Source organism: Harpia harpyja, chromosome 17, assembly GCF_026419915.1.
Source record: "Harpia harpyja isolate bHarHar1 chromosome 17, bHarHar1 primary haplotype, whole genome shotgun sequence".
NCBI classification, from domain to species: Eukaryota; Metazoa; Chordata; class Aves; order Accipitriformes; family Accipitridae; genus Harpia; species Harpia harpyja.
Window position 1 is genome coordinate 21,711,849 of NC_068956.1, and position 144,179 is coordinate 21,856,027.

The 144,179-nt window shown below is 40.6% G+C and overlaps 1 protein-coding gene across 13 annotated transcripts; it reads left to right on the top strand.

Annotated features, from left to right (window-relative positions):
• The first annotated feature begins 3,710 nt into the window (after positions 1-3,710).
• ZMYM2 (zinc finger MYM-type containing 2) lies at positions 3,711-99,628 on the top strand. Of its 13 annotated transcripts, XM_052812151.1 has the most exons (26): positions 3,720-3,928; positions 5,031-5,088; positions 24,341-24,464; positions 25,730-26,231; positions 26,496-26,589; positions 34,908-35,193; positions 38,764-38,929; positions 39,776-39,988; positions 52,617-52,767; positions 53,532-53,647; positions 59,514-59,630; positions 60,252-60,402; positions 71,173-71,345; positions 77,180-77,345; positions 78,311-78,345; positions 80,135-80,264; positions 80,434-80,549; positions 81,399-81,570; positions 84,423-84,530; positions 86,476-86,570; positions 87,774-87,942; positions 88,855-89,006; positions 93,080-93,194; positions 94,281-94,532; positions 95,614-95,734; positions 98,782-99,628. In XM_052812151.1, the coding sequence occupies exons 4-26, from the start codon at positions 25,740-25,742 to the stop codon at positions 98,972-98,974; spliced, it is 3,783 nt and encodes a 1,260-aa protein (XP_052668111.1). In that variant the 5' UTR covers positions 3,720-3,928; positions 5,031-5,088; positions 24,341-24,464; positions 25,730-25,739; the 3' UTR covers positions 98,975-99,628. The 13 variants fall into 13 exon arrangements, 12 of the variants coding, with proteins under 12 accessions (XP_052668104.1, XP_052668106.1, XP_052668110.1 ...); XM_052812144.1 differs by having other exon boundaries at positions 3,715-3,985; positions 25,730-26,589; XM_052812146.1 differs by having other exon boundaries at positions 3,715-3,985; positions 25,733-26,589.
• Positions 99,629-144,179: the final 44,551 nt, after the last annotated feature.

The window sequence follows — 144,179 nt, forward strand, 5'->3', positions numbered from 1 at the left end:
TCTACTTTTTTTGTTTGGTTTTGGTTTTTTAATCTTTTTCCTTCCACTACTATCTCTTGAAGTTGTGTTGGGCAACCAAGTAGTAGATCAGAATTCCATTATGCCATGACCATTAAAACACAACATGTTCCATCAACCAATAAGTTTGTCCACATCTCTCTTCTTTGTGATGGCCAAGGGGGGATTGAGGCTAAATAGACAAAGAAGTGAGATTGAGGACAGAAAAGAAAGAGAAGTATTGACAGAAATGGTAGGGGAAGAAAGCAGAGAAAAGAATAAGATAATGAGGATAAATAAAACGGTGTAAGGCAGAGATTACAAGGTTTGTGGGGCAGGGCAGTATAGAAGCCAACAATGACATGAAAGAAATTTTGGCGTCACATACTTTACAAAGGATTACACTCCCATTTTCACTTCTACAGGTGGCGGAAACACACAGACATTTCTATGAAGTTTTATCTGCATTCCAAACACAGTTTTTTTCCAAGCCAATCTTCAAATCAGTTGTAATAAACTATGTTCTAAAGGGCTTAACGAACCTCTACTTTCCAAGTGTTACACATACGAAGTGGTGAAAGACATCTTATTCAAGTATTGCCTCTTCATTCCTCAGAACTCTGTTCTAGACACCCAGACAATTAGATTGATGGAAACCTAAACAGTGGTCAGGCTGAAGAAGTCCTTCAGTCAAAGGAATATGTTTCCTTCTAATCTTGGAACAAATGCCACAATTCTTTATCATATAAATACTGCTGATAGCAGGAGGTAGCTTTAAACTATGTTCATTCTGTTCCTACAATATACTACGCATCACTTGAAGGTTGGCTTGGTAGTGTTCTTAAGATTCCTGCTCAAACATAAACTCTTTGAAATATATCAGATTACTGCTTCTCAGTTCAAATACAGTTGACTGCTTTTTGAGACAATTTTAATCCATGACAGATAGAAGGATGTCACTCTTCGTGTAAGTCATTGAGCATACTGTTGGTTCAGCTTTGTTGAATTTATCTACTGCCAGTCAATACGTTTGACATTTTTTAGTGAAGTTGCTGACATCGGGCCTGTCCATGAAAGCAGTGGTGTGGAGCCTATAAATACATCCATTTCAGATCTCTGGTGTTCATGAAGAGATTTTACTGCTTAGTGTTTGAGCTAACACGAACTCTTTCAAACCATAAAAAAGAATTACTCCATCTGGATTATTCTTAAAAATAATCTGAATTATACATGGTTTTACAGATGAAGAAGAATTTACATAGGTGTCTGAACATTCTCCTCCTTTCTCCTGATGTCTGTTGAAAAAATAATGGAAAAATCACGGTGTACTTAATTATTTTTTTCTACATTTGAACACATGAATTAAAAAATAGGGTTACCTATCTATAGGGGAACAAGGGTTCTCTGGAGTTCTAGACTTTTATATATAAATACATTTCAGTACAGTTCCAAAACTGCAAGCAAACCCATTAAAACTTCTGTTTGAACTGTATAATCTAAAACATTAATGAAAATGGTCTATTGCTACATTGCTACATAAAAATCCCAGATAACACTGTTCGGTAATGTCTATTGCTAGGGCAGTGGTAAGAGGAAGGTGCTCTTTGGTTAGTTTTTTAATGACTAGTAAGAGTGATACATTTCACTTAACATGGTTTAAATTAGAAAACCACTTATTTTCTACCATCTATTTCTGGTACAATGTAAAAACAGGTGCTTAAGTCCTCTTGAATTTCTTTCTGAACTTCATCAGAAATTAAATGTTTAGGGATAAGCACTGTTGTAGAACAAAAGACGTCTTCCCGGGATGTGCAATTGGAAAGGTTGGCAAATATGTCATGTGGAGGATGACTTATCATGGTTTTGACTTTTACCAACCTAGAAGATATTCAAGGCTAATAATGGAAATGGTCAGGAGCCAGCTGACCTGATGGAGTGTGTGAGATTCAATGTTGAAATTTCAACAGCTGTCTGGTTACTATGATCATAATTGGCTGGATGGTGTGATGCTGTAGAACAAAGTTTACTAATTTACAGGGCAACTTTAAGGACACCTTCAAAACAGATGGTGGTTCATCTCCATCGCACTTTCTTCCTGGCAGTGGTTGTGTTGGAGCTGTGTCACCATCAGGCATGAGCAATGGTGGTGCAAGCTGCCACCAGCCCTGAGGTAACTCTCTCCCCCCACACCAAGTAGTCCCTCCAAGCTTCATCTGATAGCTAGGATGGTGTGAAAAAAAAAAAAAATTAATTCCCATCAACAACATAGAGTAACAGTGTTGGAGAAGCTTTTGGCTTGAGTTGTTGACCAAAGCCTGTGTCTCCGGGTGGGACCATTAGGAAGAAATTAGATGTATTGTTGTGACAATAGAAGATAGAAAATTTCTGGTCTCTCCCACACATGAAAATTATTAACCAAACGCATGAAGGGTGGTTGAGGAAGGAGGCAGCCCTTCAGTGACTTCTGCGCCGCCCGAGAGCGAGGCTGCTCCGCGGGCTCCCCAGGCTGATCCCGCGGGAGGCTCCCACCTCCGGGCTGGAAATGGCGCCGGCGGCTTGAACCCGGCTCCTTGCGCATGCAGGAGGCTCTCTCCAGGGGACACTGCTCCGCGTGGTTGACACGAACTGATACCGGCTGGAGGAGGCAGGGCGGGGTATTTGCTCGCTCTCTCTCCCTCTTCTGGGCAGAGGAGGATGAGTGAATGGGGCAGAGCGGGACCAACGCGCCAGACGGCAGGCTGCGCTCCCTCAGTCCTCGAAGGAGCGGGCGTGAGTGCCATGGCCAGCGCGGGCGGAAGGAGCCGCGCAAGGGAAGTGCGCATCCTCCATTTTGGCGGAGGGCGGGCGGAGAGCTTGGCTCCCGGCGCCTGGCCGCCGTCGCCGGCCGCAGCACTCTTCCCCAGACCGCGGCACTGCCGGGGGCACCCGGCTCCTCTTCCCGCGGGGAGCCGCGCAGAGGCGCTTCAAATGGACGCCCCGCTGCGCCTCACGTTGGTTCGAATTGGTCCCAAGCTCCCCGCAGCAGCTTCCGACAAAATGGAGGACGCCACCACTGCTACCACCACCACCACCACCACCACCACCAGCTCCTTCAGGAGCCATGTCGGCGGCTGACATGGCGCCCTCCCCCGCAGCGGGTAGGGGCAGGAGGGCGTCCTGGGGCGAGGGCGGCAAGGAGGCGCTGCTCGGCGGGGCAGGCTGCGGGGCAGGCGCCCTCCCCGGGATACGTGCGCTCTCTCCCTTTCCCCTGTGGGAGCGCTGCCATTATCCGCGCTCTGTCCCTCATGGAAATGGCCCCAGGTTCAAAGCCCTGCTGAGGGAAGGAAGGAGCGGGGTCGCACCTCTCGGAGGAGCCCTGCCAGCCCTATCGCTCGGCGACGGGGGGGGGGAAGGGGGGGCGGAGTGGGAGAGGCGAGCCCGCGCCCCACGGCGGGGGCTGTGGCGCCCACAGGGACCGAGCGCAAGGCTAGGATGGGCAGCGCAACCTCCTCGCCGGTGGCCGGCCGGAGGAGCGCAGCCGGCACAGCACGGCCCGGCCCCGGCGGCAGCGCAAACTTCTGCAAGTTGCTGCTGTCAGAGCGCTGCGCGGGGAGCGCGAGCGCAGCCCTCGGACGCGGGTAACGAGCCGGTGGGCAACGATCCGGGTTCCTCAAACCTGATGGATCAAAGTGGGAAGAACCCCGGGCATGGCCAGGGGGAAGATTGGCAGTTTATAGGGTCAACCGGCTGCGGGCGGCTCTGATGGATGGGCCGCCCACCCACTCCGCTAGGCCAGCGCGACAGCCCGCCCTCTGGGGGAGCCAATGGCGGGGCAGGGAGGCGGGTCTCCCCCGAGCTCGCTTGGCCCGGTTCCTCCTCCCCTTCGCTAGCAGCTGCGCTTCGCCCGGGACTGGACCGAGTTAGAGTTGAGACGCCGGAGGAGTAGCGCAGAGTGCGTGCGTCCCCCGCGGGGGGGGGGGGTCCGTGCCTGCGAGCGGTGGGGAGCCGGGTAAGGTGGGGGTGCTGCACCTCAGCGGCGGGCTGGCGGGCGGTTGGCGGCGCGGAACTGCCCCCAGGGCGGGGATGGGAGAGCAGCCGCCGTGCCTCCGAGCTACCCGGGCTAAGTACCCCACGGTGTCGTCGCCGCTGCGCCGCCACCTCTGGCGGCGGCGGGGGCGCGGGCAGCGGCGGGGGCGCGGGCAGCGGCGGCAGCCCCGCGGGTGACCATCGTGGCCCGGAGGTGGGCGACGGGGGTAAATGGGGGGCGCCCGGGGGCAGCCCTGGGGGGGGGGGGCAGGGGCATTTGGGGGAAGGGCCGGGTCTGTTTTAGCGCCTCCTATTTTAACTCCCTCCCTCTCTCCCTCCCTTCCCCGCCGGGCCCTCGGCTGTTGTTCTGCCCCGGTGCCTCCCCCACCCACCGCCCTCGCCGCCCCCCCCCCCCCCCCCCGCGGGTGCCTCCCTCCCCTGCCCGGCGCGGCGCTCCGCGGATCCTGCCGCCGTCGCTGCTCCCCTCCCGTATTGTTTGGCTGGGTCTCTCTAATGGCGGACAGGAGGCGGCAGTGCTGCTGGCCGACTGCAGGGGGGCAAACCCGAGACCGGGGGCAACTGCCGCGGGAGCGTGCGGAGGGCCGAGGCGCTCGCCCGGCACCGAAGCGCCGCCGCTGAGGGCCCTGCGACCCCCCGGGGCGCCGGTTCAGGGCTGCTTAGGCAAGTTAGCAGGTAATATTTGCTCCCCGCCGTGGGTGCCGCCGCTGCCTTTACCCCCCCCACCCCGCGCCCGCGCGGAAGAAGCCCCCGGTGCAGCTGCGCCCGGGGCGGCTCCTTATCCCCCCTCCTGCAGCGGGGGGCAGGCGGCGTGAGTGTGCTTGAGGAGTACCCCACCGCCCCCGGGGAGGGCAGTTTTTATTTATTTATTTATTTATTTACAGGACTGGGATTAAAGGGAAGTGGTGGGTGATGCAGGCGGTACCTGCCCTGGCCGGGCAACGGAAACGCTGCTTGGGGGCGCTGGCTGCTCCTCGGTGCCCCGTGTTAACCCCATGTCTTTCCCTTAGGCTCCAGCCCAGTTTGGTGCAGCCTTGGCAGAGACCAACAAGGAGAGGGAGCTCCATTGTGAGTGCTATTTACGTATCTATTTCTGCCTCTGCTAGACCTGCTTAGGGAGGGCTTGACCCACCCCCCATATTCTCCGGGGGCAGGGGTAGAAGGAGGGGCCTCCAGGGTTGGGTGGGGAAATTCCTGGGTCCAGCAGCTGCTGCCCTGGGGCGAAGCCCCAGTAATGGCTGTGAGGCGGCTCCTCCTCGGGGTGGGCGCTGCTGCTGCAGACATCGCTCCTGCAATACCAACTCCGGCAAGCAGACGACGGGCTGCTGCCGCTGCTCACGTTACCCGGCTCAGGAGGGAGGGGGAGGGCATATTTCGGGTGCCCTCTAGAGTTTTAGAGCGTGTATTAAAATCCATGACGAGACACCTTTAGCCATCTTTGAATTTTTTTCTCCGGCTTCTCCAATCCCGTGTCCTGCATATCTTGAAGCTAAGAAGAGGCATGAGAGGTTTCAAATAACCCAGCAATTTGCAGAGCGTGTTCCAGTGTCTCTCCTTTGTGCGTTCAGACTGGTTCTTTGCGCCCACAGATTTGCTTGGGTGATTTTGTTGGGCGCCGCTGGCGGTTTGTGCACCTTGGCGGGGCTTCTGAGCCGTCTGCTTTGCTCCTTCCCCAAAAAGCTCGAGGTCACTGGGGAAACCCACAGCTTCTTAATAGCGAGCGTTTTCGGCGTTTCATCTGTGTGGGATTTTCAAAGCAGGTTGTGATCTCTGTTGGATGTTAGGTCGGCTAAGGAGAGGCTGATTACCAATCTCTGTCCGTAGGATTGGGGTGTCGTTTGACTCTGGTTTGTGCCCCTTTTAATAATGGGTTTTGGGGTGGGGGGTTTTTTTGCTGCTCGGGGGCTTCTGAGATCGCAAGGTAGTGCAGCGAAGGAGAAAGTGAGGCGGCGTGCGCCAGGGGAGAGGTTGGGAGCGCTGGAGTTCGGCCGCGGCCGCGGGCTGTGGCCGCTAGAGGCCGCGCGACAGGCGCAGCCGGCCCCGGCGGGTCTGGTGGGTAACGTGCCGCCGGAGAACAAAACAAAAAGGCAGCAGCGCCTGTCTTGCGCTCTGGGTTCTTCACTTGGGTGCAGGAGGGATTCAGGTGTTGTAGTCTTCCCCACCACTTGTGTCTTGAAATAATTCCCCCCCCCCCTTGCCATTCTACATAGTAGATTTCCCAGATTTGCATAGCTTGCAACTTTCTTTGTCACTTTTTGGTGGCTTACATATACAAAGAATAAGTGGTTCTCTGCAAAACCTCACTGCTTAGGAGGAAGGCATCAGATTTGGATTTATTCTGAGCTTCGAAAATTACCAACCTCATGAAAGACCCTAAGAGTTTGTATGGCCTGTTATCGTTAATAAAGTGGCCTGTTCTAAACCTTGACTTCTTACTGTAAGTTTCAATTGTAATTTTTTAACTCTTACTATGTCTTGGTTGCAGGGTTACCATCTAATTTTACTTCTGATGCATTATACATTCCAGTCAGGATGTTCTGCTTTTTCTGATGCTTCTTCATGTTAAAAAAGTTACTTCTAAGAGTGATCAAGGCAAATAATGCTTTCGAAGGAGGGAGGCTGTTGTGTTGGAAGGGAGTGAAAAAGGATGCTGTGTACTGGAGCTGGCTTGAAAAAATTTTTGCAGCTTTGTGTGGCTGCCTGTGAAAAGATGAGAATACTGCCAAGAACAGCTGTATAGCTAAGATTCAGTAAACCTCAATAAGCAGTTGCCAGCTGGTTTGTGAATTACACTAACGTCTTGCACAAAAGCATCGTAGTAGATGGCACATTGTCCTCCTCCAACTGTGGTGGTATAGCCTTTTCTCTAGCACATGACTGGAGGTAAAAAGTGTATCCTATGGCATGTGATGGGCCATGCTGTTGTGTGAGGGAATGTATTCGGTGCTTACTGCTGCAAGGTCAGCTCTAGGAACCAAACTCTGCAGCCACAATTTGTGTTAATAAAGGTGGTGATGGGACATTGTTAGGTAGTTAAACTAAATAACTTGTTTTAATAAAAGACTGTCTTAATTAGAGTATCTAATACATTTTCTTTATATTATTGTTATTAATCCTCTTTGACTCCAAATATATGATTGCATTTTACTGTTGCTTACCCTGGAATAATATGCTAAGAGGGATTTGCATCAGCAAGAATGTACAAATGCCAGTGAAAAAGTGAAAGCAAGTTTCTTTGTCTTCTACAGAGCGTGTTCAAGTATATGGAGGAATGTGGGACCAAAACTTTTTTTTTTTCAGATTTTTGCTGTCTTGTGTTTTTTTTGTCCAGCAGCATCATGACCAGTCTTGCATTGTTGCAGTAGCTTTCATTTTGGTTTCAAGGACTAAATATAGAATTACTGAAGTTCTGTTGTCTTGTGTCAGAGTTTGCAACCAATTGATATACTCTGCAACAAAAGCAGAATGAGGAGTTCTGTGAATAATTTCTATCAAGCATTGTTACTAATGGAAAATCCACTGTTCATGGAGAACTATTTTTTCCAGAAGACATGTACATCACAAATAAATGAACTCAACCTAGCTGGGGAAAGGGATTGAAATTTGAAGCTCAGAAGAGTTCAAAAGACTAGTAAGCTGTCCCTTCTGAGAAGTTTGAGGCAATACTTGCCTCATGAGGCTCTTAAAGCCCCATATGCTACAGGAGTTTTGTTGTCTGCTGAAATTGTTGAGTTTAACTCAACAGTTGAAAGTGCTTTTTTTGCAACTTCTTTTGAACTTCATTTCAGTGATTTAATCTTACTAGGTGAATGCTCCAAGAGGATAACTGGGTTTCTGAGAGATTGGAGTTCAGAGGAAACTTAGCTTTTCTTCCATATTTGTAGCCTGCCTACATGCTGCTGGCACATATGGCTGGCAGTAGATGCTAACTTGGTATATGAATGATCTGCTCAATTTAGATGCTAGTATTAAAATTCTTCGTATTGGGTCAAGATTTGTAAATTTGTCAGATAGTGTTTTGTACTTTTAAGAGAGCTTTTAAGTAGAAGGGAGCAGTGTGAGACTTCTGGAATGCAGTTGCATTGTATGTTCTCTTCAGTTAACACTTTGACTATATTGATTTTATATCATAGTTTTCCAGCTGCACAATGGCTTCCAACTCCTCCTGTTTGTTGCCCATGCTGCATGTGTTGGTGTAGATGAACTTCAATTGGGCTATTGATCCTGCTGCCATTTTGGGGGGAGAAGCCCTAATTCCTATGTGACTGTTCTCAGGTGCTTCTGTGGTTTCTAATGCTCCAACAAGCCTTGCGTCTTTGCTGCCATGTGGATTTCCATCCCTTACCCCCACCGAGATGGCTAAGCATTCATTGCTGCTCTGGTTGGCTTGGCTGAATATGAGCTGGCAGTGTGCCCAGGTGGCCAAGAAGGCCAAGAGCATCCTGGCTTGTACCAGAAATTGTGTGGCCAGCAGGACTAGGGAAGTGATCGTCCCCCTGTACTCAAACTGGTGAGGCTGCGCCTGGAATACTGTGTTCAGTTTGGGGCCCCTCACTACAAGAAAGACATTGAGGTGCTGGAGCGTGTCCAGAGAAGGGCAACCAAGCTGGTGAGGGGCCTGGAGCACAAGTCTTACGAGGAGCGGCTGAGGGAACTGGGGTTGTTTAGCCTGGAGAAAGGGAGGCTCAGGGGAGACCTTATCACCCTCTACAACCACCTGAAATGAGGTTGTAGTGAGGTGGGGGTTGGTCTCTTCTCCCAAGTAACAAGCGATAGGATGAGAGGAAATGGCCTCAAGTTGCGCCAGGGGAGGTTTAGATTGGATATTAGGAAAAATTTCTTCACCAAAAGGGTTGTCACGCACTGGAGCAGGCTGCCCAGGGAAGTGGTTGAGTCACCATCCCTGGAGGTATTTAAAAGACCTGTAGACGTGGTGCTTGGGGACATGGTTTAGTGGTGGACTTGGCAGTGTGAGGTTAATGGTTGGACTCAATGATCTTAAAGGTCTTTTCCAACCTAAATGATTCTATGATTTCAATGCTGTTTATTTATACTTAAATTGTTTTGGCAATTTAGGGCTTCTGTCTTCTGTTAGCTTCCAGAAAATAGCAATTTTAAGACGAAACCCATGTTTATTGTGAAACTACATGCCACTTAGAGTTCAGTAAGATTCTCACACACACACACAAAATTTGATTATCTATCTGTATGGATGAGAACATCAACAGTTGGAATAGATGAGATCAACAACTGGCCTTTATAGACAGCTTAGGTCATAACTCTTCACTGAGGGATTCTCATGCCTTCCCCTGAAGTATCTCATGAATTGGACATGTCAATGACAAAAGTTGTTTTCTTATTCCAGTTTGCTATCAGAACAAAATAATTTCAATCAATGGTTATAATACAGATGACAAATTCAGGTATTACTAGTCCACCATAAATAAAATTAACAGAGGTTATTCAGTTTTGTGATCAGCTGAGAGTCTTCAGTGACATGATTGCCACCAATGTATTTTTCAAACTGCTCTGTGTTTGGAGGGTGTTTACACTTTGTCCTAATGATTAAGCATTCTGTCTTTATCTGTGTTTCCCAAGCTCTTTGGAGCTACCTTCACTATAACTTCCTTCTCTGCCTCTTCTACCATCAGCCACTGGAGAATAATCAGATGGGGTTGGCTGGCATTCATCGTTGAGGCAGGGGTGCAGAAGCAAGTGTTCAGTGCTTCGAACAGAGTAGCTGCAGTAATGGTTTGAAATGTACTCAGGCGTTACTAGTGCCCTCCCCAACCATACTGAGTGTCAATAGCACAAGAGGATTGTGGTGGGTTTTTTTGTTTGCTTTTTTTTGAAGTTTGGCTGAGATGAGACTACTTTATCATGCATTGCTGTTGGGCAGAAAGGATAGTTTTAGGTCTCTAAAATACTTAACGCTTACTGCTTTACCTAAAATAAACGAATTGGGCGCTCAGTACTTCACTGTACGTTAAGGTTCATAAACTTTTTTCCTTAACTCTTACAAGACTATCAGAATCCTTCAGTTTGTATCACTGTAACTTTTAAAAAACATAGTATCTAAATTTGTGTAACTAGTGCTGTACAAAAGTCTTTCAAGGCATAGTCCCTACTCATTAGTTTTAATACTTACTGACACATGCCAAGCAGGATGTCATCTTAATTCCACATTTTCCCTTGTTTAATAGATTGTGCAAAGTAGTGATGTATACTTGGTCACATGCTCTGTTAAGTGATGGAACAACAACTGCTTAGATACTTGCACCATAGCTCACCAGTCTAACTCTTGGGAGGTTTGCAAAGTGGATCATTAGGAGAGGACAGTGGCATTATGGAAGAGTTCGTATTGGTTTCTGTATGTAGCTTCCTCAATTCTTTTGTTGTGAAAGATGACATTGGAAGAAGATGGTAAAATTGGGCATAAGACATAGAATAACTATGTGCACGATTTTCTAATTTAGGCCTGTTATGGCTTATAGTCACTCTTAGAAACATGGACCTGTTTGTTTTCCTCCTGCAGACTTTTGTTGGAAGCATATTGGCATCTTAACGTTCCTTCAGGCTCTTCTGCGCAATGTAACTGTACTGAACTTTAAACAAAAGCCCACTCATGATGTGACTATCCTTTCCCCCCTTGAAAGTTTAACCTTGGCGAAAACCTCACTTTTTTCTGGAGTTCCTTTTCTTTAGATCCCTGTAAGACCTCTCCAGTTTGGCATTTACCCCTAGTACTACATCAGATTTCTCTAAAAGTTACTTGGTTAATCTCATTCATAAACTCGGCTATCATCTCTGTATGGATGACCTTCAAGTCTCTGTCTATTCTGGACTTGGTCACTTCTATACCAGCTAGCTCTCACTGTGTGCTTCTGACTTCTCATTGTGGATGTCTGACCCTTAGCTCAGGCTACTATCGCAAAGGCAATCCTTCCTCCCCAAAAGGAAAACTTTCTGTGCTGTCTGTCACTTGTGGACAGCATTGTCATGAGATCCTTGGTTTAAGCCTGTAATCTAGCCCTTGTTTTAGACACAGCACACACTACTCTTCTAACAGACTCCAGATTTCTTCCATGTAGTAAGCTGTCCCTTAATTGTTAATAAACAATTAAGTGTTTGTTATTTAGTTGTGTTAATAAATCACATAACTAAATCTTATACCTTGCCTTTGATCTCTGTATCTTGTGGTAACAGTTTTTCTTATGGTTGTGGTAGAAATGATCCTGCTCTGTTGATATGGATTCACAATGCTGAACAAGAGTGCTTTCCTAATCCTCTGCTTTAACTGACTGGTCTTTTTGCATCTTGTATTTTATGGTTGTAAAAGTAACAAGTTACTTGCCTTTAATTTAAAGTTGGGGTTTAGCTGTGAAGGATGTTATCTATCTTTTTTTGTTGTTGTTAATGAGATTTTAAGTGCTGCTTAGAAAGTGACATCGTGGTAGTTAAACACTTCTGTTCATTCTCCTGTGATGCTGCTTGTGCTTGGAGAAGTTCCCTGTGTGCACCCTGTAAAGCAATTGCAACCTGGTAATGCAAAAGAAGATAACTTTAGGAAACAAAGCCTACTAAAAGCCAAACCACTGCCTTCCCTGTCACCCTGGGACTCAAAACTCACCATCCTTAGAATAAGAACTAATTCTAACCGTTGTTTATGGTGGTGTTGTTTCCTTGTAGTCTTCTTTTTGTGTCTCTCCATCTGTTGTCCCTTATGTTTAGGTTGTTTGCTCTTTGAACAGTCTTATTCTGTGTTTGTACAGTGGCTACCATAGTGTGGTCCATAACTTTGGCTCCTAGGAGCCTGTGATAACAGGTGCAATGTATGGGTGTGTTATCAGTGTCTTTTTTCTTCTCTTTTTTTTTTTTATTAATATGTGTGTGTGTGTGTAAAGGGGAAGAAGACGTAGTGTTCTGTTATACCTGAAATAACGTCGCCATTTTGTTTGAGCAAGAATTGATAATTAATATACCAATCTATATACGTTTCAGAATTCTTACTAAGCTGGAAGAATTTACCAGACGTCTTTTGAATTAACGGTTATTATTTCTGTGTGCATGGGTTTTGGGAGGGGTTTGTTTATTTTGTTTTGCTTGTGGTGGTCGTTGTGGTTTTTTTGAAAAATGTTCATTCAGAAAGTGAGGTTTTGTTCTGGTGGATGGTGCCTCATTAAAGAAGCCAAGTAGTATCTAGAAAGGCCAGGTAAGAAGTTATCTGTAATACATATAATAAAAATATAATTGCAATTTAGAAGTGACACAAAACTGAGAGCTCAACAAAGGTTGGTTGGTTGTTTTTTACCAGACACCAATGTTGGATATATCTTGGAATTGTTGCCATTGTCACTGTGTTTGGCCATCCTTATGTATACTTCTATCCAAAGAACTGACAAATAAAAATACTGAGATGGTCTCAGCGTATCAGGCTAATATTGTATATAGTACAGCAATTATGATCTGAACTAAGTCCAGCATTTTTTAATAATTAAGAAGAATTAGAGAGTTTGGAGAAGACCTACAAGAGTGACTTAAGGAGTGGAAAATATGCTTTCTATTAACAGACTTTAGAAACTCAGTCTGTTCCTCAATTAGATGGGAATAGATAAGGGTGTGACTTCATCCTAGTCTAGGACAGACTGTGTGCCCAATAACATATTAGATAATAGGGTGCTTTTGCCAGCCCCCCCAGTCTTAAAGTCTTAGTTTCTGAGTGCTGGTTATTGCCTAAGCAATACAATTCAGACAGGGAACAGTGTGTAGCCTTTCAGCAGGTAGGATAACTAAGAGCTGGGTTAACTAAGAGTTGGAATAACTTACTGAGGCGTCACTTTCTTCTTTTTAGGCAAAAGTTTGAAGAGGATTTGAAAAGCTCCCCACTAGCAAAGCTAAAGAGTTGTTTGGTTTTGTGGTTTGTGTTTTTGTTTTTTTTTTTTTAGCTTGGAGTACACTTCATGTTCTGCAGTTCTTTATTCCAGTTACAAATTTGTCAAAAGACAAAATATTGGCTTAGAACAAATGCTATATAGTGTATTTTTCATGGGGTTGAATTCTAATAAGCATATATGCTTGGTTGCATGACTGTTTAATCCAGCCTAATTTAGGGTTGTCGTTGTCCTCTCTTTGTACCAACACTGGCCTTTTCTGTTTCTTTTTTTGGGGGGAGTCAGTTTAGCTCCATGAATCATCACAATGAGATTTGGGGCAGGGGGAGCTGTGTAGGTGTTGGGTTTTTGTATTTCAGCTTTCTACCATGTTAGCTCCCATGGTGGACTGGCTAGGACTCGTAAACAGCTAGGGAGAAAGAGTTGCGCTGGAGAACGTGGGAGAGAGGAGTAGGAATTCAAAACCACAGTAGTCCTGTGCTGAACTGGATGTGGTTTATTGTTGTGGAACTGCAGCCTTAGCACATACAATATGCATCTAGTTGTTCAAAAATAAAGCTACCTTTTAGTTTTTAAAACTAGTTTGATAAACTGGAGTCTTGATTGCAAAATCTAACTTGCAGCCAGCCAGCAAGCGCAGCTGTGAAAACCTGTCATACTTGCCTTGCTTACTGTATCCATTCTTGCCTTGGATCCCATTTCCCGTCAACCTTACTTCAGCATAGAACTTGAACTCTTTTGCAGTTGCTTTTTCTTTTCTTCCCATTCCTTTTTTTTAATCTCATTTTGTTTATGATGATAAGATTTTCTTTCCTTTGCTATATTGTAGCTTCACTGGCTGTTTACTTGGTCATAGTCTATGTGGGTTTCCCTCCTATGTGTAGCATAGTATTCACGTACTACTCTCTTAAATGCGGTTTTCCCTGTTCTGAATTACTGGATGTATTGAATGCTAATCACTGCAGGTAAATTGTGTCGAAGAAGCTTGTCCATACTGGGCCAAAAATACTTAGGTTTTTAGCCAATACTTGGGTATTTCTCAGGGATGACAAGTCTGGTTGAGACTACTGGCTGATGTTAGTTGTTAAAGACAAGGAAAATGGTCTTATCTACACAATTCTTGTTCATTTACGAACTATGGCATGACAGTTTTTCTTCTTTCTAAGCACATGCAAAGTAAAAAGGAAGGATTTTAAAAGCATTAGTAAAAAAGATTTGTGCAGTCAAGCACTGAGAAACTGGGTGTGCCGTTAGGCATGGTGGTTACCAGTTAGCCATGCAGTTACTTGTTTCATGGGCTGTATGTATACGAAAGTAGACTGCATGCTAGTTTAAAATAAAAAATTAAAAAAAAAAAAACCAACATCCAAACAAGAGGAAGCACTAATGAAGAATAGCATTAAAAGTCCTTGTTGACAATTAGTAAAGCATCTTCATTTCTAAAATGTGTGGGAATAATACAGGCTGGGCACTGATAGGATAGGAAGCAGCTTCAGGTAGTCCTGGTGGACAGCAAGTTGAACATGAATAATGCACCCTTGCAAGGACGAATGCAAACAGCTTACTGGGCTGAATTAAGGAAGACTGTAGCCAGCAGTTTGAGGGAAGTAATTGTTCCCCACTGTTTGATACTTGGAAGACCACATCTACAGTGTTTAGTCCAGTTTTGGGTCGACCCTGTTATAATAAAGATACTGATATGCTGGAGTGAGCCCAGTGGAGGGCCACCAGCTTAGAGGTCTGGAGCACATAACAAAGAAGGAAAAGCCAAGAGGGATGGGTGTGTTCAGACTAAAGAGAAGGCTGGAGGGACATGTTACTGCTGTCTTCAACTAATTAATGGGAAAGTATAAAGAAGATGAAGCCAGGCTCTTCTCAGAGATGCACATTGATAGGATGGCAGATAACAGCCATAAGTTGCAACAAGGGAAATTCTGAATAGTAAAGATAATCAAACACTGGAAGAGGGTGTCCGGAGAGGCTGGGAAATCTATATCCTTATAGATATTCAGCACTCTGTTGGATAGGACCCTAACAACCTGACTTAACTTCAAAGATAGATCTCATTTCTAATTTGTCACTGCTCTGAGCTGGAGTAGATTTGATAAGGTGATATCCAGAGGTCTCTTCCAACATCAGCTGTTCTATTAAACTTGCAGCATTTAAGCTAAGTCTGATATCATTTAGTGACCAAGAAGGTGCTCTCCATTGATATGCAGTGCTTTACTGTAAGTTAATTTGAACACTTTTTTCCCCCAATAACACAAAAATAAGAATTTGTGCTGTTTGGGTAAAATTATTAATGAAATGTGAATGCATGAAATTGTTTAAAAACTGCTTCTTAAAATTACCTTAAATGTACTGACTTAAAAAGTGTATTTTACAGGGAAGGTTAACTTCTTAACAGAATTGGTATTACTGTAGTTAATAAATTGGTCTGTTTCTAAACATGTAGTTCTACAGGATGCATTAGATCTAGTAGGTCCCATCCTCTTGCACTTGAAATTTCTCTTCTTGTTTTCTGCCTCTGGTTGTTTTTTCAGATTTGACTGGTTTATACATGATTGGCTGTACTGCCAATTTCTTGTAACTTTACAAATTTGAAAGATTGCGTGCTACTTGTGTATATTAGGTGCTTACAGATTAGTATAGTCACTGTGATCATGACACAGTTCTATTAAAAGTATAGCCAATGCAACTATACCTCTTATGAAAGACAGAGAAATAGAATATTTGCTTGGTTACAGAGCCTTTTCTCGTTAGTATCTATACTAAGTTTGTAGCATTTGCTGTAATACATCTGTAAACAGTGCTTCCAACCATGTTGCCTAGAACCTGTGATAATTAAAAGCAGTTTTAAAGGGTTTATACACTGTGTGTATTACTATCTCAATTTAATTTCTTGAATGCTAGCAAAAGCTAGGGACTTCATAGATTTGAATTCTCAATTAATCTTCATTGGTCCCTGTGGAGCAAGAGTAAGGCATGTTTTTGAAACGTGCTGTGACCCACTGACATTTATCAGTGGCCTGTATTCCGTTGCCCAGTCCACACTCCTAAATAATTTTACTACTCTCAGATCTGTTTCTGATCTAGCCATTCGGTATGTTTTTTTAAAGTTAAGATACATCAAATGACAATTTGGCTTCTTTGCATACTGTATTCAGGCCACTTTCTACTTTCTTTTTATTCTTCAGTATTTTACTTCCCCTTTTCCGATTTTCATATCTTTAGCATATCGTTTCTCTACTGTTACTGTTCTGCTCCTTTTCCACTTAGGTCATCTTTCAAGTCTGTTGCTGTGGTCTAGTGTTACCTACTTTCCTGGAAATAGATAGGCATTTGGATATAAGTAATAGATAGCATTTAGATATAACTTATTCTGTGGGTCCTTTGGTTCTTTGTCTTGTTTCACCTTTCTATTCCATTTATAATAAAGGATATCCTTAAGCAGCACGTAGCTGCTTGAGTAGTAGAGAAGTAAAATTTACTGTCTACCACATTACACATAATGGCTTTTAAGGCTAGAAGTGGTGCTGTGTTCTTGCTGATCAGCACCCTTTCATGATTAAACAGCCATGAAATACGCTGAAAGTGTGTGTATAAGGGGGAGATACATGTCAGTATGGCTGCCCTAAAACTTATACATAGTTAGTCAACATCATGATTTTGATTTGCCATGAGTTGCTATGCCAAGTGCTGCTTATACCCCTATGAGTAATCTTGAAAATTATAGGTGCTTGGTGTAGATACACTTGCATTCAAGATTGACCCTGAATAGAATCAAGTTTGAGATTGACCCTGAATTTTGATTCTGTTCATGCATACAGGGGAGCAGTTCTTAGCACTGTTTGAGTAGGAAGACCCAAGGAAGAGGCTGTATTAAGTAAAGGTATTCAAATGTTCCTGGAAACATCAGTTGGAAACCAGATGTCAGCATTCACATGTAACACTGGTGGCTGCAGTGCAGTTGAGATGCTCAGGAGATATCGGAGTTTGCATGTTTTCAGTAAGCTTTAGTTTGTGTGTAAATAGTTTCTTTCTTGAATAAAACAAAAACTTTATGACTCAACTGCTTCAAAATATTTCTTTTACTATGTAGATCTTGCCTTTTTACTCTTCTTAGTTGCTGTCTCTGCTGGTTTACAGGTCTTTGTGTGCATATGCTTTTCTCTTAAATTTCCTGAAATCTGACACACACACATTTTGGGTGTTATGTAATGACTTTTAGTAAGCTAATTTCTTCAATCCATACAACTCCTTTGAAAATCTGGGGAAAGAATGAAATTTGAAGCAGCTCCAAATGTCTTGGAAAATAAATTCTGGAGTAGTGTCTCTAGGCTGAAGTAATGAGATCTCAGGCTTTTGTAATGATGGTACTCAGACAATGGATAGATGAGATTTGTGGACCTAAACTTAGTATCCTGTTCCTGAAAGCTCCTACATGTGTTCTGAAAAAAACAGCAATATAAATACATTCATGGGTTAGTGTTAAAAGTTATTCAGACTCTTGGTTAATATTTCTAATGAACTTTTATAATATTTTAAGAAAGACCCTTGTTTTACTTTAGTGTAGTGAATACACGCACTTGAGTTCAGCATGGAGTATGCAAGTATTTATGTTGAACTCAGTAGCATGATTTGTATGTGAAGCTAGTAGACTGATGAAATAATTGTGTCACTGTGGCCTTAATGTAGTATGTTAGGTTTGCTTAAAGTTTTAGATACCATACTGATCGTGATCAGCGACTATACATGTGTTTTAATATTCAGTCTGTTGCTGCTTGTGTCATTGTCAGTTAGCATGTGCACTTTGGATTGTTTTACACAGTATTTGCTGTCAGGGTAGTGCAGTTCAGTCTGTGGCTATCAGATTGTTGCTAGTATCCTGTCTGCTAAAATGATCTCTACACTGAAGTTCAGATCTGTGACACCAACCTTGTTATGTTCAAGCACAGCCGTTAGTGTTTTTGCACAGAGATTTGTTTTGGGGAACTGATATTGCTGGAAAGTACTCCAGCAGGGAAGTCAGCTGGATCAACTTTTGTCTGGTTATGTGTGTGGCTACAGAAGCAGCTGTGCCACATGATAGCATAACAAAATGAGTCTGTGGACCTGATAACTAGGTGGACCTTCAGAAGTGTTAAAACTTTTGTTAAAGTCAGAGATGTAGAAGTTGACAGTAAATCAGAGCCACTGCATATGAGGCATATCTGAGCATGAAATGCTAGGTTTGATGACTAGAAATCCCTCAGGAAGGATATAAGGAGGAAAAAAACCCCAAACAAAAAAAACCAAACAACCCACCAAACAAAAAATGCTGAATATTTGTAGTAAGAACATTTAATAAAAATGGCTTTATTGTGTGGTTCCTGTGGTAGGAGTTTTATATCTGATGACCCAGAAGGGCCCTACAACTCCTTTTTTTTCTAACATGGAGTTCTCACATAGGTAGGTGTCTGTCCATACATTATTCATTACCCAAATTGAGACTGGACTGCAGTAGCAGCATTCAGATTTAGCTTAAAGCTGGCTTAAATTGCAGCCCTTTAAAAATGTTGGGTTACTTCTGCTTTTCTAGCACTTGTTAGTTGTTATGAGTGAGTATAGTTGGGCTATTAGACTGCCTCAGTTGCAGTGTAAAAGAGCTACTTAAAGGTGATTTTGAGTGGTTTACTTTTGCTTTTGGGGTGAACTGTGGCATACATTCAGTCAGCCACTGGGATTCAGTTGATGGTTCATACCCCAAGAAAGCCATGGTATGTGGGTTGCATCTGGTTGTGTAGGGAATTAACATTCCTGAGTTGTAGCAAGACATTACAGCATACTGTTAAGCTAGAGAGCTTCTTGCTAGCTGCATACAGTCTTTACAATAGATTGAGTTTTTGATCATCAGACTTACGAATAGTCAAGTGATAAAAAGTGACTTTCTGTAATAAGGAAGGATAAGAACTCCTGGAAGTAACTGAATGAAGGAATTAAATGTTGTTATGGTCAAAGAAATGTCAGGGTCAGGACTTAATTGTTAGAATCGTATAGCCTCACAGAACATCGAGATGCATTCAGATGAGTCTCTTACCTGATTATTTTGCCTAAACGTTGACACCCATCGTCCAACTGAAGTCAGCCTGACAGCCATAGGCCAAAATTCAGATTTTGGGTAAGTGGGTAAAGCTTCCATGAGGCTAGTGACATTTCTTCTGCATGTAAGAATATTATTATTATTCCTCTACTAGGTTAGATTAATTGCTCTACTAGGTTAGTAGACAATTCAGTGACCTGTTTGCAACAGTGATGTCTAGGAATAGAAACTTGGCAGTTAATAGCATGATTTTTCTGCAGGTGTATTCTGTTCTTCAGCAGCTGGCTGGCTAAGAACTTTTGTAGAGTTGCCTTTGGACCACTATGTTTAACAATCATCAGTGCATTTATTTTCATTTTTGCCCAATCCCTATTTGAACTGGTTGCATTTCTGGTCTCTGTAGCCTTCTGCAGCAGAGACTCTCACAAGTAAGAAGAAAAGAAAATGTTTCTCTGCGCAATAGATTATTAAATACAATTATTTCACTGGGCGCCTTTTTGTGTGTTGGAAGACACTGAGCATAGCTCTCATCTTCTGTGTATTTTTTTCCTTGCAGATTTATCATCTTCCTTGAGTTGTCTTTCTTTTCCGAGAAGACTTTTCCTTTACTATAAATCATTTATGTAACTCATCTGTTTTTCCCTTTCTCTGAAAGGGGGTGACCTGAACATCTTGTGATAAAAAACATAGTTTACCAGCATCTTGCTTATGTAGTGACAAATGTGTTCTGTATTGTTCTTGATTCTTCTTTTATATTGGTTTTCCTCTTTGGTTGTTGATGATTGAGTAGCTTTGATTTGAAAGAGTGAAAGAGTTGCAACTTGGATCTTAAACTTCTACTTTAGAGGAACTGCTAGGTATGTAGTTACTCTTTTCTCCCTGTTCATTACCTTGCATTTATGACTAGTGATTTTGCCTACCATACTGTCTGAGCATTCAGTACGGTAATATCCTTCTGTAGTTCTTTACAACTGGTTTCTGTTTTCAGCTGCTGTGAATAATTTTGTATAATTAGGAAACTGTCACTTAGGTAGTCACTGTCCCTTATGGTTGATTTATGTATGTTGACCTATATAATTTTATTTTGGAACCCCTCTGGTAACTTCTCTTTATTGTGATAACAGCAAACAACACATGATATTTTTCTCTTTACATAATTACAAATCCCCCAGAGAACCCTTTCTCAAATCTTTATTATAGATAATTTCCACTGCAGTCTTTAGTGAGGAATGTGCTTGAATGCCTTTTGGAAGTCTTAAGTGCTGTATACCAGTTTAATCGGGGTTGGTCAACAAGTCTGTGAACTTTTCAAAAGATCTCTCCAGTAGTCCTTTGAGGCATTACCTTTTCTTTGTAAAATCCATGGTAATTCTTTCCCCATATATAATTTTTTCTTTTGTATATTCAGCTGTAGTTTCTATCAGTCTGTTTAGTGATGGAGATAGAACTGTAGTCTGTTATTACTTGGGTAATTGTTAGCACCTTCTGCTTAAGTAATCGGTTACAGATACTGAACTATAAAATTGCTGACTGTCTTTAGAAATCTTAAGTGAATGCCATGTGGCCCTAGTGATTTGTTCTAAAATCCTCTTCTGTTAGCACTTTGATAGGACATTTTTCCTCTGACTTGACCCCTAGAAAGAGAGCTTAGATGTGTTCTTCCCTGATCTTTTCCTTACTGAACATCAAGGCAAAGAGTTTATTATGTGTTTTCTGCTGTGGTTCAGGCTTCTTGGATACTCTTTTTCTTTAAGAAAATTTTACTGTTTGTAAAATTGGCAAGAATTGGCATTTTAGACAAACCTTGGCTCTGATGTAGCTCAGTAGCCTGTCTTGAGCCGTGCCTAGCAAAAGGTAGAGAATAGGGCAAATGTACATGAAACTTCCCCCTAGTACAATTACAGAATCTTTGTAGGTCAGAGACTTCCTGATAGTACTCTTTATGGCTTTGGGGGGTCTTTTTAGATTGTTTGTATACTTAATATGGTGAAGTTTTTAAACGGCCTTCATGCTCTCAAGAAGCTTTTTGTTCTAGTTGCTCCATTTAGTTTCCTTTTAACTGCGTTCCTTGCACTTATGTTGTTCTCCTTTTTGAAGTCAAATGCTGAAGTAATGAATTATTATTATTATTTCCCTGGGAATTTAAATGTGCTTTTCTGGACTGCTGTCTGGATAATTACATCTTGAACTATGTTGCGTGGCTCAATTAGATCAGGAGTTGTTTTTCCTTCTGTTAGTCTTCCAGCTGGTTGCAGTTGGCTGTGTTGTAAGAATTTTTCTCCATCATTCAGTGGTGTTTTTCTGGGGGGTGGGGGACTGTCCTCTTCCCCTAGTCTGCACAACAGTAGTTGAAGTCTTCCGTTATTACTTTGCAGTCTCTCTTGTTCCCCTTATCTCACACGTGCTGTCACCGTTGAATGGAAGTGATTGATAGTATACCATTAATATGCTATTTCTTCTAGTTTGGATATGGAATTTAAATGCAGCACAGTACCTTTTGAGGTAAATAATTTAGTTAGGATACTGTATTTTCCTAGCAGAAAGTAGTATTCCTTCACTGGGACAAATCGATCCCTCTCTTCTTGTTCCTATATTTGTACCTTAGTATAATACTGTCTCCTGGATTTTGTCTGTCTCTTCACTTTTGAAGATGTCTCAGTTATGTAGTCTCTCAAAAGCAGTCTTTCAAGTTTTCCTTTTTTATTTTTAGGCTTCTAGCCTTTATATGGAAGTACTTGCACATGCTGGTCCTACTTTGGATGTCTGTTTCAAGTGCCCTGTGTTGGTGGAACTGTAGTTTTGGCTGGATTTCAGTGACTCCTTTTGATTTTTGTGACTTTGCTCCAAGTATACATAACCATGACTGTGCTCTTCTGTCACCTTCATTGCAGGTGTTATTAATGGCACTTAGTAAAGGCTCTTAAATTCCAATTTCTGCTTTTGTTAGTGGAGTTGATTTTTTTTTTTTTTTTTGGTAGACACACACCCCACCTCAAATTTCTGCAATTCATAATAAATTTAAAGCTATTTTATCATTCAACAATGGAGTTAAGACTTGGCCTATGGAGTGTTACCTAGCTGGCTATCTTAAAAGCTGTAGTATTTGTCATCCTTCCAGAGAAGTGTCTGTATTTTGCCTTTTATTTCTTCCAGCAATTAAGCCTTGAATGTACCTATGGGATTGTAATTTATTTCAGTGTGAAGACTTTTATAGATGAGTGACGTAGCCTAATTTAAAAGGGGGACACACAAAGCCTGGTTCAGGAAGGGCTGTTGTATATTGGTATTGCCTCTGTTTCCATCCAGCTGTAACTTTCGTGTAATTTTCAAAGTCTCAGCAATTCATCCAGTGATCAGTCTAATCAATCTTACAGGTTTCTAGCAATTGTATTTCTATTGTTGAGCATCTTTCGCTGTTACCACTTGAGGTATGAGGTTTTTCCTAGTTTCCCATTCTAAACCTTTTCACTCTGTAGATCATTCCTTTTTTGGTAGTTTTTCATTTAGAAATACTGACTGTGACATTGCCTATGTAGTTTTTGTGTTTCTCCTTGGTACTAGCATTTTTAGAAAATAAACTACCTCATTTTGCAAATTTTTGGAAAAAAATTCCAATTTGGGGGTAGTTTTGTTGCTGTGTCTTGCAGAGGCAGGAGCTGGTATTTGTGAGGAAACATATGCAGATTTTACTTGTGACTATGCACTAACAGTTAAGCACATAAACTTTTCTTATTTTTATGTTATACCTAATAATACAGGTCATTAAAACCTTTTTAAGAGCCTTTGTGGAAAAAAACGTATCTTTTTGCCTAATTATATTTGTTTTGGGTCTTGCCTTTGCTACATATTATGTGCATGTACTGTAATACAGCCCCAGTCTGTCTTTCTACTAAGGATCTGTAAAAATAGGAATAGCAAAGGTTCAAGTCAGGCCTGAAGTATAGTCTTGGCATAGTCTCATTTCTTCTTTGCTCCCATCTGTTCAGGTATATTTAAAACTTTATTAAAAGCTTTATGTGCTTGTGATGCTTTTGTCCTTGTGAAGAAAGAAAATAAATGGAATAAACCTGGGAAATTTTAAGAATCAGTGAACTGAATTAATTCTTTTCAGCAAAAGCTGAGATGTAGGGAAATCTAACTCTGAATTATTCAGCCCTAGAGGGAAAAATAAGGTAGGTAAAAGAGAATATTGGATTAAATTAATCTTCAGTGTAACTGACTGATTTCCAGGGAGGTACAAGCCAACTGCATTGATAATAATTTTTTTTTTTTTGGTAAGAAAACCACTTTTATTCTAATTGAATGTTACCTTTATTGCAGTTCAAATGCTATTACATAATAGCATTTGGCTGTAAGGCTAACATATGAAGGAATTAAAAGGTGGTCGCCTCACTTCTAGGATTAATCTGGTTCACAGCTTTGCTGTTTGGTCGTCATCCCCCCCTTCCCTGCTCCCGCTCAGTTAATGGACAAGAGGGTTTCAATAATGTTGTAAACGCTTAGAAGAATATTTGAGCTTTATTCCTCTGGGCCTCTTTCCTGTCCAGGGATTTTAAGGCTGTCCTCAAATAGTAGATAACTACACAAGTTGATACTCTCTATTTTAAAAATGCTGCCAAGTCTGGGAAATCTAATGACTGTTAATAAAACCTGAAGAATAAATATAGGCTTGAACTTTGAACATTTTCAGTCTCTTGTGAGCGATCACATGTGTTGATATAAGCTATGGATGCCTGAACCTGTGCTAAGTATCACTGCAGTGCATATATACAATTTGAAGATTATTAGCAATGTAAGGTTTATATTGTATTGTAAGCCTGATTTATAATGTATGTTCTGTAATTCTCCTTTTGCTCTACCTTAATTTTAGCATAGTATATTCTGCTACAAGCATCAAGGAGGTTGACATGATACAAAGCAAAGCAATGTAACTGTGAAGGTTTTTTTTCTCAATAGCTCAGTTTGTGAACCATTTATTTCCGTAATATTCTATTACAGATAGACTTAATTCTAGTGTTCAATTACTTAATTGCAGTTATGTCTGTCTGTCTCATACCAAACATTGTATTTTTTCCATCTATCTGTAAAGCATCAAACAAAGGATTCTGGAAATGTGATGTGACAGAGTGGAAAATCTCAAATAAACAGTACTGTTGCTGCTTTACTCATGGCAATGTTTGTGCAGACTGACATTCTCTAACATTGTAGGATGATAGTGCTGAAAGTCAGGTTTGAACTTAAACTGTAAATTTAGAAGAAAGTAAGTTTAATGAACGTAATTGGTAGAAGAGGTTTGAGATGAAGAAACTGTTTTGGATAGCTAATGTTTGTTTGAACCCTGTTTCAGAACACACTGCTTTTTTGGAGAGCAGCAAGTTGATACAGGAAGAGCAGGTTCCCCACAGGAAAGAAAATAAAAGCTGTTGGAGCAACTTATTAAGGTAAACAGATTGCAGTGGATTTCTGGATGGGTAAGTATTGATGAGCAGGATATTTCTACTTCCTCTATTTACCTTCCTTTACAAAGGATTTATAAAAAAGCACAGAAAGCTACTTCTAGCCTTTCACAGAAGCTCAGTGATGTCACACATTAGTGTATACTCCAAGACATACCCAAATTGTCATGTAATTATATCTGTATTTTTCTCGTTGCATATATCAAGATCAATTCAACTTACTGATTTTTAGTACAGCTGTTTTTTAGAGAGATCTTAAGTCCTTTAGCACCGATGATATACTGGTTTGGAATTACAGGTACAGAAATTGTATATCCAGGTTGCCTTTTATAATTTTTTTAAATTCATGGTAGAGTTGACAATTATAAACAACAGATTCCCCAAACTGAACAATTGCTAAAAACAAACAGAAACCCCCAGGCAAAGTAGCTGTTGGGAAGGAGCCTGAAGAAGCATTGCTTGCTGTTAAAAAGAAAAGAGTTGAAGTTGTTGAAAGCTACAGTGGAACAAGAGGTAGTAAGTCTGGACCTTAAATGAGCTGCCTCTGGTAGTGGCTAGAAATGAGAGGTTGCTGTGTGCCTTCTGCTGCTCAATAATGTATCCGTTCTCATCATCTGCACCAGTTCCCTATCTCTTTTGCTTACTTCCATATTCCAGTTATATTGGGCCCACCTAAGGAGCTTTGGCAGTGTGGCGTTGGGGGAAAAAATCAGTCAAATTTCAAAGTTGTTAATATGCAAAGTGATGTTGCTTTTTTTTTTTTTGGTATGCACTTGGGTATGCATTTCAGTCTTATTGTATAAATGTATTGATATTGAAACTAATATTTCTAGTAGGAATGAAATTTAATAGGAATTCAAATTTTCTTTCTGCATGTCTAACTTTTGATCTTGCTTTGCAGTCTAGCAAAAGCAGTGTTACAGGATCATTGTCTGCATATGTGGGTGGGAAAGGGACTGAGAAATCAGGATCATGTGATAAATACCATCAAAAATTCTATTTCCTATGTGTGTATTGCTGAACATAATGATGTGTAGCTTCTGTGTGGGAAATGGTGATGGCAGGTTTTTTTGCTAGTGCAGGATTAGAAAGTAAATGAATGTTAAGGCATTCAAAGAAGAGCATAGAGAAACTTCTTTTTTTCTTTACGTGATCTCAGGAAGAAAACAAAAGCTGGAACTATTAATTCTGTAGTTATTTTTAAGAAATGTTGTCGGAAAGTTTTATCTTGCTCTGAATTTGGGTGTGGTTTTTCTTGCTTTGTGTTTTTCTTCAAACAGCAGATCTGGAATGGACACGAGTCCTCTGGGAGGATTAGAACTGTCTGAACATACTCCTGGTCTACTAGGGAATACCACCATGGCAGCAGGTCTTGCAAATGTAGGAAATACATTTGGAGGTCCACCAAGTTCTTTAGTTTCTAGACCTAATAAATTCCAAAACTCACCTATAGAAGATGACGATGATGTAGTTTTTATTGAACCTATACAACCTCCACAAAATTCTGCGTCACTGATAGCAGATCAGAGGAACATTGCATTTACGTCATCAAAAAATGAAGAACTTCAAGGGAATGACTGCAAAATGCTTCCTCCTCCAAAAGACTTAAATTCTCAAAAGGGGAGTGTAAGTGAAACTATTATTATTGATGATGAAGAAGACATTGAAACAAATCAAGGACAAGAGAAGAATGCTTCCAGTTTTAATGAACGAAGACTTCCAGAGTGTAAAAATAGAGCCAACGATATGGAATTCTCAGCTTCCAGTTTTTCAAGAAGTAAGGTAAATTCAGGAATAGGTAATAGTGGTATAACCACAGAACCAGACTCTGAAATTCAGATTGCTAATGTTACTACATTAGAAACAGGTGCTATGAGCTCTGTGAGTGATGGTCATTTAGAAAATGCTGAAAGGCGTGACATGAACTTAATGATTACACATGTAACATCATTGCAGAATGCCAACTTGGGAGATGTATCTAACGGACTGCAGTCAAGTAATTTTGGTGTTAATATGCAAACATACACCCCATCTTTGACTTCACAGACCAAGACTGGTGTAGGACCTTTCAATCCTGGTAGAATGAACGTGGCTGGAGATGTATTTCAAAATGGAGAATCTGTGACTCATCATAATCCTGGTAAGCTGCAATTCTGAACATTTCCTTAAAAGCTGAAAATAAATAATAGAGTGTTTGATGAAAATATTTTTGGCAGTGGCACTGCTTAGTTTTTTAGCTTAATTCCTATGGAAGATCTTGGTTCCCTTCATTCCCATCACAACCTTATCTGTGACTTGGGCATAAAATATGCTTGGTGACATAGTGTGTTAGGTAGGTAAACTATCCCAGTTTAGCAATTAGTGATACCTTCAGATGTTTTGAGACACAAGTAAAGCTTTCTTTGACTGAACCCCTTTAATTGACACAAATAAAGGTTATTGTATCTATGTAACTTCTGTACCTTTTTGTGGAGTTCTATGACTAGTATAACGCATCAAAGTTATTTAAGTATTATTTTACTGATCTGTCGTCTTGCCATCTGAATACAATTTCATATGCAAAAAACCTGAATTTGAAAGTCTGATCATAAGTTGTAAGTAGCTAGCGGTCATAATTCATTGCATACTGAGCAATTCTCAGTATTTACAGTGCTTAACAAAATGGGGCCCAAGTTACTTGTGGACTCATATATTCCTGCAGTAAGTTATGCACACTTTATAATTGCTATTTAGTCACCTGTGATAATATGTATTTATAGCATATAATATTAATTAGCTTGAATTGGCTGGTTTTGCTCTATACCTCTGTGTAAATAGCAGTATATTGTCTCCTGATTTGGCAAATAAACAGGTATCACTAAAAGCCAGATGGAGCAGCCATGAATGGTCTTCTGGAATTGCTATTCTACAGAATTTAAGCTTTCACATAAGCAATTTAAAACCTTCCAAGTTCCAACATATACTGGTACTCTTGCTGCCCTGATAGGCTAGAAGCGGGGGGAAAAGCCAAATTTTGCTACAGGTTTAACTTCAGACTAGTTAGGGTCATTTTAAAAGGAAAATTTAAACTAGTTACAATCTAGGTGCAGTAGACCCTTGTTAATGCACGATTTCCTAACTTGCTCATATGCTGATTAAAACACATGGATTTTTTTTAACCTGTTTTTCAATGAATATTTAAATAGCACAGTTCTTTAATTTGTTCATATATTACCAAATGTATTTTTGCTCAAGTATTGATACCTTTCGTATTGTATTATGGAAATGGCAGTATGAAGCGAAGGTTTTTTTAAGTTGGATGTTAGGTTGTGGTGTTTGTGTTAATCTTGAACTGATTTCAAAATTTGACTTCTGAAGTTGAAAGCTGGGAAGTTTTCATAGTCAGGATGTCCACTGTATAATTTAGAAATTCAGTTCCTAATCTTGTAAAACCAACGTTCCCACTAGTTGATCCCTTAGACGTGGGGTATGATTATTGTGTTATCACAGATGGTCAAGTAGTTGTGGATGAGAACTTAAAGCATTTGTTACCTTGAAGTAGTGCCTTTGTTTTTCTTGGGGAAAGCACATCTTAAGAAAATCATGCTGATTTTCTTAAGATGTGCTTTCCCTGAAACTACTGAACTTTTGTTCTTGGTGTGATTAACAGAGACACACCAGAATTTTGCTGGTATGAAGTCTGATAGGCCAGGACTATAGCAATATTGAAATAGGTTGAGTTCAGAGAGACAAAAGTAGTGGCTGGGAGTCCTTTTAAGGACTTGGTGAAAAAGACTCACTCAGAAGGGAGGAAAAAATAAGTTTACAAGCGGATATGAGAGATGTATTTCAAGGTGTACGTATATAGGATTTTGTGGTCTTTGTATGTGAAAAAGCAGTTAGTTCAAAAGGAAGCAGTAAGGGCTGCCACAGGTAAAAGGGAAGGAGAAAAATACCAGAAAATACCAGAAAAGGTTTAGATTTGGAAAAATGACAACATGAGAGGAAGGAACAAGAGGAGGAAAGAGGGAAGACAGCTGTAACGGAAATCGCTTTTACACAAGAAAAAGCCTGAAACATGGTAGGTGCAGATCATTTACAGGTTTTTGTACTTACGAAGATGTGAAGGAAAGGTTTTCAAGATGTCAAGTTTCAAATTTGTTCGTTTTCCCTGGAAGCTGCCTGCTTTTCTTCTAGAAAATCTTGTCAGTGGAAGTTAACCCTGCCTATTAGAAACTTTCATAATGTGACAGGAAGCGTTTGATCTTAAATGTGTTTAATATATTTTACACAACTCCAGTCTAAGATTGCTAAGGATAGATTCATCTTTTCTGGATCAGTGGTGTTACCTTTGTTCTAATTTCCAGATTTCTAAAATATTTCCAATGGATGCGGAGACTCCTGCTTAGTTAATTTAAGCCTACTGATGATAAAAATGCTTTGAGTTACATAATTTGAAAATCATTGATTGAAAAACACTGCTTGTAGTTCAGAAATAGGATGTAAGAAGTTGGATGGCAAACTCTTTTTTCAGATACCGCAACTTTCTTTAAGGATTTGCTAGTTAGCATTTGTTGAATGTCAAAACTTTGTGGAAGGACTTAATACATCAATTTACAGAGCAGTTTTGCAAATCTCAGAACTAGTCTGTTACCTAAAGACATTCTAGCTTGCATCCTGAACAAGACCAATTATTCATGTTTACTTCATATATAGAGGATTTAAAGCCTTGAATATGCAAACATGTATTGTTTCCTGATACTTCTTTGTTTTCCCTAGTGACAAAGGAATTGGGGCATGTGACATCTAGATGTTGTTAGAAAAATAGTAAATCAAAACATGATATGTATTTGTATCGGAAATAGCGTGGACAGCAGGACTAGGGAAGTGATTGTTTCCCTGTACTCGGCACTGGTGAGGCTGCACTTCAAATACTGTCGTTGTGGTTTAACCCCAGCCGGCAACTAAGCACCACACAGCCGCTCGCTCACCTCCCTCACAGTGGGATGGGAGAGAGAATTGGAAGGGTAAAAGTGAGAAAACTTGTGGGCTGAGATAAAGACAGTTTAACAGGTAAAGCAAAAGCTGCATATGCAAGCAAAGCAAAAACAAGGAATTCCTTCACAGCTTCCCATGGGCAGGCAGGTGTTCAGCCATCTCCAGGAAAGCAGGGCTCCATCACACGTAATGGTGACTTGGGAAGACAAATGCCATCACTCCAAAGGTCCCCCCTTCCTTCTTCCCCCACCTTTATACGCTGAGCATGACGTCATATGGTGTGGAATATCCTTTGGGTCAGTTGGGGTCAGCTGTCCCAGCTGTGTCCCCTCCCAACTCCTTGTGCCCCCCAGCCTGCTCGCTGGTGGGGTGGGGTGAGAAGCAGCAAAGGCCTTGGCTCTGTGTGAGCACTGCTCAGCAGGAACGAAAACATCCCTGTGTTATCAACACTGTTTCCAGCACAAATCCAAGACATAGCCCCATACTAGCTACTATGAAGAAAATTAACTCTATCCTAGCCAAAACCAGCACAACTCTGTTCAGTTTTGGGCCCCTCACTACAAGAAAGACATTGAGGTGCTGGAGTGTGGCCAAAGAAGAGCAACGAAGCTGGTGAAGGGTCTAGAGCACAAGTCTTACGAGGAGTGGCTGAGGGAACTGGGGTTGTTTAGCCTGGAGAAAGGGAGGCTCAGGAGAGACCTTACCATTCTCTACTACCTGAAAGGAAGTTGTAGTGAGCTGGGAGTTGGTCTCTTCTCCCATGTAGCAAGTGATGGGACGAGAGGAAATGGCCTCAAGTTGCGCCAGGGGAGGTTTAGATTGGATATTAGGAAAAACTTTTTCACCGAAAGGGTTGTCACGCACTGGAGCAGGCTGCCCAGGGAAGTGGTTGAGTCACCATCCCTGGAGGTATTTAAAAGACCTGTAGACATGGTGCCTGGGGACATGGTTTAGTGGTGGACTTGGCAGTGTGAGGTTAATGGTTGGACTCAATGATCTTAAAGGTCTTTTCCAATCTAAATGACTCTATGATTCTGTATGCAGTTTGGAAGATTTCTTCTGGATCAGTGTTAGTCTACTCCCCTCAGCTAAGTGCCTCCACTGTATGGGAAGTAGTAGGTGCATAACAGAGAAACTTCGGTCCAGCACATTCATTCAGAACCTGATGTCCCCAGTAAGCATTAGAGTACATTTGATAGAATGGTTTTGGTTGGAAGGGACCTTTAAAGATCACCTAGTCCAACCACCCTGCCGTGGGCAGGGACATCTTCCACTGGATCAGGTTGCTCAAAGCTACGTCTAGCCTGACCTTGAATCTTTTCAGGGATGGGGCATCCACAGCTTCTCTGGGCAACCTGTACCAGTGTCTTTGCCACTTTCATCGTAAAAAACTCATTCCTCATGTCCAATCTAAATCTACCTCTTTCAATTTAAAACTCTTGCCCCTTGCCTTGTCACTACAAGTCTTGGTGTAACGTCTCTCTCTGTATTTCTTTTAAGCCCCCTTTATATATTAAAAGGCTGCAATAAGGTCTCCCCGGAGCCTTTTCTTCTCCAAGCTAAACAACCCTAACTCTCTTTGCCTTCCTTCACAGGAGAGGTGTTCCAGCTTTCTGTCATTTTTTGTGGCCCTCCTCTGGACCTGCTCTAACAGGCCTGTATCTGTCTTGTACTGAGGACCCCAGAGCTGGATGCAGTACTGCAGGTGGGGTCTCACCAGCACAGAGTAGAGGGGCAGAATCACCTCCCTCAACCTCCTGGCCACGCTTCTTTTAATGCGGCTGAGGATACAGTTGGCTTCCTGCGCTGCAAGTGCACATTGCTGGCTCATGTCCCATTTTTCATCTACCAGTATCCCTAAGTCCTTCTCCACAGGGCTGCTCTCTATCCATTCATACCCTAGTTTGTATTGATATTGAGGATTGCCCTGACCCAGGTGAAAGACCTTGCAATTGGCCTTGTTGAGCTTCATGAGGTTCACGTGGGCCCATTCCTCAAGCCAATCACAGTCCCTCTGGATGGCATCCCTTCCTTCTAGCTTATCAAGTGCACCATTCAGCTTGGTGGTATCTGTAAACTTAATGAGGGTGCACTTAATCCCACTATGTTGTTGATGAAACTATTATATAGTATCAGTCCCAGTACGGACCCTTGAGGGACACAGCTTGTTACTGGTTTCCACTTGGACATTGAGCCATTAACTGTAATTCTTTAGACGCAACCATCCAGCCAATTCCTTATCCGTCAAATCCATATGTCTCCAATTTAGCAGCAAGAATTTTGTGGGGGACCATATCAAAGGTCTTGGAGAAGTCCAGGCAGATGAACAGAAGTCCATGTAGATGAGTTTCAAGTGCTCTTGGACTGGAACTTAGGTTTTGTTTCTCTGAATAGAATCTAGGTTTTGTGCATTGAAACTGCTCCAAAAACAGAACCAACATGTAGTAAATTGAGGATGCAGTTCAGAATTGCCATAATCTGAACCAGGTCATGAATGCAGATGTAGCTGAATATGTTTCAAGAGCTGCATACCTCTGTAAAATGTTACTACTGTCTTCCTCCCCACCTCTGCCCCAAGTTTGGCTGATACAGTTTTTTCCAGCTTTTTAAAAAAGACATCATTTCATCGAGCCATTCTTGCAAGATGGCTTCACACGTGAATGTATTGGTGCAAATGAGAGTAAGGAATAATTTTATAGCAGTTTAGAGCAGGAATGAGTGAGAAAGAATGGGAACACCCTGAATAGCCATTATAGTAAGAAGAAATTGAACATGAAACTGTAGAGTCTTGTAAACTTGGCCGTTAAAGAATTGCAGATAGGAACCTGAAGGATGAAGATGTAAGGGCAGTGAGGCATGGAAACTCACCAGGAATCAACTAAGGAAGTGTGATACACCACCTCAGTTCAAGTACATGAAAAACAGATTTTACAGATCCTTTGTAGAGGATGTAAAGCGGAGGAGGTAACATGGTTAAAAAATGAGATAGGAAGAAAAGTCACAATATAAAATTAAGGTCTATGAAGGTGTGTTACAGAAGACGTAAAAGCAAAAAAAAAAGGCAAGAAGATTGTTAAATGTTCTTGTGGTATATTTGTGGAAGGAGAAATGCAACAAATGTCAATTAAGGGACGATGTCTGAAGCCTTAAGATACTAAAGAAATACTCAAATAGTCTTAATGAGGTACTAGGAAGTCATGGGTAAAAGTTTAAAACCAAATGAGCCTAGCAAACTCAAGTTTTCATGAGTGGCAGTTGAGCACTACTGGAATTACAAGCACATGTAACTTAATGCACATGCTACATATTTCTGGTAAGAGATACAATGTGCTCCCACTTGAAACCTTTGAGAAAAGAGAAGAACCTCAAAATATTTTGAGGTGTTAAGATGCTACCAGGATATAAATAATCCGAGGCAGTAGACATAATAGTATAGAAAAGTTTAAAGAGGGCGCTCAAGTGAATTTTAACTTTAAGCACTGTGGTGACATATTTTGGTTTGTCAGTATGGACACTCATTCCTTCAAAGGTAAACTTCTTTAATGGTTTAAAGAGGAGTGTGTTCTGTTCTGCTTCCTTTACCTCTTCCCCTCACTTCTTTGTTCCAACTCTTCTGTTTATCCTCAAGCATTACAGTGGGTAAATTTCTGACTTGTCTTACATGTCTGAGAAATAGGACATCCTTGACAGCTAAAAAGTCACACTGGAAAATGATCTTCCACTTGCTAAGGAATGTACGTTGCTTGTTGCTGTAACAAGGTTCTTGGAACTTTATCCCTAAAATTAATTTTAAAACTATGCAGCAGAATATGTTGTTAATAAAACCCTCTTGGGGAAAGAGAAGACTTTAGAAAATAGTATGAGGAAAGGGTGCCTTCTATTTAATGAATGATTATGGACCAAGATAATGTTCCTTAAGAATAAGGTGTGGGCAGCTGCTGATGTCTATAGCTTAAGGTTTTTGTTATGTGAAGTTATAGAATTTAAAATCATCTTTCTTATATTTGTAATAACACTCCAGGAATACACTGAGTTACTGCAGTAAGACCTTGAAGGTTTTAGTATTTTTATTTAGTTACAGTAAATGCTGTGTTTACTCTTTACTTAAAAGTAGTAGTACAAGTACTACCCAGTACAATAATATTTATGCAGGTGTTTACTATTCAGTAAGTAACAGTGAAGTGCTGTTCTAGATGCTGGGAATAAAAAGCTTGAAATGTAAGTCCCAAGTGCTGTGATAGTATGTGTCAGCTATCCCAAATACTATTGAAAATGTGTGTAAATGTTTTTTATAATGGAAAGATGTTCTTATTCAGGTTTTAATTCATGCTTATGTAATGTATCATTCTTGACATTCGTCAGAAGCTCAATGTTCCTTATTATTTATGATAATTATTTAAAATGAAAGCTTAAATTCCAGAGAAGGGCCTAGAAATCAAATTTAATTGGGGGATTTTTTTCCCCAGAACTGTATATTCTGCTCCAAACCAAGATATAGAGCATGTAATTTGACAGAGCATGTGATCTTTCTAGACGTATTTCTGTTGGAGACGGTTTTACTTAAGTTCTTGTTATGTAAGTTACTCTGTAGCATGTTATGCTACAAAAGATTGGGCAAAGATGACTTCGTTCCATAGTAGTCTATTGTCCAAAAATACAGATGGAAGACTAGTGGTCTGGAACATAGGGACATAGATTTGTGTACTGCCAGAACTTAATGAAATATTATTTTCTAGGTTCATTGATTTCTACTGATGAAGACTTGGAACTCTCATGACTTTGCCAGTTTGCACATTAAGTGGTATTCATTGCATTGAAAAGGTTATTGAGAAAAACAGGAACTCTTATAGGAATCAGTGACATAAATGCAGATCCCAGATGTGGAGCCACTGTGCTTTGCTCTAACTGCAGTATAGTTCTCTGGCTGCAAGCTGGACTAGGAAACTAGTATGGGGAGCCCCAGTTCTAGGGTTTATCACTGAGGCTAGACACATGATGCTTGTTACAGCTTTAAAACAAAATAACTAATAAACAAATAACAAAAATCTAAGATTTCATGGTCTTATAAATTTGCAGAGTTTATATCTGAAACCTTAGTTTAGAAATTCCATGTTATCTGTTGGTCTCTTTGTTTGTTTGTTTCCTTAATTGCAGTTGGTAATTGCAGTTTTGTTTGAAGATAAAATTGCCAGTTTGCAAACACAGTGCAAGTGAATTGAAGTCTGAAAAACTTGTCACTAGATGTAGGATAGGACCATCTTGAAATTTGTTCATGTTCTGAAGCTTTGTAACAATGGAGAGCGGTACCATCAAACAGCATTTTACTTTAAACCTGAATTTCTAAAATATCATCTTTCTTCTGTTAATTTTCAGTTCCAAGAGAAAAATGATTTTATTATCCTATATCTGTGAATATTATTCTATATATATATGTACATGTCTGCTCACTTACTTTTATGTATGTTTGTTTTTGTCTTGAAGATTCTTGGATATCCCAATCAGCTTCCTTCCCTAGGAATCAGAAGCAACCAGGTGTGGATTCCTTGTCACCTGTAGCATCACTTCCTAAACAGATTTTCCAGCCTTCTGCCCAGCAGCAGCCTTCTAAACAGGTTAAAGTCACATGTGCAAACTGCAAAAAGCCTTTACAAAAGGGACAGACTGCATATCAGCGAAAAGGATCAGCTCACCTTTTTTGTTCTACTACCTGCCTCTCATCATTCTCACACAAACCCACTCCAAAGAAACTTTGTGTTATGTGCAGAAAGTAAGGGATTTTTAATTTTGTTTCATACTAGTAGCTAAATCCAGTAATACTTGAGATTCTCATGCATGTTTGAGGACTGCTCCATTAATGATACAAAATCTGACTATACAAGTATTTTATATAGTGTCACTTCAATATTGTTTGGAAATGTTGAATTCACTCTGCTATAACAGAAGTCTACCAGCTTTTGAATTTGGAGTATGGCAGGTTGTTTCTATGAAAGCCAATACACTAAAAACTACTGATTTTTTTTTTTTTTTTTAAAGACAAGGTGTCCAAGTTATAATACATCCTGTGACAAGACATATTCTTTAGATATAAAATCCTTTATGAAAAGAAGTGGACCTTGTGTTGTATAGAAAGCATTCATTTTGATAGATGAAGATAGAAAATCAAGAGGCTTTAAAAGAAGGAGAAACTGATACTTGGAAGAAGGTGGAAGAAATTTGGGAGCTCTTCCATTGTTGGCAGTGTGGGGAGAGGAGAAGCCTTAGACATTCCCCATAGTTTGGGGCAACTATGGCAACTTTTGAAGCTGAAGATACCTTAAGTGGGCAGTACAGAGGGAGTGACAAGCATACCTAGAAGTGGCTTATTTTAAATTATTGGTTAGGCTTGACTTGTCATTTTTCATTATTTCCCAAACTTAAAATTGCTGAAGAGAAGTCTTCCATAATTGTACTATTGTAGTGTAAGGTGTACAAAATAGCTGTACTATCTTTCTCTTTCAGTGTACTGATTGCTGAGATACTTGCACTTTTTCATATTTTTTCAGTAAAGCCTCAATCCAGTACACCCTGCAGTGATACTGGTTAAATGATGAATTCTTGCTGAACTAAAGAAGGCTTGCAGTAAAGACTGCCTTCGTTAATGTATGTTTTGGAGAGGGTGGTCTTTGCTCAATCGCAGATTTAAACTAGTGAAAAACATTTACTTCAGTATGTGGCGTGATGGATTAATGGCTTGTATTCAAATGTAAGCTACTGATCTGAGGGGGGGGTGGTTGTTGTTTTTTCTTGAGACTCTGTAAAAATAAACTATAGAAAGTATTGATATCCTGTGTATTCATACCTTGGTACACTGAATACCTAGCAAATTTAACATACTTCAGCTTTTTTTAAATACACGTAAAAGCTCAAATGCTCTCAACCCTGACTTATACAAAGCTAGTTAAAAACACTCTCTACTCTTTCTGTTGGCTTGTACATGTTTATACCCTATTTTGTTGGTTTTTTTTTTTTTACAGTTAATCTGGTGACTACCGTATTCAGCTAGCTGTATTATATATAAAGATGAAGATGATACTAATGTTTTTATTTCTGAGATCTTGAAAATTCATGGCTAAATCTGTGCTCTCTTGCAACTTTGGAGATACTTACCTGTGTATTGTAAGAGGCTACATACAAAACGGCCCTAAATGAAAGGGCTTTATTTTTTAATGATGAGGAAAATACCTTATTTCTAGCTTTTGGGGTTACTTAAAATAAGCTTTGTTTAGTGTATTTGATTTCTAGAGAACCTCTGTGAAGTCACCTTTGACAATTTTTGAGGTGCTGTTGGTCTTCGCTCTTTTACTAGTATGCAGTTGTTACTCAATCACAGTTAAATAGAAGGCAGTATATGTGTGAAATTGTTCCTCTGTAGCATGGCTTCATTGTGAAGCCCAATCTTATCCAGGCTTTTTTTTCTTTATTGCCAGATTTTTTTCTACCTGGTGATAGCAGACCAGGTATTTGCTCTGTACTTGTTTCTGTGGTTTTTTTTTCATACTAAAGCAGACATAATATTGTCAGATTGCAGTTCACTGAAAGGATAAGGGAACTCTAGCAAAATCCAGGAGACCTTGAATCTAGGTTGGATAGATGATAATAGTTGATATGTCATAGGTCAGACTTTCAGAGGTATGCTCAGTTTTATCTTTAAATATGTAGATCACTTTAAGTGGAAGTGAAGCCTACAATAACTTTTGAAAAAAATTGTATAACCCCATCTGAAAAGTCAGAATTCTTAACATATTTTATTGTAAACCACTTTTCTAGCAGTCTCCTGAACCTTTGTAACTACATAAATAGCGTAGGAATTATTATAAGAAGGAAATTATAGGAAATACCTGGCATTCTCCTTAGTGTTTATAGTTTTTATTGACTTGTGTTACTCTTTCTGACTTCATACTTGTCTCCTTTGATACAAGTTAATAGTGTTTATAAGTCCTCATGGAATCTAGTCAGAAACTGTAAGGTCCTCAGGGCAGGAGCTCTGGCTTTTGCAGAATAGAAGCGATAACACTCCCCAACACAAATCCTTACTAGCTTGCCAAAGGGCAAGCCAAAATCTGCTGACTTTCCTTTGATGGAAGAAGGCAGGCATGCAAGTGTTAATATCCAGGGACGGTAGAATTTTATTTTCAAGGGAGTCTGTCTAGGGAAGCATACAGCATTTTTCCAATGTTTTCCACTCATCCTATTTTTAGGGGTCCTAGGTATGAGTGTCTGGGGCATGTCTTTTCCAGCTGGTGATTCATGGTGATATCAATAGAGATCCAGATGTGCCTAGTCAATTTTTTATTTATTCTGCCCAATAGCATTTCTTCTATGTCAGTGATAGGTTTTTTTTCCTCAGAAGGCAAAGGGGGGAGACTTTTATTTCTTCTCCTTACTGCTTCTAATTTATGGTATGTGATAGTTTGGGATTAAGAGTGAAACTACCTTAGAAATTTGGGAGACCTCATTACAAAGGTACACTGACAAGCATGGTGTTAGCGACTTTGCTGAGTTTGCAGTGTGTGCAGCATACAGTTGAAGATCAAGGAAGTCTAGAATTAATTTCAGTGAAAAACAGTGTAAGTCAGTTTGGTTAGAAGAAGGTTTGTTCTATTTCAAATTAATTTTATTGATGGTTGCTTGTCTTGTTTGGCGTTAAATTGGTGCAGTTTCATAGGCAACTGCATGAACTGTTCAGGTGCTTTCAAACTTTGAAGTAATGATGGAATTAACTTTTTTTAATTTTAAATAATAATCTTCTAGGCAAGTTTGTTGTAGAGTTTTAAGCTTTTTGGTTGTGTTTGGTTGTACCTTCTCTCTTCCTCTCGTCCTCTCCTGACATTAATACTGGGAATGGTGGAGTTTTATACAAATAAAAGACCGTTTCTAACCTTTTACTATAAATCTGATTTTTTTGTATAAAACTTAAGTATGGCTTTTGTGCAAAAGGGCTAGTGCAAACTTGCTGTGTTTTTTGTATAAGATTGTTTGCCACAACTGGTACCTAATGGTGCATTAATGTCACTTAGTTCTAGAATAACGTAATAGGAAAAAAATAACCCCAATCCAAACAAAAAAATTAGGTTTTTACACAAGAAAGACATAGTACTTGCAGTACTTACAGTAGTTGTAAAAATATTACTAAAGTCAGTGTTTGACGTGTGACTAACAACTGTACACCCACAAAACAGGTTTGAAATGTAAGTATTAAAAGGAAGAATGAATCTTACGTGTTCTTGTTTAAATATATACATGTATTTATACATGAGCACGCTAGAGTGGGTTTTTGTTTTTTTTTTTTGTCTTTCAGAGATATAACAACAATGAAAGGTACCATTGTTGCTCAAGTTGATTCAAGTGAGTCTTTCCAGGAGTTTTGCAGTACATCATGTTTATCCTTCTATGAAGATAAACAGAATCCCTCAAAAGGAGTTTTGAATAAATCAAGATGCACTATCTGTGGTAAACTAACTGAGGTCTGATTGACTGTTTTTTCTTTTATTTTTCTCAATAATGACAATAACTTCTATTCTGAAATCAGAGGGCTGAAAATAAGGAAATTTAAAATCTGATTCAGTATTTTCATATGCAGTGAGATATTAAGATATGCAGGCTTAATATTCATGAAGAGCAACTGAAGGAAGAAAGAATTCAAAGAGGTTAATATTTGATTTTTGTTTCAGAAACTTGAAGTGCCTTTTGCTGATATTTTGTTGCTACTGTCAACAATTTTATTAGATGTAAAATCTTGTAATTATAACCCAAATTTCTCACATAGAAGAATTGCTGTTGAAAAAACTCAGAATTTACTGTATTGTTTACTTTTTTACTGTAAGGTTTGAAAGATTATGCAAATGTTTTTAGAGATACATAGAATATACGTAATTCTAAATTCTCATGAATGTATTAATTTACTCTTGATGCCATTTCTGGGCCCAGCATAGTCGAGGCTACTACTTTACACAGCATATGTGTCTGGCCAGTCTTTATATGCCATGTTGTTAGCCTGCAAATTGAGTATTTTATAAAATTGCAAAAATTGACCTTCTGCTCTAAAATGCAATTATTACATCCTTCCCTGTGATCTTTGCTTCTAGGCTACAAGAGCAAATGGGTCCAAGGTTTTTTTCTAGAACTTTGGAGACAACAGAAACACCAATTTCATGGTCATTTCAAGCATCTCTGTTCTTAAATAGTGAGCTAGTATAATCTGGTGTTAGTTACTGTACTTAAATGTATGACTACTGGCTTGTCTGGTAGTTTCAGGCAACTTTGTGCTTGTGTGGTGATAGACTACTTCTTTATTTTTTTTTTTTTTTTAGATTCGTCATGAAGTTAGCTTTAAAAATATGACTCATAAGCTGTGCAGTGACCATTGCTTCAATAGATACAGGATGGCAAATGGATTAATAATGAATTGCTGTGAGCATTGTGGGGAGTATTTGCCCAGTAAAGGAGCTGGAAACAATATTCTTACTATTGATGGTCAGCAGAAAAGATTCTGCTGTCAGAACTGCGTTGGTGAATACAAGCAGGTAATTACTTCTTTATCTATAAATTTAAATTAAATAAACATTAATACTCCTTAAATTTATCCTGTTATTCATAACATGGTTTTACTTCTCATTAGAAGTCTTAAGTAACAAAGAATTCTAAAAATGAAATTAATGCCAGTGAGGGAAAACTAGCTGGAAAGGACTACCTATTTGTTATTAATGAAAATATCACTGAAATTAAATTTTCTGTTAATAATTTCTATTTCTTTCTTATGGGTGTATCACAAGTATATTAATAGCAAGCCCGACATACAGGCTTACTGGTCATTAAGTGATGTTCTTTTTTTAGATATAAAAGCTTGCTTATGCAGTCAAAACATTAAAAAATGTGCGGACTATCCAGATTGGACATTGCTGTGAGAATGCTCTAACTGATTACACGTTGGCTGTGTACCTGTACTATGTCTAATCATCTTCACTGTACCGCATAGGATTTAAAAATTTATTGTTACTTTAATCCTTCCATGTGTTAAATCTTGTGCTTTCATTTTCTTTACTTGGTTTGTTTTTTATTTATTCTTAAGACTGTTAAGATAGTAGTAATTGTTGTGGTTAAAAATAATTCCAAATCAAGAAATCTGATGCTGATGTCTTACATATTACAGAGCCAGCTTAGCTCTGAACTGTTGCTAATGCTGGCTGAAAGGTTTAAATGTTAATCACACTATTTATGGTGTAATAGTGTAGCTCTGAAACATTAAATATTTTGGGGGAGGATATGCAATTTGGGGATTTTTTTATTCTTCAGGTTTTTTTTGCTTGGTGCATTCTGCTCTGAGTTTATAGGGGTAGTGTTACAAAAGTACTATTTTACTAGCAAGAAATTTCTTTATCTGATTTTGAAGTTCACAATTGAATATGTGAGTGGCCCCAGTGCTGCATATTGCTTTGGGTTCTTTCTTCATCTCTTTCCATTTTTAAGAAACCAATGATCCAAGAGAAAAGGGAGTGCATTTAACTTCTTTAATGTTGCATCATGTATGTTTGTATTTTCTCGTTGGACATTCAGTTTTGATGCTTTTGGGGATGGCTGTTCTTGTGTATATGCAATGTGCAAACAGCAAATCTGGAAACGTGCATGTGTAAACAGCGTAACTGAAAACGTAACATAAGCGTTATTCTTTTGTCACAGCTATACCAAAAGGGACAGGATAGGTTTCCAAGATACTAAAAACATAGGCATGCCCAGAAGCCATGGAAAGACTTGAAGAAACGTTGAATACTGTCTCTCGAAGAAACAGAAAGGCATGAGATTAACTTTGAACTTGAGACATTCCCACACAACCAGTATAACATGCACTGCACATGGAATTATGAAATGAACGTGGAATTTTGAGAGGTCGAATGATAAATGTGTATTTAAATCTCATTACAGACTGTACTCTATTTGTTCAGATATTGTTGTATTTTGTGTTTAGATATGTATTTGAGAATAAGAAGGATATGGGTAGCAAGTTGTATGTTCTGGTTTGATTTGGGGAGGAGGAGCAGTTTGCAGTACCAGGAATCTTCACAAGTAGTGTCAGGTATTGTGCATTATTGTGAGGATCCTTAAGAGGACCTTTAAAATGGAGACACATTGTTCTGGTGCATTCAGTTCTGACAGCAGACTATATTCAAGCAAGTTCTTGATTCTTTTGTGGAAATATTTGGTACTGGGGAACTGTAATAGGGTGTGAGAAGCTTAATTTAAGTGCTCATGTGCGTCTGGTTTGGAGTGGTGATTAAGTGTTATTCTTAACTGGTAGGTTTCAAATGTTCCAGGAGTGTTTGGGGGTTTTGGGGTATTTTTGATATTAAGAGAAACTCAAGCTATAAAATTAGGAGGTCTTTAGTGTATGATGTAGGTGAGTTGCTCAGGACACAATTATTTGAGAATATTTAGTTGTTTAGCAGGACTTATTTAGGTTTGAACTTCCATTTGCATTAAGTTTTTTGTTTTTTTTTTTAACTGAATGTTTCCAAGGAATTCTGTTTTTAAAAAAGGAATTTAGACTTTGAAAAATGTCACTGACAACTCATTGGGTCACAATTGGTAAATTGTAGGTTACTTTGTTCAGTCATAACAATATCATCTTGGAAATTTTTTATTGGATCTTTCTTTTAAAGGAGAACCAGTGAAGGAGAGAATATGGGAGAGTTGTTATTACATACTGAAATAAACTTAATGGAATCAATAATATAGGAAAAGTTGATGTATCATTTGATTACAGCATTGTGTTGTACAACTGATTATTGTGTGTCACAAGTTTTAGCAAATGTTTTCTTACAAACAGTTGTAAAATACATAGGTCTTACCGGTATGAGCTTTGTATTAAGCAGTTTATATTGTAAATGTCATACACCTATCAATATGCTATTCATTTGTAGTAGTAATAAATGAAAACTGATTCTTATTACTTGTACCTATCTATATACTTCATCCCTATTTTTTTGAATAAATATTACACTGATTTGAACAATTAATTTTCAATAACTTATCATGGACATTTTTTCTTCCTGGAATGAAAAAATTAAAATTGTGGGTAATAAAAATTACTGTGGCTCTCGGAATGGCCACTGAGTGCAAATAATCCATCGGCTACAAAGGGATTCTCTCCTCTGCTTTAGACTGTTGGTGGGAGTAAGAAACAGTGTTATTCCTGGGATGGGGAGTAGGTTTTTTCTGGAGTGTCTAAGTCAGCTTTCCAGGCGATGGATGCACTTAGCTTTCTATGTACCAGTGTCAGAACCTGCTTTAAAACTGAGACAAAAATAATCTTGAATGTTGCATCCTGTGTTTTGCTTTTCTGAGAGGTGATGGCTGTTCTTTCTCACTAAAACTGAAGTAATTACAGCTTAGGTTTCTTTCATATTAAAAAAGCTATGAAAAAATAGATTAATGAATTGCATAAGAATTAAAAAAAATAATAAATTAAATAGATTTAGCCTAACTAATGCTCCCTGTGGTTATATGCAAGAGCATGTTAATTTCCTGATGGCACAACAGCCATTCATGAAGACAGCTAAGTGCAAGTCAAGCTTTTTTAAAAAAGAGAAAACAAGGATAAAATTCTTCCTCCAAAAATGAAATCACTGTGACAATTTAGATAAAATGTCAAAACAAAACCCTTATTGGAAGTGGTTATTTTTTTTAAGCCTGAAGAAGACTACTACTACTAGATTGTAAATTCTTTACCTGAAGTCCAAACTCTTCACATGTGGAGGGACAAGAGGGACTTAAAGAATGACACCAAACAAAACAAAACAGAAAACAATGCTAGAAGAGAATGAGATCATATCTGACAAGGAGGTGGCTAAATTGTCTACGTAATTGTGCAAATGCTGAAATATTTCTTCAACTAGGCATTTAATATAATTAACATGAGAACTTAACAATTTTTAAAATTACTTCAGTGATTCATTTAAAAGTTAGTATCTATGCAGCAAATTGAAACAGACCCCAAACATGCCTGCCATGAAGACATATTAAACAAAAGCACATACATATGTTGTTTTAATGTTTCTGATACTATTGCATATTTTCTGTCTCTACAAAATCAGTGGACTTCCTTTTCAAGGCAGTTGCAATGTTGCATCCTGGTTTGCTGGATTTGGGTACAGCCTTGACAACCTTGTTCTAAGGAACAAATGAATTCTGTGACTTGGCTTGTGCAACCAACCATACCTCTTAATTTTCAGCTGTTCAACTAAGATAAACCTGAGCCTGTGTCTACTTTTAAAAATACAGCCTAACTGCTTTGCTTACTGGCCTGATCAGTCTGCAGTGCTCTTGATTCTGCCATGAAAGCATTTAATGCTTTAATAGTTTAAAATGTTCCTTTACTTTTTTTGCTTTATTTCCATAACTAAAATTCTTCTTGTTACAATGTGACCTGGGATTCGCTTGCTTTGGGTGCTTCTTAAAAGTGATGGTCTTCATGTGCTGCCAAAAATGCGGGGAGGAGCTCTAGCTACTTCTTCATAGGCTTCTTAGTAGCACTGGAATTAAGTGAGTACTGGGTGAATGCAAGCCAAGTGAGTATTTTCCTAGTTGGAGAGGGTGCTTGCAGTGTCTCTTCATCTAGTGAAAATTTTCCTTCAGTACTGATTAAAAGTTCATTTTATTGACTTCCTTGATTAGATGAAGACTTACTACTGAAGGTGCTTCAAGACTAACCAGGCTATGCCATCCCTTTAAGCTGTTCACTTACAAGCAATAGGCAAAACCCAGCCTAGGTAGTTGTGCTTCCTTGTTTCAAATTCTGTTCATTGCCAAACAACTGCTTTTGTGAAACTCTCTTAAAACTCATTTCATCTGCTTCATCTCTGTGCAGGGGTTTAAGAGCCTCCACTGTATACAATAATATGCATATCAGTTCTGCAACTTATGATTCATTGCTTATGTAGAGTTTGTATTTAGTCTCACAAAATGTATTGTTACCTACTGGTTTAAATCTCACTGAATGCTATGATAGAATGTCCTGTCACGTAGTGCTTCAGTGGAAGCATCTAGGGTTTTCAACTTTGTCTTGTGCTATGCAATGTCAGTTCTTTTTCTGTGCTTCTTTGCTATTAAGACAGATCTGTCGTTTTTATTTTGATAGTACAATTAACTACACAATCTGCTGCTTCCTGCCGTTGTTACTGCTTTGTAAACTCTTGTTTCCAAGTTTCTGTTTCGAAAGTAGATACTGTTAACAAAACCAGTAATTGTGAGAGTTGAACAGCCCCTTTACGTTGAAATATTAGAAATACTGACTTTTCAGGTTTTGTTTTTGGTTTTTTTTTTTTAATTTCTGGTCATTTTTAAAGAGAAGTTCTGTGGTTTCAGCCAGTTCAAACTGTGGTTTAATAGTGGAGTCTCTTCCTCATATGGTAAACCACTTCTGTCTCACTTAATACCAAACTAAGTATTACCTAATATCTGATAATATTGACATCTGATACTATGTAGACTTCCAAATGGACATAGCTAGATGCTTTTTACCCCATCTACCATGGTTAAATGACAGAAATCTTTATCAACTAAGAAATAATAAATTCCCCTTTCTTCCTGCTTAGTGGTGTCGGGGTTTTTTTGAGGTCTCTTGGTATTTATGCTTCCAGTTTCTTGCGTGTCTGATGCAAATCAAGTCTTTGTAGAAACTACCCTGTTCTACTTTTTCTTCTACCTTTTATCTACTCTTATTTTCTGGAACCATTTATTTTGCCATTTCTGCTTCAAATGTCTGTCTTAACTGTAGAATTTGCTGCTCTTCAATAAAAACTATATGGCTTCCTTGGGCATCTGAATGTCATTCATCATAAGTGTTCAGGATGTTATTTTGTCGATATTTTAGAAAAGAAAGTGAGATAGGTATATCGGAGATGTTAAAACAGCTTTGTAGTTCTGAAGAAAAGTACTTAATGGCAGTCAAAATTGTGTGGTGTGATCTCTGTGGGAACATAGGAAATTCTTAGAGGAAGCAAGGAGGTGATACAACTAGGTATTGGAGTTAGGATGGATATAACCACATCTGTGCACTGCTGTGCCTGGAATATTTGGACAGGGTTGAGGTGAAGAGGGAAAAAAGGCAAAACAGAAACAGCTTAAACACTCAGTTAATGGAAAAGTAACTTGCTTTTTGGGCCAGGGGGTTTCAGCTCTGCTTTTCTTGAAATCACAAAGGCAAGTGTCTTGAGAGTGGGAACAAAACTGGCAAAAAGAGGGAGCACTGGCAGTTGGAGATGCCAAAGAAGAGTTACTGGACAAGTTATTGATATGGTTGTTTGCAGAGTTCAGCTGATGGAACATAAACACAAATCACTTGGTGTTCAAAGGCCACAAAAGCAATTACTTCAGCTTTTGCTCTTAAGACTTGGGCAAATGCTTTTGAGGTGTTACCAATGTTAATCTCTTTTGTTGGAGCAGGGAGGAGTTTACAGTTATTCTTGGGGGAGAGATGATTTGAGTGCAGTATTTCAAAAGACTGAATAAATAATACGGTTTCTTCTTTCTTTGCTGTTACAGATTCTGCTGACATCTGGTTCTTTTCTTAGACATGCGTGTTGCTTCTGGATCCATCCGGACCATCCTTCTTTCAAATAAATCTGAAGTAGTTTAGCTGCTGTTTTCCTGATTGCCTTACTAATGGATCTTTGTTATCATAGAATTCCACGTAGTGAATATCTCTGCTTTTCTACTTACAGAAAACTTCTATCTTCTTTCTCCTTTACTTTCTATTTCAAGACAGGTTGACTGTCTTTCTGTCCCAGAATATTCTTTTCTAGAAGCTTTCCTGGTATTTATCTTGTTTCTAATCTGAAACTGTTGCTCTGTAAAGCTACCAGAGAGAAGGTTGCCTGGATTGAGAAGTAGGTACTGGTCTGTTTTGCCATGGACCATATGACTTTAATTGCAAAGCATTTCTTCAACTGGAAACAAGTATTTGGGCTGCTACATAGTGTTGTAGCAATAAGTTGGTATTCTGGTGTTCTCGATTGACTGGCCCTTGGTGTGGGAGTTGTAGCAAGAATGCTGTCTTACACTGCAGGCATGTTCTTCATCCCACTTTCGATCCTCCTGAAGGCATGTGAAGCAGATCATACTGCTTTTTTCAGTCAAGAATAAAAGTGTAGCATAGGCGCCTAGATTCAAGGCACTAAGAGCTTTATTGAAATACTTTTGCAGCCATAAAGTTCAAGAACAGAGACTTTCATTAGTTTCAGTTGCAAACGGAAGTGAGGCTTACTTCTAAAATACCATGAAATTATAGTATTGGTCTGATATCTATTTTGGGGGTTGATTTTTCTTCTTAGTAGGATGTATGCAAGAAGAGCTCTAGACTTAAGGTTTCATGATCCTTTCAGTAAGATGTAAAGGAAGATAAAGATTCCTTCTGAAATTATTGTTGCTGATAATGGCAAGAATAAAAATTCCTCAGAAACCCTCCAATTTTCTCTTTTATTTCCAGAAATTTGGATTTCAGTTGCAACAATACTTGTATTTCTGGAATATGTCCCATTCATCTGTTTTGTCTTGCATCTTGATAGCCACTTTTGTAGTTGCCAGTTTGAGTTCAACACTGTCCTAGTGGACAGGATGAAGATTTGAAATGTATATTAACTCATAAGTCTTTTCAGATTGCATGAAGTGTTTTATAATGTTTTTTCTCAGTTATCTGTCATGAGATACCTATTGTGAAGTAGACCTGATTTCTAGAGTTAAGTCTCTTAATAGGGCATACAAACAAGTCGTGAAAGAATGAGTGAGTTTTGAATCAAATATAATAAGAATATTCAAGCTTCTGCATTTGCCTTAGACTTTATGCTTTGGAAGAGGTAAAATATGCAATGGGATCTAGCTAAAATTAGGTCATCTCGATGCAGAATCTAGGTGGAGTAGTGAGGGAGAGGTGTAGTCAGACTACTTTGCATCAAGCCTCTCCTCAGAGGGCACTGGGTCATTATTTTCTAGAAATTTTGCCTCTGGATTAACTTAATTTTTTTGTACTTGGTAATCTAATTGATACAGTTTTCTTTACTAATTTGATAGCAGTGTTTTTACTTCAAATTTTCGTTAAAATTGCAGTCCTTAAACTTGCCTGTAGTTTCATAGGACACTGTAGATTTGAATTCATCAGAAGCAGTGCATGGAAGGAAAATGTGTGATGCTTTCACTTGTGGATTGGTTCTGAGTTAATTCCATCTTTGAAGGAAAATCGAAACTGAGACTAGTTTGAATGTGCAGGATTTTGTCTATAATCACTTTTGCCTACCATTGAAATACCATGCGGAGTGCAAAATGAAGCCAGTACTTCCTCTGAAATGGAAGATAACTGCCAAGAAAGCAGCTTTGGAGAAAAAGACTTGTGTGTCCTGGTGGACAACAAGTTGAACAAGAGTTAGCAGTGTGCCCTTGCAGCAAAGATGGCCAACTTGCATCCTGGATTGTATCACAGAATGCTTGAGGTTGGAAGTGGCCTCTGGAGGTCATCTTGTCCACCCCCCTGCTCAGCCAGGGTCACCTGGAGCAGATTGTCTAGGACCATGTCCGTTTGAGTTTTGAGTATCTCCAAGGATGGGGGGGGGGGGACTCCACAGCCTCTCTGGGCAACCTATTGCTGTATTAGCAAGAGCATAGCCAGCAGGTCAAGGGAAGTGATTTCTGTGCCCTACCCCCCCCCCCCCCCCCTTCTGCACTTAATAAACTGCATCTGGAGCACTGTGTCCAGTTTTGGATTACACAGGATGAAAGGCATTGACGTACTGTTGCAAGTTCAGTGGAGAGCTACCGAGATGTTTAGAGGGCTGGAGCACAGACATAGTAGGACAGCCTTGGGAGACCTTAGTTTGTTGAACCTTGAGAAGGCTGAAGGGGAATTAGTTATCTAATGGGAGTGTATAGAGAGGACAAAGTTGGACTACTCTGAGAAGTGCACAGTGGAAGGATGAGAAGCAACAGACACAACTTGAAAACAAGGGGAAACGATTTAGATATAAGGAAAAGCTTTTTTTTTCTCTGTGAGGGTGATGAAATCCTTCAGAGAGGTTTTGGAATGCTCATCCTTGGAGATGCTCATATTTGACAGGACAAGATCGTGAGCGACCTGCTTTGAGCAGGAGGTTGCACTTGACCTCTGGAGGTCCGTCCGCTCCAATCTACATGATTCTGTGACTGTACTTCTGAAATAAAGAATGAAGCAGTAGTTTTTAAAATAAAAGAGTCAGGAAGTTTTTAAGTTTTTTGTTGTTGTTGTTCCCTGTTTACTTAGTCAGTAATGAAGATTTTGGTATTCTTTGTTCTGTTTTTCTCTCTACCAGTGAAGGTCTTTCGTCTTCTGCCATGAAATACTAACAACACTGGCACAGCTTTCTCTTTTCTTTAATTTCTGTTCTGAACACTCACTTTTCCTTAAGGATGGTTAAAATACTCAAAAAGAAAAATGTTCTGTATTAAGAACATGAGAACAGCTGTTCTGGTTCAGATCAGGGATTGAGATTCCTGCAGTCTATGTAAGTGGGCTTGCAGGGAAGAGTAGGAACAGGGCAGGTACTTATTTTTCCCTGAGCATTCTTTTAGCTTCTGACTCTCTAGAGGTCACGGGATCTCTTAAACTTTATGCAATGTTCCTGTACACTATTTTTAGCGAATCTTTTTAATTAGTGCTTGTCCAGTCTCCTTGTGAACACATACAAGCAGTTTTTCCATCCATGACACTCTTCAGTAAGAAGTTCTGCTGACCTGCTGTTTTGTTATGTGAAGAGCTGCCTCCTGTTGTTTGTTGTGAAACAACTTCTGTTGATATTCATCTGATTTGCTATAGTTGTTAATATTAGAAAAGGCAATGAACAGTTGATCCTTAGTGCCCCACATCATACCATTTTTGGTTCTGTCATTATCCTCTTACCTTGTTTTCAGGTGAGAAATCCTTACCTCATAAGAATACTCTTTGACCCTACTACATATTACAGTAGTTCTCCTTAGTTTTAGTGAATCTTCTGTTTGTTTCAGCTAGAAGGGTACTCCCAGGGAAAGGATTCTCAAATGTTACTACTTCTACAGAATGAAATTAATACTGCAGATTCTTAGAGATGGAAGATAACATGTTGCGATGAATGTGAGAGTAGACATGTAAGTTACCTGAGAACCTTGAGAAGAGAGTCTCATCTGGAAATTTGACACTTAAGAACAGGAGAAAATTCTCGGTTTGCATTATGGCTATCTAAAACCATGGCATAGTACAGTACGAGATTCTCTGTTGGTGTTGTCAATGGAGGAAACCTTTGAGTTAGACTATTAAAAAAAAAGCGTTTGAGACACCTGTGTAGTGCTGATTGATCAATACTTCCAGGTATGCTTTAATCTTTTTTTAAATAGTGTTGCACACCTTGGGTTTTGAATGGTTTTAATATTCAAACTTGTAAGTTTGGGGAGTGTTGGCAAGAGTAATAAAAATACAGGAAAAAAGTTCAACTTGAAGGAGGTGATGTTACAAGGTCTTGGGAGCAATAAATTTGAAGAGGTTTCAGGCCTTCTAATTTTTTTTTTTTTCACCAGTGTCCTATCTCCTTCATTTGTGTAACAACATGTTTAAACTTCTAATAATGCAGAAATGTTCCAACACTTTTCTTAGTTGCTGTGACAAGAATGAAGTGAGAGCTTTGCTGTTATGCTTTTGTTTCTACCCATGGAATCTTCTGCATCCTTGATATGTTTTTTGGAAATTCATGTTCTTTGTAGTCTTGATAATTTAGATCTAGGTTTGCTAGATTATTTCTAGATATAAGAGATATTCTTTGTGTTGCTTTTAAGTCTGAAAGACCTAGGGGTGAAATCAGTAAACAACTCCAGTGTTATAAGGATGTTTGAAATTCAGAAGTGATGGAAGTGCTGCTGCACTGTACTTTGTGTGCATGATCCTTTCTTGACATCAGTTAAATAATGAGATATTTGAGATGCTGGTTAGCAAAAGCTATTTCTACTTTCAAGGGATTTTTGTGGGAACATGTAGTCTGTTGACACAATGAATCTTTTCCAATTATGCTCTGGTCAGCTTACTAAAAATTCATTTATTATAACCTCTGTTTTAATTTTGCTGTCTCTTGAAGTCATCATGGCCTCAGTTTGATTTTTCTTTTGGACCTCAAACTTGTGAAAGCTTCACTTACCTGTGGATTGTTTTCTGATTATTTTCCTGAATGCTGTTTGTCAGCATATTTGTATCAGTGCTTCTAGATTTACGTTTTGGTTTATTCTAGAGGTACCCAGGCTATTTGCGCACGCAGATTTTTTGATGGTTGTTGTCCATTAAGCTTGTTCCAAGAAGTCAAGTCCTTTGTAAATTGTGACCTCCTGTATCTCACTGGTAATATAACTTGAAGTATTCTTGATGCCCTGCTTTTGCCTATTAACGTGTCAGAGGAGATGAATGTATATTGGCAGAATAGCTCCAACTCATAGAACAGTACGACTACTGCATTTTGGTCTTGGTACTTAGTGTGAATTTTGTCAATATTGTGGCTGATTTGGAGGATTATTAGGTGCTGGATAACATTTTTAAAGGCAAACAGAAAAAAAATTAAGATGGGAAGGAAGGATCCTGGAGTTGTATAAAATACCATCTTCTAGGCAGGAGCTTGATATCTTGACACATACACCTTTTTGAAGCAAATCCATAGCAAAGATTTCATCAAAGCAGCATGTGGAAATTGTGAAATTGTATGGTATTTTGAAATTTTGCTGGTCTCTGCAAGGTGCTATGCCCAGTTTGTGGCAGAGGCACGTGTATTCGCACATTTTTGTGTACACGTTTTTAATACAGGGAAGATGATACATGTGTAAAACTAAGTTTCTTTCTGGCTGTCTGTAAGATGATTTAGCTAGTTCTCAAATGTAGGTGATTAAAGATAGGAAGAGCACAGATATGCAGTGAAGCTTCTGTTACTCTGAACAAAGTGAAGCAGCTATGAAACATGCTTTGCCTTTCCTTCCCCCTTCAGTCCCTGGGAAGAAGGAAAGAGGGCAGAGGTGGTGCCAAAATTAATTTCTTGACAGAAGGGGAGAAATCTGAAGTGCCTGAGTGTCAATAGGGCATTTTCTAATAGTCAGTAAGGAGACAGTCTGTCTGATAGGAGACTCATTTCTGTTCCAGTGAGGAATTCTCTGTGATCACTGTCAAAACCATGATACTATTTCTATGGGCAGGGAAGGTATCTAGACGTTTCCTTCTAAAACTTGGTTTATGGGTCTTGAGATATTTGCCTAACACTGAAGTATGTAATACATGTAGCAGATCAGAACTACTGATTTTGTGTTGACTCTGTCATTTGAATTTCTGCCTGGTGTGACTTTCCTGTGCTTTTTGTAGAATGTTTGCGCCCTTCTGCGGAAAACTGTTGATTGACTGAGTGCTGTGTTGAGAGATGTCACAATTGAGTCTGTATCAGGTTCATGGAGTCACCGTTCCTCATTGGATCCAATGAGGAGCATAGGAGCTCTGCAGTGTGTTCCTCCTGCCTGGAGGACTGGAACTAGGAGAGCTGAGAAGTTAGAGGTTCTCCCAACAGTGCTCTTACCAAGAAACTGCTACACCTAACTCATACTTGATAATATTAAGGATGTTACCATTTGGAGAGCACAATTTTTTTTTTTTTCCGCAAAATTTAGCACCATTATTTATCCTTTCTCTTTGCTGTGCCAGACTCCTGTTTCTTCTCTTACAACCGTTGTCCCATCAACAAGGAACAGAGTTGTTTCAAACTTTCCAGCTCAGCACAACTTGCTGTATACTCTTAACCATAGTTCACAGTTTGCAGATGGTGGGGTTTGGGATGGGTGCTTTTTGTTTCTTTGTTTGGGTTTTTTTTGAGGGGTGTGTGGTTTGGGTTTGGATTTTTTTTTTTTTTGGTCTTTATGCAGAAGTTTCGTTTTAGCCAGCTTCCCCCCCTCAGGAGTAAGAGACCCAACCATAGTGCTGAGTGCTCTTGAGGATGATCATGAGAGTTAATATAGGAAGGTTCTGATGGGGGAGCAAATTGCAGAAGTAAATAAGTTTTCCTCTATGTTTGTTACACCATAACTTTAAAACCAAAAGCCAAACATAGTTTTAACTAATGCATTGTTTTGCTTTGTTTTATGTTTTAGAAATATGGCAAATTAACATCTTGTACTGGCTGCAGAGCTCAGTGCAGGTTTTTTGACATGACTCAGTGCATAGGACCTAATGGATATATGGAGCCATACTGCTCAACTGCATGCATGAACACACACAAATCAAAATATGCAAAATCACAAAGTAAGTGAAAAGGATGATGGATTTTCATCACTGCTAAGAGTAGACTTTTTTTTTTAAGTTTGAACACTGGGGGTGGGTGGTTTTGTTTTAGAATTAATCTATGCAGATGTGACTTTATAGGGATTTTAAACTTATATTTTAAAAAAAAAAAATCATCTTGTATTCAGCACGAGTAAATGGACCCATGAGGGATCATTTTCCCCACTGGCTTTTTTGCTTCATGACAGAAACAGTTTTCAACTGTCTTAAGGTTTCCTGGGAAAAAATGTTGAGACATAATGCGGTCTGATGTGTCACAGAATGATAGTGCAATTTTCACGCATATGGATTAACATTATTTTGTCTGTGATCCAACCCCACTCCATTTTATCTCCTCAAGCAACAATTGGAGAAGCATAGAGCTAGTTATAATGTATATGGGTATTATCTAGATAAAATTTGTAATCTGGTTGAAAGGAGCTGGTACATAACTCAAAATGTGTGTTCTTCAATATGCAAAGCAGGCATAGATCTCAATTCAGTGAACTCTAGTGAATTTTATAGAAGAAAGTGCAATTTCATATTTAATGTTGACCTTTAATGTAAGAATTCAGCAAAACCTCTGCAATTTCTTTTGTAGCAGCTGACTGGAAAATGGACAAATCTTAGCTTTTTACATTGAAATGGTGGGAAGAGCTGACCTGTTATCCAGGGTTTTGGGTTTTTTGGTTTTTTTTGCTACTATTTTGTGTTTATTTTATTTGTAAACTACGTTTTTCTTTTAGGTATGGGAATTATTTGCCACTTTTGTAAACGAAACTCTTTACCTCAATATCAAGCCACAATGCCTGATGGAAAACTGTACAACTTTTGCAGTTCCAGTTGTGTAGCTAAATTTCAGGTTAGCTGTTGTGTTAAATCTTTTCCTCCCTAAATATTTGTGTACCTGTGTTTGTGTTAAGTATTTGCATATTAAACTAACTTGCGTGTATATACATGTTTATGAGTTGTAATTAACATAGCACATGCTTCTGGCTCCTAACAATTTCTTTGATAAAAGTACTGTTTCATAATGATAACACCAGCTGCTATCTTAAACTTACAAAATGGGATAATAACAACCCAGTTCTCCTTGATACCGTAAGAAAACGCAAAGCAATGTCACTGCTCATCTTATTTTTACCACCCAGCCTCTTTATCTAGATGAGCCTTGCTGTTTTGCATTGAAGATCAACAAATTTCATCTCTTTTATACTAAATACAGTAACAAAATTCTCATGTTGAATACTGTACTAACAAAGGTGTGTCGTGGGGAATAGTGACTGTCTCCGAAACAAAAGGTTAGAGCCTAAGCCATTAGAACGTTTATGGATGAAACTAGCCATTTAAATTATGTTCAGAAACCTGGGTGTTGCAAGCCTAATGATTAGGCACACTGGAAGAGGCTGCTATGCTTGTTGAAAATATCATATATTTAATATGACTTAAGGTTAAAGCATATGTAAAATGTGTTGTAGCGATTAATCTCTAGGTGATCAAGGGGCACTTTAAAAGAAAATGTTTCAATTTTTGTATGTAAAAACAGTTTTCCCAGATGTGCGCTGTATAATTGATAATTGCCTCCTCGTGTTTTTGAACAGTTACACCCATACAGGGTTTTCCCATTTGTCATTAAACTTTGCTGTTTCCTGTCAAGTGGAAAGCAAATCAATCTTTTAATTGCTTCCTTAATACACCCTGGATAGGACCTCCATCATGTAGCCCTGTTCTGTGCTTCCATCCTAACTGATTTAGTAGATGTCTGTCAGTGGAACTGATTAACAAAATAGATGCAGATTATTAGTATGTAATGACAAATCTGTAATACTTCTTGCAAACTCATTCAGCGTCTATTTTATTCTACATGGTCTTACAATTGATTGCAGCCCCAAGAGCTCTCAGAACAAAACCTTTCTGCTGAGTGAGAAAAATAAAGCTGGTGAATGACAAATACAGCCTGGCTCTTCTTGGATTTGCAGATAAATCAATATTAAGCAACATTATTATTCAATATAATTGCCAGATCAGTTGATGCTGGTTGTGGGTTTCTAATCTTACTGAGACCTTGCTGATGCTTCTGTTGCAGTTTCAGTGCTATGTGTGTATCTGCCTCTTTAATGTTGTAGTAGAGTTTAGAGCAGCCATACAGTCTTTGAGTTCTCAGTAAAGACCAGGAATGGGTAGGTGGTCACTTGCTTACAGTTAGTTTGCTCAAACATTTCTGTCATATTCTAACTTTTGATAGTTTTCATATATTCACTGTCTAGAAGAATAAAATGTATTCACCATTAGATAAGAGTTGATTGTATGAGAACAGCTTTTTTGTTCCGTTCATTTAGTATTTAGGTGGAAAGGATGGTATCCTACAATGTGAGCGTTGGACTGCAAGCGTTCCTGTGAGGTGCTTTTTTATACCTAAGTGACACATGAGGGATTGAATCTAAACTGAGAAAATGGTTTAATCTGTTTGGTCAATTGCAATGCTTTCTGCAATGATCTTTTATAAAAATGGCTGATTTACTATGATGCTCTGTATTTTTCACTGTTTACTAATGTAGATAACTCTTGTTTTAATTTTCTGGCATTATAATCATCCCTTTTTCTTACTGTGCCTGTTCTTCCTACACGTTTTTCTGTTTAGGGATTACCCTTCTCAGAACAGAATAACTGCTATTTAAGGTCTGTGTCTCCCTGCTGCAAAAATTTTTAGTCCTTTTGGTTTACAAATGGGTTGGAATACTTAAATTCCCAATTTGTTTACAGTATTTTAGGGTTGATTGTAATTTTATCTTATGAATAACCTTTTGTTTCTAGCTAACTGTTGTTCTGGTGTATTAAAATACTCGAAAGATTCAGTTGAGCTGCTTGTTGTATAACTTATGTCCATATCTATATTCTCCTTTGTGCGGACAGCTTGCAAGAGCATGCATCCTTGTAAGAAAAAGGGTAAAAGAGAGAATAGCTTGCTTGATGTGATTTTTGTTTGGTAGTTGATGTTAAAATAGTGTGACTGTTTCTTGTCTTCTTCCATGCTCTGTCTTGGAGGATGTTATTGCAGAGTTAAGGACAGAACTGTTCCAAAGCTGTATTGTTTTAAGCCAGTTTTGCTATCAGTACCTTTACTGGGTCAGTTGATGATCTTGCTCTGAATTTGTCTCTTAAGGAAAAATTAACTAATTTGTTTATTGTGAACATGGAGGTTGTAGTACAAGTGTCTTCCCAAAGTTAGGAAGTGTGTAAGTGTCTTAAAGTACAAGCTATCTTGCAAAACATGAGTCTATGCAAAATTTTCACAAAACTTGTGCTAAAGCTTTGACTTTTTTTTTTTTTTCCCCAATTTATGGATGTATCTGGAGAGTTGTAGGGCCAGTACATGTAAGAATTGTAAGTACAGTGTTTTTCAGCAGGTTACTTGCTATGGTTATTCACTAATATGTTCTCTTTCACCATCATTACAGTGTCTGTAAGTGTTCTTTGTTATATACCATACATCTCTCTTGCACACACATACATATATTTTAAAGGAGTATATTGCAGCAGGAAGCATGGAGGAAGCTTGGCATACTTGTCACAGAAATACTTGCCCAGATTTGATCATAATAAAAACAATGGAGGCTTCCACGCTGAGGCTGGAAGGTCTGCGTGTGCATGAGCATAAGGGGAGTGTTTGGTTCTTTCCCGGTTTAATTTAGTGCCCTTGATTTTGCTTGTGGAACAGTCCTAGTGGGTGACCGTATGTAAAAGATTCCTCGTATGTATTGTTTCTTTTTTTCACGTTGATTCTTTCAAAGTTATTTTTTCTCAATGAGAAAAAAACCTGACCACAGTCTGGCTGCCTACTAGCCCTTCCACATAAACATTTATGTACAGAAATGTTTCCATGTTTTGATTTTGTGTTGCTGTGAGCAAGGATAACCCCTCTATCACTTATGCTGCAGTGGCAGGGGCAGGCCAGAAGCTGTGCTTCTATGCTGGCCTTCCCAGAAGAGTCCTAGGCTGCGTCTGCCTGCTGTTCACTAGTAATTTGGCAGCTTAAAGCAGTTTGAGGTGGTTGCATTGAAGGCTGAAAAGGGCTTTACAGTGACTTTTTTTGCTTTGCTTGGCACTTCCCATGCTCTTGTTGTTCAAGGTGGGCTCAAGAAAAGTCAGATTAAACATAACTATTTTTTGATTGAATTTAAGATATTCAGAAGAGTGCATATATATATGATTTCAAAGATATGTTTGATAATAAGGCCCAACATTGGTAAAACCTTGCTGTTTGGGATGACCTGTGGAAGATTTTAATGAATTTATAATCTTTTTGCTGCATTAATCTGTGTGCAATAATGCTCCCAAATAATTCCTAAAGATATTCTCTATTCTAAGCATCTTGTAAGTTAGAGGCAGAACAAGATTATGAAAATATTATGTGCATGTCATCTTGAGTCATTAAAGTACTACACAGAAGCAGTCCTTAATTGCAAGCAGGATAATAGAAACTTTAAGGAGGTATACAACATCATCTTGTGATTAACTCTTGGTTTTACAACCATCTTCTGCTTGGTTTAGAGCTTTCAGTGTTATGAATTCAGTTCTTTACTGATTTCTGTGGGAAAATACTTAGTTGACCATAGGAGTTTATGATAAAACACACTGGTTTTGTTTTAGAAGCAGTAATACTTAATTGTTTAGATTTTTTAATCTACAGTTAGATATAAATATTGTTTAAAACAAGTTTTAAACAATCTCAAACTCCGTTATTCTCGCCTCTCTAGCTTTTGTTACTGTTCAATTACTAGACCCCTAGACTATGTAGGGCCTGAATTTCTACCACAGCAAACCGTTGGGAAAAGAAAAAAAGCTAACAGTGCCATACATCAGAAAACAACAAAAAAACATGTTTTACTTTTAACTTGTAGCCCTCACAGTAGGATGGTTTGGTCTCATGTTTAAAGGTAATTACAGACATCAAAAAATACAGTTGCTTTTCATTTGATGAGCACTGTAGTATATTTAATCTTCATTCCTCCCTCTGTCTTCAGTGTTTCTGTAAAAGTTGTCACATCTGCTAGTCCTTTAATATTTCCTTCATTCCTGAACTGGAGGTGATGGGTATACTTGCTTCTTGATTTCTTTTTGTTTTCAACCAGAACTTCTAGGACTTTCATTACACTTATGTAACCCATATGGCAGCATATGGTGAAGAAACCTGCAAATGCAGAAATGCACAGATTTGACCTTGAACTTAAAAGCATTTGTGGCTCTCACATTAGTACAAGTCTTAAGCTACCTATTTAGAGCAGCCAAAGTCTAGCAAACCTTTCTCAACCACAGGGACATTTGCTGGATATAGTGGGAAAAATATGACAATACTGTGTGTGGGCATCAGACTATGTTAAAGTTGTTATGGGACAATGGACCATTGGGATAAAGGTGGCATCTTTTCTGCTGTATGTGGCATTTTGTTCTCAGGCCCTGTCCGTAATTGGGAAATGTGCATGGCTACTTCATGTCTGCAAACTTCTGATATAGAATTAGTGCATCTGCATAAAATGATACTGTTGCACTGCTAGCTAGTACTCAGCAGTACTGGTCAACTTATGTGAGGGTTTATATCAGTAAAACTATCACAATTTTTTTTTTTTTTCAGTGTAGGTGAACCCTTAGTAACATGACAGTCTGAAAAAAAGTATCCTGTAACAGAAGTGTTTTACGTTTTCATTGTTACGAGGTGGAGAGGTAGTAACCAATCTGTCTGAAGAGAACTTCTTGTCTTTAAATATATTTGTCTTGTTGCAAACGTGTGGGAAAGTTTGTTGAGAAGATGGACGTAAGAAATTTGTCCTCTGGATTCTTCAAGTGACAGTGATCACTACTGATTCAAATTTTGTCTTGCACATTGCATGTGTGATACACCAATATTTGTTGCTTGATCTAGGGAATGTGCAAAAGACTGTTCTGTAGGCGTATAAGACCTACTGGAAGACTACAGATACTGTAAAATTGAGTTCTCTGTCTACTGGTTGCCTCAGAAAGGCATTAAGTGAATTATTCAGTTACAGAATTAAATTCTCATATCTACACATGTAATCTATAGTATTTTTCTCAGTCTGAAAACCCTTTTAATTGTTTAGGGGCTGGCTGTTTGAATGATTACATCTTCCTGCTGTGGTGGTTGAGGCCAGCTGGGACTATTGGGTAGTTTTCTCTTAATCTGAGTAGATGTGGGTTTTCTCACTGAAGGCCTTTTACTTCAGTATTTGTGTTTTCAAGTGGTATGCTTAGGTAAGGTGTTGGTAATCTGCGTTGGTGAGGTTTGGATTTGAAAATATTTGTAGGTCTTTGTCTGAACTTCTGTGACCAAAATAAGGCAAGCTGTGGAATGTATTTATTTGAAAATACATGGTTTGTGATTAACAGGTGTTTAGTTTTGGGAGACTGTTTTTTGGGCATTTATAATTACCCTTAAATAACAGGCATTCGAAAAGTAAGGTAAAAGAAATACAACCTAAAGTAATTATTGTGGAAGTGAGGGTAAAGATTCAAGACTGGAAAACCTAAGATGGCAAGAGAAAAGGAATTAAGGGAAAAGACTAACCTGCTGTGCTTTTGCCAGAAATTCTCCTGAGCTTATAAATAAAACTCCCAAATTCTCAAAACACTATAGGCTTAATTGAAAAAACACATTTGAAAAGTAACTTTCTTTTTTAGTAATGTGTGTATATATATATATTTATGTTTTTCAGACTCTCAGTGTGCAGTCTTCAACAAATGGTCAGTTTGTCTCTCCCAGTGATATTCAGTTGAAATGTAATTATTGCAAAAGTTCTTTTTGTTCAAAGCCAGAAGTACTGGAATGGGAGGTAAGGGATTTTTTGGTGTTACTTTTAGAATGATGAAGTGTTTAAAAGTTTAAATCTGCAACTGCAATACAATTTTTCTAGATAGCTATTTTATAAGGTATTGAAGCTTAAAAAATGAAGTTAATAAAATCTACCTGGTTCTGTAGAATATCTGTAGAATTTAACTTCAGTATGGATAAAAGCAGAAGTCTTTGTTCATAAATAACAAAAAAAGCATCTGTGGAATTTGAAGAAAAATGTAATTTCTCAGATCAGCTGTAAGTTTGAAATCTGCTGTCATCTTCAGTTACTGTATGACTGTAGATATGATAGACCATTGTTACACTTCTCTATGAACCGAGAGAAGTATCTGAAGAGGGTATGCTAAGACTGATTGGCGTATTTTCTGTTTAGCATTTTCATATGAAATGATGAGTATTTGTAGCACTCACTGTCAGCTTGAGTGAGAGTTGTTAATTTTTAGCATTAGAAGTCATACCCTAATTGTGTGTTTGCTCTTCTGTTTACTTTGCATGTTAAAGTTGTGTCTTAATGAGAAACTATTATTTAAAGTTGCATTATCCAGACCTTAAGATTTTATCCATTAACCCTATTTATGATGCTTTGCAACTTTGCATTTAGAACAAAGTATATCAGTTCTGCAGCAGAGCATGTTCTGATGATTATAAGAAACTGCACTGCATAGTTACATACTGTGAATACTGTCAAGAAGAGAAAACGCTGCATGAGACGGTGAATTTCTCTGGCATCAAAAGACCCTTTTGTAGTGAAGGTATGTATGTATTTATGGTTTTTTTCTCTAAGGTATTGGTTGTTGTAGTTTTACTGCAGTTGACTTACTGTGTTAATATTTAATGTTGAAATTGAAGGTAACAACTCACTCTGTTGTACTTGAGGCTAAACCAGAATTTCCTTCATTATTATTAATGACGTGCATGTACCTTTTAACGTTAGTGCATGTACCTGTTAATTTATCTGAGCCACTTTTATGGTCTTTTGTTGAGTTTTTCACCACTTACTCCAGGTTAAGGAAGAGTGGACAGCACTCCTAAGTGTGTGTGTAAATACATACACAGATACATTTGTATGCACATGCATATATACATATGCACAAAAAATTATGCATAAATTCTTTTTTTGAAATTTATGCAGCAGAGCCTATACCAACACTAACTGCATTGAGGAATACCAAGCTTTTTCTCTAATTAGTATTTTCAAAATTTAACTTGATAGTGGAAACTCTATGTTGGCTTAGAATGGTCATTCAGCAATAACTCAAATGATGCCTGTTGATGTATGTTGATTACTGTTATTATAATTTTCCTGACTAATGATTTGGATTTTCAAAAAGAAAACAAACTAAAAAGAAGGTATATGGACATAGGATTCTTTTAAGTTGCATTAAAATATTGTTTTAATAGAAACAGCAAAATACAGTCTTAACAAGAACCCGTCCTTTCCACTTCTCATGAGCTGTCCTTCGATACTGGTATTTAATCCTGATCTTAGAAGTTTAACTGTGCGTTTGGATGACCTGTCTCTGGAGGATATAGTGCATATTTTTTCTTTAGTTATACTAATAATGCTTTCGCTATCTTTGATAAACACTGCTGAAGATCTCTGCTTTTAAGCAGATTAAACAGCAGCTGTGCCAATTTACTTGTAGCAGGATCCTGTTAAGCTGGAGAGGGGTGGAGTGCAGGGCTGGAGGCAGCCTTCCCTCCATGCAGTTCCCTTATAGCTCTGCATTCTGCAACCTTTTGTTTCTGATGAATGGAGTGTGGTGGCTTAGGTTTCTTTGCCATCATTATTTTCTTCTTGTGTTCTGGACTGCAAAGTGATAGCTGGAAAGGAAAAAAGGACAAAGCAAGGCCCAGTTTTAGAGCATATCATTGCAGTGCTCAATAACATCTAGCTAGAAATTGTATCTGTGAAGAAAACAATTCCACAGAATATATTCAAAGACGAGAGCAAACTTCTTTCGGCCTGGAGATTACAGTATATGCTGGTATTGCTGTGAATACTTACGACTCCCTCATTTTAAAGCCTAGTGGCTGTCACAACAAAATCAGTAAGATTCATAATGCAAGCTATGCCATATTTCTACTTCTGGAGATATATTTCTGTATGAGGAGGCTTGAAATAAGTGAAGACTTGTATTTCCTATTGGAAAAGGAAGGAGAGAAATAAAACCACTCTCTCCTGCATGAATGCAGTTAGTAAATGGGGGGAATCCATTGCCAGATGTCTTAGTGTGGGTCCTGAGTTTGCATGTGTTGGACTGCCAGCCTGAGAGCAAAGATGATCGTTATGAGGATTAATACGCCAAATGTTACCATTAAAACAAAGTTTCTTGGCTTACTGTGATGATCTGAACCACTGAGTAATAGAGAGAATGTAGTCAAAAGCACCATGAAGTAGAATGTAACTTGAATAAATATGGCACACATCTGCTAGCTGTAGCTTAGGTCTACTTTGTGATCCGTATGAGAAAAGCCATCTGTGTTACCTGATGAAAATAAACTGCTGACCTTGTCAGAAGCACTGTAGAAACAACCTAGGCCCTGCATTTTAAATGAAAACCAGCGATTGTCATTGATTGCTGCAGAAGTAGTGGAATCCAAGAGTTAACAGTGTTTACATCTGACGAGGGGAGGAGAGGGCCAGGTCTTTAGGTGGACTGAGTAGAGGTCAACAAATAGAAGTTCCATCATCAGAGGTGATAGATTTCTCTTCCCCCTTTTCTAGGCACCCGAACTCCACCAGTTTTTCCTTGATGTCATAGCTTTTTTCCAGAAATATGTCCAACTATTTGTAAAGTAGAAAAACTAGTAGATGTACCAAATAAACTTGTTGGATATGGAGGCCATGCTGGTTTTGATATTGCAAAGTGTTCAAGAAACTTCGCCACATAGATTATTTTGTTGAGCATGCAATTATTCTTCAGCAGAAGTCAGTGTATCACAGTTAGAGAAGAAATAACCCAAGGTGCTCAGTCACAAAAGTTATTGGTATTTTTGGAAGAAATTGGAACTCTCAGGGGAAAATACTGGAAAATTTCAGGTGTGTAAAAGAAGGCTCCTAGATAAAATCAACAGAAGTTAAACAGGTGTTGAAATTTCTGCAAGGGTGCTTATTTGTTCATCTTCAAGCAAACTGATGGGAAAGCATATATAAGATAAACCACAAATACCCCTCGACTGCTTAGGCCTGCCTAGCTGGAGTACTGAAAATGTCATCATTCCTCTGCTCACGTTCTTCATACCTGAGGTTTTTTTACACATGCACATACATATATATTTACACACAAACCCTGCCACCCACATTAGTCTCTGGGATCAGTATTTCTGTGCAGTTCCGTTCCAGCTCTGCTGCTTTATATGTTTTTCTTGAGATATTTAAAAATATGTGCAGGGACCAGCTGAAACTTCCGTTGCAATAAGGTATAATTAGAACTGACCTATCATTTGTGCTAAAGATGGTTATTAATTCTTTTGTGGAGTACAGTATGCTGTTTCTGTCCAAAACTCAGATGCTACATGGGGGATGAACAACCTGAACAGACTAGTTAAGAGTTTAGTCTGTTCCCCTGATGCCTTAGCACTTAGCATTTGAAAATCAAACTGTCCTGGTGTTTTGCCACTAGAACAGCTCATTCAAAAATACCAGTATCTAAGTTAAATAAGATGTATATTGTATACGCTAAAGCAAGAAGATCAAAGTTGTTTGTGGATTTTTATGTATGTATAGTTGCCTGAGTGACAATTGAGGATAGGCTGTGCAAGTTTTTAGTCCTGAGGAAATCTCCAAGTTACTGAGTTTTGAGGTTTTTCAACATATGTCCCTTTTGAGGGTCTAGGAGAACAAATCAGTCTTCGGCAATCCAGCATTGGAACTATTGTATGATGAGTATCACAATAACTTTTTTTACTTGTAGACTTATTTTGCATTTAATTCATCTTTGCAGTAGAGCTACGTGTTATGATTTAAATAACACAGGCTTTGTAACAATTTTATAACGTGAATTTTAATAACACTGATTCATATCCAGTAGTCTGCTTCTTGGAAGGAGAAGGTCAGTAAGCTGTGGAGTAACTCAGTTATCTGATGCTAGGGAGTTCCTTTCAAATGGATAATACAGATAAAAGACAGCTATGAAGCTAGCAACTGTACTGTCATCTTGATAGTATGCTAATAAGTTTCTGGGATTTAATGGATTCTGCAAATTAAACACAATGTAGACGATTCTCATGTTACATCTAAGTAGAGATAACCCCTTTTGAAATACTGTAGAGCTGACAAGTGGAAAAAGAAATTTAGGAAATCAAGTGATTTCAGAACTGAGTATGTCTAGGAAAGGTGTATATTTGGTTAAAGCATTGTAGATTTTAGAGTGGCATTTCTCCAACCACAGCTGCACAGTGGATTGTTCAGTAGAGTATACTATTAATTTTTAGATTTATATGAAAACGTTACAGATATTGGGAATAGCCTAAACAAGAGTGTGTTAAATTTTATACAGGTGCTTATATATGAATGTTTCACAACCAGTTAAGATATTACCTGAAATTTATAGCAATTCCTGTTGTTACTAGAAACGTTAACAAACCAGTCTCAAAACTGATGTGTGATATGAAGTGTTACTAAGACTTAGTTATAGTTGCTGGGCTTCTCGAGTAGGTGGAGAACTGCACTGAGGGCAGGTTGGTACGCTGGCCCTGCGCACTGAGCTGCTGGGTTCCCCTGGGCGAAGGGGGTTGCCATCAAGCCTGCTTGAACCACTTCATTCCTGATGTTTGGTTTTGTTGTTGTTAAATGTGAGCACTACAGAAACTGTTTAAACACAGCTTTTTTTATAGTTTATATTATCAACTATGTATTTTTTAGAGATACTGATACACCTTTTAAAAATATAATGTACAGAATTTGGGCTAGCATACAGAAATTTTTGAAGACAGTAGTGTGCTGGTTTTGGCACCCATTTTTATGAAAAATGTTATGGCATAATTACAACTTCCTAACTGTGTGCTACTTTGCCATAGGACCTCATAAAGCTATCAAGGATTGGTAAGTAGTATAGAATGTAGTTAGAGGGCAAAAAAAATTATATGTAGTATATGTAAAATTTCATATCACAGTTAAGTGTTTAGCATAATATCTTCTGTTACAAGCTCTCAGGTTTGTGCTGCACAGAGCTCTTATCTCCCTCTCTGCAGCTCTGACAGTGGCCTACCATGTTAAAATAACTTGTGCTTGCTATGGTGCCTTTTCAGCTTTAGCCTACCATGTTAGACAGTTTGGTTTTGCCTCTGACCGCTTCCTTTGGCAGTGTCCCTCCGAGATAAATTCTAACCTGAAATATCAGCTTCCTTGTGGCTTTCTTTTGAAGGTTTATTTGGTGCTGAGTTGGAATATCCTGGCAAAGAGGGACAAATGAAAAGCAAAGCATGTCTTAAATACTGTAAAATGTATGATCCATAAAAATGCCCTTTCACAATTATAAGAGTCATGTTGTTACTGAGGGAAGGTATTCCTTTCCCATGGATCAGGGTAGTAGAAAACTGGAAGTCAACTTTAGAGAGATTTTGAGGTGCTTCGGTTATTCTGAGAGAATATGATCTCCTTTGACTGCTGTCATGGTTTAACCCCAGCCAGCAACTAAGCACCACACAGCCGCTCACTTGCTTCCCCCTGACCCAGTGGGTTGGGGGAGAGAATCAGAAGGAAGAAGGTAAAGCTCGTGGGTTGAGATAAGAACAACAGTTTAATAGAACAGAAAGGAAGAAGCTAATAATGATAATAACAGTAATAAAATTACAATAATTCTAAAAGAATTGGAATGTACAAAACAAGTGATGCATAGTGCAGTTGCTCACTACTTGCCGATTGATGCCCAGTTAGTTCCCAAGCAGTGATCCACACCCCCAGGCCAACTCCCCCCAGTTTATACACTGGACATGATGTCACATGGTATGGAATATTCCTTTGGCCAGTTTGGGTCAGCTGCCCTGGCTCTGTTCTGTGCCAACTTCTTGTGCCCCTCCAGCTTTCTTGCTGGCTGAGCATGAGAAGCTGAAAAATCCTTGACTTAGTATAAACACTGCTTAGCAACAACTGAAAACATCAGTGTGTTATCAACATTCTTCTCATACTAAATCCAAAACATAGCACTACACTGGCTACTAGAAAGAAAATTAACTCTATCCCAGCTGAAACCAGGACAACTGCTATGGACAAAAGTTACAATGGGACATCCCTGACATCCGTTTGAGCCATGGCAGTTTTCATTAGAGAGCTCTGATTGGCATAGTGCAGTTGTTCAGGCCATGTCATCTTATTTAGTAGTCTAGCGTTAAATTGTTGAGCTGCAGATATTAAATCGTTGAGCTGCAGATGACTATTCCAAACAAATTTTGTTACTGTAAAAGCTCAAAGATACTTTTCTGATGATAAAAATGAGTTAAGGTAAAAAAGACAGCATATTCAATTCAGAAAAGTCCCTTATGAAATACTTAACAGGCTCCCTTGCTGCAGAAGCACCAAATGAAAGCTCTTGGCTATGTTGAAGGAAAGCAGAGGTCCGTGCCTTCCAGACAAACACACATGGAAGAGCTGGAGAGTTGGTTCTTGTGGTATTCCACTCATGGAAGAGTCTGATCATGTAGGTGTAGTTTCCAATTGGTGCTTTTTGGATGCATATCTTCTGGAATGACTTGAAAATTTTCACTTGTTAACTTGGCTTTTGATACTTCTGACATTGTTCTTTTAGTTGGGAAAGTCAAAAGATAGAGCTATGCTCAGGAAGACATTATATGTTTATCTTCCCTCTGTCTATAGAGGGAGAACATGGATACTCTTAAAGTAATGTTATTTAAATTTTGAGTACAGGTTGTGCTGAATCTTGAGATTTTTTGTTCATGGAGAGCTGATTTCTAACATAGTAAAGAATATCAAGTGAAATCCTGTGCATTGTTCAACTACAGTGGTCCTTGTTAGATTGGCGTTCTTTGGAGTTAATTCCACTGTTGTGTCTTTGAAGAGGTTTGAGACAGTTCTTTAAGCAAAGACAGCATTGGCTATTGCAGATAAGGGGTGATGATGATTTAAGATGCTGAGATTATGAGCATATGAAGATGAAAGCTTATGAAGATGCTTCTTATTAACCTGAAAGAATAATCAACTTGAAAAGATTTAAGAACAAGCAAAAACTGAGTAACTGGATGGGAGTAGGAGGGAGGAGGGAGGAAGGAGCTAGTATCTAATATGAGAAAATATTAGGATAAAGTGAGGATGTACAAAAGTTGAGTTGAATAATAAAATAATAAAAGGTTTTTAAGCAGAAGATAAGGAAAGAAGTGGGATACACAGCCTCTCTGTTACACAGAGAGGATGGGGTCTATTTTAATGGTAATCCAAGCAGGACCCCAAATTGGATGTGTTGCATCTGTTTTCCTGAGGATAGTGATGTTTATTGTGAAGCCAGAGACAGCGGATGATAGGAATGTGGGTATGGAAGAGGTGGCTATTGCATTCAACGCAGTACAGGGAGTGGCAGCAGAAAGATGTGGATGTAACATAGCTCCAGAAATCTTCAAGACCTAGCTTGTGATGCTGCAGGCTTCTTGATATTACAGGCTTGTGATATGACAGGCCTGTGGTTACTCTTATCTAGATGAAGTTGTTAAAGGGTAAAAGTCGAAGTTACTACAAGATGAGAGAACAGCAAGTCTTCTATGTAGCTTGAAGGAGGAGAAAGGTAGTCTAGTAAGTACAGCCTTTCAGAGGTTACCTGCTTGCTTTTAAGATTGAACGATTACTTTCTATAAAAGTTGTTGTTCTCTGTGGTCAAAAGAGACTGGTGTTGAGGACTCAGGAAGTGTTTTGAGCTCAGCATTCCTTTTTCACAGCTGCTTGATGTGCGAATGTACTGAACTTCCAGTAATTCAGGTAGGTGCTGCTGGTAGAATAGTATGAGGTTCTTAGTAGCTTGCTTGTACTGAGTCTGCAGACGGTCAAGTGAAGCATGTTTCCTACTGTGGGTAGCTGGACCTGGCAGTTCTTGGGTCTGCTAAGAGAAAGGAAGCTCTCTTGACCTGGAATATGCCTGAAGTAAAAGTTTGGATGAACTGCTTTTGTGTTCTCCTGTCGGTAAGCCTCTGTTGCACGTGTTCAGATCCTTATCCTCTCTGTACAGTTTATGTGGGGAAGCAAAGTTCAGGGCTGTTGGAAGGGATAAGCTTTGTGTTGGGTTTTGCTTGGAAACCAGAATTCTAATAACATAATTAAGGATATGTTACGTTGATTTAGCAGATACTCAGCTACTTCTTTTTTGCCTGGTTCAGATTTTGAGTTGAAGATACTTTGCCTGAAAATGCTCCTTAATGGTCTTTCTGAGACAGTTGGCTTGCAGGGTGGTTTTCTGTTAGAACTTTGCTAAAGAACATAATTGATTACCTGTGTAACTTACACCAAATGACCTGCACTTAATTTCAAAGAAAAATTGCAAGAGCTATTTTCTCTGAGAGTCACCTTAAAGCACTAGAGATTTCCATCTGGTCACGCTATAACTTGTGTGTCTGGTGTTATAGCAGAAATCTTGAACTTGGATTTTACTCATATCTTTTTGTTCAAGATGTTGGGACTGTCAGCTGTTTGTCTTAGGCAGTGCTTACACTCATGAAACCCAAGTCCCCAGGGGAGGTAGGCTGGCCAAACCCTCAGGATTTTAGTGTTGATATTGGAAAGATTAGACAACCAGTGCCTTTTGTATTACTCATCCACAATGTACTGTCAGTCAAAGACCACTTCTTGGTCACATCTACAAAGCCAGCATGGATGCTACTGCTCTATTGATTCAGGATTTACATTGTGCACTGTGAAGACCAAGTTGTTTGAGCTCAGAATCTGTTTTGCCGAAGGAGAATACCTTTCTCTCTATTTCAAAGAAAGTCTTACTATTCCAGTCAAAACCATAGCATTATAATAAAAAGGTATATCCTAGGTATGCAGAGAGTACCAAAGACCAAATTAAAATACATCCTATGAAAATAAAGGCTTTTTGTTTTCCTTTTGTCTGAAGTGACAAGATCTTGAAGCAACCAAATGTTCCCTGGTCAGGTGGATTAAGTTACCTATTACAAAGACATGAAAAAAGTATCAGACAAATCTGAAGAATTTTGCTCATGATGTTGCAGAAAGAAAAGCCTGTACTTCCATTTTAGAAGTCTTCGGGGTTGTAACAATCTTATGTCAACATCTGAAGTTCTGTAAAGGGGGATTTTCTATCTTCTGTAGAGGCCTCCTTCAGCAAGAAGCCCTGCAGTCAGTGATCTATAAAACGCCCCACGTTTTTCAGGTATTTAGCCTTGAGGGCTGGAATTTTGGACTTCTTGTTTCCCCTTACTTAATGTTCACTGCTCATTATTTTCCATGAGTCACAGAGATGTGGGAGATGTTTGACTGTAGAATGAAAAATTTCTTACCTGATAACTTTTTGTAATGCAACAGCACTGTCTTCTTCAATTTAACTCCCTATAGTTTAGCAGCCAAGAAAAATTTCAGCTTTGTCCATTCCTTTTTGTAGACTATTTAGCCAGGTGCACAGAGCTTACCTGATTGGTAGTAGAGTACTTCTACTAATGAATGGTCTTGAAAGGTTGATGCAGTGTTGAATGGCTCTTCTAAGGCACAGCTGAAGAGGAGGATACATTATGGTGCTGAGCTCTGTCTGGAATTGTAAAGAAGCAAAAAGAATCTGATGCCCCGTACAGTAAAGAGAGATACAGCCAGCAGGAAAAAATACTGGCAAGAAATTTTCAATGCTTTAATGGGTGCTTCCAAGTAAGAGCTTGCACACACTGGTATCTTCAGGATTATTATTTCCTTCAGAGCAGTGTATTTAACATCCAAATTAGTTGCACTGTAAGGATGATGGCTTGATTTTGTACTTTCCATCTGCGCTGCCTGTTTTGTGTGTTAGTAATTTTCTTTATTCTGTTGTTAAAGAATCAGATATATAACTAAAAAAAACCAACACCAGTTTAAAACACAATTACATACCATGTCTTATTTGTACGATAGTCTATAATTGTCTTGTTTTGACATTGCTAGCAAATTCAAGTTGTTAGCAAAGCTTGTAGTATTGCAAGTTAAAATTCTTCCTTTTGTTTTTGGAAGATGCCGTCTGCTGCAGCTTCCACTTGCATTCTTGTGCTTTTAGTGATTTTAAAATAGCATCTCAGTTTCACACGTATGAAGTTGTACCCTAACAGGCAACAGCACAAGTCACTTAATTGAAATTACTGAGTACATTCTGATTATAATATTTTTATATTCTGTATGCCAGAGGAACTGCAGCATGTATGTTACATATTGAGTTTTATAACTTACCAGAAGTACAGAAGTCTACATGTGTTAGACTATAAGCCCGAGCAGAGTGGGCACTTGGAAGACTTGAGTTCTGGTCTTGGTGGTACTGTGATATTTGGGAGATCATAAAAACAGGTGTAGTACCTTAGATTAAAGGTCTGTGTAGATGTTATCTCGTCCCTCCAGTGTTTAATATAGACTTCATCTTCTCATACTGTTCTCTTCTGTAAAATTAGCACAATTACAGAGATATATGGTATATGATTTAGGCATCAGCTGAATAGACAGTAGATTTGAGGTAGTTGAAATACATTATATTCTCAAAATAGCCTATGTAGTAGCTGCAGTATTCATCTTTTAATGCATTTAATACGTTAGAATGTCTTTTCTAATTTGCTTAAGGGATGATCAGATTATTGATGAATATAGCTCTCATTATGGCAACCTTGAAGTTATGACTGCATAGCAAATGCAAAAAAAAACCCCCAAAACCACCTCATGTGAAAAGAAAAAATAAAAGATTCATTGCATACAAATCCTACACAAATTTCGTATGTAAACTCCTGTCATTGCATCATTATTCTCAGTACTGTTCATTGCTTACTTTATAGTTCATATTTTTTAAGAAACTATTCAGTTCTTACGTCATCTTGTGCCTATTAGTGTTCTTAAAAATTAATGAGTTAAGTGGTTTGTTGTATTAATAGGGATGAAAGTAGTAATAGAAATCAATAGAAAGTTGATCCTTAAAGATAGGTACTGTTTTCGTGGATAGTGTTGTCTAGTTTAAAATTTCTGCTTGTCATTGTCTGGATATCTAGCATTCTGAGGATGTGTAACTAAGCAATGTAATTTCAAGTCAACACTTTTGCATGGATCTATATGAAAAGAAAATTACAGGGTTTTTTCTGACTGTTTATTCAGGGATTTGATAAGCACAGATTCAAGCGTAGTGTTTTGAAAAAGATGCAGACATCACATGAAACCATAGAGTTGTGCAGGAAAGGTATTAAGGTAAAAATGTCTTGAAATACAGTCTATTATGCAACCTGAATTTGTCTGAAGCCCCAGTTGTTAGCTGTTGTTGTATTCATTTAATTTTCAACATTTAACTCAACTGTGATATCTCTCTGTAAAAATTACTTTGTTCCTAATGTTTAAAATCTGTTTCCAGGCTGCAAGCTGCTATATAAACAAGACTTTGCAAGACGGTTAGGACTGAGATGTGTTACTTGTAATTACTGCTCACAGCTGTGCAAAAAGGGAGCAACTAAGGAACTTGATGGTGTAGTGAGAGATTTCTGCAGTGAAGAGTGCTGTAAAAAATTTCAGGACTGGTACTACAAGGCAAGTAACTCAGAATTTTTGACGAGAGCTCCACAGTTAAAAAAACCAAAAATGCACATGTGAGGATATCTCAAGGACTGTGCAGCAAATATGGCTTACTTCAGCAAAGCATTTGCTACACAATAAGCAAATGTATTAATTTCATCATTTGAGTTTTCTTAGAGCAGCATTTCTACCATCTGATTTTATTAATTCATTTGGCAAGGAAGTCTTGAGTTACAGAAAAACAAGAAACTGTATATTTGTTACTTTACAATTCCAATTTTTTCTCCTCAATTGATACCATATTTTTCTTGTCAAAACTTCTTAAATGTGTATTCAGAATGTTGAAACACTGTTAATAGCAGCTGGATGATACCTTGAGTTGACTGATGATAAACTAGGTTAGCGGAGTTTTTCTTGTTCCTGTTTTTGCCTCTTTTTTTGCCTTTTCCCTTCTCCCACAGTTTGAACTGCAGAGGCTTTGGTTGTTCAGTATTTCCCAGTGGAAAGGATGCCAAAGGGAAAAGCAAGACCAAATGGATTTCTAATAAAAGTTTAAATCAAACAGATGGCATCTATTTCTAAATCTCTGGAAGCTTAACTACCTTGTGAAGCACAACCAGCAAAGAGTTCATGTTAAGAGGTTTTTTGTTTTAATTTTTTGAAAGAAATAAAGGTGAAATCAGACTGGGTTTAACCTGTGATTAGTGCCGTGGATAAAATATTTGATCTCTGGTATGAGCATCCTGGAAAGCTACTCTGATAATGTCAAAACAAGAACTACACTTGTGGATGCAATTGCAAAAAAGACAGTAGAAAATTCATCACCCTACCAAAACTCTGTACGCAGCCTGGAAGGCAATAAAAAGCTTGAAAAGTTAGAGGGCTAGATACAAATCCTGTAATTCAAGATGATCTACCTACCATAAAAGAACTGAATCTGAACACGTGTCTGGTATTTTGGAATGGCTGGTTCCAGAAATGTTGCAGCCAAACATTAAACCTTTATTTTGAATAATGTATGTAGGGTCCTGTAGACATTCCTGAAAGAAAACTACTGAAGACCAGGATGTGTTTCTTCTGTCTCGGGTGAAAATAGGGTGATGAAGCTTGGCTGCAAAGTTCCTAAACTTACTAAAATGTTAGCTTCATACAATAATATTTAATCTATATGCCTTAAAACTTGGGGTATGGGGTGAAATTTATCCCTGCGTAAAAAGTGCCTTCTAATAGAGAAGTTAATAAAGCTTTGGTGTGCTTTAGAAATCTCTTGGTGATTCAGCAAAGAATATAGTATGGGGGTGTGCCTACCAAACTAGTTTCATGTACATAAACTTCTGTGGAAGCTTGTACTCTGATTCAGGTTTGAGAACCACTTGAAAACTCTGACTTCAGGTTATCCTTCTGATCTGTGGGGTAAGGCAGTAACGTAACTGGCCCATTAAGTCTGCTTAAGAAATGCTGTTGGTACTGTGGTACAGGAAAGTTAGACATGATGCCATGAAAAGGCAATTTAATCTAAACAGACTTGCTGGTAACTAGTGACTTTTGATGATACTGAAGTGTTAGGTATGTATACTTTTTGATCTTAAGCTTGCTAGTGAAACAAGTGTTACATGATGTTGAATTGTTGTAATTTTTATCAAATATGTCTTAAAGCCTTTGCCTGATTCAGTTCTGGTTATAAAAGTTTGGGATTTATTACATGGGGAGGACTTGTAATAGGTTTTGGAAAATTGTGTGTTTTGCTGCAATTGTCTTTTTTTTTTTTTTTTTTTTTTTCTTTTTCTCCCCTCCTTCTTTACATCCTTGCTGGTAACTTCTCCCTCTTTTATGAAAGTCACTCCAGATATCTTAGATTTGGTAGTGCATTGTTAGCTGATGTTCTTACCTAGTCATAAATAATGATCAAAATATAGGAAGACAGAATAGGTGTGGACCCCTCCCTGAATTTGTACTCCATTTGCTGTTTTGTCTGTTAGCTTCTTAAAAGAATAGTTACATATGTATGAGCTTTGTCTCATTTATGCAATGTCCAGTGTTATTTTGGAGTTTCAATGAATGCATATATAAAGACAAATAAGTAGTGATAACCTAGTAATGTTTTAACACCAGCATTGTGTTCATTAAACAAGTGTTTGTTTCCATCTTCTTTGTCTACTTTTTTTTATGGACACATCTTTCTAGTATTATCTGGAAAACATCTTAACTTTTAAAAATAATTAAGTATTATGGGAGAACTTCCCTCAATGCCAAAATTTTCTTCTCAAAAAGCCAGAAGAAGGTAGCAGTGGTAGAAGCACAACAGACTGTTATCCAGAAGTATTAGAAGTATATCAGACTTACCTAGAAGTGTTATTCAAACCTAATATGAGGGATTGGAATGTAAAAGAATAGTTCAGTCCTAATCCTCTGTTGGGTGACAGCTACAGTTACCAGTTGGTGCCAAGTTCTGAGGAAATTTCTACTGTATGGTGTCCATGCACCTCTAAGATAAGAGGTAAAATTTTTGGTGTCTTGAGGTTAGCTCCCTAAGTTATTAGAGCTCCTCCTGTGAACTTCAATTGCATGCCACGGTTTGGATGTTAATCTGAAAAATGCCTGGGAAATTTCAGTATAAAGGTTTTAGGAGCCTCATGTTTGATGACAGTTTCAATCATTTGATGTTACTTACATTAGAGCATTGAAAATACCTTGAGAAAGAATATACAGTTCTGGGAACAGCACAGAAATCTGTTTCTTTAAATATACATTGTGAAACATTGCTGAAAATACTACAGCTGAAATGTGCTTACAGGTCCTTCAAGCCTACAGTGGAGTATTGATTGGACTGAGCATGTACGGTTGATGACTGTGTATTCAGTGGAAGTCAGGCGTCTTCAGCAAAGACTAAGTAGGAAGTGGGGAATTACGGTCCAAGGCACAGAAAAATTATTGTGGCCGGTGAGCTCAGATAGCAATGATTGTTAGCAGTGGTAAAATTTAAAACAATGGAGCCAGCATTAATCTGAATGGTAAAGGCAGCAAGACAACCTTGTGGAATTTCTCTTGTCTGAATTTAGCCATTGTGTAGTTAGGCATCTCAATTTCAAGTGGGTACTGTTTCAGAACAGTTGATATCCTTTCTCTTATAATCAGTCCCTCTCTGGAAACATCTCTTACTTCGTCTTTATTGCAGACTGAACTCGGAATAGACAGCTAAGATTAGGTCAAATTGATATTAGTCCAAACCATTGGAGAACACTTAGGAACAGGTCATGGGAGGATTAAAAATGTGAATAAAAATCCCACATGTGAAAACTTTGTTTTTAAGCCAAGTTGGGGGCAAACATTAGTGATTTATACTAATCACCATGCCCATTTGAACATGTTGAAGTTGGACCTGGGAAAAGAATTGGACCAAAATGCAGTCATGAGTGGCAAAGGAGTTATGTGCAACTGGAGCACAGAAAGTATAGATGGACTTTGGAAACACAGAGATAGAGCAGACTTGAAGGCAGGTATTTTGGAGATTCAATTAACATATAGTGCCAGTGTCCCAAACGAAAACAAATGGAAAGGGAAAGGACAGAAAAAACAGAAAATCATGAATTCACACTTCCACTTTAAGTTAATTTCATGGTCAGGGAAATGGGGAGAGCAAGCAGGTAGTAGGAGACTTCAGTGCATGGAAGGGTGTATAGTACTGACTGCAAGCATGGTTGTGGAAATGGTAGAATTACAGTGTAGCAAATGTAGTGAAGTGAAGCATCCTTACAAAGGAATCTTGGGCTTGCTAAGGAATGGTAATTTCCCTGTGGAAGCAAACCAGGATTTTTTCACCTGAATACTTCCATAGCAGCCCAGGAGAGACAATAATACACATACTCAAAAGCCTAAACAAAAAAGCAGAACCACAAGAGGGAGAAAACAGTTGCAGGAAGGCTGTAGTTGCTGCATTTGACAAGATTTGTCACCTCTCTTTTTCTTTGAAGGAGAGAGAAAATTGAGCAGAACGTGGTGCTTTGATAGTCAAGCAGTGTGCAGCAGGTCAGAATAGGTGGGCTTTTCTGTACATGGGTCAGCTGTCATTCTTAATCAGTGTTGGGTGGGCTTGAGATGTAAAATTAGAGTGAATTATACATTTTTTTTTTTCTACTGGTATTTCAGCCTTTTGGTGGTTTTGAAGATGCATTTGCATTAAAGGTGTGAATTCACAGTTTCCCTGAACTGATAAATCTAGTCTATTTTGGCAATACTCCACACTTCATCATCTTCCCCAGTCCCTTCCAAGAATACAACTTACTTGCTCTTTTGTCCCACTGAGAACATCTCTGCTGCAAAATGAACTGTGGATCAGCATCAGCAGAAAGTTAAAGTGACAAATGTAACCAAAATTGAGAGAGGATGGGAGTAATGCAGTGCTATAAGGTCCCTGACCTTGTGTACCCTGCAGGTGCACAAGCACTAGTGCTGACACCTGCACAGAGGAGGGGGGAAAAGAAGTACCTGCCCTTGCAGAGGCACCTGGCACTTGGTGTGAGGTGATCCTGAAGCCACAGCTGTAATTGCTCCCAATTTAAAGCTGGTTATACTGTTAGAATCGAGTCTCTCGATATATCATCTTAAATATTTGAAAATTACAAGTGAGAGCTGAATTTCCTACATTGCCGGAGGATGGTGCCAGAATGTTCAAGTACAGAGAAGGAACTCAACATTTAATTACTTTTTAAATTTTAACTAATTGGCCTGTTCATACTTTCTCGGAGTCGTGAGAACTACAGTTGGACTATTTTTTTTTTTTTTTTTTTTAGCCATCAGAGCCTTGTGCATAACTGCAATGTTGTGTATGGTTTTACGTATTAATGTTTTATGTTGCATATTGTCATGACTTCCCTTTTCCTCTCCTGGTTATATTATTAGGTTGACTTATTTTGGATTCCTGAGCATCCATAAAGCTTTTACTTTTTTTAAGCACTGCTTCAGGATGGAGGTTGCAAGCAATATCAAGGGGAGCAGTGGTGGAAACAATTCTTTGCTTACTTGAAGATCTGAAATGGGCTACCACTGTTCAGATAATAAATTATAGCATGGCTAATTAAATTCAGTGGAATCTATTTTGGAGAAAAACAATGTCTGTCTTAGTGATGCCTCATGAAATTATCATGTAGGCTGGTGAAAGGTACATTACTTAAATGTTTAGCTAGGGATGGAGAAGAACAAAGTTTTGAGTTTCAAGTTATGTGCTAACTAGATTTTGTGGAAACCTCTTTAGTTTGAGAGCTATTGTTATTTATAAATCATAGAGAAACTTTGATGAACTAAATAATTGGAATCTAAAATTGTCAAACTACTAAAATAGTGAAAGTATAAAAGTTATTTACACTAAAGGGCTCTGATTTGATACCTAGAGAAGTGATTCTGTTTGTGACTTAAAAAAAACCACCAAAATTTGGGAGGGGGGGGGGAAACGAACTCGTCCTTGGTTCCAGAGAGTCGTTAAGGAGTCTCAGTCACTTTCTGCTCTTGTTTTGCAAAATGCTTCAGTGGAATTAATTAAAATTGATGTATAAAATTCGTTGTTTGCTGACTGTCTAGAAGTGAGCAATTTTTAAAGACTTGGTAAAGACTTAGTGAAACAAAGCAGATTTATTCTGCTTTTTATTCAGCAAACAACTCAAAATAAAGTGACAGATGTGCCTATATATACAGGTTAGATGGTAGTGTAACTATCATAGAGCTTACATGAGCAAGACTTAACTGTGTAGCGGTAATGATTCTTCAGTACTCTTAAAAACGTAACTTTTTAAAATGTAGAAATAATTTTTTTCCAAGGCTTGTTTAAAAATGTCAAAATCTTCCTTTGCATTAAGGCTGCACGATGTGACTGTTGTAAGTCTCAAGGAACTCTCAAAGAGAAAGTGCAATGGCGTGGTGAAATGAAACACTTCTGTGACCAGCACTGTTTGCTCCGTTTCTACTGTCAACAAAACGAACCAAATCTGGCAACCCAAAAAGGACCCGAGAACTTACACTATGGTATGTGCTGCTTTATGGCTGCTAAACAGCAAACAAGATGCTTCCTTTAAATGAAAAATTTAAACCTGCGTGAATTATTTATTTGTTGTAATAAACCACGCTAGAGATTACCCCTTTTTTTTTTTTTATTTTATCATCAGAGGCATCGTTGAGCTGCTTGCTATTTTTTATCTTAGCTCTTTATTTTATTGCTTTTTCGAGAGCTGAAACATTGTCAGGTAATCAAACAGTTTTGTAATGACTTTTTAAAAAACAAGTCTTCTTTTTAGATTAAGCATAATTTTAGTGTTATACCTTCATGGGGACAGAAAATGCTTTCCTGTTTCATTGTGCTCTGGTTTGTCATTACTTGCTCTGTGGAAACACTTCTTTTCAAAATGTGGTTTGGTCATAGAGAGCAGATAAATGCACTAGGAATGAAAAAAGAAGTAAATTAAATGGAATTAAAAGGAAATAAATGAAATGTAAACTAAATGAGAATGGAATGAAAGTATCTAGATAAGAGGAATGCATTGGGTTTTGGGTTTTGGGATATTTTTTTTCTGTTGGCCATAGGTACTGTGTAAATTTGCTGATGGGGGCTGAATGCATGTTTACGTGGTTTAAACGGCAAAGTTCAAATAAATCAGCTTTTTAATTAATTTAATCATAGCAACACAACTTCTTTGCAAGGCCATTTTCATATTTGAATGTTTTGGTATTTACTTTTCTGAAAGAGGCTATATTCACATCTGGATGGAGCATTGATTTAGCATTTGCCTTTGTGTAAAGTTCAGTGCCGGAGTAGCGAGGTGCCTATGAATGAGAAGTCTCACGTGCAGTTCTTACCTGCGATACAGTACTATCAGTGCTGTTAATTTAATGTTAACCTGATGATAGATGTTGTCTGAGTTGCTTACTGAAATTTGCTTTGATTCTGAAAAAGGGAAAAAAAAATTTCTAAAAATGTCTTCTTACATTTTTAGATCAGGGCTGTCAAACCCCCCGAACAAAAATAACAGTAAGTACATATATTTAACGTGTATGAAACACAATTAAATGTATTTGAAATGTGATATCTTCGTGGCTTGAAGGGATGCTCTTAAAAAACCCGAAAAATTAGTATCTTTGATACTAAGCTAAATTTGTGGAGGTTTTGTGGATGTCCTTTCCACATCAGTAGTTGAAATTAAATTTTTAAATGGTCATATTTTGTGTTTTCGATGTCTTCTGGGAAACCAAATCATCAGCCATGTAGTTTACATCTATAGTGCATGAAAGTGTTGCTTAAAAGTTAATACGCAAACTATGTGTATCTTATTCACATGTTTAGACTGATTAGGTGTATTTGAGTGTAGAAAAGGAAGAGAATTTCACTGGTCGATTAGAATATTAAGGTTGTATCTCAGCTTTGAAAGCTTGAAGATAGGGCTTCAGATTCTAAATTATAATTCCCAAGAGTAGAATAATTGGTGCTTAAGGTCTGATTGACTTTGTTGCAGGTGACAGAGTAGGGAAGAGTAAGCTTTTGCAGGATCACTGTCTGGGAGGGTGGGGATCATCAGTGGAGCAGCAGCCTTCATTTTGAGTTTCAGTTTTTGTCAGCTTGTCAGAAATATTAATAATGATTTTTTCATTTAGCTTAGTGTATTTTGTTTGAAACTTAGTTTTGTTTTGATTTGTTTGTCACATGGAAGATCTTGGAACTGCCTGTTCTTCCATGAAAAAATTGACTCACCTTTTCAATGCAAATTGGCTTCTGTAAGGTAAATCTTAGATTGAAGTGAAAGTATTTTGATGGCATTATAAAATATATTAATGAAAAACACAGAAAATAAGATTGCTTAGGTAACTAGAGACATCAGACAAGCTAAACTGTCATGTTAAAAACGTCTACTATTTTATGTTTAATGATGTTAATTCGGTCCATAAAATTTTAAAGATCATGTAACAGCTATGTGTGATACAATATTTTTTTTATATATATTTTAGAAAGTGTATGCCTGTTAAATAAAGTCTACTGCTGTTCTTATGACTTGACTTTCTTTCCATATTTAAAAGCATATGTGGGGCTAGTCTTACTACCTATGACCAAATAAAAGTGACAGTCTGTTTCTTAAATCGGGTTCCAAAACAGGTGCTAGGGGACAAAAACCATGTCTGGAACAAGAGGTTTTTTACCTGTTGACTGTAAGGATGCAGTTTGAGCATTATGTGATGTTCCCAAGTATTTGCTGTCACTATTGTAGAGCCAGCAGGGGGAGCTCGAAGTTCATAGTTTAGATAATAAAAAATTGTTTCGAGATGTTTTATTTTGAAATACAAGTTAAAAAAAAAAAGTGATCTTTGGATTATAGCAGAGTTCAACAAGGTTAGACTTTGAGCCAAAAGTTTGTTATGCTGCTTATAGTGAATTCTTTTTACAGCTAAAATCATTTTCTAAGTTGTAAAGTTGCACTTTCATTTAAACAAGAATGTGAAAAAGAATATCTTAAGAATATCTTAAATTAAAAAAAAAAAAAAAAAGAAGAAGAGAAAAGAAAAATGAGCCAGAAGTTGTTAATCAAAGTGCTAGCCCTGATTGGGCAAAATACAACTATGTTACATTCCTGGCAGTGGCAGCTCATTACTAGAAATGTAGAATAGCTTGCAGTTAAAGAATAATGGTTGGTGCTGTTGTGTTGTGCTGTTGTGAGCTTTCTCTTCAGTATGTCATGTATGAAGTGTATCAACTGATACATTAAATCAAGAACTTTGTGTTGAAATCAGTGTGGTGCGACAGCATGTTCTCTTTATTTGCTTGTCTGTAGGGCTCAGCACCACCACCTTCTCCAACACCTAACAGAGAAATGAAGAACAAGGCAGTTCTTTGCAAGCCTTTGACAATGACGAAAGCCACATACTGTAAACCTCATATGCAGACAAAATCTTGTCAGACAGGTAACTCTTGAACTGTACTGGAACTACTTGTTTCTTTATTGCAGATTTTTTTATCTGTTACTGTCTTGGAACATATTGGAAATATTCTGATTTTTTTTCCCTAAACTGCAGGTGTAAAATATATTTAAGTACCTGGCAGTGTTTGCCTTTTTCTTTTTTCTTTTAATAGAAGATGATTGGAAAAAAGAGTATGTCCCAGTGCCTATTCCTGTACCTGTCTATGTTCCGGTGCCTATGAACATGTATAGTCAAAATGTTCCTATTCCTACAATGGTTCCTGTTCCTGTAAGTGAGACTTCTGCTTCATTTTTAAATTGGCATCCATTCACATGCATGTGTGGGACTACTTGTACTGTTGACTATTCTCATTCTGGTCCATGTAAAGGTTTGTAGGATGCTGTGGCACTATTTATTGAAAAAGCATTAGAAATCTGACAGCGACACCTAATTTCCCAATTGTTCTTTAGGACCTATCTGCCTGCTTTCAGTGTGAAAATCTTGTGCTGCTGAACTTTTTAGGAGCAATTCTGAGTGATACTTTTGAGTTTGCTGAATAAGCATTAAACAACAAGATTTGTTCTGGTAATGTGGAAACTGAAAGATTGTATTGGGGAGAGGTGGCAGAGTGGGGTAAACAGAAGGAAGAAAAGCAAAAAAAAAAGAACCTTGTGCCAGCAAAAGAAAATAACTCTAAGTTAAATTTGTTACCACTTACGTACCAAATCTCATCCAAACAGGGAAAAAAAAACCCCCTGAACTCCTAAAATTTCTGTGTTTCACAAGCAAGCCACTAAAACAGGATGATGATTTGTCCAAACTGTTACTCTGAAGTTATAGTCAGACATGTTTGAAAGTCCGAAGTCCCTTCTGTTCTTACTTTGACCCACTGTATTTTGTCATATTTAGGTTTTTTTCTGTATCCTTTCCTGCTTTCCCTTCTGTTCTCGATCATTTATATTGAATTTTTTAACCTGTCAGCATTTTTTTATTAGCTCACACTGAAGTGATACGTTTCTAATCTCTATTAACTCTGTCTTTTAGAACAGGGCTGTAGAGTTTGTTTCTGTGTTGACTACTGTTGATGCTTTGTTGCACCATTTTTTCTTTTCTAATTATCTCTTCCTATCTGCATAGGTGCCAGTTCCAGTTTTCTTGCCCACTACTCTGGATAGCAGTGAGAAAATCCTTGCAGCAATAGAAGAGCTGAGGGGAAAAGTGCCCTCAAATCCTCTGGAAACTGAGATACTGAACTTGTCGGGGATGGTACCTGAACATGATGGAAAAGCTGAAGTTTCTGATGCGGCCAGTAAGTTTCCTGCTGAGTGTTTGACTCTTTGGAGTGCTGGGGTGTATGTGTGGGGGTGTGTGAATCAAGAGCAGGGTTCTTTTTTTTTTTATTTTATTCATTTATTTTAGGGAAAGATTCTTTGAGTACGACAGTGCTGCTGTTGAGTTCTTAAGTTGAAATCTTAATTATTTAAATACTTTTAAAGGTCATTTTAGCACATTTGAAATACAGAAAACTTTCTGAAGTCTGTTGTGTGACTTTGGTGTGCTGTACCAGACCTTTGTCTTTAAAAACACAGGCATTCCCTTTTCTTGCACCAGCTCCCTGAGTGATGGCAAGCAGTCATCCAGGATTGCACACACGTTTTCTTCTCAGCATAACTCAAAACAAGCCAAAACCAATCCGTTCTTCCTCCCAGAAAAACTCAAGTAAAAAGTTTAGAGAAAGTGGTCTCCGTAGCTGTGTCTTACAGGTGTGAACTCAAGTTTCTCTGAAAAAGGTGGGATATGACAGGGTTCTAATCTCTTTGTAGTTACACATTACTACGCAAATTTTATGTTGGTTGTGGGGAAGCGGGGACTGTTAAAACTAAGAGAAACATACATTTCACAAGTGGAACTGTGGTCAACAAAACCTAGGTGACCTAGTGATGCTTTTGCTCTTGATTGATCCTGACCTGCAAGTATCATCTCTTTGAAGGTAGTGATGCCTCAGCTGATAGATCATTGGGGTTGTGATCCTGACATGGCTTGTCATCCCACTAGCTCACCTAAAAGGAGAGAGCTGTCTGGGACAACTTTACAGCTGAAGATCAAAAAATCCAACATATCTTGTAATGATATTTTCACAGTGAACATATCTCTTGGCCCCTCTTTCCTGGCTCTTCCTGCCAAAATCCTCAAGTCTCTTCTGTATCTTCCCAGGAGAATTTTGCCTTCTTTTCCCAAAACTAGATTTTAAGGTTTTTCCATGACTCAGGTGAAATTTTGGGTTGTTTTTCAAGCTCTTTCAACAAATGTCTCAAAGGATGTTGATAAATGACACGAACTTATGCTTAGGGCCTGGTATATAGAAGGCCAATGGTGCAGCAGTCCCAGGAGGCTTACAGTTTTCCAAACTGTTGTCATTCCCCAACTAAAGCTGGACATTTCTTGTAGTGCTGCAAGTTTGTCATTTGCAGTTCCTTGCTCTCTTTTGCTAAGTACAGGTAGCTGAACAAGTAAGATGTATGGGATCAGAGCTTGCTCGTTTGCAGAGAGCCGGATTTGGAGAAATCTGTCTTTGCCAGTGTATTGGGTTTGTGTGGCAAGGTTTTGGTAGCGGGCAGGTTACAGGGGTGGCTTCTGTAAGAAGCTGCTGGAAGCTTCCCCTGTGTCCGACAGAGCCAATGCCAGATGGCTCTAAGACGAACCCGCCGCTGGCCAAGGCCAACCCCATCAGCGATAGTGGTAACGCCTCTGTGATAACATTTTTAAGGGAAAAAAAAGTCGGTACAGACAGAAATGGCAGCCGGAGAGAGGAGTGAGAACATGTGAGAGAAACAACCCTGCGGACACCAAGGTCAGTGCAGAAGGAGGGGAGGAGATGCTCCAGGCGCCGGAGCAGAGATTCCCCTGCAGCCCGTGGGGAAGACCATGGTGAGGCAGGCTGTCCCCCTGCAGCCCAGGGAGGTCCACGGGGGAGCAGATCTCCACCTGCAGCCTGGGGAGAGAGGACCCCACGCCGGAGCAGGTGGGTTCCCGAAGGAGGCTGTGACCCCGTGGGAACCCTGCGCTGGAGCAGGCTCCTGGCAGGACCTGTGGCCCCGTGGAGAGAGGAGCCCACGCTGGAGCAGGTTTTCTGGCAGGACTGGTGACCCCGTGGGGGACCCACGCTGGAGCAGTGTGCTCCTGAAGGACTGCACGCCGTGGAAAGGACCCATGCTGGAGCAGTTCATGAAGAACTGCAGCCCGTGGGAAGGACCCGCGTTGGAGAAGTTCATGGAGGACTGTCTCCCGTGGGAGGGACCCCACGCTGGAGCAGGGGAAGAGTGTGATGAGTCCTCCCCCTGAGGAGGATGAAGCGGCAGAAAATAACGTGTGATGAACTGACCGTAAACCCCATCCCCGTCCCCCTGTGCCGCTGGGGGGGGTTGGTAGAGAATCTGGGAGTGAAGTTGTGCCCGGGAAGAAGGAAGGGGTGGAGGGAAGGTGTTTTGAGATTTGGTTTTATTTCTCATTACCCTACTCTAGTTGATTGGCAATAAATTGAGTTAATTTTCCCTAAGTTGAGTCTGTTTTGCCCGTGATGGTAATTGGTGAGTGATCTCTCCTGTCCTTATCTCGACCAACAAGCTCTTTGTTATATTTTCTCTCCCCTGCCCAGCTGAGGCGGGGGGGGGGCAGTGATAGAACGGCTTTGGTGGGCACCTGGCATCCAGCCAGGGTCAACCCACCACAGCCAGAAGTTGGACAGAGTTTTTGTTCTCCCTGCCTGCCTGTCTTGTTTGATTTTATACTATCTCTTTCACAGACTTGAAAGTCTGTTCTATTGCGGGCAGAATCATGTAGAAAAATAGATAGTTATGTTTGTCAAGCTTGTTTGAGTTCTGTGATTGGTTGATGTGATCCAGATTTGCCAGTATTTGGTTTTCTATACACGTGCTTGCTGACTCATCTTAATAAAGAAGGACAGATGGGCTAGTATCTTTTCTGTTTGAAGGAAGTCAGATTGGAGAAGTAAATCTGAGATCTCAAGAACAACAAAGCCTAGGATGGTGACGAGCAGAACAAGTAGCTTTAGAACCACTAAGCTTCTAATCAGCCGTTTTGCCTAATCCATGTGTTCGTTAAAATAAGGAGAGTTTTTCCTTTTTTTTTTTTTTTTAACAGGTGTGATAGTTGAGTCAAATCTACTGAACTCAGAAACAGAGGCACGGACAAGCTTGCCTGATGTTCCATATGAACCAGACCTTGATATTGAAATAGACTTTCCAAGAGGTACTTTTTCTGTCCTTTTAATAAGTATTGTGAAATAGAAGTTGTGGGCAACCATGGTACTTTGTTTCATCATCCTTTCAGAGGACCTTTATTTGATTGCAAGGTCCACTTGACTGACTGTTAGGTAAAACTTCGCCATGTCTTTGCAAGACTGAGGACTTCTGAATTAGTTCTTCCATTTCTACATACACTATTTGAAACAGAATGCAAAGAAAGGGGGGAATTAAGCTTTCACAAATGAACTTGACTGCATCACTTGGTTTTGGACATAGGTTTAGGAAAGCTATTTTGAAGGCTCAAAGACTCAGATGGCATGCATCATGGAGAACAATAATGAATGCATTCTTCAGTCACTGGGTATTTCCATAGGAAATGGTAGTTTAGAGCAGAAATGACAAAAGGGCAAATTTCCTACTCAAGTTTGTTAGAAAATTGCAAGCTGGTATGCTGCACATCACTTGTGTTACCTTTTAGTATCTTGTTAATGTCCATACCTGTATTTGAAAAAGGTAGCATTACCTGAATTATCAGGAAAATCACTATTTTGAGACCTTTCTTGAAAGAAGGTCTTGGTTGTATGTATTGCAATTTCTACCACTCTACAGAATGCAGGCAACAGTGTCTGTTTCCTTATACCATGTCCTAATCAATCCAAGATCCAAGAAAGCTCCTGGCTGTAGCTAGTGTCTCCTATGCCATAGCTTCTGTTGGACATATAACTCTCATACCTCCCCTGGCTAGCTTCTATATCTGATTTTGAAAGTCTCCTTTTGATTTGTGCCGCAGATATCTGCACTAGATGCCCAGACTGGGTTTTTCAGTTACTGTATGTCTAATTTAAAGATCAAGTCTAGGGGTTAGTCTGACCTTAGTCTTAGGAAGTTTATTAGCCACATGCATACTAGATTTTTAACCCTCTTTGTAAGTGAGGCTTGGTACGCGAGAAAGAAAAACAATGGGGAAAAAAAAATTATCGAAGTGGAACAGTAAATAATAGCAGTTTGTAATAGATATTGCTTACACTGAAGTGCTTCTGAGATAAGATTCTTTGTGGTAGCAAGAGAAGGACTGGTGTTTAGTTTGGGGCAGAGTTCTTAAATCTTTCCATGTGAGTGCTATTTCGCCTGGACCGGTTTGAATGGTGTCTTGAGGAGTAAGGTGATGAAATCAGACTATCAGAAGAGCATTCAGTTTTGAATTAAGCCATTGTCTGATGGCTAAATGAGGGATGAACCATCTTCAGTAAATAAAGGTGGAACTTGCAACATTAAATCCATTCATATGTTGTCTCATTCTGCTGTGTTGCCTGAAATGAGTCCTTCATCCTACCCCTGAAATGTTAAGTAGTTAGTATTTTGACATAATACATGTTTACCAAAATTACTGTAATATCCATCATGAGCTAGACCTCCACCACTTGCATAAATACAGACTAAAATCAGTTTCTCTGAAAGAGTTTACGTTCTGATTCTTAATGTTTTTAACCAAGTATAATGTGCTATAAAAAAATGTAAAACATGAATGGAAATGATGGAAATACATGAACAAAAGTGCATGTATTAAGTTAATTTGTGGTTGTTCGACTCAGCTGCTCATTCTCACCATGACTTAAACTTCTTAATACCAAAGACTGCCTAGGCAGGAGAAATTGTGTAAGGGTCCATAGAAAGAAATGCTGCCTTAGTGACTTGAGATAGTGCTTGAAAATGTTGAGCATTGTGTCCTTTACAATTTATTTAGAAATAAACATTTTGATAGCTTTACCTTACATTCAAAATAAGAATAGGTTTATTTCCTCTTACTGAAATCCAGTCTTTGGTAATGTTTATACATGTGCTTTTGTGGACCCCTTATGTTAATGCACACTGATATAGTTCATTGTTTTTTTCAAACCACTATTATTCAAAGAATGTTTAGAAATAAGTTTCTGTTAATGTGTTTTCAGCAACTGAAGAGCTTGATACAGAAAATGAGTTTTTGTTACCTCCTGTTTTTGGGGAGGAATACGAGGAACAGCCAAGGCCTCGGTCCAAAAAGAAGGTAATTTTGTCATGCTATTAAAAAAGATCAAAAAAGCACAAAATTTAAGTGGGCAAAAATATGCCAGGGTTTGGGGTTTTTTTTCCAGTTCTCATAACGCTCTAAAACGTGTTACTGCCTATTCATACCTAATATCCTGTCTTTATGATGTAAATTGATATATTTCAAATAATAAAATTATTTCAGTCCTATGTCTGTTGCAGTTAACTTGGATTTAATAAGAGTGTGATTTCTAAATTCTGATTCCATTTTTGCTTCATGTTGGTAGAACTGTTGATATAATGTGCTAGCGTGTATATACTTACTGTACTCTTAGTAATGCTTTTCTACCTTCTGCTTTGAACAAAGCTGTCTTGGTTTAATTTGATAGTAAATTGGAAGAATGTTGGCATTACCATGGCTTATAATGGGAGCTATAGCATCTCCTATATAAAATAGTTAAAAAACCAATTTTTATTTGCTTGCAATTTTCCCAGATTTTATTTTCAGTCAAAAATCCTAGTTTAGACATCGCAAATAAATTAGCCGTACTCTTTTATTTAGAAGGAAAATAACAGGAAATATATTTTCTGGTGCCTGGCACAAAGCTGAAATGGTTTTGTTGCAATAACTGCAGTAGATATCGCAGCTTTGAAAAAAAAACCAAACACCCAACTTCTAATAAAACTTTCTAAGAATAAATGTGTCTTTCTAGTTTTAAATTTGGAGTCTAGACTGTTGGTATTAATCCACTAGACATTAGCCACATATCCACTGCTGGATGTGCTTTCATTTGGGACCAATGCTAACTTCTCCATCAGTGGGTTCAGTTGAGCCTAAATGTTGACCTTCAGATGTAGATTTGTAGCATCTTTAACTTCCTGCGCATTAACACAGTGAAATCCTATAAATACACTGAATTATTTGGTGCATCATGTGTTTGTTGCTTAATACGATACCACCAATACAGCAACTCCATCAAATACTATTCTGTCTGTGTTAGGAACCAGTTTGAGAGGCGAACTAGAAACGTCTGTCAGCTTAAGTAAATACTGTCCTCAGGAGTATGTTCAACACAGAAACTACCTACTGAATGAAGCATGTGTTTCTTTACAGTGAACATTCAGTTTGTAATTTGGCCTGCAGCTTGCTTATTCTGCCCAGCTTCTGTGTTCTTGCCGTTAGTGGTTGTCAGCAGTGTTAACCACTGTGTTTCAATGGCAGGGGGTGAAGAGGAAAGCGGTGTCAGAATACCAGTCTCACGATGACAGCTCTGAAAACTCAGAGTGTAGTTTTCCATTCAAATACGCGTATGGTGTAAATGCATGGAAGCACTGGGTAAAGTCTCGGTATTTAGATGAAGAGCTTCCTGAATTAGAGGAACTGAAATCAAGTAAGTATTTCTGAAAATCTGGCATCTAGATTCTTATTCGGTAGGGAGAATTGCTGTATTTGTCTGATTTTCAGCTGGAATTTTTAATAGAAGTTTTCCCATGTCCCTAATGTTCCCACAATGACTGGGATTATTTTACCACAGAGTTGCCAAACTCTCTTTTCTTCCTAGTTTTCCTTACTTGGTTCAAAATGGTAGGTCTCACGCTTCTTGTGCAAGCCAGGACAGCACCTTCCTGGCTCTTCTGACTTTCCGTGACCATTTTGATTTTTTGTTTGCATCCTGTTTTTCCTCGTATTCTAACTCGCCTTGGGGTTCGCCTTTTCTGGACTTCTAAATTGCAAGGGAGGGGCATCCTACTCTTTGTCCTGGCAAGAGATGGTGATCTGAGGCTGGCATTACCTGGCTGTGGAGCTCTGACGTGGGGTGGCCTTCGCTGCCATGGAACCTTGCTGCTCTTTCTGCAGCACTCCTCTGTGTGTACATTCGTACTGTGAGGGAAAACGGGGATTGCTGCTACTCCTGCTGTTCTTCAGCTCCCACGTGCACCTTAGCACCCTTGCGTTATGCTGTTGGATCTTTGGAAACTGCCGTTTCCCCTGAAGGTCTCTCTCTACAGCACTGTCTTCACTTCAGCATCTCGGGCCACTTCTGTGTCATCCTCAGCTGTGCACGACAGTACGTTCGTCAGTGGGTGATGCTGCATTTGGTTAACTAGACTTTACTCTGGTCGCCTTGTTTGTTTTAATACAGACCTAACATTTGAACTACTTAGTACATTTAGACTCGTTCATTGGTTAGTGGAGAGGACATCAAGCCAGTTTCTGGCTTTCCAGTCTAAAAATACCCCATCTCACCCTCACCGTGTAATAATTCTGTTGTATAATGTAGCATTTTTTCTCTATTTTACAGCAAAGTCTGTGAAATTAAAGGAAGATCTATTATCACATACTTCAGCTGAGTTAAACTATGGGTTGACACATTTTGTCAATGAAATTCGAAGGCCAAATGGAGAGAACTATGCACCTGACAGCATCTATTATCTGTGTCTTGGGATTCAGGAGGTTAGTAGAGGCTGTAGAGATGGGAAGCGGAGCTGCTGATTTGACTGTAACACATTTCAGTAGAAGAATGGAGATAATGTGGATTTATTGGCTAGGAGCTATTCTTAATATAATGGCTGTGATCTGGAACACAGAGAGGCTGCTGTGTAAATCACATTGTAGAAAGCTGTCTGTATAGAAAATGAGTTTGGAGACCCATCCTGAAAACTCAAAATGCAAACTGGTATATTGTAATAATTTTAAGCTTTTAGCTGGGTTAAAGCAAGGAATTTGCAGTCTAAAATGATGTAGTTTTTCCAAATGCTGTGCTTCATTTTGTTTGCTAAAGATGGCTTAATGTAAAAACAGAATGAAACAAGGCATGATCTGTAAATGTTTTACTGATTCAGTTACTTTAGCATATAGTGGAAACTAGCTATTTGAAGTGTCCTTTTGGGAGAGTCTAGTTTACTGAATGTTGCAGACTGTGGTCAGTCAGGCTTTTCTGAAGAGTGCAGGAAACTCTGCTATATTCTGTCTTAAACACACACCCTGCCCCTGAATTGTAATTACCTGGTATTTCGAAGATAAAGGGAGTCACTTTAGATGTATTGTACGTGAAGGCAATAACATATCACTACATAATTAAAAAAGCTATTCCACAGCTTATCTTTTAAGCAGAGGATGTCTTAATTTTTGGTACATAAGGCAAATCATAGGTAAAATAAGCAGTGTTCAGAGCTGAGAACACAGAAAATTTAATTGAAGTTAAAAGGCAATAAAAAAAGCGTATGATTTGGAAAGCAAGCTGTTCACAGGCTTTGCAGTCCTGCTTAAACTGTTTCATACTTAAGGCAGAGGACTTAAAAAATTTGCTACTTGATACAATCAAAATCTTTTTAAATAAATAGTACCTCCACTAATTTTTCCATATTGCAACTATGCCAAATTAAGGAGTTAGTTGATATCTTTACCTCATGGTTGAAATTTGAGAAGCGAACATTCATTGTTTGGCATTTTCGTCAATATTGCTACAAGGCATGTTTCAAATTCAGCTAGCTTTCTGCTTCTGCACGTGCATGATATACTGTCTTTCTGTATCTTTCTGTTGAATTGAACATACTCATATTAAGGTGATAAACAATACAGAGTGAGGTATGTGTTTATAAAATGGAACTCGGCTATTTTTTTCTTCTTTTCACCTTTCACTGTGCCTTTGACATTGTCTGGTTTGTCTACTGTGAAACCTAGTTATATGTAAAACTCTTTTTTTTTAGCTCATCAGAACCAAAGTTTTTGTGGCACAGCACAATTATCATGAGTCCTAATACACACACACAACACTGGAACATTAGAGGAACAACTTGTGGTCATTTTACTGTAATTATTGCTTATACTTAGTGTCCAGTATTTAATTCGGGTGATGTTAACAGCCCTATTTCATTGGCCCAGTTGTGCCACTGCTATTCAGACTGGTAGGAAGATGCACCCTGTTCTGAGGAGTTTGCATTTCACAAAGGCAGACAGCAAGTGAGGAACAGAAACATGTAAGCATGTGAGCTGTCAAGGGTTGCAGCCAACATCTGTGTGCTAAAGGCAAATTGTATGTATCTGGGTATGTGTTAGCCTTCTGAAGAAGCAGGTTTAAACAAGTTAGCAGTACGCTAAATGCAATGGAGTTGTCACAATGTGCAACAACACTCCATTGCTTTCTAGTATTTTCTTAGTCCTTCTTTCCGTCTGACAACCCCGACATGGGTACTCCTGAAAGAGAATAAATTGTCTGCTACTGCTGAAAAGGTACTAGCTCTGTTTAACTTGGAAGGGGCTAAGAGGAGATTAAATGATGCCGTTTAAGGATAAAGTTGTGCCAAAGATCATCAATGTTTTGCTAACTTACTCTAAGTTTCTCTTCAAAGGAGGAGAATGTGGAAGCCATAGGTTAGAAAAAGAGCACTTTCCCCCTCCACCAGAATTACTGCACTCACCATAGCTAAGTACAGGCTCAGGCTGGAGCTTTTCCTCATGGCTGTCATATGGTTTGAGCACAGGGGAAGTGCTCAGGAGTCTTCAAGTCTTCAGTTGTTTTTTTGACTTTGTAAAATAATTTTATCTTAAAGGAAGCACTTGGAAAATCAGCAAGTCTGCTTGCTGGTCCCTGAGTCAAATGGTACATTTTCTCAGTTCAGGTTCATTTGCAGCTGAAATTGTTCTGCCTCCAGCCAGAAATGGTTCAATAATGGTTCTGTTAACTCTGAAGTACTGATCCTGAAAAATATCACACTTAAAAGTAAAGGTTGTTGCATGGTCAGGTGTGTATCTGGTGGAGAAGGTTCATTTAGAAGAAGGTGTTAGCCTGCCTCGCTCCCCTGCTCCATCGTGGCCTTCGTTCTTTGTCCAGTATGGATTGGGGGGTTTGGGGTTTTGGGGGTTTTTTTCATGTGTAATAATGGGGTGGTTTGGGCAAAATTCAGGCAGATGGAGCTTGTCAGGTGTTTGTGTGAAGGTGCTGAGGGCAGTGATTCAGCCTGTTCTCCGCTGTGGGACTCAGAGGCATGTCCAGTTCCTTCCCGTTCACTGCGGTTTCGGTAGAGCTCATCTCAGGTGGAAACTGCTTATGCTAATCCTGCCCCAGCTAGAGTTTGTAGAGTAGCAGAGCACAGTGTTACGGTGTGGAAATGAAGGTTTGCAGATGCACGTTTGGTATTGTGTAGCAGGGGAGGCTGCAACATGACATCATTCTGTTAATGTTCCGGGGTGCATCACAGATTTCTACTGGGGGTGTTAGGGTTTAGGCAAACACTTACTCTGAACGAGGAAACAGAAATGTTTTTAGCTGAGTTCTCACAGGCTCATGTGGGAATTGGTTTTGAACCAATTTTCAGTCTTATTTCAGCTTCACTGCCAGCGTTCAGTATGAGTGTTTAATGCAAACCAGAGAAAAAGAAAATTCATGAAGGAAAAATGTGCCAGGGAACAGAGGGGCAAAACCCATGAAACTTATAGTAAGCTCTATTGTCCGGTTTAGAATTGCTTTATGAAATCAAAATTGATATATGTAGAAACAAGCACAATTTGGGGAATATTGTGCTTTGAAGAATTAGTTAAACATATCATACAAAATAGTTGAAGATATGAAAAATGAAGATATTGTGTTGGAGACTTCTAGGAGGTGTATTCATTCATTTTTTCCTTATTATAAAACTAAGTGTAAAGATAAGGAAGTCAAGATATGCTGAACCGCCTAGTATAAATGAGTGCTGTGTTTAATGTTATTTCAAGTATGTGTACAGAAATAGATGCTATTTCCAGAAGTGAGTACGTTTTTTGTGTCTGTCACTTTTATTGTATTCACTAACAACAGGCTTGTTCACACAAAGATAACACTGAAGTGGAAAATTTAAGAAGCCAATCCTCCATTTCTTGGAAATGTCTCCAGAGAGGATAATGTCAAATACTAGTGTAGCCCTCAGCCATTAATTCTTGGTAAAGGTTCAAAAGAGTTTCTGTCTGTAAGGTCAAGAGTGTTAAGATAATTAGATTGCAGAATAGGCAGGTGCCTTGCACCATCCTATCATTTTTCTTGCACTGCTGCATATCATTACCAGAAATATATGGGGTTTTTTTGCTCCCACTTCTGTGTTGAAGATGCTTTTGTCAGTGGCCAGAGTTCACGTTTAAAATGGAAGATTCTTGCTAAATGTTTTTTTCTTTGAAGACCTAGGTGGATGAAAAGATAAATTAGTTTGGGCGTTTTTTTGTGGGGGTTTTTTTGGTTGGTTGGTTTTTTTTGTTGTTTGGTTGTTTTTTTAAATTACTCCCCATTCACTGATACTATGTTGCATACAGGAAATTTTAGAGAAAAATGTTAAGAGTTGTAATTAATCTATGATTCATAGCCTGTTAGAAATTTACAACATACGTTACATTAGAGGTAACTTTTAACTGCTAAATATCGGAAAAGTGTCATTGCTTTATTTTTAGATACAGTTTTTTTTATAAAAGTGCAAGCACTGTACTGAAAAAGAACCCTATAGCACAGTATTTATTCTAATCTGGAATTGTAAATATTGTCTCTCTCTCTTTTTCTGTAGTATTTATATGGAAGTAATCGAAAAGACAACATATTTATTGATCCAATCTATCAGACGTTTGAACAGGAATTAAATAAAATCCTTAGAAGTTGGCAACCAAGCATACTTCCAGATGGTAATTTTCTTTTTGTCATGTATGTTTTTCATCTCTTAATAGTTCTGTACTCTTAAGCATGTAGATATATGCAAACATTTTATGCATTGTGATAGTAATTGATTAAAAATCATAAAGGTATCATCTAAGAGTTCAGTTAAGACTGTACCTGTTCTTATTTTTTCTTGGTAGTCCATGCTGCAAGAGTTGGTTTTGCCACCGCCTGTTAATCTTAAATTGACTGTCCGTTTTTAGGAGAGAAAGTTAGAATAAGCAGCTGCTCTTCGACCTGTACTTTTTACCTGAGCTGAATTTACTTTTTGCATGTTTGTTTTCTGGATGGGAAGCAGGCAGGCAGGCACTGGGTTCTGTATGGGTAGGGCTAATAAGCTATGTATTTTAGTCTTTCTCGGCTGGATTGAGAGGATTCTCTGCTATGGGCCTTCTGCTCAGGAGGATTGTCAGTTCATGGAGAAAACAGGAATTTTCCTCAGCGGGTCGATGTTGGTGCTGAACTGCAGAATCCACTGCTCTTCCATCTTTCTCACAATCCTCTCTTGAGCAAGGGTGTGTCCTTACCAGGCCCTTTCCTCTCTCTTCTTGGTACTGGCTTTTCTCTGTATAGCTCTGGAGAGCCTCTGTGCAGGACCCTTCCTATACCCTGGTACGGTCCAGGAGTGCTTTCCAAATGAGATACCCATTAGTAATAATAAAGAAGGTGGTATAGCTATTTGGATGCCTTGCTTGAGCAGAATAAAATGAACTCCAAAATAATACTTTTTATGAAGGGATTAAGATTAGCCCCTTGAACATTTGTTTTTATGTACTAACATGAGGGAGCTGCATGTAAGCAATGCTGTTGTAATTAAACAGAAATGCATTCTGTGGGAAATTGCCTATACCGATATTTCCCATTGACTGTCTCTTCCTGAAACAGTGAGTGTCTGTGTCTTTAAGAAGAGGTTTTGGGCATGTGGACATATGCGTGTTAGAGGCTTCTGTCATAAGCATTTTGTTAAATTTTACAGTAAACAAACTTGATTCTTTTGCACCTGGACAGTTTATGGGCTAATCTATTGTATTTTCTCTAATATTCTTTTTCTGAAGGATCAATATTCTCTCGAGTTGAAGAAGATTACCTTTGGAGGATTAAACAGCTAGGATCACATTCACCGGTTGCTCTTCTGAATACTCTGTTCTACTTTAACACTAAATATTTTGGCCTGAAAACAGTGGAGCAGCACTTAAGACTTTCTTTTGGCACTGTTTTTAGACAGTGGAAAAAAAATCCTCTAACAATGGAAAGCAAAGCTTGTCTTCGATATCAAGTGTCTTCCCTGTGCAGAGCTGATAGTGAAGGTACTATGGCGGTTCCAAAATAAGTATTGGAGGGGCATCCACACTGCACTCCTCTGAGGGATGTCTGGGCACCTTGCCAAGAGCCGGAGGTCTGCCTTTGCATAAAGTTTAGCAGCTCTCGGCTCCTGGATCTTTAATCGGAGCATGTGGTCAGTGGAGACTGCAGGGTCTCTGCGTTAAATGATCCCTTTTGTTGTCCCACAAGCGGGGTTCGATACTCGGTATGCAATAAGCCAATCTTACGCACAGAGCCAAGGTATTTATTTATTTCATGTTTGTGCAAAGACAGGTGCTAGGTGATGATTCCACAAAGCTAGCACACCACACCAAAGAACTACAATGTATTTATCTTGTTACATGATTAGTAAAAACCCACCTAAATTTATGTTCATTGGTTGGTAATCACTATCTCATCTACTGTTGGTTAGTTATATTCAAATTAGCCCCACTTGCTATGTCAATTGGCAAGCATGCTCCTTGCAGGTGTGGAGGGGCAAGTCTTTCCAGTCTTGAATTGAGTCGGAGGTCATGATCTCCCCCTGCCGCCTTTATGTTTCCCTCAGGTCATGCTTCTTAGGCAATCACCCAGCCTTCGGTGCCTTCTGGAGTGGAATGTTTCCTTTTTATCGGTCTTTAGTTCCTTCTTCAAGGGTATAGTCATTAGCAAAACATTCATCGTTTATACAAAGTAACCAGGCCTACACAATGAAGCTACTGATGAATGGTCATCCTAAATCGAGCAGTGTCACTATGACCTAGGCATTAACCAACATATGGCTTTACTTAATCTGTATTTTAGCTAAAGTGGGATTGCAAAGTCGTCAGACAACTGCATTTCTGTATAAAATAGTCTTAATGCTAAACTATATCAATTACCCGGACTACACTTTGAGCCCACTGGTCTCCACACGAAATGCTGCGACTTTGTTGTGGCTGTGGGTTGCGTTTCCAGTTTGCAGATATGCATAGTTGTGGTGACCGTATTGCGGTACTTGGTGGGCTGCCCACTCTGGGAAGTTTACTGAAAAACGTAAAATAACTTCAAGTTATAGCTTAGATGTTGTTGATTTTCTTCTTAAAGATAAAATTACTACTGGAAAAAGGAAACATGAAGATGATGAACCAGTATTTGAACAAATTGAAAACACGTCTGATCCAGCTAGATGCCCTGTGAAAATGTTTGAGTGCTATCTGTCTAAAAGGTAAGTATAATATGGGGTAATACAGAAGTGGTCTAGAGTAGACCAGGTACAAAAGGGAAATGTTTTGATGCAACATGAAATACAGTCAAGCAAAGGGAATGGATTGAGATCTGAAAAATATCTAAATAAAAGCATTGAAATCTTCCGTTCTGTATCTGGACAAGACATGCAGAAAGTGTGGGAGCAGCAGAGTCATTCAGTGTTAATTGTGAAGGACTCCATCTGGGAATGACAGTATGATTCAATTTTCTTACCTGGAAAACACCAAGTATCTCTGCAGAGAATTACCAGCAAGGGATCTGGTAGGTTCTGCTACTGAGGGTTTCGTTTGTGAGGTCCCTCTCTCTTCAGTAAGAATTGGATTGAGACAATGGATTTGCTTCATGTTAAGTCATCAGGAATCTGAAATGTGGATGCTTTCGAGATACCTAGTTTGAAAGCATGTTTCAAATATTTTTGTAATAGAAAAAAAACCACAGCTGACAGTAACCCAGCATTTAGAAATAGCTTGTTTCCTTCCAATCTGCACAGATATTAATACATTAAAATGAAAAGCTTATGCAACTTTTTAAAAAAAAAATTAATTTAGCAGCTAAGTGTTTTGGAAGTGTGTGAAAACAGGTTTTTGTGGGAAATACTTTAATTGGAACAGCCATTCGAGCGCTGATTTTAAGGTAGATTTTATGTAACTCTAAGTGAAATATAGGCAAGTGATACTAAAGAAATAAAATTACATTGTATCTACAACACATTAAATCAAATGAAGTGTGAGACCCAACATGCGTCAGGAAACAGCATCTTACTCTTAAAGGTGAAGAAAGAGCTTATGCACAACGTGGGCAGAAGTGCAAGTATGTGATGTTACAGGAAGATACAAGTAAAGAGTAACTTGTGGTCTGTTAATGCAAGCACCTGTTTTTCATAAATTCAGTTAATTCTGATTGTTGCAGCGGAGGGGGTGGTTTGCCTTCACACTATCTACTGTCATGGTTTGGAGAGAGTGTATTGTTAAAAAGTTGAAGCTGGATTTTTGAACTGAGTTACACAGCCAGTAGGGGGGGAGAGAATGAATATTTTCTTTATCTGTAGAAACATCTCAACTTTGGGGAAAAGCATGCACTTAACCCCATTTGGAGCATTGTTTATGGTGTGGTTTCAAGTCCTGCTGTCTTACAGATACTGGTCAGGGTTGCTAACTAGAGCAGCAGGCTGCTTCTCCTGGTTCCACTTCTAATAGCATATTCCTTGTGTCTTTGATGAAATAATTTTAATAAAATATTTAACACTTTAAAAGCTATTGTAAAATTTAAGGTAATTTTGTAATTTAAGGTAATATTGTAAAACTATTGGAAAATTTAAGGTAGTGCCAGCTGTTTGAAATATACTTGGCAATCAGTGGTGTTGTGGTTTAACCCCAGCCAGCAACTAAACATCACACAGCTGCTCACTCACTTCCCCCCCCCCCAGTGGGATGGGGGAGAAAATTGGGAAAAGAAGTAGAACTCTTAGGTTGAGATAAGAACAGTTTAATAGAACAGAAAAGAAGCAGCTAATAATGATAACACTAATAAAATGACAACAGTAATAATAAAAGGAGTGGAATGTACAAGTGATGCACAGTGTAATTGCCCCCCACTGCCCCACCCCCCTAGCCAATCGATGCCCAGTTAGTCCCCAAGCGGCGATCCCCTCACCCCTACTCCCCCCAGTTTATATACTGGACATGACATCACATGGTATGGAATATATGGCCACTTTGGGTCAGCTGTCCTGGCTGTGTCCCCTCCCAACTTCTTGTGCCCCTCCAGCCTTCTGCTCCCTCCAGCCATGCTGGCTGGGCATGAGAAGCTGAAAAATCTTTGACTTTAGACTAAACATTACTTAGCAACAACTGAAAACGTCAGCATTATCAACATTCTTCTCATACCTAGCTCAAAAACATAGCACTGTACCAGCTACTAGGAAGACAATTAACTCTATCCCAGCTGAAACCAGGACAGTGGACAGTTGCAGCTGAAATTTCAGGATCCTCTCATTCACAGCTATGAACACTGTATCGTTGCTTGTTCCTATAAAAGTACTGGCTTGTCAAAAAAGTAGGAAGGAGGTTAAAATATTTAAATTATTAGAATATTTTAATCATATTTTGCTTCTTATCTGACTCTTAATCTGATTTATGTGAGAGCAGAACAAGCCAACATGCACCCCAGCAGGTGAAGAGCTACACCTGAAATCTTATCGGCCAGTTTGGGAAGATGAGCTGGTAAAAAATTCTTACTTTTACCAAAGAAACATGAAATAAAGTTGACTCCTGAAGTCTGCAATATTTATGAAGGAGGGAGCATGAGTGAGCACTTGCACTTGCAGAACTGAAAATTATTTTCCGAGACTTGCCTAAATGGACAAAATGCTAGAATTTCCTTAAAGGGGTCTTCTTTAGTGGCTTAGAGGATGTGTCTGAGCCAGATCAAACTCCAAAGTACAGTGGGTCAGGAATTAAGGGATTTTAAGACTTACAATGACCAACCTTTTAAGTAAAATAGGAGGAGGAGGGATTTTAGCTTGTTGTTGTATTTCTGGGCATCTCTCAGAACTACCATCCTTGATTTTCAAGGGAGCCCCAGGCTCTACATTCAGAGATAGCTGCATCAGGCAGTGGTGCAAGCAATTACTGATGTCAGTGTTGGGCCTCTTTGCACATCTGTCAGTCAGGGGCTCCTAAATAGGTAGAAAGTACTTTCTGGTTTAGCAAGTCCTGGATCTGCAAATTTTTGAAACGTGGGAGAGTCTATGGTCTCCTGTATGCTTGCTAAGTCCCAGGCGTCTGCTTTTGGCCGCTGGGAGGGTGCAGGACTGGCTGGGCTTGGGCCAGACCTGGCACAGCTCCTTCTATGAAAAAGACCGCATTTCCCCACGTTAATCTTTTTTTTTTTGTAACTTGCCCAGGTACAGTAAGAGTTCCGTTTCTGCATGGTGTTGGAACTGCTAATGTACTGTTTTGTCCTGTGAGGCTGTTTTTCTAACAGCCTGTTTTTCCCCCCTTGTAGCCCACAGAATCTGAATCAGAGGACGGACATGTTCTATCTGCAACCAGAGTGCTCTGTCTCCGCGGAGAGTCCCATCTGGTACACTGCCACTTCACTGGACCGCAGCACTTTGGAAAATATGCTCGTACGGGTTCTTTTAGTAAAAGATATTTATGATAAAGACAATTATGAACTGGATGAAGACATAGATTAAAACAAACTTCCAAAAACCATCAAGAAAACAAACAGCATTAGATATAGTCATGCTGCTAGACCTTTACTATGGAAAACATTTCAAGTTTACCCTTTGTTTTATGAGTTTTGTAGCAGTGTGTACCCTCACCTGGGTATTACCATGTAAATAGTCTGTGAGTGAAAGTTTCCATTATTCTGCGTAGTGGTTTTAGGATCCATAACAAACACATTTCAGTTTCTTTTTTTTATTATTTATTTGGTTAGGTATGTTTGTAACTTTTTACATTGCAAAATATGAATGAGAATGTGCCATGTGTAATTTTTTTTTTTCCCTTGTAGTAAGAGACATCCATATTGCACAACTCTGCTGTTGGAAGCTCCCTTGAAAGGAGGCTCTCTTAATGGGTTCTTAAACCGGATGGTTGTGTATGGGTAGCACTACTAAAGTTTAGAACTTGCTGTGTCTTTCAGACTTTTTAAATAAATTGTAAACTAATAGGTTTTTTACTTTTTAGTTACTGAAGCCTTATAAGGTTATGTAGAGAGATTCCATCTTATGTACCAAAAATAGACAAAAGAGAATGCTGTCAATATTGGTGTACTGTAATGTGAATCTATTCTGGTGAAAACATTTTTTTGTTGCCCTTATTAAAACCTTAGTGTCCTTTCCTTATTTGTGACTCTCTCTCAATTGCCCGTACAAATAAAAAAAATATATATATAAATAAATGAATATAAGCTGAAAGCATGTGGTCATCAAGACATGTATTTTGTAAAAAAGAAAACCAAAAACCCCTCAAAAAAAAAAAAGGGAAAAAAAGAAAAAGAGAAAAGAGATGTCTGATGACAATGCTGTATAATTCTTTTCCATCTTTACTTTTCTGACCATAAATGCCGGTACCTCATATTACTGTAAATCTGTCCTTTGTAGCCTTAGAAAAAGGGATTTTATGCTGTATTACATAAAGTAATACGGTATGCTGAATTTTTAACTTTTGTTTGTCCTTGCGTTGCTGTATTTAAATACAGTCAATACTTGACTATGGGTGGGAAAATTCTTTTAACTAATGCCTCCATTCAAAAGCCATATGAGATGTGAAGTTGCAGAAAGTTGAAAGATAATTTTTTTTGAAGAAAAGTCCTTTCATTTGTTCTATATCCTTTCATTGTGCTTACTTTGCATAAGGAGTCTGATTTCCAGGTATAGGTTTAGCTGCTTAAGTTTTGTTACTTGCTCTTGTTTAATTGATGCGAGCAATATGGTGGTTCATGCAATGGTTTTGCTATTGTACTGAAAAAAAATGTAGTAGAATATTCTACTATAAAGTAGTCATAAGTTTGGCTCTCCTAAATGACATTAAGCATCTGTTGAGAGGAATCATCTACTAAAGGGGAAATTTTCTATGTGTATATATTTCCACCTGAGGATTTACTTCTTGCAAGGGCTGCATGGCTTTTTGATTTTCCTTAGCTTAAAAGAATGCACATAAGGATGCATCTTTCTATATAGAGAAATAAAGCTTTAGTTGCTTTGTTTTGTTAAGCAAGTTTATTTAAATTTCTGCTGTTCTTGTGTGTCTGTGAGTATGTATTAACTTTAGATATACCACTATTTCAAAAGTAGATGGAGATGTACATGTTTAATTTTTCTTTTTTTTTCTGGTGTCTCTACCCTTCCTGTGAAATCAAGAAATACTACGCAGCGTCAGTGAGTAGATAACTAACAGCTTCAATGCTCTTTTGCTTTTGTGAGTGAATATGTAAGAACTTAGTGCATTAACGCTTGATTTTTTTTCAAGCAACAGCCATAATATGTGCCCATGATACATAGAAGTGATGAAATCGGGAATTGTAATCATGGTTTTGTTCTGGTCTCTCCAGTTGAACACCTGACTTGACTATGAGTTAAATTTCACGTATGGGAATCATCATTACTAATTACCTGCCTAAAATGCATCATGTGCTTAACTTGAAATATTTCATTTAAACATAACATTTAAGTGTTTTGATAAATAGCAATAAGGATCACTTGCAGCCCCTTCTCTATAGTTCGGACTTCAAGTACTTCAGCAAGGGCCTCAATCACTCCCTGATTATGACAGTGTTTAACCGCAAACACACTTTTGTAAAACTACAAACTTTTAACGTGAAGCTTAAAGTACCCTAAATCAGGACTAAAGTTAACTATGTGTGTTGAGTGTTTTGTCTTAAACAGAGTTTAAATTCTTGTTCTCAAAATCAGATTCCAGCTATTTCTTGAATAATAAGGTCGGTTTTTAATATGGCATGTTGAACAATGGACACGTGTTTTCGATGTCATTAGAAAATAATTAATGCTTCCTGAAGTTTATCAGAAATCACATTACCCTAAATTCCTCCCATTTTCTACCCAAGATTCACCTTCCATCAGTAAAAATATTCAAGTTAGGTTTTGAAATAGAAGTTGTTACATATAGATCCATGTTGGAAATATAAAGATGGTTGTCAAGGAAATAACTTTTATTCCAGAAGATGGAGCTATTCCATCATTAGCAATAATGTTTTTCAAGTGGTTCGTGTGTTCAGATCAAACATTGTAAACTGCTGAGATACTGCATTTAAGATTGCATCATGGTTCAGTGCATTTTATTCCTAAATTTGAATGGTGATGCAAAATGCAATAAAAGGCCTTAGTTTCTGAAAAAAATAAAGACGTGCAATTTTATAATAATTAGGACTTCAGGGCAAATACATTTTCTTTTTCTTTGTAAGGACTGTCAGCAGCTGGACTAGAATCAGGTTGGCGTCAAGTAGTTACCTGCAGGTTGCTGTGCAGGAAGACACACGATTCCCTCTTCTACACAGAGCTTCCAAGTTAATGACACACATTGGGGACCTGCCCTCCAGGTTCACACACCTTAAGATGGTGTGAAGTGGCAGCCTGGCTGTTCTGGCCATCCCTGTGAGCTCTGGCACAACTCCCTTGAGAAATGCAGCGTGGGGACTGTACTGCTCTGTCAGCACGGAGCCCTGCAGATGGTGCTGGCAATGCAGTCCAGTCCAGGCAGGATTTTCCTAACTTCTCAAATCGTGCCAGCGTGTGCTCTGCATCTCCTCAGTTTGAGATCTAGTTTTGAACAATTCACAGGTGAAATAGTAGCCTTAAGATACTAAGGAAATTAGATGGCAGCAGCAGTAGGCAGATTACATAGAAAATATGGTTCAGTGTGAGAAATAGAGAAAAATTAATGCAATTTTCAGAAAAAGGAATTTGCTTTGTTAGTCATCTTTTTTTTATAAATAATTGTGTGTAGTCATTGAGGAAGGTGCAGCTTTTTGTAATTACTGAACAAAGCATAAATTATGACATTAGTTTTGATTGAACAAAAGGTCGTGGTTGTGGAGTAAATTCAATGTGTACAATATTAATTATCTTTAAAATGTTCACTGTGACTCCAAGGCAGCAAAATTTGTTTTCTTAGTATCTATGACTCTGTCCTGTGAGAGGCTATGTGAATAGGTGGGGAAAACAGGAGAGACAGCCCATAAACCTTGCAGTCCCAAAAGGAGCAGGTGTGTGGGATGAAGAGAAAAGGCATGAGTGGTGGCAGGCACTTGCCCCATTTCCACTTTCGCTGACCTTTTTTACTATATAGAAGGGTTTTTTTCTGCTGCACTTTACCATTTTTGTCTGTTACTGTTAGGAACGGCAGATATTTTAATTTCCATTTTTGTAAACGTTCACTTTTTAGTTCGTTACACTCATGTTGTGCATTATGTGATAACGTGTTACGTGTAGGAGCGAGTATGATGCAGAGTAAGCGGAGTGGGAGCTTTTGGATTCCTCTTGCCCCGAGGACCGTGGGGACTCTCAATGAAACTGAAATTCAAAGCGTTTAGGGCTAAGAAGTTAGTGAGGTTTAAGAGAGCGTTCGATCATCATATGTGAAACAAGAGTCTCTGGGTTATAACGGCAAATGCTAACGACGTCTTGGAAGCATTGAAGTTTGAGTTACCCTTTGTTTAAAGTTAGAGCGAAGCCTTAGGGTTTGTATGTGTCTCTTGAGGGGTGTCGTGGCCGCAGCGCAGGACGTGCTGTCCCCAGGGGCTTCGCTAAGTGTGGCAATTTCCAATTTCTCAAGTGAGAAATAAAATCTTTCCTCTGGCAGCTTTTTAATTTGAAATGTTGAAACCTGAAAGCCTCAGCGCATAAGCCACAGCATGGACGCTTGAAACCAGCACACAATGGGGCACGCGCTTCAAAACTTCGGCTGGCGTTAGTGTCTGTGACGCTAATTAGCCATCTCTTCGGACACCCACGAGCACAGCAGGCATCTCGCAGATGCACGGAGACGATGCGGGGGTTAGCGCCTGCTCGTCGCGCCGCTCCGGTTGGAGCTGGCAGGCCCTGGCCGGCGGCCCTGCCTTGGCAGGGCCCCAGCTCGCTGCGGGCGCTGGCGGGCCCCGCTCCCCCTCTCCTGCCCGCAGGCAGGGCAGGACCTGCGCCACGCGTGGGGACGTCTCTCGCGCGCTTTCCCTCGCTGCCGGGGAGCTGCCGGTCGCTTCGGAGTTTCTTGCTGCGGGTCTGTGGTGGAAAACGTGCGACTGCAACATGAGCCAAGTTCATGATTGGGTGCGAAATAAGTCTTGGGCAGGGAAGGGGCTGAAATGATAATTCCTCCTCCTCCTTATCCCTGAATAAGGCATAATTGCACCTTAATGTTACCTTCACAAAAGCCTCCCCTCTCCTCAGCCCAGTTCTCCCAGGCAAAATACCAGAAGGGGTCTGAGTGAGGCACTGGGGTGGTCAAGAGCTTCGGAGGCCAGAGAGATGTGATGGTGACTAGACAGGCTGGTATTGGTGCGCGAGGGGAGTGAGCAAATGCATGAGGAGAAGGGACAGAAAAGATTGATTGTATCCATTTGGAACAACTAATGGGGTTTAGGAGTGCAGATTTAATTCATACTCTCTGATGATCTCTTCTGAGCTCCTGTCACCTGTTCAACTGCCCACATATTGAAGGATTTCACCCAGTGACTGCTGTATGCTGTCAGTGGATGTGAAAATGAGGTATATATTTAAAAGGGCTTAGTCCATCTAGCTGTGTTTTCAGGGTATCGGTATGTTGGTGTTTCCAAATACATACATCTAGGAAATATTTTTATTTCCTCACCCAAGAGCTAGTTGTCTTTATGGAGTAAAGCCACTGATACAGCAGTCATGGCACGCTTGTAAGTGCGTGATTTGAGTAGGGAAGGATGCAGTTAAATCACTGTATTGTGACCCAGATACCAGTACCGATGAGGCATGACAGCACTTCAACTAATTGTTTAATCAAATGTTTTTTCTACCTCCAAGTGTCTTTTTGTTGTTGTTTTCTTTTTTGTGGAATGAAAGGAGAAAAATCTCTGAAGATAGCAAGAGTCCTTGGAAAAATCCTTCAAGGACACCATCGGTTGTTTCCTCTGTTGCTGGCAGGAGGATGAGAGAGCTGGCTACGGGTGAGGAGCCACAGGGTAGCCCACTTGTTTGTCATAGCTGGGAAAAGCTGCCCAGACTCTGTTCCTCCTCTCATGAAGGATGGTTTTACCCAGGCAAGCCAGTGCTGGTGGCAGTCCTGGAAACACTTCTGAACAGAACAACTTCTGCAGATGTTCACAAAAAGCAAATAGAGAAAGAAAATGAGAAGATCAAGCTCAACTTTGGTTTCTCGTTCAAGTAATTTTTCAAGCTCCAAGGATGTGAGTATGAACGGGACTCGAACGTGATCCAAGTTTTGCTTTCTCTGCGATGTTGCGTTTCTCGGAGAACTGGCATGTGGCCCTTGGTGAAGGCCATTTCTCACTGCCACCCTGCCTTGGGGCAGGGGGCAATGCAAAAGCAGCAGCAAAGTTGCTATCTTCCTTCCCGACGTGAGTGCCTAAAGCTTCGCAGAATTGTTCCCCAATTTTAAATCTGTACTGTACTGGTTTTACCTGCCTCAACCCAAAATGGTGAGAGTTTTGGCAGAAGGGCAGATACTGAAAACACGTGTCCTTCTGTTGCCTGGTGCTTACAGCTGTGCAGGAGGTGAAAGCTTTGGAAAGCAAGGCCCGCTGGTGCTGAGCAGGGGAGCTGGCGGTTTGGACTTCAGAGGTCTGGGAGGAACAAAACCTAGCATTAAACCAGCACCTTCAAGCTGCGGCTGTTTCCCGAGTTTGAGCTTGTACACTTTAAAAGAGAAAAGAAAAAAAAAAAAAAAAAAAAAAAAGCAAGCTTTGGTGGCTGGTTCTTCCCAAACACAAGCAGGCTGTTTTGGTTTCTCTCAGAAGAACTCCTCAAGGATGGGTCTTCTCCCCAGTACAAGGAAAGTTAGGTTTATTAGCATCTTCTTCCTTTCTTTATATATTTATTGATTTATTTATTTAAATAATTGTACCTGGTTTAGTCACAGGGGAGGGAAGTGTTCAAAGCATTAGTGGGTTGTGTCATTCAATGCACTTAGATACTTGTAAGTCTTTTTTTTTTTTTTTCCTTTTTTTCCCCCACTAACATTCTGGTTCATAAAACATGAAACCTCTGTTTCCTTCCTGGGAAATGAACAGGAACATCCTTGCACCTGTGTAATTTAAGCTAAGTTGCTGACGTTTCATTTGTGCCAAACCACTAAAAGTGGTTTACTGGTTTAAAATATGAAATATTATTTTATTTCTTAGTATGTTTGCTAAGCAGTATGCTTCCTCCAGTCATGAAGATGATTTCTGCTTTCTGCATGTATTATGCAAGGCAATATAAGTATAATATTTGCATTTCCAGTCTTCAATTAATATTTTTTTAAATACTCTACTTGGAAGTAAAGAGGAAGCTTTTCAACTTAGGATAAAGCTCTGTCACTAAGGCAAAGGAAGGGGCCCACCATCATTGCAAAATCATCAGCCTCGGTATCTCTGGAAAAAAATAATCCCAAAAGTCTCCTCTCTTCATTACATCTAAAAACATTTTCTATTTGCCTTTTCTCTAGCCCCAGACATGGCATCCACGTGAGCACGTAACAACTCTATGGTGGTAATCAAAAGAATAACTATCAAAAGATTTCCATTAACTTCAGAAATAAAGCTGCTTTTTTTTTTTTCCCCCCCTCTGAGTTACAGCTATATTGGTGACCTTACCGAGATTAAAGGTGAAAGTTTTAAAAAATAATAAATAAATTTTTAAAAAGACAAGTTTTGAAAGAGAATGGGAGGAAGAGCGGTGTTTCATGGGCTTAATGTCAGCTGAGGGAACTGAAAAGGAAATAATTTGAATTTTCTGCCAGCGTGTCCATTCAGTTTGGGTTGGTTGGAGGATAGGAGCCCAGGCATCTTGTCCAATGTACAGGCTTGTTCATATACGTGCTCTTGTATCTTGAATAGCTCCTGTAGCCAATGTATACTTGAAGTGATATACTTCAAAGAAGCATCTATAGTCTGCACTATGCATTTATGTATGTGTGACTGTTCATCCAGAGAGATGACCACATTACACTGAAGCAGTTATCTCTGCTGACCTTCAGGCAAAAAGTATTTCTTATAATAAAAACCCACCTCATCCCCAGAGGCAATGTCCAAAGTGTATTTTCATATGTTTTAAAAAAAGTGTGCTCACCCCCAAGGGAGGACGTTCTTGTCTGTGTCGTTGGTGTCTCATCACAAAATAATGTGATTTCTCCTCCAGCTTCAACTGGAGAATCCCACAAAGGAAGAGAGGAGGCGGTTCAGAGCAGCAAGTAACTCCTCGCATCAACTAAATCCCCAGGACCACAGGCAATAGCTTAGGTGAGTTAAGTTTCAGTACATTGCCAGAGTAAGAGAGAATCCTATAAAATTCCTTGCTAGCTCTGCAGTCAGTTTAACAAGGGACCAGTCTTTGTGCTGCAATTATTGAACTTTCTAAGGATCAGAGCCTAGCAAAGATGTGAAAAGGATTTTCTGGGAGAAACACTGAACAGTTTAGACTGTTTAAGCTCAGTAGGGAGGAAGTGAATAACAAGGGATGTTACTATGAACTGTCAAGAAAAAGAATTCAAAATTAACAAGAAAGAGCAATGTCCCCTTCACTGTGTGTTTTGTTACTCCACAGAAGCCCAGTGGAATGTGATCTCCAGGGGGAGCAGTGCAAAGTCTTCTAGGCAAGGGTGGATGTGGTTTTGCATCAGGAAGGCAATCACAGAAACAATGTGTAGGGGGCGTTATTTATTTTTTTAAAATGCAAAAAAGTGAAGCCTCTCCCCTTTGTTTTTAAGCAAGTATCTGAGCTCCTCCTACTCTTCCAGCAGCACCCTGGGACAGATTTCTGCAGTGCGGGGAGACACAGGTGAGCAAAAGGGCCTCAGAGAAACAAGACCATCTACGAGTTGTTTTGTGCTCTGCCTTCCCAAAGGCACAGCCATTCCCAGCACAGGGAAGGAGGTTCCTGAGTCAAGGGGGAGCTGTCTTGTGCTGCTGTCATCTTCTGAGACGAGAGTTACCGGGAGGAAAGATTCCTTGGTGCCACAGGCATCCTCGCTGCCACCACGGACTAGACGTGCACCCGTGGGGACTGCGTTTGGTCTGGTGCAGGGGGCTGGGAGCAGAGGCACTGTGCTACTGGCCGCGTTGGAGGTGCCTGTCGTGGGAAACGCCTGTCCAGCCCACTCTCGTGTTCGCTCTTGTGTTTGGCTCCTCCGGTCCATTAGTTCCTTCTCATTAATGGAGTAATTCCCATGTCCTGCTGGAAGAGGTCCCTGCTCGCAAGGGGCGAAGCAGTGGCAGCTCCACCCTGGTGCTGCAGGGTGACCACGGTACCCTGCCTGCCACGTTCCCGTGGTAGAAGCAACCACCAAGAAACTTGCCTCATCACAAATCTTGCAGGGCTTGTGGTGGGAATCGCGTGAGACCTTCTTCCAAAATCCTTGGGGGTACCTTTGGGCACTAGTCCAGACTTACGTCAAGGTGCCCCAGATGTTAATGGATCATTCGGGTTGGGAGCTGAAGGCAGCGAGCTATAGTGTAGATGCGTTGCCCTCCTATATGTATCAATTGCAGGAAGTGATAGGCCTTAACTTTGCAGTCCTGGGGCTTATTGGCCCTGGCAGGGTTTTGATGTTTTATGACAGTAGAGCCTGGAGGTATATCCATCCAGAACCTGCTGTGATTTCTCACTCACATCATGGTGCACATTTAGAGTTGTAGAGCAAAATAATAAAAGCAAAATGTTTTTATGAATGTCTCCTGCAATGGGTAGCCACATGCACCAGCTGTGCCTGAGAACTCCTCTTCTGGTGCTTACATCTCCCACAGAAGCCTGCCAGCTCCCCTAAGCGTGGTGTTCCTGGCAGACCCTAGGATTGCACATGAGGAATAGGGAATTTGACGTAAGCTGGCTCATTTGAATGCAGCTCTGGAAGCTCTGCTACAACCTATTTTTGTGTGATTCTCAACTTCCATGGGAAATTGGCATTCAACTTCCCAAACTGTATCATACAGAAAATGCAAGTACCAAGGAGAGTGCTAGGAATCCTTTAAGGGCTTGGGCTGCTTTTTCTTTGGAGAGATTTTGAAGATGAGCGTTTATAGCCCATCATTTCTAGTTCATGACAATTACTTTGCTGAACTGTTGCTAGAGGAATCAATAGATCCAAGCTTCTTGTTTCAGGAAGGTAACTAACACAGTAGCGAAGGCCTTTGAAACAGCTTTACTGGCTCTGCAAATTGAGATCATGACTATAAGAAGTCATGGTTTGGACTCTATAAAAGGTCTCTTTCTATGTCTGTGGTTAAGAAAGGCAATACAAAAATTGCCAGGGTCAAAAGGGAGGGCAGACCCCAGGATGCCCAGCAGGGTACCAGACTAATTGGGTCCTATTCAAGAAAATCCAATGTTGTCATCAGCACAATATTTCAACTTCTGAGAAGAACCTTTCTTCGGTACAGGAAGGGACATCAAGCACAGGAAACTAATCCTTTAATGAATCATTTTCAGCCCATGAGCAACTGGGTTTGGTCACACAGAGACCTTGAGTGAAAGCTGATTTCCTACAGCATACCAGGTGATAAATATCATTGTGAGGGTGTAGTATCTCACCCAATGGCAGACACACATGTGTGTGCATTTGCCAGCAGAGTCTTGCTAAGACTGATTTCCTCAGAAGGAAGCTTCTGTGGTCAGAGCAAGGAATATGTGACAGGAGGCCATGTCAGAAATGGTTACACCTCTTGGCATTTCTCTGGCCAGCACACAGCAGATCTTTCGGGTGGAGAACTTTGGCTGTTTTGTCTGCCTCAAGGGTCAAAGCTTGTTGAACATAGCCATGATTCGTATTTTGCCTCCTGCATGCTTCTGGAGATGTTCTGCTGCCCATCCGGCCATCCAAACTCCCCACCTCCTTCTCTTCAATAGAAGCCAGAGGTGCTGCTGTCTTGCAGCAATTTATCTTAAACCATACCTCTAGGAGGGATAAGAGGCAGCAGGTTTCTTTAGCTGATGTGTGGCATTGGTTAAAAAATAATCATGTTTATGGTGTTTTCAGAAGGCAGCCCTTTAGGCTCATCCCAAACTGAGGTATGTCTTATGTGAATGGGATGGAGCCTGGCTAAGGAGTGCTGATCTTGAAAGAGGAACTCTTTTCTTTTTTCCCCTGCAGATAATTTGTGACATCATGGAAAAAAAAAATTCTACATCAGCTGCTTGATGTTTGATGCATGAAGCTCAGAGGGAAGTATAAGTGCATCCTTCATCAAGTGAGGAATCTCATTTTAGAGTTGTTTCCATGGTAGTTTAAGCCAGTATGTGTACATCACTCCCTGGAACTGTGCTGGTCAGAAATAGCCTCTGTGAGAAGGCATCTATGTGACTTTTCAGTGGTGTGAACCCAATAGCCAACAAACCAAAGAAATACCTAAAATTTTCTAAATTGTTACACAGCTGATATAAGGCTTATGGAGTTTGTATGTGAAACCATTACTGAATGTAACGCATAAGTGGTGGCCACAACAGGGAAGAAAGCACAGGTTTCCCCTCCTTTATGTTACTGCTTTGACTCCCAGTTATGCTCATTTTACACTTTCTCTGTCCTAGAGACTCTTTGCCTGTTCTATGCCGAAACATTACAGCTTTGGCAGATTTTGGGTGGAGTCCAGTCTGCTGAAGAAGGTACATCCTTGCAGCAGACCCACATGGCCTGAGAGTGAATTGTCTGGCTGGTGACTACCACCCAAACTGAGGTGCACCTGGACATACCCTTTAGGACTACATCAGTTGCCGACTGGTGCATCAAGGGGTTTTGCCACCAACTTTACTGCATGGCATAACCCTGGGTGGCCAAAGTGGAAAGGAGGTAGGACAGAAACCCTCAGCAGCTTTTCCAGGCCAACGTCACTGCTGCAGAGCAGGGACCTGGGCATGTTTTGTCAACTCCAAGACTTTGCCCTGAGTTTATGGAGAAAAGGGATCTATCAAGCAGTTGTTAGCCAAAACTATTTTGCCAAATAGTCTTCCCTTTTGTGACTGCCTGGCAGTTTGCAGGGCTGCTACAGTTAACATTGCACATGTTCTTCCAGGCATGTGAAATTCCTCTAAACTTGCCCAGACCCACCTGCCAAACTCACCCATCAAACCACAAGGCTTTCTGCACCAAGTCAGTGATTTTGAGAGTTGCCATGTTATTCAGCATGTTGTTACGAGCATAAGACACCACCAAACAGATTCTCCTGGGGGCCAAACCCCACACAACCCACCCACCCCCTAGCTTCATCATGGTGGGTTTGTAAGGGCTAATACTCACTTCTGCTAGTGGGAATATTGCAAGAGACAACCCTCCTTTGGCCCTGATAGCGAGACCCATGAACACTGGGAGTATAAAACAGGTCCCTCCCTTCTGCTAGTTACCAAATGCATAATACAAGCACTGGAAACCTGGCAAAAGCAAGCATTTCACAAGGAAGAAGCAGGAAGCTTTTGCTTGAACTGCAGTGCAGATTCCTCAAATTGCCTTTGCTTCTTTGTGTTGTGGTTTAAGCCCAGCTGGCAGCTAAGCCCCACACAACCGCTCGCTCACTCACAGTGGGATGGGGGAGAGAACTGGAAGGGTAAAAGTGAGAAAACTCGTGGGCAGAGATAAAGACAGTTTAATAGGGAAAGCAAAAGCTGTGCGCGCAAGCAAAGCAAAACAAAGAATTCCTTCACCACTTCCCATGGGCAGGCAGGTGTTCGGCCATCTCCAGGAAAGCAGGGCTCCATCATGCGTAATGGTGACTTGGGAAGACAAACGCCATCGCTCTGAACGTGTGCCCCCCCCCCCCTTCCTTCTTCTTCCCCCACCTTTATATGCTGAGCATGGCGTCATATGGTGTGGAATATCCCTTGGGTCAGTTGGGGTCAGCTGTCCCAGCTGTGTCCCCTCCCAACTCCTTGTGCCCCCCCAGCCTGCTCACTGGTGGGGTGAGAAGCAGAAGAGGTCTTGGCTCTGTGTGAGCACTGCTCAGCAGGAACAAAAACATCCCTGTGTTATCAACGCTGTTTCCAGCACAAATCTAAGACATAGCCCCATACTAGCTACTGTGAAGAAAATTAACTCTATCCCAGCCAAAACCAGCACATTCTCCACCAGTTTTTCCATATCATTCACATCATGCTCAGGTCTCACACTATCCAATACTTTCTCATTACCCACCACCACCCTTCCCATCCTTTGATACAATAAACAGATATCATTCCCTTAGTCTATGGACCACCCCTGTGAAATCATAGAATCATAGAATCATTTCGGTTGGAAAAGACCTTCGAGATCATCGAGTCCAACCATTAACCATGCCCCCTAAACCATGCCCTGGAGTACCCTGTCCACTCGCTTTTTGAGTACCTCCAGGGATGGTGACTCAACCACTTCCCTGGGCAGCCCATTCCAATGTCTGACAACCCTCTCAGTAAAAAAATTTTTCCTAATATCTAACCTAAATCTCCCTTGCCTCAACTTGAGGCCATTTCCTCTTGTCCTATCTCCAGACACCTGACAGAAGAGACCAGCACCCACCTCACTACAACCCCCTTTCAGGTAGTTGTAGAGAGCGATAAGGTCTCCCCTCAGCCTCCTCTTCTCCAGACTGAACAGCCCCAGCTCCCTCAGCCGCTCCTCATAAGACTTGTGCTCCAGGCCCCTCACCAACTTGGTTGCCCTTCTCTGGACACGCTCCAGCACCTCCATGTCTTTCCTGCAGTGAGGGGCCCAAAACTGAACACAGGACTCGAGGTGCGGCCTCACCAGTGCTGAGTACAGGGGGACAACCACCTCCCTGCTCCTGCTGGCCACACTGTTTCTGATACAGGCCAGGATGCCGTTGGCCTTCTTGGCCACCTGGGCACACTGCTGGCTCATATTCAGCCGGCTGTCAACCAGCACCCCCAGGTCTTTCTCTGCCAGGCAGCTTTCCAGCCACTCTTCCCCAAGCCTGTAGCGCTGCATGGGGTTGCCGTGACCGAAGTGCAGGACCCGGCACTTGGCCTTGTTGAACTTCATACAATTGGCTTTGGCCCATCGATCCAGCCTGTCCAGATCCCTCTGTAGAGCCTCCCTACCCTCAAGCAGATCGACCCTGCCTCCCAACTTGGTGTCGTCTGCAAACTTGCTGAGGGTGCACTCAATCCCCTCATCCAAATCATCAATAAAGATATTAAACAGAACAGGGCCCAACACCGAGCCCTGGGGAACACCACTCGTGACCCACCGCCAACTGGATTTCACCCCATTCACCACAACCCTCTGGGCTCGGCCATCCAGCCAGTTTTTCACCCAGTGAATAGTGCACTTATCCAGGCCACGAGACACCAGCTTCTCAAGGAGTATGCCATGAGAGACAGTGTCAAAGGCCTTGCTGAAGTCTAGGAAAATAACATCCACAGCCTTTCCCTCATCCACTAGGCAGGTCACCTGGTCATAGAAGGAGATCAGGTTGGTCAAGCAGGACCTGCCTTTCGTAAACCCATGCTGACTGGGCCTGATCCCCCTCTTATCCTGGAGTTGCCATGTGAGTGCTTTCAAGACAAACCGTTCCATAATCTTCCCCGGTAAAATGTCTGTAAAATGTCCACAAAATGTCCTTTGAGTTCATTTTGTCCATGTCTTTGGGCTCCATCTGTTATGGTGGTCACTCAGGACAGGAGAAGTGGTGTGTTGGGTGGAGTTATTGGGCACCAAAGCCAGCTCAGGTCAGGTCACTGCTGCACTTGCACTGCTTCTTGTAAGGCTTGTCCTCCATTGGTTCAGGTGGTTCCTGCTACAGTAAGTCCTATAACATGCAACTCACATCATGGGTTACAACAATTTAAAGGTATATCCATTACAATCTCCACCCCAGTCCCTTTGGCCCAGGTTATAGGGTTTAACATTGCGATGAACTCCTCCCCTTGCTCCTAGCCTGGCTAGCAACAAGAGGTTCCTGCTATAGAAATTCCCGTAACGTGCAACTCAAATTCCAGGTTACAACAATTTAAAGGTATTTCCATTACAATCTCCACCCCTGGTCCCTTTAGACCAGACCATAGGGTTTAACGTTGCAATGAACGACTCCCCTTGCCCCTGCTCCAGCTTGGACTTATCCACAGACTGCAGCCCCTTAGGGGTGTACCTGCTCCAACTGGAGCCTTATCTGTGAGGCACAGTCTCTCCAGGGGTATACCTGCTGTGGCATAGACTTACCCACAGCCACAATTGCTTTGAGGTACACCCGCTCCAACGTGGCCTTCAACATGGGCCACAATGCTTTCAGAGACATACCTGCTCTGGCGTGGCCTTACCCACAGCCACAGTCCCTTCAGAAGTAAACCTGCTCCAACATGGCCTTACCCATGCCTGCAGTCTTCCCAGAGGTGTACCTGCTCTGTCGCAGGCTTATCCATGGCCACAGTCTTTGAGGTGCTCCAGCATGACCTCATGCACAGCCACTGATGCTTCAAGGTGTAACTGCTGCAGCGTGGACTTATTCACGGCCAGAGATGCTTCAAGGTGTACCTTCTCCAGCATGGAATTGTCCTTGGGCCACAATCCCTTCAGAGGTATACCTGCTGCAGCGCAGACATAACCATGGCCACACTTCGAGATTTACCTGCTTGGCATGGGCTTATGCACAGCCACAGATGCTTTGGGGTGTCCTGCTCCCATGTGGATTCATCCACAGGTCACAGTCCCTTGAACTCAAGCTCACACTGGAGTTCCAGCCTGTCCAGTACACCAGCACAGAAAAAGCAGTGATGCCCTGGCCATATGCCAGCCCAGGCACATCGCCATTGCTGTTATCAGAATGTTCCCAGGCACAGCAGAGTAAGATGATAAGCAGTACAGCAAGCAGCAAAAGCAAAAAGCAGCCACTAACAAGCACTAGACTCTAATATACAGTGAGGCAAGCAAGCTCAATGGCAAGCACAGAAGCCTGTCAATTAATAGCTAAACAGCAATAACTTCAATCTAGCACATTCCAATCAAATCTGTTGTTATCTCGAACCCTTCGAGCCCCACACTGGGTGCCAGAAAGGACCATCATGGTCTAACCCCAGCCAGCAACTAAGCCCCACACAGCCGCTCGCTCACTCCCCCCATGTCGGGATGGGGGAGAGAATTGGAAGGGTAACAGTGAGAAAACTCATGGGTTGAGATAAAGACAGTTTAAGAGGGAAAGCAAAAGTTGCGTGCACAAGCAAAACAAAACACGGAATTCCTTCACCACTTCCCATGGGCAGGCAGGTGTTCAGCCATCTCCAGGAAAGCAGGGCTCCATCACACGTAATGGTGACTTGGGAAGACAAATGCCATCACTCCAAATGTCCCCCCTTCCTTCTTCTTCCCCCACCTTTATATGCTGAGCATGACATCATATGGTGTGGAATATCCTTTGGGTCAGTTGGGGTCAGCTGTCCCAGCTGTGTCCCCTCCCAACTCCTTGTGCCCCCCCAGCCTGCTTGCTGGTGGGTTGGGGTGAGAAGCGGAAAAGTCCTTGGCTCTGTGTAAGCACTGCTCAGCAGTAAGGAAAACATCCCTGTGTTACTCTATCCCAGCCAAAACCAACATGCTTTGGCAAGCTAGGAAGTATTTCCAAGCCAGGGGAAACAGAGATCTGTTTCTGCCACAGAACTGCTCGTTTGCTGGTTACAGGAGAACCTTGTGGTGACTGTAGATGTGAACCCAGTGAAAGGCACAATGGGAAATTGCTGTACAAGGAAGGCAAGAGACCGGCATGGCTGAGTTGAGACCTGCTGGTCAAACCAAAGGGCAAGAAGGAAATGCACAGGCAGTGGAAGCAGGGCCAGGTATCCTCAGAAGAGTATAGGGATGCTGCCTGGTTGTGTAGGGATGAGGTCAGGAAGGCCAAGGTGCAGCTAGAGCTGAACTTGCCAAGGGATGCAAAGAATAATAAGAAGGGCTTCTAGAGGTATGTCAGCCAGAAAAGGAAGGTCAAAGGAAGCGCACCCCCCTGATGAGCAAGACTGGCAAACCTGTAACAACGGACAAGGAAAAGGCTGAGGTACTCAACAACTTTTTTGCCGTAGTCTTTACTGGCAATCTTTTTTCCCACACTTCTTGAGTGGATGGACCACAAGACGGGGACTGGGGGAGCAAAGTCCCTCCCACTGCAAGAGACGATCAGGTTTGTGACCACCTGAGGAACTTGAACATACGTAAGTCTATGGGACCTGATGAGATGCATCCCAGGGTCCTGAGGGAATTGGCTGATGGACTTGCCAAGCCACTCTCCATGATATTTGAAAAGTCATGGCAGTCAGGTGAAGTCCCCGGTGACTGGAAAAAGGGAAATATTGAACCCATTTTTAAAAAGGGCAGAAAGGAGGACCCTGGGAACTACCAACCTGTCAGCCTCACCTCTGTGCCTGGGAAGATCATGGAACAGATCCTCCTAGAAGCTATGCTAAGGCACATGGAGGTGATTCGAGACAGCCAGCATGGCTTCGCCAAGGGCAAGTCCTGCCTGACCAGCCTAGTGGCCTTCTATGATGGAGTGGCTACATCAGTGGACAGGGGAAGAGCTATGGATGTCATCTATCTGGACTTCTGTAAGGCCTTTGAAACGGTCCCCCACAACATCCTTCTCTCTAAATTGGGGAGATATGGATTTGATGGGTGGACTGTTTGATGGATGAGGCATTGGTTGGATGGTTGCATCCAGAGAGTAGTGGTCAATGGCTCAATGTCCAGATGGAGATCAGTGATAAGTGGCATCCCTCAGGGGTCTGTACTGGGACCACTGCTGTTTAGTATCTTCATCAATGACATAGACAGTGGGATCGAGTGCACCCTCGGCAAGTTTGCAGGTGACACCAAGCTGAGTGGTGCAGTTGACATATCTGAGGAATGGGATGGGACCTGAACAAGCTTGAGAAGTGGGCCCATGTGAACCTCATGAGGTTCAACAAGGCCAAGTGCCAGGTCCTGCGCCTGGGTCAGGGCAACCCCAGTATCAATACTGGCTGGGAGATGAAGGGATTGAGAGCAGCCCTGCCGAGAAGGACTTGGGGTACTGGTGGATGAAAAGCTGCACATGAGCCAGCAATGTGTGCTCGCAGCCCAGAAAGCCAACTGTGTCCTGGGCTGCATCAAAAGCAGCGTGGCCGGCAGGTCGAGGGAGGGGATTCTGCCCCTCTGCTCCGCTCTGGTGAGACCCCACCTGCAGTACTGCGTCCAGCTCGGGGGTCCTCAGCACAGGAGAGACATGGACCTGTTGGAGCGAGTCCAGATGGAGGGCCACAAAAACGATCAGAGCGCTGGAGCACCTCTCCTATGAAGACAGTCTGAGAGAGTTGGGGTTGTTCAGCCTGGAGAAGAGAAGGCTCCACGGACACCTTATTGCAGCCTTTCAGTACTTAAAGGGGGCTTATAAGGAAGATGGGAACAAGCTTTTTAGCAGGGCCTGTTGCAATAGGAGAAGGGGTAATGGTTTTAAACTAAAAGAGGGTAGATTTAGACTAGATACAAGGAAGAAATTTTTTAGGATGAGGGTGTTGAAACACTGGAACAGATTGCCCAGAGAGGTGGTAGGTGCCCCATCCCTGGGAACATTCAAGGTCAGGTTGAACGGGGCTTTGAGCAACCTGATCTAGCTGAAGATGTCCCTGCTCATTGCAGGGGGATTGGACTAGATGACCTTAAAATTCCCTTTCCAACTCAAAATATTGTATGATTATATGATTCTAAGCAGTTTCTCCTACTGCAATCATGTTCATTAGTGATCTCTGATCACATATAACACACCTGAGACAAATAGCTTTTTTCTTTTAACAGAAAACGTTCTTTTAGTACTAAGCATTTTGCATAATAATTATCTTTTTCCCCAGTGTCAAACAGTATTTCTTTAATGCGAAAATGCTATGTGTCTTTTAACTTTGTAAGAAGCTCATCTCATAGCTGTTATCACCTGCTGCCAGAAGGTCCTGATCCAGTGGTGGCTGCAAGAAAGGAAGGCAGTGACATTGGTTTCCATGAGCTTTGGACATAGCTCAGTGGACATACTATGGTGATTATGTTTCTCAGTTAGAGTAAGACTTAAATTGGTTAGTTTTTTTCTATAAATGGGAACATTAACTCTGCTTACTATGTATTGCTGTAGTCTCTGCCAGATTTGACTTCCATATGTCTTGGGTCAGAAGAAGTTCAACAGTCATCTTCACAGAAGAAACAATACGTGTCAGCAGGCACGTACCTTATATATAATGCTGCTCCATAATTTGTACTTATTTGCAACATAATTTTCAGCTGTTCAATCTTCCAAGTCTTGTAAAAGATAATCTAGCTAAACAGGAATCTCACTGGCAGTGCCAGGCAAAATAGCTTGTGATATATGAGGGAAGGCAGACCACAGTGCAACCATTACGTGTTTCTCAGTGAGGCAAAAAAGCATGATCAAGAACAGATTGGGAAAATTTCAAAATTACAGAATTCCATGGCAGTTGGTGATAAATTTATTTTAAAGTAAGAATTTAGGCAATCAAAATCAATTCCTTAAATAATATGTGATGCTGTTAGCACCTAAATTAATATTGTAATAGTTGCATTAAAAGACAGATAATACATCAGAGCTATCTACTAAAATATATGCTCTTGCAACAGAAGACAATTGTTTGAAATCTTTTTCTTTCTTTTTCGACAAATTTGGTGTTGCTGACAAGACGAGAGCCTTTTTATGCCATTGTGTGAGGTGTCTGAGATGGTCACGTGGGCGCACGCGCAGCCAGTGCCTAACAAAGCCTGCAGAGCATAATTGACACCACATACAATGAAAGTTTGATGTAACCACATTTTTGTTAACTCTGTGAAAACTCAGGAACATGAACAATGCAGGTCTCAGAGAGTTTCATATTAAAGTGAAATGAGATACATTAATTACATAGTGCTGTTAACAAGCAAAAGATTTCAAAAAAATCAATTTTGTTTAAGAGTGAGGGGGAAAGCAGGAACCTAATTTCAGCTCTCTTCTTTTCCTGAACTTCTGTTTCAGTGCTGCTGGTTTCCAGGCATACAGATGTGCTACAATAAAGCAGGACAAGACAGAGCCAGTGTTAACCAGACAAATTCAAACAAAAATATACGATTAAAAAGCAGTTGGGGGTGTGTGGGAATTTTACACTGCACATTTTTCTTTCCTCTTTGACAGACCAGAGGGAAATGAAGCGAGGCAGAAGAGCGCTGCAGGAGACCCACAGCTGCCTCTAGCCGTGGGGCATGTGAGTACCTGGCCTGAAGGAGGACAGCCCCAGGCAGCGATGATTTGACAGCTGACTCCCTCAGCATGGAAGGAGAGGTGTTGGGAGACAGCACCGAGTCCTGGTGCCTTGGGAGAGGCGGCTTGGTCTGAGACGGGAAAGGTTGTGGCCTAATGGGAGTACTCTGCCACCTCGTGTGAAAGTTACTGCAGTTTTCCTGACACATCCTTCACGAGTGGCCGCACAGGGGCCGAGCTGTCTTCACGTGCAGAGACACAGGAGCATCACACTGAGGACCATGTGCTCTGCATCACATATACAGGAGCACCACACTGAGGACCATGCACCGTGTACACAGGAGGACCATGCACCACGTATATGAGAGGAATGTGAACACAGGAGCATGTGTGGGAGCACCACGCTGTGGACAGGTTTGAACAGTGATCACAGCTTTTGTTTGTGGCAGTTTTGGGAAATGTTCAGAGGTGGGTTGAGATGACCCATACACAGCATCACCACATCCTCCCTCGCACACAAAGTGATTGTACTCTTGCAAAGAGAAATTGCTGGCCTAAACTGGCAATGCCTGCAGCCCTGGAGCCCAGAGCAGGTATAGTCTGCAGGCCAGAGTAAGCCTTAGCCATGTTTCCTTGATGTTTTATGGAGAGCATGTCTTGGCTGGTGCTGTGGTTTAACCCCAGCCGGCAACTAAGCCCCACACAGCCGCTCACTCACCTCCCTCACAGTGGGATGGGGGAGAGAATCGGAAGGGTAAAAGTGAGAAAACTTGTGGGCAGAGATAAAGACAGTTTAACAGGGAAAGCAAAAGTTGCACACGCAAGCAAAGCAAAACAAAAAATTCCTTCACCACTTCCCATGGGCAGGCAGGTGTTCAGCCATCTCCAGGAAAGCAGGGCTCCATCACACGTAACAGTTACTTGGGAAGACAAACGCCATCATTCCAAATGTCCCCCCTTCCTTCTTCTTCCCCCACCTTTATACGCTGAGCATGACGTCATATGGTGTGGAATATCCTTTGGGTCAGTTGGGGTCAGCTGTCCCAGCTGTGTCCCCTCCCAGCTCCTTGTGCCCCCCCAGCCTGCTCGCTGGTGGGGTGGGGTGAGAAGCAGCAAAGGCCTTGGCTCTGTGTGAGCACTGCTCAGCAGGAACGAAAACATCCCTGTGTTATCAACACTGTTTTCAGCACAAATCTGAAACTTAGCCCCATACTAGCTACTATGAAGAAAATTAACTCTATCGCACACAAAACCAGCACAGTTGGGAATGCTTTTCATCAGGTAAGAGGACCTTCATGGCAATAAAAGGAGGGTCCACGCTGCTGGGATCACTCTTGGAGCTGTGTGGTGTGTGTCTGTGGCCTTCAATTGTCTCTGCCTGAGCCCCACAGACACCCAGCACAACTGAGAATCAGGGTCTTTCAGGCAAAAGAGTATAAGAAGAGGTTATGATGGAGTCTCCTAACTGCAAACTGAAGATGAGAGCCCTGGGTGACCAACGGCAGCGGCAGCAAGGAACGGCGTGGTCTGGGGCCACCCAAACCACTGACAGGGGAAAAAGGATGTGGGGGAGGCTGGGGAGGGAGCAGGGTCTCCAGCTGGAGGCAGGACTGGGGGTGTCTACCCAGCACTCGTGGCACTGGTGACTGTAGCATCAAAAGCTGAAGAAACAAATCTCGAGAAAATCATTCCAAAGGAATCAAAGGAAGAAATTACTCTAAAAGCTGGTGCTCTGCTGCCTGCTGGCAGCAAGCCCGTGGGTTCAGCCTCACCTGCTCCAGGCTTCCTGTGGGCTCACGTGGGGGTTACTTGAATAACTTGTATACCTTTTGTGACTTTAAGATAGACAGAAAAACCATTGTGGCTTTTCGGACCAGAACACAGCATTGTGGTGGGTCTTGGAGTGAGAGAGGTTGAGCATTGCTCAGTGTTTTAAACCTCCAGCACGTCAGTAGCCGCTCTGTTAACAGAGCAGTGATTAAGGGTGGTGAGGAGGGAAGTCCCCTCCCACAATGCTGGGGTCTCTGTCACAGCTCACCCCCTTACCCCCCTCCGAATCCAGTAAGAGAACAAGCAGCTTTGGGGCACAGCTCTCTGTTGTGCAAATTCCAGTGCAGACACCTGAAGCAAATCAGATGAATCACACTGCAGAAGTGCCTGTCTCTCACCATGGACTCTAAACAAACCCAGATTTACTCCCATCTAAACTTAGACAAGTTGAATCCCATCCCAAATGTGTTTAAATGACCCAAATAACTCTCAGGGTCTCTATTTCTTTTATCTCATCTACTTCTTTTTCTAGGTGTAATAGATGTAAACATGTAATATCCTGACCTGTCAAAATCAAGAAGCTATCAGGGAGGGCTGTTAGAGGAATATTTCTGTGTTAACAGCCATATCACATCTGGTCATTTTCATAGTCCATGTGAACTTGGGTGTCCTGAGCTGGCTGCACTATGGGTTTTCTGTATGGCTGTGGGCAAACAAAAAAAACAACCTGGAAAACCAAAGTAACAAAATTTCCCTTCCTTGCCTGGGTGCTAGAGTATGAGGAGGTTGGATGCTACAATAACTACCACCACATAAGTACTTAGATACTGCTTGAAATGATCATTTAACTATTACTTTTGCTGAATAAATGCTGATTCAATGGTAAAATAACACTGGCAGGGGATGGATTCTGGAAGAAATGGAAGATCTCTGTGGTAGCCATCAAAAAGATCTGGTTTTCGTGGGCAGCAGATGAGAAAGGGCTCCCTTCCTATGGGGAGAAAGCCTCCGACAGCTGCAGGAATGGTCACACCGGCTCCCACACTGGACCCTATTCACATGTTAGAGCTCTCCAGTGTAAATGCAAGCAAAAAGAGACGTCGGCTGACTAACGCCTGTGGGGCTGGAGCCAGGTAGGAGGAGAGCCGAGGTGCAACAGGACCATGAAAGCTATGGAAAGACAGGATATCATCAGCCACACTGGAAGAATAAAAGAGATCCACTGTAAGGCAGCCCTGAAACCTGGACTTTAGAAGATATGATGAAAAATACATTAAACAATGTGAAGAAATTCCCAGCCAAGATAACCATCCTCTGCAAAATGAGCAGGGAAGATTTAGTTTAATTTTGAAAACCTGAGCGAAGTCCCCCGGGAGAGATGTAAACCACTTTGGCTTGTGGAATGTCTCATGTGTTTTCTTCTGTGCATGGGAGTTTGTACACATTGTTTTTTGAGGGCTATGAGAGATCTGGGGAAAGCCTGAGTCTAGCCTGATTTTGCCAAGCAAAAAAAGAGGCCACTGGAACAGACTGTCTCTTTGTCCCTGAAGAAAATGTGAGCAACTGAGAGAAGAGCAATAAGCACTGTGGAGTAGGGTTTTAAAATGAAGAAACTGAGGTGGTGTGATTCAGAACGATTGGGATTTTTTTCCTCAGGAAGGGGAACTGCTGTTGGGTGGACACCAGCCATTATTGAGCACCCAGATTTCAGCAAAGCTGGAGTAGATTTGGTTTAGAAGATGCGTTAAATTGGCTCAGCACTCAGACCTGACTGGGAGAGGTCCTGGGGAGCTACAGGGCATGGACTTGCCTCCAATATTGGCTCAGAAACATGCAGGTGGCCACAGTTGGGGCCCAGGAGCAGGGTTATGAGGACAGAGGGACATTTACTGCCTCACCCCAACCACACCATGCACCTGCCCAACAGCTTTCATTTGGACCTGCTACTCTCTAAGGCTATTCTAAAACTGCTAAATAAAAGAAAGTCCAGACCAAATCCCCAGCACTGAGGCATGAGGAAGACAGTGTCCGCAGTGCTTCAAGCCAGCCCTGTCTCGAGCAGATTTGCCGTAGAGAGGTGGGTGGCAGAGCCCGTAACGAGGCAGCGTGGATATCAGGCGCCTGGTGCTCGCACTCACAGTCTGCCCCTTCCATTTTGTCAGCAGGTGACCCTATCAGACAGTCCAGAAGAGGAAAAATAAGCAAAAACTATGGCAGTGTAAAAAGGACAATGCAGGCTTCTAGATGGGCTTTTTGTAGTGAGTAAGAGAGGGCAACAGTAAAGAAAACTGATGGGTGCAAACATTAAGACCGGATAGGAGTTAAATGAGTAATGATAAATAGTGATAACTAAGTGTGCAGAGAAACAGAAATGTCCAGAGTAAACCTCAGGCTGGGCTCTCTTTTGAGCTTGGGCTTCCTCACCGTATTTCCACCTGGAAGCTCTTGGGGCAAAACACAGGACAAACAGGCTGTGGCATCAGTGTGTGGAGTGCTGGAGCCCTACAGGCTAGAGGCAAAGCCCTCCTTCCCTCGCCAGCAGCAGGGCTGTCTGCCCTCCTCCCGTCCCCCAAAAACCCGACACCGGCAGCAGGGCTGTCTGCCCTTCCGCTGCCCCAGAGAGCCCATGGCACAAACATGCCAGCAGTTCAGCTCTAGCAAAACTTGCTTTGCTCAGCTTCAGACAGCACCTCGCTACCTTTTATTTTCACATTGTTTTGATACGCAGATCTCTTAAAAGAAAAAGAGGAAAAAAGGAAGAGCTAAAACAAGAAAGATCTGGTTTCGTTGTTCACGTCACTCAACAGAGGCACGAAAATTATTTTCATGATGTTAGCAGCATACTGAGTGTAACAAAATTGAACCATGAAGATGTGCTTTTGCTTCGTTGTAGCTTGATTTCTTTCCTAAGCAATATGTCAATGCTGCATTACCTATTACAAACCTAGACAGAAAGGTCTAATCAGTAGCCTTCAACCTTTTGATATTTATCCTCATCATATATTACCAGCGTGCCAAGAAAGAAAATAAACTCCACTAAACAGTGGTAGTGCATAAAGTATGAAGCTGATATCGTATTAAATTAGGTTGTCTTGAGTAATGTCCCATATTTCTGTGAAAGAAGGTTCTTGCTCACTGGTTTAGTTGTTCAGTTTATTTTAAACACATCAGGACATTTTTTTTGGAAGATGGAGATTTCTGTCGAGCGGTGTTGGCCAGACTCCAGATTTCTTCTATTCATCTAGAGCTATAACAGTACTGAACACATAGCTGTGAGTGTGAAAGCAATGTTCACCCCTGCATTTTTGTTTCTGTTCAGTCCTCTTGTCCTTTTAGACAGCATAATAGAAGTGCTGCAGTAAGCAGGGTCAAGTAGGATATGCCACTGAGAAATGTTAAAATGAGACTATAGGCTGCGATTATGGGCTCTAATGTGTGATGAATCCTTTTTAATCACATGATATGAACTAATGTCACCATTTATTATAAAACAACAAAGTGTTCAGCTACAGGAGGAATAGAATGGATGACAACTGCATTTTTAAATGTTTTGTTTAAGCAAGTACAGTGTGATCTTTTTAGATAACTAGGAAAAACTGAAGTTAAAATAAGTGCAAGTATTTCCAGCTGGTTTTGGTTAGAACAAGTGTCTTTCCAGGGCATGAGGATTCATCCCCTGAAAAGGGGATGTGCAATCAGTATCCACCTCCATCTTTGAACTCAAGTGAAAACTAAACTTGGTTATTATACTAAAAAAAAATTCGCAAAGTTTTAAATAGTGAATTCAAGACATGTTATTAAAAATGTAAATATAAAAGATCAACTCCGACTCTGTTCTAAAGTTATTTCTAGTGGTTATTTAATTATAATTTTCTTAAGCTATAGACTTTGTTCTATGCCAAAATGTAGGAGGAAAAGTCTGAAAACACTACCGTCAATTTTGACACATCTTCAACTCTCCTTCCAATCTTCTAGCTACATATATCACAAAATATTTCTAGTGTTCAAGACAGTCAAAAAGTATCGTACCTGAAGGGAAGGTATGTGGTGAGACATTCCAGTGCCATATCATCACTCAGAAATCATGGTTACAACACTGTCACCAATGTGGGGGCCAGTCTGCCCAGCCACCCCTGTTGCTCCAGATCCTAGAGCTGACTTGTTGAATACATTCTGCCTTATATGACTAATTCAGTTCATTTCTTATCTAGTTTAATTCACAGGACTAGGAAAGGGCAGTAACTCCTGGCAAGGGCAGTGAGAATATCAGTGGGAAGCACTCAACTCACATTACCAGCAGCCAGGTAAAATTGTTTGATAATAAAATTTGGGACACAATCTATCTGGGTGGCCTTTTAAACCGCTTGGAAGTCCTGGTTGGAAGCACAAAGGAATTGCCATGATTTCCACTGCCTTCTGCCACCCCAAACCAGACTGTCATGCCTCCCCTCTGCATGGCAGAACAGCCCTGATTCCTCAGCTTTCTGGAGCAGGAAGCAGCACTACTCATCTCGTCACCCTGCTCCCTAATCATCAAATTTTAACTGAACATTACTGTAAAGCTCTATGTCACTGACGTCCTGGAGACCAGCTATAAATGACTCCCCATGGCCCTGTGTATCGTCGGAACCTCAGGAAGAGCACATTATTGGTTTCACAGGTTTGAAAGGCATTGATTTAGACAAAAAGTGGCAAAAAATCTTCATGACTTGGGTTGTAAAAGAGTTTTGAAAGAAATGTTTTAGAAGATATATGAACTGGGAAATGTGAATTTGGAACAGATATGCCATGGCAGAATGTCTTATGGGGAACAACACTGCAGTGACAGAGTGTAAGAGCTTCTTCCATTTCCAGAACTGCAGGCTCAGGAATAAGAGCACGTCACCATCCCTGCACAGGCCCTTTCTTAGCATGTGACCACATACTTAATTTTTGAAGGAAAGCTCTGTCTACAGTTGTCTAGGTTTGTTGTTGCAGGATCTTTGCTGATAGATGATGTAAACATTGCCAGAGTTTGCTCTGTCTCATAGTCTTTCACAGAGTCACGGAAGGGTTGAGGTTGGAAGGGACCTCAGGAGGTCACCCGGTTCAACCCCCTCCTCGAGCAGGGCCACCTAGAGCCGGTTGCCCAAAACCATGCCCAGGTGACTTTTGAATATCTCCAGTGATGGAGACCTCATAACCTCTCCGGACAACTGTCATGATTTAACCCCAGCCGGCAAATAAGCCCCACACAGCCACTCGCTCGCTTACCTCCCTCACAGTGGAATGGGGGAGAGAATCGGAAGGGTAAAAGTGAGAAAACTCATGGGCAGAGCTAAAGACAGTTTAATAGGAAAAGCAAAAGCCATGCATGCAAGCAAAGCAAAACAAGGAATTCATTCCCCACTTCCCATGGGCAGGCAGGTGTTCAGCCATCTCCAGGAAAGCAGGGCTCCATCACACTTAATAGTGACTTGGGAAGACAAACACCATCACTCTGAACGTCCCCCCTTCCTTCTTCTTCCCCCACCTTTATATGCTGAGCATGACGTCATATGGTGTGGAATATCCTTGGGTCAGTTGGGGTCAGCTGTCCCAGCTGTGTCCCCTCCCAGCTCCTTGTGCCCCCCCCAGCCTGCTCACTGGTGGGGTGAGAAGCAGCAAAGCCCTTGGCTCTGTGTAAGCACTGCTCAGCAGGAACGAAAACATCCCTGTGTTATCATCAACACTGTTTCCAGCACAAATCCAAGACATAGCCCCATACTAGCTACTGTGAAGAAAATTAACTCTATCCCAGCCAAAACCAGCACAGCAACCTGTGCCAGTACATGGTCACCTTCACAATAAAAAAAGTGTTTCCTGATGTTCAAAGGGAACCTCCTGCATTTTCAGTTTGTGCCTGTTGCCTCTTATCCTGTCGCTGGGCACCACTGGGAAGATTCTGGCTCCATCCCCTTTGCACCTTCCCTTCAGGTATTTATATATGTTGATAAAATCCCCCTGAGCCTTCTTTTCTCCAGGATGAACAGTCCCAGCTCTCTCAGCCTTTCCTCATTGAAGAGATGCTCCAGTCCCTTCATCATCTTCATGGCCCTTCATTGGAGTCTCTCCAGTATGCCCATGTCTCTCTTGTACTGAAGAGCCCAGTGCTGGACCCAGCACTCCAGGTGTGTCTCACCAGTGCTGAGCAGAGGAGAAGGATCACCTCCCTTGACCTGCTGGCAGTGCTCTGCCTAACGCAGCCCAGGATACCATTAGCCTTCCTTGTGGCAAGGACACATTGCTGGCTCATGTTCAACTTGGTGTCCACCAGGACCCCCAGGTCCTTTTTTGCCAAGCTGCTTCCCAGCTGGCTGGCTCCCAGCATGTCCTGGTGCCTGGAGTTGTTCCTCCCCAGGTGCAGGATTTGGCACTTCTCTTTGCTGAACTTAATGAGGTTCCTGTTGGCGCATTTCTCCAGCCTGTTGAGGTCCCTCTGGATGCCATCACCACCCTCTGGTGTATCAGCCATTCCTCCCAGTTCGGTGTCATCTGCAAACTGGCTGAGGGTATGCTCTGCCCCATCATCCAGGTCATTACCAAAGATCTTAAGCAGGATAGGCCCCACTATTGACCTCTGGGTTACACCACTACTTACTGGCCTCCAACTAGATTTTGTCCCACTGATCACCACCCTCTGGGTCCAGCTGTTCAGCCAGTTTTTCAATCCACGTCACTGTCTGCTCATCCAGCCCGTACTTAGGGGAGACAGTGTCAAAAACCTTACTGAAGTCTAGGTAGGCAATATCCACTGCTCCACGCACCCTTCTAGCAAGCCACTTATTTCATCGTAGAAGTTTGTCAAGTTGGTCAAGCATGCTTCCCCTTGAAGCCAAGATCTTTTTCTTGCAGCAGACAACGTGGGCTGACACCCTCAGAAAAAGATCTCTTTTTTCCTACTTACATGCTACTGCTGACTCCCACTGTTCCAGGCCTGTTGAACAGCTATAAATAAACCAAATTAAATCAGTGTATAACTGGGCGTTCTGCAGCACTGACTTCCTTGTCAAGTGAAGCATAAGAGTGACAAAGTAATTATGAGTAATATAGCTGCACCTCAGTGTCCGGTCATGTTCAGGCTTTACAAATGCACAATAAGAGAATTAAGAAGTAGAGGTTTTTCTAATCTGAGAAATCAGGACAAAACAGGAGAGTGAGAAAGAAAGGAAAAAAGTGTTAATTCTGCACATTTCCAAACAACAAGCAGTGAAGGAGAGTGCGTGACTCAGCCCAGGTCGGACAGGAAGTCTGCAGCAAAGCTGGAGCCTGAACCTGTGTCTTAGTCTTTCTCTAGTTCCTCAACCATAAAATCTTGCTTATGCCCTTTATATATGGAAAATCTCCCCTAAGTTCTTGATGTGGGATGTCTCTTACGCTGACTACAATCAAATTCTTTTAAGTGTATACTCACCAAGTTTGCATCTCATTAACATTCACATGTGTGTCAAAATTCACAGAGGAAATCATTACATCAGGTTAGCATATGAAATCTCTGAAATCCAAGGCTAACACTGGCTTCCCTGGAGACAGGGAAGTGCTGACATCCATGGTGAAACAGGATTTACTGGAGAAGAAGGACACAGACCTGGCTGCACAGCAGAAAATCATTTTTTGTAGCCCTGAGAGTCAGGTGATTGCAGCCAGGAAATATGATTCACATCAGCTATGTTTCACTTGCCTTTTCATACAGGCTTATTCTTGATGTGAACCCCTTTCTACCATTATTTTAGTCTCTGAATATCTGGCAGGAGCAATGACGCAATGTTCTGCACTTGAGCAACAAGACTGCAAAAAGCATAGGTGAAATGAAGAATATGGCTGCTGATTGCTGTGCCCACAATACTTTCTCTGCTTGATTGATGTCTGTCTCCCTTATAGTGACGACAGCAACAGAAGTTCAAAATGTGGCCTTTGGCTCAGAAACATTTTCACACAGCTCTGCTAGAAGGAAAGGGAAATTAAGGTCAACAAGAAAGGAATACTAGTGTGTGTTATCAGAAATCATGTCTATGGTTTCCCATATCCTGGAGCTGCATGATTTACTGCTGAACTATAAAGACAGTACTGCTAGAACATTGCAATACAGTGTCCCATCTAAATTATCAACATGGAAATTTTTTATGTGTAAAAGTATGAAGTTGAAAAGGACTGAAGGAGCTAAAGGGAAGATCAGTCAAGGAAAAGCATACTGGAAAGATTTTAGGCTGGGACTGCAGCACAGCATTAGAAGGACCAATCATCAGCAACAGAAAAAAATCCAAAAGCAACTCAAAGTTCATTCAGAGTACAACAGCTTGTTCTTCATTGGGTAATCAGCATACAACATTGTCTTCCCTCAAAGCTCTGAGGAGAATTAATGTTCAAGATAAGGTGTTGCCCTCTGAAGCTGGAGGAAGAAAAATGTCAGAGGACACCTGGCTATTTATCCTTGTTACCTCCTCAAGACCAAGAATAATGTTTTTCATGTGAGTAGAAGTTTACAAACTCAGATACTCCTTGGGAAACCAGAAAGGCCTGGCTTGATTATTCAGCATTGGCATCTTCTTGCATCAGCACACTCTTCTTAGAGAAAAACCTCTCCTTGCTGTGTAGGTAACTTCACAAGTATGTCCATGTGGTGACCATGGCCTCCACATCCAGCTGGTTTGCTCTTGGCAGCTCTATTCTGCTGATGCTGTGTGTGGACATTATGTGATATCAGTGTCTTTTCAACCTCTAACCTTCATAAAACAGCAATTAACAAAAGCAGTATGAACAGCTTAAATGGCAGGAAGGACATTTGTAAAGCCTCATAACTAAAGCAAAACACTAAAATTGTGGTTGCTGTATGACAAGCAAACAAGCACATCAGAAAAGTGAAATATTTATTAGACAAATATGCCCTTAGAAAAGGATTGCTCAGAAAAATGTTGGGTTTTTTTTTTCCTCCTAATGGACACTGAGGTCCCATACCCTTGTGCTGGGAGCCAGGTGGGTTTCCTGCCCATGGCTTACCAGCCCTGGGACGTCCCTGACACCTCTGCCCTGGGTTAGGAAAGCACTTGCCAGAGGAAAACATGGGAGAAATAAAGATTTTGTCATGCACTGGGGAATCAGAGGACAGAGCGGTAAATCGCTGTCTGGAAATACCCCTGTTTTCCCATTGCCTACTGGATAAGCCTGCTCGAATGGGATGGACCAGCTGTGCAGTGCTTGGGCAACCGCCTCTGGCTGAGGTCTGTTCTGCCCTTCGCATGGGAAAATGGGGTGTGAGAGTAAGAGATGTGACATGAGGACTAACCTTTTACATGTTTGTGCTCTAAGATAGGTTTGTCTATTGTAGCTGGGCCTTTAGAAAGCTAATTGCCATTCCCCAGTCCAGGCATCCTCTGCATTTGATGAACTCCTCTGGGCTTTACCGTCAACTGTCCTTGGACTTCTGAGGGACCCCTTCAGAAGGTGTAGCAGAGGTTATCAGCTCTGTAGGGAGGGAGGAGCAGAGGACACAAAACTTCCAGGAAAGAGGCTATTGTTGTTCCTTGCCATTTTCCGAGAAAAGTAGGAGCCTAGGCAGCCCGTGTGGGACTATAGGCATACAGAAACTTGAATATCAGGTAGGTTCATTACTATATTTCTGAGGTGTGAAAAGCTGAACAATGCACGACAGCGTGGTTTGTGCACATAGAAAAGCCAGGTAGGATCAAAACTAGACAGAATTAACTACTTTTCATGGCAGAGGAAAGATTGTTCAGGTTTCCAGCAGGCAGCCTCTTCTGAAATTCAGAATCACTATTTTATTGGCAATATGAATAAATATAAAGCATCAGAATAGAAATAATAGAAGTAGAATTCAGAGTGTGGAAATACATCTTTTGGCTGTATTTTAAAAGCATTTTCATTCTTTTAGGATACAATTTTTCAGTTTGATCCCAAGCTTGTAGAAATGTGAGGAAGCCTTCAAGACTTCTGGATCAAACCCATAAACTGGAAAGTTATTTTCCATTTTAAAGATAATTCACCAATGTCTGCCAACCCAGCTGTTCAACATGCACTACTAGGATGGTGTTCACCATATATGGCTTCCTCATGGTCATATTGTATTTTGAAATTTCCAGTAAGGGAGAATCCTATGTGGGGGTATCATTTTAGAAAGACCTTGTAGGCACCTGGATTTTGAAACACACAGTTCTTATGCAGACAATTTATGAAAGGAGAATCAAGAGCAGGAACTTTGCATAACACCTATTTTTGCCATGTTGAATCATTTCACACTAAATGAATGCTTCCTGAAATTATCTGGCTCTGTTGGTTCTGTAAAATACTAGGGAGTTTATACAAATTAAAATTCTAGCAAATTTAATACAAGCCCAAATACTAGAAAATTATTTTTTTCTCTAGTTTTTCTATGCCTGGCAAAGCAGATTCAGTGGTATCAACAATATAATCTCTGAGAGGTTCGATCAGTAAGACTGCAAAAGCTATGGAGATGATTAAATTGAAAAAAAGTTCAGCGTGGCAGGGCTGGAGGTGTAGTTGCCTCCTTACAGTATCCTGACTCTCCTTTCTGACCACAGGAGTCATCATTTTCTGAATGGGGTTCTTGAAGTGACTCTAACATGCCTCCACCCAGGCTGGTGTGAGATGGAGACACAGAAACCCTACAATAGCTGTGTATGGCTTCATATGCTTTTTCAAGCAAAAAGGAATTTAGGGGTTTGTTTGGGGGTTGTCATTATAGCATGTATTAAAAAAAAAAGCAAGTGAGAAATTGAAAAATACCAACAGTTTAGAAAAAGGGGACCAGGTTTATTTTATCAAAAAACATAAGGGATTGTGGTTTTCTTTTGTTTGTCATTTATTGTGTCTAAGACAGCAGTAACTTGTTCCACCTTCGAGTATCTTCCTGGAAGCAAATATCCTGTGTAAGGTCTATGAACAAAAAGATGGTGGTGTTGATGTTTAAGTAAATCAGTTCAAAGTGCCAGGGCAGCCTGAGCTAATTGCCCTAATGACATTGTCTGCTTTGCCTCTACTAGTTTTAGACATTTATTTTACAACCTGCATGAGGCCAATGTCAGTAAAGACAGTAATGTTAAATGAGAATCAGGTATGTAAATGATAAAATGCTACAGCATCCTACTTTTTATCCCACTCAAATAATTTTTCATTTTCTCTCAAAATAAAGCTAAAAGCAACAGCTGCTTTTCTGGGCAGTAGCCACAACATAACCTCCAAACCTCAGGTGCTGACATCCAACTTGTCATTGGCTCTGTCTTTACATCACTCGTCATTGCATCTCTCAGTATCTTTGCATCTCTCGATCTTTGCATCATCTGTCCTTGCATCACTCAGCATATCTTTGTATTCTAGCATCTTATCTTTAACCTTGGCCTGTAGCTGCAGCACACCAATGTCGTATCTGTGCATCATCTACTGCTGGCTTATTTTGGAAGAAATCGTCTCCACTCCCCTCTGTGTGGCACAGTATCAAAGGAAACGTGATATTTTACCATCTGAATCCAATGCCAAATTAATTTCTTAATGAGATACTAAAAGCATTTCAGGTCTCTCTTTGTGTTAACCATTTTCCCTCAAGTTTTCCGTCAAAGCTGAAAGTTACTGTCTATGGGGAACAGCAATTTGATGATGCTGAAGTCTGCTTCTTCAACAGATCAGAAGCACCCTCTTCCATCCACACTAGTCTGGAATACTTGCAGCTGGGATCTCAAGTGCTGGCATAACAGAGGAGAAAGAGTGCAGGACTGAGTGCTGGTGCACTTTTGGTGCTTGACCTCGTCACTAGCACTGTCAGGAAGTTGTCTCTTGTGACAGTGGCTTTCAGTGTGTCAACATCTGCACAGGAGTGGGGAGACAAACAGCTGGGCACTGTTTCTGTTGCTGCGGGCTGGATGGAGTCACATCCACAGCCCAGAGGCTTCTCCCAGCCCTGCCAGTCCCAGCGCCATCCTGTCCAAGGTCTAGTTCATGTCCAAAGCCTACTCCAAAGCACTTGCTCTCCACTTCCTGAGATCCTCCAAAAAACAGACTGCCATCTATAATTGCCTTTTGAAATCAACCATAGGTAGATATTTTCCATTGAAAGATTCTGAGGCAGAGTTAGTAAGATCTAAGAGACAACCTAGGAATACAGAATCAATAAAATGGCATTATAAAAATTGTTGTCTTGATCTCACAATACACCTTCAGCAGTAGCCTCCTGAAACACAACCATAAGCTCCTTTTGCCTCTGTTAGTTGTCCCAGTTTCATGAAGGCATTGCACTTGCCTTTAATCACAGACATGGGGCTTCCTCAAAAATAAAATCTCACTGCTTGGTGGATCCCACAAAACATTATATTTCAAAATGTGGGAGGTTTCTTATTGTTTTCCAGTGCATGAAAAACCAGTTAACACAGATAACCAGTAACATACTGCAGTTGCCTTCTCATGATGGACAAAACAAGCCTGGAGATGTAGAGTTTGCCTCTCTCAACTCATTTCCCCACGTGACACTTTTTACATCCCCATCAGTCATGCTTTGGTGTTTTCCATGTTACACTGACCATCCATTGCTCATGGCAGGTCTTCAAATTCTTCCTCAGTTTGGGGCTTCCCTCTAAAATTACTCTGGCTTGTATCTTAGGGACTTGTTGGCACATAGTTCAGATGAAAGATGACTGTAGTAATTGTCATGGAACTATATGGGACAGTTTGAAATGTCCTTAGCTAGTTCGTGAAGATATATAAACATGGCAGGGATTTTTAGAGCTGTAGTAAGGGATAAAATTGTATACAGAATCAGTGGTGTTATGGTTAGAAATAAATAATTTTTTCATAGGTTGTTTTCTGCAAGACTTGTATTTTGCTTATCTTATACACTTTGCTAAATCAGGCTTGCTGGTATATTTGCATATAAGCTTATACAAATTACCATAGTCTGTTCTTAAAAATTTGCCTCCTTTCCAGTGGCTGGAAGTATGTCTGTACAACATAAAGCTTCTCATCTGCAGATGTGAAAGCACTCCTTAAAGCAGATGAAAGTCATGGCCCCCTTTTGCAGATGGGGAAAGGGAGGTATTGGGCAGTAACAGGACTTTCTCAAGGTTAATGCAAAGGCATTGCTAAGAGAAGTGAGGTTTCATAGCTGTTGGATTAACACTGAGCATAAAGAGAATGCACTAAAATACCAGGGGATCATTTTGGAGAAGAGTCAGTATAAAAGTAAGCTACTACACTTAGTTCATAAGAAGAGCAGTGAGTGCCAAAGCTTGCCTGCTCTGTGAATCCAGTCTTGGCAGGAGGTCATTTTTAGAAAAGGTTACTCCAGCCAGCTAGCCTTCCTCAGAAATACTGGGCTGACAAATGCAGACATTTCACAATTCCTCGCCTTTCTGATATGAACTCAGAGATACAGAGAAATGTTCAGTCAAGTCAACAGATCAGTTGGATTTTTGATACTCAGAATGTGCTTTTGTGGTTTGATGTCTTGCACTTTGCAGTTATTCCTCTAAACAGACCAGCCGAGCTTGCAGGAGTAAGGGACATGAAGCTGATTAAGCTTCCTGGGCCCACTTCACTGTGTCATTCACGCCTATCTCTGAGCGGCATGATGATAACACAGCGTTGTATACAGAAGGGAAAATAGTTGCTTGGTGACTACTCTACATTTCAGATTTAACCCTTTAGTTCTCCTCTTCAGGGTTATCCATCTTTGGTGCGTGTAAGGACAGCCAACAAATTGCAGCTTTGACACCAAGAGCCAGAATTTTATCTTAGTTTCTTACATGTAAAAATTAGGCATCTTAGCCTGAAAAGCAGAGCTCGAAAAATTGAGTTGACCACTGCTGGCCAAAAGACCAGCCAGCTAGCCAAGTGCTGGTGATGATGCACAACAATGGGCTCTGTCTGCAACGTTGAAGAGGAACATTCCTTGTGAGGAGCCCAGCTGGGACTCCCTGCAGCCAAAAGTTATCATTCTTGGCCAGTAGCTGGAATCAGTTAAACATAAGTTCCCTTTGCATATCACAGATACTCATTTGTTATTTTTCTAGTATAAAATATTTAGAAGACAAGCATGGATGTATTGTGCAAGCATGCCCTTTTTGGTCCAGGGAGGCAGTAAGATACCCGCAGACCTGCTCCATGGTCAGCTGCTCTGGGGGCAAAATGCAGAAAGACCCATCATACAGTTAGCAGAAAATCTGGCCAGAGGCACTGCTGCACAGGGTCTCAGTGTGACTGGGCTCCTGCTGCAGGCAGATAAGCATCCTGAAGTGAGCAGATTCCAGTGTGTGGGGATGTGTCAACACTGTTGACTGCAGCAGAGTGCAGAGATGCCTGAAAGCATTAAATGAAATAACCTAGGGACTAGAACCAGAACAAGAGTCAGCTCAAGGAGTCAGTGCTTGATGGAACATTTCATTCAAGGAAAAACAATGTTTCTGAGCCACGAAGGTGGCAAAATACACTTTCAGCCTGCCATGTGTGGGTGATACTAGCCAACCTATCAGGAAAAATTATTTTATTTTTACAGGCAGAGCTCCCTGTTTGTCTTTGGAAGCTGTCCCAGAACCAAGCAGGTTTCTACATCTGGATCTATTCATGATGTGTGTTTATCTGTGACATATTTAATATGCATGGGCCTGCTTCATTTTTCATGACTGACCTTACAGAGTGCAACCCAAGCACTTTTCAAGTTTGCATCTTTTAAGACTGTTACCTTTTAAGCTATATTTTAAGTGTGTCTCAAGAAATCACCTATGAAATTCTGCTTAAAATTAGGCTAAGGGAAGGTTCACAGTAGTGTTAAGCTAAACCAATATGTAGGCATGTTTACATGAAGGCTAGTTTTAGAAAATTGCTGAGTAGCACCTGGTCCTAAGTGAAACTGGTCTCTCAATATTGTAACTCATATTTAGATATTGATGAGCAGATTTAAAAGCAGGGATTTTGAGAAGCTGGAGATGACTCAGAAACAGAAATCATCACTGACTTTCACCAGAACCTGGAAACCCTCATTGTCCTGAAAACTCCTTGCTAGGCCTTCACAGGGTCTGACTTTTGGCAACTCAGCAGAAGTTGCTTAACTGTAGTTACAAGGCTGATGCTGCCAACCCACCATGGTGAACGAGACCCAGGAACCTGGCACAGTACTCCTGCATGTCAGGTAGCTATAATGATTATCATGTATAGGCACCAGCATCTGGCATAGGGAGTGATATCTCCAGAGTCTTTTTTGAAGCATAGGTATGTCCCACTGATGGCACCCAGGGTTGTGAGAAGACTGTCTCTGGTGAGATACTCCTGTGATTTGGTTCACTCTTCCCCAGGTGGTTAATCCGCTCCACATGTTGTCTGACAGGGCCTGAGGAGGTGCCCAGGACTGCGGAGGACATGGACTGGTTGATGGAGGACATGACATGGCTCAACAATGTCAGCTGCAGGAAGCCAATCTCAAGCAGACTCTGAGCATAGGGGTAGCACCAGTAACAATATCCTACAAGATGGCACAGAAATCTTAGAGGATCAGCACTAACACAGGTCATATATTAGAAATATTATCCAGAAAGACCCTTAGCAGTCCCTGTATTACCCACAGTGCAGGCAGGTCCCACGGTGTAGGCAGGGCCCAGCTGTAAGAATGTATAGAGAAATTTCCATTAAAAAATGACACACAGATAATGCCCATAAGTGATCAAGTGGATGGCAGCATTTAATAATTTAAAATGTTTGGAAGTGAAGGTCATAGACTGTCTTTTGGCTGCACTGAGCTGGAACTGATGATCATCTTCAAAATGATATATCTGACAGGCTGAGGTTTTAGCTTTGAAATTCCTCTGGAAATGTGTGATAGCCTCAAGGAGATGATAGTTAAGTTTGTAAGAAGTTCCCCCAAACCCTACTGTCTGTAAAGAGAAGAGTGGGACACTAAGAAAATGGACCAATGAAACTCCTACAAAGAGTTGCAAGAGAAATGAGATGACTCCTTGAAAGAATATGTGGAAGACTGATTAGTGAGGTAAGCAGAGGATAAGAAGAAGACAAGAGAACTTCAGAAAGAAAGGAGGACAAAATTTCAAGAAGAGCATGGCTCTTGAGGGGCTGAAGAGTGTAAGTGTGAAGCACCAACTCTGAGGTTTGGCCAGGCAGAAGGCATTAAAGGCAGTTTGGTGTGTGTGGTGAGTGAGCAGTAGGGAAGGAAGACAGAGTAGAGGGAGGCAAAAGTGGAATAGAAAAAAAAGGAATTACGGGCACAAATCCTGAGCTATGGTGATTGAACTTCAAGATACAGGAAGGTGGGTGACAGACATCCAAGTGGAGACCCACAGGCTTTCCTTTTTTTATAGGCTGGAATGCGCTAAAGCCTGTTGTGTCAGGGGAAAGAGCTTGAGGATAGGCAAATGGAGTAAGAAAGAAGAACGGGTTGAGATTGAGTGAGCGTGAGGAAAAATAAGAAATTGGGCAAGAGAGGATAGGGGACCATTTGGGCAAATGGAGTTACTAGAAGGAGAGAGCAGAAGATAAACTACATCTCTGACAGCCATTGAGCAGGGGAAGAAGAAATGTGAGCTGGGAAATGGGGGAAGTCAGGCTATATTCTGCAGGGACTGGTAAGATCCTTTGTGAAAAAAAAGAAGTCTGATGAAAGGATAGTTTGAGAAGTGAGGCAAAAGAATCATGGAATGGCGAGATGTTTATCTGGAAGAATGAGTTACAAAGAGCAGCACAGGGGAATGTTGCAGCTGCAGTGACATTTTTAGAGATGAAATGGGTGTCCCAGAGACAGCAGGAGAAGGGAGGGAAGAGATGGACACATCACAAAATAGTGAGGATGAGTGTCAGGTGGAAAGGACAGAAGCAGGGGAATGGCTATGGTGATTGCCACCCTAAGTAGAGAAGGATGGGGTTGTGGGACTAGCTCTGTGCTGTTAAGGTGAAGGTAGAAGAGCAGGAGCCGAGGGAGGAATTGTAAAGGGATGGGACCGCAGAGCATGTGGGACAGGAAAGGGAGGAGAAAGCAGTACAGAGTTACAGCAAGAGTCAAAGAGAATAGCCTAAATAAGGTTTCTAAAGAAATCTGTCAATGTGACATTTTCAGCTGTTCTCAGGCAGCCAGGAGGCAGTGACCTCTGCCTCTGGAGGGACTGAGTGGGCTGGGAACATCCTCAGATGTGATCATCTAAGGGCTCCCCAGCAGCCTCACCCAGAACCGCAGTCCAGCCCCAGTACTGGTTGCTTCTCTTAAATGAGCCTTTTTTTTAACTTCTTAACACATGACACAATGTCAATTTTAGGAAAAAAAAACCAGTAAGAGCCCTGCTGCTCTGCAGCAAGCAATACTGCCATTTTAAAAGTTCTTGTGCAAATATAAAAATGAAGATCAGCTGTATGTCATGTGGCCTGGTTAAATTTAGAATTGACGAGTTTAGAGGCCAAGGCTGAGAAATAAGCTCCCTTTTTCTGAACATTTAATGATGAATTCTTAAGCACTTATGTAGATCCCACATCTATATCAACATAGCTCCCACTGTCAGTGCTCCAGGGACTGCCTACAAGTTCCCTGACTGGGGATGAGGTCCTTTGAACCAACACGCTGGATTCCAATCCTTCTGGAAGTTGGTTCCAGCCAACCCTCAATATCCTCCCTCTCTCCCTTAGGAGAGTTTTCCTCCTTAGTACTCAGCATGGTGGTTCAAACATCACCTCTTTGCACTTCACCTCAGGCTTTTCACAAAAGACTGATATTGAGCAGAAAGTCACTGCAGACCCCAGTGCCAACAAAATGCCAACCTCCAGCACCTGGTTTCCAGGGCACCTCCAGCAGCACAGTATCAATAGAAACCATCTCAGCACCAAGCACAGGATCAGGAGGAGGCCATCACTCTTTGGCCATGCTGTTCAAAATATGTGTCCTGCTCACTGCCACCAGGTTGTACACTCTCCGCAATAGAGCCTCCCTACTCCTGCTGGCATTTACCTGAGATCCATCATGGAGATAGTCCCTGCAGGGCACTGACATGGCCCCAGCATGAGAGGTAAGAGGTCCCTCAGCCACAGTGCTGACAGTAGCTGGGTGAGATGGGAATGGGGTTTTACATCTCATTCCAGGATGCCAAGGAGTAAAGACACTAAGGGAAAAAGGATTAGCAATGAAAAGGCAATGCTCTGCCATGCCAGTCACAGTGCCTGTCACCCCAGGATCCCTTGCTCTCCTTACAGACCGAGGACACTGTGCTTGCCCCATGGCTTCAATGCCTAGACTGCAAATGCCAGCACCCAGAGCCAGCACCAAGGCTAAAGAGGCCATAAACCCGGTCTCCAGAAGGCTCTGACATTTTTTTTAGGTGAACAACCAACTAACCCTGACCCCCCCAGCCAGCAATATCAGAACTTCCCAGGATCTCTGGACAGCAAGAGATCTCCTGGCTGGATTCCTTAATGGATTTCTACATGACTAGAAACTGCAGTCACTAAGAGAAGTCCCCCAAGCTCTGTGGCATGTTGTCTCTGTCCCTGCCAGTAGGGTCCTTTCCATTGAAGAGAGTATTCCCAAAGTACCAACCCTCTTTAGCAAACCCTGGCCACTGCCCAGCCAAGCTCCAAATGTGTGGGAGAATATTGCTGAGAGCTCCCAAGAACCATCAGCACTTTAATTCCTGCCTAAACTCCAGGCTGTCACAGCAGCCATACAGGAGAACATCTGCCGAGCTGCAGACATGCCAGCTCAGTTCAAACATGCCAGTTCAGTGAGGCCATTAACCTCGCCGCAAGTGGGGTTGAAAATTGCAAGACAATATTGCCTGACATTGCAAATATGAGACTACCCCTTGGGCAAGATTGTCCAAGGGTGCTGAAAAGGACCTGAAAGTTAATTGTATTAAAAAAAAATAAGGGTGTGTGAGCAAGTTGCCTAGACAGCTCTGCTGAACCTCAGGCACTGTGGCTGGAGCTTTAATTATAGGAAAAGCATTACAAGCAGCAGCTTTTTAAACTCTGAGAAAGGCTAAACTTCCTTTCTCTCTGCTATTAAAAGCTGCCCCGAGGTCCCTAGTTATTTATCAACCATGTTGCTGTAGGAAACCCTATAAATATCCAAAGTGATAAGCGTGCCCTTACTCTTCGTAGAGTGGCCAGCTAAGAAAAAAAGGAAATCACCCTTAGCCTGCTGAAACCTCTTCAGCTACCTCCTCTGTCCCCACCCCATCAAGCCAAAAGCAGAATTGCCAGGTCTGGACTTGACCTCACATCATCACAGTCAAGCTCTCTAGCCAGACCTGAATCTCTGTATCTGATGAGGTGGCAACTGGGTATCTGACCACCACACACAGTCAATAAACCCAAGAGGAGATACAGGACATTTTATAGACAATGCACAACATAGAAGATTCTATTCTTCTAAGTGCAAAGATTCTTGCTAGGAACAGCCCAAATAAGTTCAAATCTGGCCCTAGCCATGATACCAAACATCTATAAAAATTAACTTGGTCTTGCACAGAAGTATTTGTTGCCTAGTTCTTCCAGAATATCCTTTGTAATGATTTCAGTTTACTCTTTTCTGGGTTTGCTTCTGTTTGATCTCTTCTTGCTGCTGAAGCTTTTTAAAGGGCTACTTCCAATCTACCTGTGAATAAGAAATCACACTCCTGTCCCAGCAGAGAGCTAACTGCATACCTCTCTGAATGCTCACCGTCACACAGCGGCTGTCCTGGGAGTCATCTTCTCAAGGAGGAAAATGAGGGCAACTTGCTTGATTTTACTCAGCACCAGTGAGACCACACCTGGAGTACCGTGTCCAGTTTCATGGCTCTCATTTCAAGAGGGATGTGGAGAACCTGGAGAGGGTCCAGCAATGGTCAGTCAAGATGGTCAGCAGCCTGGAGCCCCAAAGAGAGGTTGTGGGAGATGAGCTTATTTAGTCTGGTGAAGAGAAGGCTAAGGGAGAACGTAATAGGAGCCTAAAACTACTTGTAAGCCAGTTACAAACACAATAAAGCCAAACTCTTCTTGATCATGGCAGATGATAGTGTAAAAAGTGGCAACAGCCAGAGGCTGTGGCTTGGGACATTGAGAGTGGACATTAAGAAAACTACACAGGATAGTGCTTGTGGGATCGCCATCCTTGGAGGTATTCAAGACTTGGCTAGACTGAGACCTGGCTGACTAGAACTAGGTTTTGGGATAGTCCCACTTACTCAAAGTAAGGGGAGGTTGGATTATAGATGTTCCAAGGTCCCCTCCAACCAGCATTTCTGTGATTCCATGATACTTTTAATCTCCTTTCCTTACACAAACACATGAAGGTAAGCAGAAGGCATTTATGCAACTCTGACAGATAGTGATTGCCTAAAACACGCAGCCCATGTGTTCCTCTGGTGCAGTCTGAACAGACAGTGATCTCCAAAAGAATCGCATTCACTGTAGGCTGATGGACTCAGTGGGTGTAGCAACGGCTGGTATCACTTATAACGTTTATAACTGAAAACTGTACAAAAATCAAGCCTGAAACCAGAGAAAAATGAATGTTACATTAACTTATCTAAAGTTGAGTTAATTTTTTCTGGATCTGATTTGGTTTAGTCTTCAGACTCTTTGACTCCTTCTATTACTTACGAGGTCTCTTCTGCAAGAGCATTTCAACCCCTTCTGAATTAAAGGGGTAACTCAAAGAGTTAAGCTCAAACATTTCAGAATTGGTGAAACAATTTCTCTATATTTGGTTGTAATTTTATTTCGAAGTGCACAAAAGAGTTAAGGCATACAGGTCCTAGAATAAAAATCATGTCTGACAGCTATAATGTCACTTTGTAGCTAGAGGGAACATTTCTGCTGTCACTAAAATACCACGGATGTAGCCAATTGAACAAAAATGGTACTGTCTAAACAAACTCAACACACAATGGCTAGTTCCTAGCCTCAGAGGTTCAGCAGACCAACTGTGCTCCAGACAATGCTGAGTTTGTTTAAAGTGTAATACATTTAGTTGTGCATGCTTATATATGAGTTATTGTAAAGTTGCTCTGGGCTAAATTCATTCCTGGTGCAACACCACTGAAATGAGTGTACTTATGGCAGAGATTAATTTGGCCCATTATGTACTAAACTTGCAGATCTTTCTTTAAAAAAGAACTATTCTTTCTGCAATTGATCTTGTTCACTGCAGTCATTTAAACACAAAGAAAGTCTTATCTGTGTTACACCAGTGTGGTGGAGTTATATTGGATTTACGTTGTTGCAACTGAGAGAATTCTTTCAGCTGAAAATAAAGACAGCTGCCCAAATTATATGCAGATCACTGCACTTCTCCTATACACCAAAAAACTTGTAATGCACATTTCAGTGTCATGCATGACTTGGTATAGCAGTTGTAGGGAAAAGGAATTCAGAGCAATACACATAACTTCGTTAGAAAGTTAGGTCATGGCTTTAGTGGTAAGAGATTTCAACATCTAAGCAAATACATTTAAGCTTTTCCATTACGCATGGATGGCAAGCAGTCCATACTCTCTCCATTTTACAGGGCAGCAATGGGATTATTTTCCCATCTGGATCATCTACAGAGATGACACTTCAGCATTCTGGATATGAAAGCTTTGAACTCAAGGATGAAGGAGTAAGATTCAAAATAACAACTAGGTGTCTAAAACACAATTATACATGGAATTTAGGTGCCTAAAGGTAAGAGCTCAGACATCACCTCATCATCACCACCTCTGCTTTGGCTTGATGCTGCATGAGGTGCAGCTACCCTGCATGTGTTGCAAGATAATTTTAAAATAGTATAAAATAGAAAAAAGAACTAAATTCCAGAACGACATGTTGCTTCCAAAATGATCATCTGGAGGTTTTTCTAGTGCAAAATGTTTTAGAGGAAATTTCTGAGGCTTGGTTTCATGAAGAATATGTGAATATATATTGTGCATATATATATATATATATATATATATATGTATTTTCTGATTTGAAATCTCAGGATCCCTTGGGAAATAGAAATTCTGAATGTCAGCTAACCTTAGCTGCAACTATCATTTTGCAATGATGAGCTCTTATTTCACAGACCAGGCCAACAGAAGCAGGGACAGTCCTCTTCCTGAAAGCATTTTTCTAAGGCCTATAATCTTTCTGTAAAAGAAAGATTTTAAAAAGTAATGGGTGGCAGAACAAAGCCAGGTAAGGGAAAATGACTGCCAGCAATGAGCCTACAGGTCGTTCTGTTCCTCACTAACAATTCCTTCCCTGTTGAGAATGGTGGTGAAAATTCAACTGTTAGGGATCTTTTTACATCCAAGGCTTTTCTTTTAAAGGCAAAAAAGAATAAAGAAAAATTAAAAATGGGCATTTACTGGGTTCAGCTCTAGTCTCTAGTTCTGCAGCCCTAAAGTATGAACACAGTTTGCCTCCAGTTGTCTTCTCACAACTGGTTTTGTCTCAAGCTTGCCTCCTTTCACTTCACCCAGAAACTTCAGCTCCAAATGAAAGAAAACTCACTGAGTTGTGTGCAGTGTGCAAAGGCTTTTCCCAGTTCAAAATGCACTTCTTCAAGCAAACTACTACATAGACAACAATAGCCATATTGGTACATGATATTTTACAGGCTTGGAAAGATTTGCTAGCTATTTTAGTTGTTCTATAAACATGTGAATGACAAACAGGGAGTCTTTTTGATCCTACTTGATAAAAACAGTGAAATTGAAAATGAAAACTCTATGAAATTTCTAGTGGTGTTGGGACTGATCAGACATTTTTCCTTTCAAAAAATGTTGGGTGCACTGTGGCCAGAAGCTACGATTGCAGCACACTGCAGAGGACTGTGCTAACTGGGACCTCCAGACATTCGGGTTTCCATAGCAGGGAAGCGACACAAAAAGCTGGACAGTGCAAAAATCGCTGAGGCACATTTTATGGTTTTATCTTACACAGGAAGACAAGAATTTCTTCCTAGTCTTAAGTAAGTTCTGAACCTTAATTAAGCCACACAGCTGGGATGAATCAGGAACAGCCTGTGCTGCAGACCTGCTCTGAAGGTCTGACTTCGCTTGCAGCTAGGAGAATGGCATGGAGGCAGCCAACAGTCAGGCACTTCCAACTCTACCTCCAGCCACAGATACGCTGAAAAAAGGGTAAACAGTGAAGACCAGAGCTTTTAAAAATACATCCCAAATGTTAGACTCATAATTCTCATGCAGGCCACAGCAAGAGGCTGGTGCAACTGCATCCTTCTCAGTGCTGCAAAATCCCAGACCACTGCGGTCACCGGTACAGCTGCATTCACAGGCAAATGTAAATGCCGGCATTATTTTGTAGACTCTGGCTAAGAATTTCGCTCTCAAACCATTGGGCTTTGCTACTCTAATTGAGTAGAGTGTTTAAAAGTCTCCAGGACGCTGAAAAGCCAGAGAGTCAGCCGTGTGTGTTTCTGGTACCCAAGCTAGGCTGGCTTTGCTGCAGGTTTTTCTCAGTTCTGTCCAGGTCACGCCCACAGTGAGTGTCTTCTCAAGAAAGCAGTTGGTGTGGTTTACAAAACATCAATGTTTTGTTTAAACAAACCCTGTGTGAGCATTTCTGTTACACGTGACAGTGATGAGTAGAGCTTCACGGTCATAAATAAGTTAGGACAAATCACATTCAGCATTGTGACAGCTATTAGTGACAAAACTTCAGCCACGCTTAAATGTGGTTAATATAAATGTCTAACTGATGCTGTCAGTCCTGACTGCTCATTCTGTTGTCTGATTTTGTTGGTTTTACTGTATTCAAATTTC

Bases quoted from the DNA above. Each gene is read 5' to 3' on its own strand.
- ZMYM2 (XM_052812144.1), top strand. From the start codon at position 25,740: ATGGACACGAGTCCTCTGGGAGGATTAGAACTGTCTGAACATACTCCT. The intron at 35,194-38,763 runs GTAAGGGATTTT...TTTGTCTTTCAG, and splicing joins CTTTGTGTTATGTGCAGAAA to AGATATAACAACAATGAAAG. The intron at 86,571-87,773 runs GTAATTTTGTCA...TTTCAATGGCAG, and splicing joins GGCCTCGGTCCAAAAAGAAG to GGGGTGAAGAGGAAAGCGGT.